This window comes from Prionailurus viverrinus, chromosome E1, assembly GCF_022837055.1.
Source record: "Prionailurus viverrinus isolate Anna chromosome E1, UM_Priviv_1.0, whole genome shotgun sequence".
Taxonomy (NCBI): Eukaryota; Metazoa; Chordata; class Mammalia; order Carnivora; family Felidae; genus Prionailurus; species Prionailurus viverrinus.
The window spans coordinates 47,451,787-47,560,919 of NC_062574.1; the positions used below are offsets into that span (position 1 = coordinate 47,451,787).

Consider the following 109,133-nt stretch of genomic DNA (forward strand, 5'->3'; position numbering starts at 1 on the left):
GTCAAGTTTACTGCTGATGGTAGCCCCTCATACCTGTTCTCCAGCAGGCCTTGGGAGCCAGACTGCTCGGGTTGGCGTCCCACCTCTGACCACCACTGACACTTGGCTGTGTGCCTCAGTCGCATCAGCCATAAAACGGGAATCCTTAGGGCACCCACCTCTTAGCATGCTTCCAAGAATTAAATGACTCCATAGTAAAGTGTTTAAAACAGTGGCTGGCATATAATAAGCCCTGAAGTGTTAGCTCTTTGCTGATACTATTGAGGCCAAGGGGACGAAGGAAGGAGAGTGGGTATCCCTTAGAGTCCCCAGGATGATGGCCCAGACAGGCTCATTGAAAGGGGGGCAAGCGGTGAAAGGGGAGCAGAGCACGTGGGTCCCTGCAGCTTGGCACAGTGCCAGGCTGGCCTGGCTGGCAGTGCCTCCCAGGTGGCACAGTTGCCCCGTCCTCGGCCTTTGATGCTGAAGCGTCTCCTCTTTCCTGGGCGGCCTCCACTCCTTTGTTGGTCTAAGGGGTCAGGACCCCGTGGCCAACTGCATAATTAATGCTCTTGAGTAAGGCTGGAGCCCCCAGGGGGTAGACTGCCAGTAGAGCCAGAGCAGAACGGGTGTGGGCGCTGCCAAGAGCTGAGGGCACTGCGGGCTAAGGTCTTCAGGGCGAGGACAGAGACGCCGAGAAGCCCCTCTTCACTGGGCCCGCCATGGGTGGGAGCAAGGGCAAAGCGTCCCAGCGCCAGGAGGGCCCCAGGAGACCGGTCGCAGGGGAACAAGAGTCCCCGTCGGGCAGCGCCCACTGTGCGCCCAGCCAGGAAAGCGGACAGGGTCGCCGTAAGGCCCGAAGGACCAGACCGGTCTTGGAACCGGTCACTGCGGGAAGCCACAGGACCCACGCTGGCCGCGGGAAGCCCACCGCAGAGCAGAAGGGCGGCTGCAGACGGTCAGGGGCTGGGCCGCCAGCAGAGGCCCAGGGGAGACTAGGCAGTGCGCGGCGTCGGGGACGCGGATCTAAGGAGAGCCGGGAGCCCCGGGAGGACCGTGGCGGGCGCCTGGAGGAAGAGAGTCTCTCCCGAGAAGGGACAACGAGTGAGCTCTGCCGCCGCAGGAGGAGAGGAAAAGGGCGGGGACCCTCGGCTCGGCAGGGCTGCCGGGAGACTCGGAGCCTGCATGGGGACACGTCGGGTGGAGACGGGGGCAGCTCTTGCCCGGACAGCGAAGCCCGCGAGGCCCAGGAGAGCGACAGCCAGAGCACTGGGGCCCCAGAGCTGCGACCCAAGCCGGAACAAAAGGACACGGTCCCGGGAGACACCCAAACCGAGTCGGAGCCAGACCTGGAACCCGGCGAACGCCCCAGCAGCGACGGCGGGGGCAGCGCTGAACTCCGGAGCCGGGAAGGGTCGTCGGGGGTGGGACCCCAGGGAGAGAAGGAGGATTCCGGGACAGTCACGGAATCGAGTCTGGAGGGGGCCGGACCTGGAGGGGGCCCACGGACAGCCCCAGGAACGGCGAGCCAGGCCACCGAAGCCGAAGAGACTAGGCCGGGCAAAAAACCCAAGGCCCCCAGGCCCCTCGAGGGCAGCCCAGAGTGCGTCTCCCGGAGCTCGAGGGCTTCTCGGGACCCCAGGCTGGCCCGGGACACAAGAAACAGCGAGGCGCGGCCGGAGGCTGAGTCGCAGGGCGCCGAGCCGGGAAGAGCCGAGGCCTCCGGGACTCGGCGCCTCCAGGTCGGAAAGGCGGTGGGGGAGGTGCAAGTGGCGGCAGGTGAGAGCGAATCTGGGGCTGGAGGGGGAGACGGGCCCCGGGACCCAGCGCCGCTGGCCGCCCTCGTGGCGCTCCGCAGGCTCCGCGTGAAATCCCCGGCAGGCCCCGCTCCCCAGGCCGCCGCTTCGGCTCCCCGCCGCGCCGGCCTTAAAGAGCGGCTGCGGCGCGTGGCGCGCGCCCTGGGTCTGCTGCGGTGGCTTTGGCTGCGGCTGCGGCGGCCGGAGGGCGAGGGCCGGGGGGCGGGGTCGCGGGCGGCCGAGGGGCGGGGCCGCAGGCCGGGACCCAGGCGCCGTCTCGCGCTGCGCGTGGCGGGCGTAGCGAGACTGGGGGCGCGGCCCAGGCCTCCCCCTGGCGGCGGCTCGAGCTCCCCACAGCCTTCGAAGAGCCCAGCTCCCGAGGGCCCTTCTGAGGATGAGGACCGGACTCCGGATCCCAAGTTCGCGGTCGTGTTCCCCAGGATGCACAGGACCGGGAGGGAGTCGAGCAGTCGGAGCTCAGAGGAAGCGTCCGCGGACGCCCCAGCCCGGGGGGGACGCGTTTGGCCTTGTGAAGGGGCTTCGGGGGACAGGGAGGGGCGCAGGGCGAGTGGAGAAAGTGTGGCCGGGCCCCGCCGGGGCTCTCTCCTCGGCCCTGCTCCCCGCGACGAGCCCCCACTGGACGAGAGCGGCTCCAGCAGTGAAGCGGGGCCGGAAACCTTAGAGGCCGAGGCTCCGGTCCACTGGACTCAGAGCTCAGAACCCCGCGAGGACCCCGGACTTGACACCGACGACGCGCTGCTGCCTCGACTCACCTTGGAGACGCACCTGCGGTGGGAGAGAAGCCCGGGCCCCTGCGGGCCTCCGAGGGGGCGGTGGGTGCCAGAAGATGAGGCTGAGGAGGCGCTGGAGAGGGACCTGGAGCTGAGCCTCGGGCCGGGCCTGGAGGTACCGCCCTCCCTGGGAGCGGAGGGCAGGAGCCTTGCGGAAGGCCTGGAAGACACGGACGACCTGGCTCGGCTGCGGTGAGCAGGCGCAATTCCAAACCTGTCCTGTCTGGGTCAGAGTTCCTCATATGTCACCCCTACCTCCATTTTTATAAATTGTATCCTCAGAGACGGTATTGTAACTCACAAAAGGTCTTCCCGCGGGAAGAGGGGAAGAGGCGGGTGAGGGGTGAAAATCAGGTGCCCCCGCCTGGGACTTTCTTCTCTAACTGGCACAAAGCTGCCCTCTGGGTCAGCGGCCTGGTCCTGCTTGTAGCCCCCATGGAGCGGGTAACTCACTGAGCGGCCACACCCCTGTGTTATGGTCGGGGGCTCAGGGAGGATGCACGACTTGCCCAAAGTATCTCTCCATCCGGTGACAGCGCTAACCTAAGACCTCCTTCTGCCCCCCCCCCCCCATTCCCTGCCTCTCCCTCCTGCTGTCCCCACAGACCAGTGTGTAACAGCTCTGTGCTGCTATGCCTCAAGAAGAGGTTTCACCTGGGCCGAATCTACGTACGGGGGCACCTGGGGAGGGTGGGTGGGCTGGGATTGCCTGTCCCCTGGGATCAGAGGGCTCTCTGGCACTTCTAGAACTTCTCCTTCCTTCTACTCCCTGGGCTGGGTGCTGAACCCTCTCTGGGGACCTGCAGAGTGGGGGGGGGGGGTGCTGGGGGGCTGGGCTGGGGAACACAGCAGCCCCACTCCATTTGTAGCCCCTGCTTCCTCCATGCTGTGACGACAGCATCTGTTTTTTTCCCCAGACATTTGGGGGACCCTTTCTGCTCTCCCTGAACCCCCGCCGGCCCCTGCCTCTCTTCTCAGCTGAGGTCCTGGCCAGCTACCACCCCAAGAAGGCCCTTAACACCACCCCGTACGTGCCTTTGCCCCCATCAACCCTCTGCTCACCCCCTGGGCGGCTAAGCCCCAGCATGTGCCACTGATTGAGATCCTGGGGACCGAGGGCATGTCCTGCCTACGTGTAGGAGGGCCCAAATGCCCATCTCTGGCAACCTCATTTGCTCCCACCCTCTTCCCTCAGACACATCTTCGCCATCGTGGCGTCAGCCTATCGCTTGTCTCAGAGCACTGGGCAGGGCACATGCATTCTCCTCGGGTGAGCGGTGGGGCCCTGCTGAACCTACGGGCCACTCTGAGGGCTGGGAGGCAGGGACGTGGGGTCTGCATTTGAAGCTGTTGGCCTGGTGCCCTGCTGGGTGGCACCGCTAGACTTTGTAAGGGCTGTGCTCCTGGCTGAAGTCACCGCACGTGCCCCTTGACTCTGGCCTCTTGGCATCATCCTTCTCCTTGGTCTCCATGCCCTGGGTCTACCTTTCCACATTTCCAGGGGTAGGAATCACTTTCAGGTAGGCATGCCCCAGTTCCTGGGCTCCATGGGGTGTCCTATGTGCCCCTTCCTGAAAACCCTGTCAGCCCCTCCCTCCCACAGTGGGCACAGTGGCTCAGGGAAGACAGAAGCTGCCAAAAAGATTGTGCAATTCCTAAGCAGCCTGGAGCAGGAGCAAACAAGGGACAGAAGATGTCAGGTGAGAGGCAGCTGGGCATTTCCCAGGGTCCAAGAGGAACCATCCTTCTCCTTTGGGCCAGGTGGGCGGTCTTCAGGCCTCTGGCTTCTCCTTGGGGGCAGCCCCAGGCATTGCCTCCTGGAGGGCAGGGTGAGGTGGGGTGGGACTGACCCTCTCCAAGGACGAGCACAGCCCCTAGGCACAAAGCATCCTCAGCTGGGATGCCTGATCATGGACGCGGCTACCACTCCTAGGGATACTTGAGTGCCCCTCCCCCATGCAGCTGGACGGTGTGCTGCTGATGCTTCGCAGCTTTGGCCACGCCAAAACAGTCCTCAATGCAAACGCCAGTCGCTTCGGCCAGGTCTTGCGTCTCTGCCTGCAGCGGTGAGTTAAGGGGGTCCTGGTGGGCACAGGGGGGCACCCACGATCAGTTCCCTTTACTGGGAACCAGAGGCTGCTGCCCTTGGGTCCAGCCCATAGTGGGTCCCATTCTGAGCAGGGCCCCTGGGTCACATGCACCCTGGGCACCCCCCGCCCACTGTCCCGTGCCCACAGTGGGGTCATCGTGGGAGCTTCTGTGTCACATTATCTGCTGGAGGCCTCGAGGGTGGTGTTTCAGGTAAGACCCGTGCTGCTGCTCGCCTCTCTCCAGCTTCCCAGAGTGGGAGAGGGAGAGGGGCCATGCAGGGAGTGTGGTTGCTAACCCCCTTGCCCCCCACCCTGCATCCCTGCCTTTCCCAGGACTTGTCCTTGCTCCCCTGAGGCACAGGACCAGAGCCCTGCTCCCCCTAAGCCAGTCCTTCTCCCCAAGGCCCAGGCTGAGCGGAGCTTCCATGTTTTCTACGAGTTGCTGGCGGGGCTGGACCCTGTGGCACGGGAGCAGCTCTCCCTGCAGGGGCCGGAGACCTACTACTACCTGAACCAGGTGGGGGCGGGGCTTGCCTGGGGAAAGGTCTGGGAGCAGGGGCCTAAGGAGTGGCCGGAGTGGAGGGAAGCTATGGGCTGTCAGGCCCTGCCCCCTCACCCCTGCCCCCTCACCCCTGCTCCCTCACCCCTGCTCCCTCACCCCTGCTGTGCTCTGCAGGGCCAGGCCTGCAGGCTCCAGGGCAAGGATGATGCCCAGGACTTCAAAGGGCTTCTGAAGGCCCTGCAGGTGCTGGTCACGCGCCCTGAGGAGCTGACCGCCGCCTGGGCCATGCTGGCCGCCATCCTGCAGCTGGGCAACGTCTGCTTCTCCTCTTCAGAGGTGGGCTCCCGCTGTGGCCAGAGGCCAGTCTGGACGCGGCTTGTTTGCACGGTCAGGGCAGTCATGATACCGAATACCTGTGGGCCTCCCTCCAGGCCTCACGGCTGCCCTGGGAAGCAGGCGGGTTCGTTGTGTAGATGCGAGAACAGAGACCTGGGTCGTCTATGCCAGTGCCAGTGCCACCAAGCTGCCACCCTGGAAAGGGAGACCTGCACTAACTGAGTAGCTCCTATGTGCCTGGCTCCGTCTAAATCATTTTATATATTTGTTTTCTTTTTCTATTTATTTATTTTAATATAATTTATTGATTAATAGTGTGCTCTTGGTTTTAGGGGAATGTTTATTTATTTATTTTTTTAATTTTTTTTTCAACGTTTATTTATTTTTGGGACAGAGAGAGACAGAGATGAACAGGGGAGGGACAGAGAGAGAGGGAGACACAGAATCGGAAACAGGCTCCAGGCTCTGAGCCATCAGCCCAGAGCCTGACACGGGGGGCTCGAACTCACGGACCGCGAGATCATGACCTGGCTGAAGTCGGACGCTTAACCGACTGCGCCACCCAGGCGCCCCCCTAGGGGAATGTTTATTTTTGAGAGAGAGAGAGAAAGAGAGAGAGGGACAGACACAGTATGAGCAGGGGAGGGGCAGAGAGCGACGGAGACACAGAATCCAAAGCAGGCTCCAGGCTCCCAGCTGTCAGCACAGAGCCCCGCATGGGGCTCGAACCCATGGACCGTGAGATCGTGACCTGAGCTGAAGTCAGACGCTTAACTGACCGAGCCACCCAGGCGCCCCTCTATCTGTTTTCTAATTCGGTTCTCACGACAACGCTGGAACTTAGGGTCGTTGTTTCCCCTTTAACAATAAGACAGTGGAGGCTCAGAGAGGAAAAGTCTTGCCAGAGCCAGCCAGCTAGTGAGGAAGTAAAATTAGGACTCGCACTCAGGGCCCCAGGCTCCAGAGTCGGCTCCTACCTGCCCGGAGCTACCTGTGGGATGTGGCCATTCCCCCGCAGAGCTGTTCCTGTTCCCTCCCTTCTCTGTCCAGCGGGAGTCCCAGGAGGTGGCTGCTGTGTCCAGCTGGGCTGAGATCCACACGGCAGCCCGGCTGCTGCTGGTGCCACCAGAGCGCCTGGAGGGGGCTGTCACCAGGAAGGTCACGGTGAGCCCCGGGGCTCCTCAGGAGGCAGGGCCAACCCCCACCACCCGCAGGCTTGGTGTGGGCCCGTGTCAGCCTCAGACCTGATGTTCTGCATCTACCTACCTCCCCTGCTCTCCAGGAGACAGCCTATGGCTGGGTCTGCAGATCTCTGCCGGTGGAAAGCGCCATTGATGCCAGGTGGCCCCAGGGGTGGGAGAGAGCCATAGCCGGGCCCAGCTCGCTACTGCACTGGCTCACTCACCACGCCCACAGGGACGCCCTGGCCAAAGCCCTGTATTCACGGCTTTTCACTTGGCTTCTGGGGAGGACCAACGCGCAGCTGGCACCACCCGGGGAGGGAGAGAGCATGGACACCGTCACCGTCGTGGACGTCTATGGCTTTGAGGTCACCCCTTGGGGTGGGGCCCAGGACCGGGTGCCCACCTCATCCTGATCATTTCTGGGGTCAGCTCTCCCTGAGGGTGGCACTCGTGAGCTCTTGCCTGCCTCGCCACGAGACAGGACACAATCCATGGGTGTGGCCTTTCTGCCCTGCTCGGTCCAGCCCTGATATCGCTTCTGGAGAGTTCTGTCCTGCTCGGCCTTGCTGAGTCTCACAGGAGCCTCTAAGGCAGCCGGGAAGGCACAGGCCCTAGGATGGGTCTCACCTCCTGTGCACCAAGAGGAGCAGGAGAAGGGACAGTGCCCTGAATGGCCCTGAGTTTTCATAATCAGGGAGGAGGGGGCTTGGGCAAGAGGAGGTGGCCTCTTTCCCTGGTCGGGCACTGTTCACTGCTCCCTGCTCTCTCGTCTCCAGCGTGCCCTGGGGGACCATGCCCTCTCTGAGCAGGGGATGCTTGTGGCAAGTGTGGGTTCTTGTGTGTGTGTGTTAGAGCGTGGCAGGGCTCTCCGTACAAAGCTGCGTGGAGCGGGGACTCTTCCGGGCTTATGAGTGAAGTGCTGGGGGGCACAGAGGAAGGAGCCTGTAATCCTTATGGGAGGAATGCTGGAAGGTTTCCGGGAGGCAGCAGCCTGGGGCCCTGTTTATGAGGATGTGGGATTCTGAGAGCCAGCGAGCTACTGGGCCATAGGAAAAGGCACCTTCCAGGCCACAGGATGGCTGTGACCAGAGGCCTGGAGGCTCACAGTTGTGCTGAGGCAGAGGGAAGGGTGTGGACTGAGGCGTGGGCACTCTCTGTGCCTAGGCCTTTGGACTTGACCCTGGAGGTTGCAGCATCAGCCCCCGGGCACCACTCCTCCCTGAGTTCTGGGAGGAGAATGAAGGACACCAGGCCCACGTGCAGCACCGCCCCTCACGGCACCTGCCCCATGCCCCCACCTCGTGTGGGTGCCCACCTCACTGCCCACATGCCCCTAGGCCCTGCGGGTGAATGGCCTGGAACAGCTGTGCAATAACCTTGCCAGCGAGCGCCTGCAGCTCTTCACCAGGCAGACGCTGCTGGCCCAGGAGGAGGTAAGAGGAGCTGGGCCTGGCGGTGGGAGGGGGCACCCAGGCGTTCCCAGAGCAGAGGCCATCCTTGGGAAACCGAGGGCGCTGAACTGAGAGCCCTGCCCCCAAGCACCCCCTGCTGTGGGCCATCTCAGCCTTCCTGGGCCTCCTTTTACTCATCTGTACAACGGGAGAGCCACCCCTGCTCTGGCTCCGATGAGCTCCCCCGTGAATGTGGGCATGCCCTGTGACTGGCCCAGTGCTGGCTGTTCCCAGGAGGCCTGTCAGCGAGAGTTGCTGCCCTGGGTGCCCGTTCCCCAGCCTGTGAGGGAGACCTGCCTGGACCTCCTCGTAGACCAGCCCCACAGCCTCCTGAGTATCCTGGATGCCCAGACGTGGCTGTCCCAGGTGAGCCCCCAGTGGTAAGGACGAGGTGGGGGCCCTAGTGGCCAGGCCAAGGCCATCAGGGTCTCCCAGAGGAGCAAAAAGGTGATGGGGTCCAGAAACCCTGCCTATAGCCTCTCAGCAGAGCTTGGGAAGGCAGTGGGCGAACTAGATTCAAATCCTGTCTCTGGGTGACCTTGAGCAAGATACCTGACCTCTCTGGGGTTCTTCAAGTTCTTGCTGCAGAAGGGGCAGGGTGGTGGCGACTGCACAGGGCCTATGTGGGGCCTGTAGGGGTCCCTCAGGCCTCCAGCTAGTAGAGGGCAAGCCTCAGGGCTGGGGTACAGCCATTCCACAAATACTGATGGACCCGGAAGGGATGCACAGTCCAGGCAGGGTGACGTCACGTGCAAAGGCCTGAGGAAAGCTCATCTCTCTTATCAGGCCACAGACCACACCTTCCTCCAGAAGTGCCACTATCACCATGGCAGTCACCCCTGCTATGCCAAGCCCCAGCTGCCCCTTCCTATCTTCACCGTGAGGCATTACGCTGGGACCGTCACCTACCAGGTATCAGGGTAAATCAGAGACAGACTCCTGTGTGAATCAGTGGTGTCTGCTCCCCAGAACTGAGTCACCAGACAGGTAATAGGAGCAGGTGAGGGGAGGCCCCTTCGAGGGCTTGACTGTTAGGTTTCTACCTGTGCCCTTGGCGCTACGCAGTGTTTTCTTTTTTTAAAAAATATTTTTTGAAGTTTATTTATTCATTTATTTATTTAGACAGGGAGGGGCAGAGAGAAAGGGAAAGAGAATCCCAGGCCCGATGCAGGGCTTGAACTCACGGAACTCAGGAACCGCGAGATCGTTACCTGAGCCCAAACCAGAAGTCCAACAGTCAACTGACTGAGTCACCCAGGCGCCCCAATGCTACACAGTTCTGAGCGTGACTTACTTACCTCAGGCTGAGCACGATGGGGTAGAGGCAGTGGAGGCCTTGGGAACCTTAAGACCAGGAAGGGCAGAGCAGGCGTGTGGGACCTGGCTCTGATAACCTCAGGCTGTCTGTTCCTCCTTTTTTTTTTGTAATGTTTGTTTATTTTTGAGAGAGCACAAGCAGGGGAGGGGCAGAGAGGGAGGGAGACACAGAATCCGAAGGAGGCTCCAGGCTCTGAGCGGTCAGCACCAAGTCCAACGCAGGGCCCGAACCCATGAACCGTGATTTCAGGACCTGAGCTGAAGTGAGACACTTAACAGACTGAGCCACCCAGGCGTCCCTCTGCTTCTCCTTCTGAGCCTTCATTCTCTCAACTGTGAAATGGGAGTGGGAATCTGTCCTATAACATTGTTGTGAGGATTGAATGCAATAATGTGGAAATGGTCAGGCAGCTGCTAGATGCCCACCAAAGGCACCCTCCTTTCCCCCTTCTGAGTTTCACAGAGGCTGGGTAGGGGCCTGGTATATAAAAGGTAGGACCATGTGACTTGTTTGAAGTAGGGCAAGTCAGGGAAGGCTTCCTGGAGGAAGTGACATGCTTTGGTTGTAGAAGAAAACACAAACTATCCAAGAGTTACACAAACCCAAGGGACTTATGTCAATTATACCTCTCCCCGCCACCCCCCAAAAAGCCAATCATGTCTGGGAAAAAAAAAAAAGAAACACAGGGAGATTGAATAGAGAAAAACCACAAACTATATTGAAACTCACAAAAGAAAATCTGAAAAAAGAGGGTCAAACCACATTGCTGGTGGGGAACCCTAATACCGTTCCTCCTTTCTCAGTTAATCTAGAAAAGCAATACAATTCCAGACAATACCCCAGTCGGGTTCTTATGGGAGGAGGAGGAACGAATTTTGACAAAATTATTCTGAAGTGTTACCTGAAAAAGCATTGCATGAGAATAGCCAATAAAATAATGAAAAACAGAAGGTTAGGGAGGAATTTGCTCTATCAGATATTAAAACATAGTCATTGAAAGAGTATGGTATTGATAAGGAACAGAGCCATCAATGGAACAGAATTGTTCCAGATAAGTGAGATCTTAGTGTGTGTGTGCATGCGCGTGCACACACACACACACACACACACACACACACACACAGTGCTTTTGTGTCTGACTTCTTGCACTAAGTATGATATTTTCCCAAGGTTCATCTATATTGTAGCACGTGTCTGATTTCCTTCCCTTCCATGGCTGAATAATAATCCGTTGTATGGATGGACCACATTTCATGTATCTGTTCATCAGTTGATGGATACTTGAGTTTCGGCTTTTTTGGCTTCTGTGAATAACGCACGGCTGTGCGAGTCTCTATTCGAGTCTCTGCTTCCAATTCTCTTGGAGTATGTACCTAGGAGTGGAAGACCTGGCTCAAAAGTAGTTCTAGGTTTACTTTTTTTCAAGGAGCCGCCAAACTGTCTTCCTCAATGGCTGCACCATTTCATATTCCCATGAGCAGCGCGTAAGAGCTTCAGTTTGTGTCCTTGCCAGCACTTGTTATGTTCCGTTTTTAAATTTTTTATTTTTTTAAGTTTATTTATTTGTTTTGAAAGAGAGCGTGAGCTTGAGCTGGGGAGGGGCAGAGAGAGAGAGAGAGAGAGAGAGAGAGAGAGAGAGAGAATGAATCCCAAGCGGGCTCCACACTGTCATCACAGAGCCGGACGCAGGACTCGAATTCACAAACTATGAGATCATGACCTGAGCTGAAATCAAGAGTCAGATGCTTAACCAACTGAGTCACCTGGTGCCCCCTTATTTTCCATTTTTTAAAATGATAGTCCTCCTAGTGGGTGTGAAATGGTGCCTCACTGTGGTTTTGATTCATGTTTCCCTAATGGCTCATGATGAGAATCTTTTCATGTGCTTCTTGGCCAGTGGTGTGTCTCATCTGGAGAAATATCTATTCAAGTCCTTTGCCCATTTTCGAATTGAGCCGTTGTTGTTGTTGTTGGGTGTAGGAGTTCTTTATATAATCCGCATATTAATTCCTTATCTGATACATGATATTTTCCCCTACTCTGTGGGTTGTCTTTTTGTTCTGTTATCTTTTGAGGGGCACCTGGCTGGCTTAGTCCATTGAGCATCTGACTCTTGATTTCCACTCAGATCATGATCCCAGGGTCTTGAGATCAAGGCCTGCATCAGAGGTGCACTGATCGTGGAGCCTGCGTAAGAGTCTCTCTCTTTCCACCTCTGCCTCTTCTCCCTGCCTTGCACATGCATGTATGCACTCTGTCTCTCAAATAAGAATAAATAAAACAAAAATGTCTTTTGATGCACGAAAGTTTTAGTTTTTAAATTAATTAATTAACTTATTTAGTCGTCTCTAAACCCAACATGGGGCTCGAGCTCACAACCCCGAGATTAAGAGTCATATCCTCCACCGACTGAGCCAGCCAGGTGCCCCACAAAAGTTTTTAATTTTGATGAAATCCAGTGCATCTATTTTTTTTTTCTTGCCTGTGCTTTTGGTGTCCTATTGAGCAAATCATTGCCAAGTCCAATGTCAGGAAGCTTCTCCCTGTGTTTTCTTCTAAGAATTTTAGAGTTCTAGGAGTTCTAGGTCTTACATTTAGATCTTGTTTTTTTTTTTAAATTTTATTTATTTATTTTGAGAGAGAGCAAGCAGGGGAAGGGGCAGAGAGAAAAGGAGAGAGAGAATCCCAAGCACGATCCACGCTGTCAGCACAGAGCCAGACGTGGGGCTCGAACTCACAAACCGTGAGATCATGACCTGAGCTGAAATCAAGAGTCCGGCGCTTAACCGACTGAGCCACCCAGGCTCCTCTTAAATTTAAGTCTTTGATCCATCCATTCATTTTGGGTTAATTTCTATATCTGGTGTGAGATAAAAGCCCAGGTCCATTCATTTGCCTGGGGATTTCCAGTTTTCCCAGAGGCTCTAGTTGAAGAGACAAAGGAGGCCCTTTAGCTCAGTGGGGAGAGGCTGGGTTACGTCACCAAGACCCCAGCCTCCACCCCAGCCTCCCTCCTTGGCTTCCCCTCCGCTCCCCACATTGTCTCTTGCAGGTTCACAAGTTTGTGGACAGAAACCGGGATCATCTTGACCCTGCCGTGGTGGAAATGCTTGCTCAGAGCCAGCTCCAGGTGTCCCTGCCAGCCTTCTCTGGGCCCCCACCCCTCCACACTGTGGCCCCCACTCTGCCCCGGACACTCTTGCCCAAGGGGCAGCCCCTGGCACTTTGGACCATGGGCTGAGCTCTCCAGGGTCTGGATGCTACAGACTGCTCCCTGCCCCCAGTTCTGCAAAGACAGGGCTCAGGCCCACTCCAGTCCCGCAAGGGGCGCAGGCCCACCCCAGCTCCGCGGGGACGGGGCACGGGCAGGGCTATGGAGAGGCCTGGGGGGCAAGCCAGCTCAGCCTCCTCTTGCCCTGCAGCTGGTGGGCAGCCTGTTCCAGGAAGCAGAGTCCCGGTCCGGGGATGGGCGAGGCAAACCCACGCTGGCGTCTCGCTTCCAGCATTCTCTGGAGGACCTCCTAGCCCAGTTGGGCAGGTGAGAACAGTGCCCCCCCATAGGAGACCCCAGGGAGTTGAATGGAGGGGGGCTGGTCTATGCCCAAATGACCCCCTTTTCTCCCATCAGGAGCCATGTCTATTTCATCCAGTGCCTCAACCCCAACCCGGGAAAGGTGAGCTCCCCTCCACCCCATGCATGGCCCTGGAGCCTTCCCATCCACCTGCCCCGCCTTTCTCAGTGGCCCCTGCAGCTTTAAGCCCCAGCTTTCATTGGCTCTTTCCCACGGCCACAGCTTCCGGGTCTCTTTGATGTAGAACACGTGGCAGAGCAGCTGCTCCAGGCAGGCATCCTGGAGGCAGTGTGTACCCGCAGTGCCAACTTTCCTGTGCGTGTGCCCTTCCAGGCTTTCTTGGCCAGGTAGGGCCCCAGGATGGGGGCGGCCAAGGGCCCGGGGACCTCCGGGCCCGGACCCACAGGGACGGCTGGCAGACCCGGGGTTCCTTTGGGGCGGAGACGGACCCACTTTCTTAGGGACCTTAGGCCTGGCTTCTATCCTCTTCCTCGAGCTGTTCTTTCTCCTTCTCTCCCTCCATCCCTCTCTCCTTCCCTGTTCGTTACCCACCCCACCACTACCACCACCACCAAGCCTCCATCTGTCCCTCCTCCATACAGCAAAACCCTGCTGGGTGCCTGGCCCAGAGTAGGTTGTTTCCAAATCGCTGTTGAATGACTTAGGGACTAAGTACACTCTGGTGGGGGGGGGGGGGGATGGTGGAACAAGGGGGGAGGGAGGTCCTCGCTGTGCTTGTTCTGACCTCAGCTCTCCATCTGAGGGGCAGGTTCCGGGCCCTGGGGACAGAGGGGCAGGGAGAGTCCTCAGACCGGGAGAGGTGTGGCGCCATCCTGAGCCAGGTGCTGGGTGCTGAGTCGCCCCTCTGCCACCTGGGAGCCACCCAGGTGGGTGCACGTGTGCAGAGAGGCAGGCGTGGCTGGAAAGGGAGAGGAGTGTTCAGGGACAAACTCGGGATTTGGAGTGGGCCTGGGTGGCAGGTGTCCTGGGCTCCCCACAAGAATGGGTTGTCCTGCTGGAAGGGAGGAGGCTGAGGCCTCAGGAGAAGAGCAGGGTGGGCCCTGGCTGCTCGAGCCCTCCCCTTTGCCCCCAGGTCCTGCTGCGGGAGTCCGGCTGGCGGCAGCTGGAGTGGCACTGGGCCCGGCGACGCTCCCAGGCCCTGCTCGCCCTGCACCGCAGCCTGCGCGCATGCATCTCTCGCCAGCGCCTCCGCCTCCTCCTCCTGCCGCGGATGCAGGCGCGCGTGCGAGGGCTCCAGGCCAGGTCTGCAGGGGTGGGATGAGCAGGGGGCAGGGGGGCTTCTCAGTTGGTGGGGCAGGGTGTGGGAGGGGTAGGGCCTCACGGCAAGTCTATCTGCCCCAGTGCGGTCCCCGCCCATACCCCTGCAACCTCTGCTTGAATGCCCCTACTCACAAGAAGCCCACTACCTGCTAAGGCCACCCAAAACTGCAGTCTTGACTCCTTGAGTGTTTTTTAGTCTGTTCTTCACTCCGCTGCAAAAATGCTCTTTTAAAAGCACGAATCAGGGGGCGCCTGGGTGGCGCAGTCGGTTAAGCGTCCGACTTCGGCTCAGGTCACGATCTCACTCTCCGTGGGTTCGAGCCCCGCGTCAGGCTCTGGGCTGATGGCTCAGAGCCTGGAGCCTGTTTCCGATTCTGTGTCTCCCTCTCTCTCTGCCCCTCCCCCGTTCATGCTGTGTTTCTCTCTGTCTCAAAAATAAATAAACGTTAAAAAAAATTAAAAAAAAAATAAAAGCATGAATCAGGGGGCGCCTGGGGGACTCAGTCGGTTAAGCGTCCGACTTCAGCTCAGGTCATGCTCTCACTGTTCATGGGTTCGAGCCCCACGTCGGGCTCTGTGCTGCCGGCTCGGAGCCTGGAGACTGCTTCAGATTCTGTGTCTTCCTCTGTCTCTCTCTGCCCCTCCCCTGCTCGCAGTCTGTCTCTGTCTCTGCCTCTCTCTCAAAAATAAATATTAAAAAATTTTTAAATAAAATAAAAGCACTAATCAGGCTGTGTGAGGCCCTGCCTGCCTCTCCAGCCTCTAGGTCAGAGTTTTATACTCCAGGCTCTTTGGGTTTCTTGATCCTATAACACTCCCTCCCCCTTCTCACATAATTAACTCCCATTCACTTTCACAGCCTGTCTTTGCTCGTTCACCCAACAGCTGTTGGTTGACCTCCTCCATCACCACCCACCCCCAGCCAGGCACGGGGACACAGGGATCAAGGCAGAGATAGTGCCTACCGGGCTCACTGGGGAATCAGGTGCAGAGGGCAAACCAGCCACCAGGCACCCCAAAGGTGGTGTGAAAGTGCTGAGACAAAGTAAGGGCAGTGTCGTGGACACCAGGGAAGCCTTCCGAGGCAGGGCACCCATCAGCGCTATCCGTTTCCAAAAATGTTTTCATCACCGACAGAAAGTTTGCATCTCTTACGCAACTATTCCCCACTTGCCTTTCCCCCAGTCCCTAGTAACCTGCAGTCTACTTTCTGTCTCTACCAACTTGCCTGTTCTAGATATTACATGGAAATTGACTCATACAGTATTTCCTTTTACACCTGGCTCACTGCTCTAACTATAATGTTTGCAAGGTTCATCCATGTCGTAGCCGGTATCAGAACTTCATGTTTTTTAAATCTTTAAAGAAGTTTTTATTTTTGAGAGAGAGAGCATGAGCAGGAAAGGGGCAGAGAGAGAGGGAGACGTAGAATCTGAAGCAGGCTCCAGGCTCTGAGCAGTCAGCACAGAGCCTGATGAGGGGCTTGAACTCACAGACTGTGAGATCATGACCTGAGCTGAAGTTGGACACTCAACCGACTAAGCCACCCAGGCACCCCTCATTTCGTTTTTTTTTCTTTTAAATTAATTTGTTTATTTTGAGAGAGAGAGTGTGTGAGCAGGGGAGGGGCAGAGAGGGAGGGAGAGAGAGAGGATCCCAAGCATGCTCCCCGCTTGTCAGTGTGGAGCCCAGTGTGGACCTTGAACCCACCAACAGTGAGATCACGACCTGAGCTGAAATCAAGAGTCAAGTCAGCTGCTTAACCGACTGAGCCACAAAACTTCATTTCTTTTTTATGGACGAATAATGTTCTATCATGTGCACAGACCACACCTTGTGTATCCGCTCATCCGTCAGTGGTCACTTGGACTGTTTCCACTTTTTGGCGACTGTGAGGAAGGCTGTTCGGAGCGTGAGCGTGCGAGTATCTGTTCAGGTCTCTGCTTTCAATTCTTTGGGAATTGAAAGGAGTGGAATTGCCGGATCACGTGGTAATTCTCTGTTTCGTGTTTTGAGGAGCTGTTTTCCACGGCGGCTGCCCCGTTTCCTGTTCCACCAGCATGAGCCAGGGTTACGGTTTCTCTACAGCTTTGCTGATGTTTATTTCGCACTATTTATTTATAAAGTTTATTTATTTATTTTTGAGAGAGAAAGAGAGCACGAGCAGGGGAGGGGCAGAGGAGAGGGAGACAGAATCCGAAGCAGGCTCCAGGCTCTGAGCTGTCAGCACAGAGCCCAGTGCGGGGTTCAAACCCATGAACCACGAGATCATGACCTGAGCCGAAGTCGGACACTAAGCTGACTGAGCCACCCACGCGTCCCTATTTTCCACTTTTTAAATTAGAGCCATCCTACTGGGCGTGAAACAGTACCTCATTGTGGTTTTGATTTGCATTTCCCTAATGACGAACGAGGTTGAATATCTCGCTTTTCGGCCAGTTGTGTATCTTCTTGGAGAGATGTCTAGTCAAGTCTTCTGTCTGCCTTTTGATTGTACAGTTTGTCTTGCTGAGTTGTAGGAGTTCTTTATAAATCCTGGATATTAAACCCTTCTCAAATCTGTGATTTGCAAACATTCCCCTGCCTGGTCTGTGGGTTGCCTTTTCACTCTCTTGATAGTGTTCTTTGAGGCCCCAAAACTATACATTTATTTTATTTATGTCTTAAGATTTTATTTTTAAGTAATCTCCACACCCAACATGGGGCTCGAACTCACAACTCTGAGATCAAGAGTCACACCCTCCACTGACTGAGCCAGCCAGGTGCCTCCTATTTTTTTTTTTTAAGTAAACTCTACCCCCAACATGGGGCTTAAACTCATGACCCCAAGATGCTCTACCAGACTAAACCAGCCTGGCACCTCAAAACTGTACATTTTTTTTATTTACAAAGATTTTTTTAAATGTTTTATTTATTCTTGAGACAGAGAAAGACAGAGCATAAGCAGGGGAGGGGCAGAGAGAGAGAGAGGCACAGAATCCGAAGCAGGCTCCAGGCTCTGAGCTTTTGGCACAGAGCCCAATGCAGGGCTCGAACTCAACAAACCGCGAGATCATAACCTGAGCCGATGTCAGACGCTTAACCGACCGAGCCACCCAGGCACCCCACATTTTTTTACTTTTTAATGTTAATCCTGCTTGTGACTCCTTTAGTGAGGAGTCTGGTCTTATATCTGGAAAATTCTCAAAGACACAATCTCTTCTGCGATGTCTTATTGGATTTCCAGCGATGGTATTTTTTTTTTTCATTTTTAGAAGTTCTTAAATAAAAATATGTCAGGGGCGCCTGGGTGGCTCCGTCGGTTAAGCGTCCGGCTTCGGCTCAGGTCACGATCTCGCGGTCCGTGGGTTCGAGCCCCGCGTCGGGCTCTGGGCTGATGGCTCAGAGCCTCAGCCTGCTTCCGATTCTGTGTCTCCCTCTCTCTCTGACCCTCCCCCGTTCATGCTCTGTCTCTCTCTGTCTCAAAAATAAATAAACTTAAAAAAAAAAATTAAAAATATGTCAGACTCTTCTCAACATGTCGGTTGATTCAGTTAATCGTGTGGTGGGTGGGGCAGGTATTACATGAATCCTCATTTTGTAGATGGTAGGGATAAAACAGAGAGGGAAAGTAACTTCCTCATGACCGCGAGGACTAAACAGGAGCCCAGTGGTCGGCTCTGCTAAGACCTTAATCTCCTTCGCTGAACACCTGCTCAATGCACCTGTCCTTTCAAAGTGTCCTGTCCCTTCCCTGCTGCTTCTGTTAAGCACCTGGGGTGGGGGGCCGCTGGCCCGGGGTCAGTGTTTACGTTCGTGTCTTGGCTGGGGGATTCAGGTACTGGACTAAGGTTGGACTCCTCACCACGCCCTCCTCCCCCACCCCCACCGGCCTCTAGGAAGCGGTACCTCCGGCGGCGGGTGGCTCTGGGACAGCTGAACACCATCCTGCTGGTGGCCCGTCCCCTGCTCTGGAGGTGGCAGAGACTGCAGGTGCAGCTTTTGGGTGGGGCAGCTCGGGGTAGAAGTTAGGCCGCCTTGCTGGTCCCATTCCCCGCTGCCTGCTGTAGGCCAGTGCCTCCTGGAGGTCGCTTCCTTTATCCCTGCCCGTCCTCCAGAGTCTGACTCTCCCCTGTCCGTCTGGGGTGCCTTCCTATCCCCTCCAGGCCTTCCTTAGGGCCTGCCAGCTCCCCTCTTTTGCCTGATGATTCCAATGTGAGGGCCATAAAAAAGCTCAAAGGTCAGTGTCCACATACTGCTCCCCTGGGGCCCCTCCCCGGATGGACTTTGTCCCCTGGGATCATTTCTTCCTGCCCTCTCCTCAGTGCCCTGGCAGACGGCAGCGACGCCCACAGCACTAAGGCTGGTGAGGGCCCTGGAGGGCCGGTGGCAGGTGGCCGGCCCCTTGGGGTCTGTGCTTGTTTCTCTGCTGGGGGCTGGCAGGGGCAGCTGAACTGCCGAGGCGGGGAGGAGCTGCTGGGAGGTTTGAGGAGACTCCTCCCTGGGACCCCAGCATCTCCTGCGTCTCCCCGAGCAGCTTGGGCGTTGGCGTGGTTGGCACAGCAGGAGGACCTCCGAGAAAGCGCCAAGCATGGTAGGTGGACTGGAAGCTTGAGGGCGTCCGCTGGGTTATGAACCCACTGAACCTGGCGTGGCTCAAGGGAGAGTGTGGGGTCCCAGCTGAGCCACCGTGGCTCCTAGCTCTCAGGGGCATCCTACGCACCCCCTAAGAAGAGCCCTGGGCTGCCCTATTTTCCCTCCTTGGGTTCCTGGGGTCTTATTTGTGTCCAGGATCAGAACCCTCGGTCTTTGGAGATGTTTATAGTCCTGGGGGTGAGGAGGGACGCTGGGTCCCCGTAGCCCCTCCCTTAGCACCTTGTCAATTGCTCCTCTGTGCCAGGAGCTGGGACGCTTGGAGATCCCGGCTGAGCTGGCCGTCATGCTGAAGGCGGCAGAAGGTGAGTTTTGATTAGTGTCACTCTTGCCGTGACCCCTCTCCCCACCCGGTCTGTCTGCAGTGTGGTGGCTCTGACCCCACGGTCCCTCCCTGTGATGCGTTTGGCTCCCCTGAGCTCCCTCTGCCCCAGGGGCTGGGGGCTGATGGTGAGTGGGGGAGGCGGTGCCACAGCCCGGTGCCTGACCCGGTATTTCGGCGCCTCCCCGTGCTGTCCCCAGGCCGTCAACATGTTTTGGCTGATAGCATCACGGAGTCGATGCCCCCGGAAGTGCCTGTCCGGCCCAAGCTGACCCTCCCCCCCGACATTGACCAGTTTCCATTCTCCAGCTTCATATCCATTAGCTTTCAGGTGGGTTCCCAGCCCTCGGCTCTTCCCGGCTGACCCCCACGGCTCCCCAGATGTTAGCCCTGCCAGGCAGGGGCTGTGTCTCTTCTTCCATCTCTCCTGCAACACACCCAACCTCTCCTGTCACGGGAGTGATGGGTGTGGCTGCACTTGTAGGAGACCATCCGTTGAACCTAAACGCCTAGCCCTCTAGTGTCACTTAGACCCACGATGTCTCACCTTTGTTACCCCTATGGCCTCCCCCCGCCGCTCCCGTTGAGGTCCTCTGGTTAAAGCGTGTGTAATGACGAGGCAAACGTCTGGGCTGCAGTGTTGGATGCGAAACAGGATTCGAAACTGCACTTGGAGTATGATCCCAATCTTGTTGACAGTGATAACAGGTGTGGGAGGGTGATGTGTGTTATCTATGCATAGAAAGTAAGACTAGAGAGACTAAAATGTCAGCTGTGGTCACGACGGGCAGTGAAATATTAATGGTGTTTTTTTATTCTTTATCCTTTTCCATGTTTTCTGAGTTTCCTGCATGCACGGGTGTCAATTTTCTAGCCAGAAAGAACAATTAAGATGCACGTTGCAGGTGGTTTTCCTGCCTTCCTGCCGGGCCCCCTCCGCCCTGAGGGCGCTCGCTCCTGCGGGCTCGGCCGGGGGCTGTCTCCAGCAGGTCAGCACAGACCAGCACCTGCTCAGGCACTGTCACCCTCCTTGCTTGCAGGAGCCATCCCTGCCCCACCCTGGGCAGCCACTGACCAAGCCCCTGACCCAGCTGGTCGGGGAGAACCCTCAGCATGCCCTGGATATCAACAAGGTGGTGAGTGGCACATCGGGGAGGGGACGGGGTGAGCCGGGCCCTGGCTCCTAGGTGCTGGCTGAGCACAAGGGAGGTCTGCGCATCCTGCACTCGTCCCCGCTCTGTGTCTACAGCTGCTGCGGCTCCTGGGGGACGGGTCCCTGCCCTCCTGGCAGGAGCAGACCATGGGCGAATACCTGGTGCGACAGGGGCAGCGCCGACCAGGGCTGCGGGACGAGATCTTCAGCCAGCTCGTGGCCCAGATCTGGCGCAACCCGGACGAGCAGCAGAGCCAGCGCGGCTGGGCCCTCATGGCCATGCTGCTCAGCGCCTTTCCCCCAATGCCCACCCTGCAGAAGCCGCTGCTCAAGTAAGGGGCCTGCCACGCGGGGGCCCAGTGACCGGGGTCGGTGGGCTGCCCACCCCCACGGCAGCCGCGTGCTGTCCCCACAGGTTTGTGTCCGACCAGGCCCCCACAGGCATGGCAGCACTGTGCCAGCACAAGCTCCTGGGGGCCCTGGAGCAGACGCGGCTGGCCCCCGGGATGGCACGCGCCCACCCGCCCACCCAGCTCGAGTGGACAGCCGGACGGCGGCGGGGCCGCATGGCACTGGACGTCTTTACATTCAATGGTGATGCTCACCTTCCGCTCTCCAGCGGCACCTCCTGTGACCCTGATCTCCCTTCTGTCCTGCTCCTGGAAGCCCCGTGGGGACAGCAGCCCCTTCCTGTCAGGGAGGACCTGCTGCCGCTCACGCGGGCCCCCCACCCCTTGTCCCTGCAGAGGAGTGCTACTCAGCCGAGGTGGAGTCCTGGACCACGGGGGAGCAGTTCGCTGGGTCTATTCTGCAGAGCAGGTACTGGGGCCCGGGGTGGGGAGTGTGGCCAACGCTGACCACTGTCCCATCCTCCTGTGTCCCGCCAGGGGCCTCCTGCAAACCCAAGGCCAGAGCCTGCTCCCCCGAGGAGTGAGGCTGGGCGGGGGTGGGGACATGGAGGGGTAAGTGGGCTCCATAAATAAACGAGCACGTCAGAGCCGATGTAGAGGTAGAAGGCTGTGAGGTGCAAATGAAGGAGAGCCGTCTGAGGAAACCCAGTTCCTAACCCAGGTTCCGCCAGCCACCTCCGCTTGGCCCGCACTCAGGTCCTTGCCCCTTCCCCGGGGGGGTCGTCTTCCTGGCTGACCACTGCCTCTGTCCTTCCCAGAGGCCTGGAGGTGCCCCCCCGTGGCTGGTCCGTGTCACTGCACTCCAGGGATTCCTGGCAGGATTTGGCGGGCTGTGACTTCGTGCTGGACCTCATCGGCCAGACTGAGGACCTGGGGGACCCCGTCAGTCCTCGCAGCTACCCCATTGCCCCCCGTGGCTTGTAGGTGCCGCCCAGCGCCCCTGTCCCCAGCCTGTTCCTGTCTCAGAGCTGTCATAGGTGACCCCCCGTAGCTACCCCATCACACCCTGGGGTTCATGGGACCTGCTACAGGGCCAGCCCCCCTCCAACCTAACCTTCTCCCACGACACGGGGATGACCCCCCACAGCGGCTTCTATCCCTTGCCTCAGCTGGGGCACCACCCCCATCCGAGGCACCCCCTTAGCTGGGCCCTCTGTCTCCTGCAGACCTGAGGACATCCCCCCCGCCCCTGGCATCCAGGCCCCCTCACTGCCCCCAGATCCACCTCCGGGTCCGCCCCCGACACTGTCCAGCAGGAGCCACACAGGTAAGGCAAGAATGGACACGGTAAGGTTGGCACGTGATGGGAATGGGGGTGCAGGAAGCCCCATACCCTAGAGTGACACTAACCCGCCTCTGGCCCCACAGCCGAGTCTCAGGTCTCAGGGAGTCTGGACGGCTTCCTGGACCACCTCTTCGAGCCGGTCCTCTCCCCAGGCCACAGCGTGAGTGTTCTGCACACACACCCGACCCCCACCCGCCCCTGCCCCACTCCGCTGCCTCTCCCATCTCTCCCAGGGCTCCAGTTCTGACCCCACGGCCTATGGCCTTTGTCCCTTCAGGATCTGGAGCAAGGCTGGGCTCTGAGCAGCCGCATGAAGGGAGGGGGCGCCATTGGGCCCATGCAACAAGGCAGCTACCCCATGGGTGAGTGCAGGGCTGGGCACCTATCCGGGGTCTCCCCAGGCAAGCATGGCCTGGGACCCCGCAGGAAGCACCCGTGGCCCCTGCTCTTCTTGTTGTCTGGGGCTGGAGGGAGGTGGTCGTTGGGCCTAGATAGGAATCGACCTGGGAAGGCCCTGTGCCCTCAGTTTACCCAGGGATGATGCAGATGCCCGGATACCAGCCGGCCATGATGCCTGCAGCCATGCCCATGATGCCGGCGGTGGGCGCAGTCCCTGCCATGCCAGGTAAGGTGGAATCCCGGGTCCCTTCTCGGGTAGGAGCCGGAGGAAGGGAGGTCCGACCAGGGTCCCGGAGGGGACGGTGGGCGGAGGGCCGTGAGCAAGCTTGGCACTTGTATGCCACTTGCAGCCATGGTGGTGCCGCAGCAGCCGCAGCCGCAGCCCCTGCTTCCCGGTGTGGACCCGAGGCAGCTGGCGGCCCAGCAGCAGAACTTCATCAACCAGCAGGCGCTGATCCTGGTGAGGGTGGGCAGGGCCCGCAGATTGCCTCGTGGGGACAGGTCCGCGGGGCAGAGCCAGACCAGCTCTCACCGGGCCCACTGCCCCCTCCCTCTTCAGGCCCAGCAGATGACCACCCAGGCCATGACCCTGTCGCTGGAGCAGCAGACGCATCAGCATCAGCGCCAGGCAGAGGCCCAGACCCGTGGAGCTGCTGCCCCGACCTCACCCCCAGCCGTCACCCCCAAGCCCAAGAAGCCCCTGGTTCCACGGGAGGAGCAGGAGCTGGAATCGGTGGGTGCTCGTCTGAGGGTGAAGAGCTGAGGCCAGGCAGGTGGCACGGCCTGGGGTGGAGACAGCGGGCTCCAGGACTGAGTGGCCGGGAGACCCCACGGGAGCAGGAAGATGAGGAGAAGATGCCCGGGGCCCTGGCCCCAGAGATGGGGTGGGGGTGCAGGTGCTGGGAGAGTGGCGCCTTGGCTGGCCAGGCTGCTCCTTCACTCCCCCTTCCCGCCCACAGGAGAACTCCCAGGAGCCCCGAGACAAGCCCCGGAGGCCCAAGAGCTTCCAGCAGAAACAGGACTTTTTCCAGAAACTGGGTGAGGGCGCTCGAGGTGGCAGGCCTGTGCAGAGACCCGTCCGCCCCAGCCTGTCCAGGGCATGTGGGGCACATTCTCCTCCCCTGCGTCAATGTAGCCTGTCCAGGAGGCCGATGGGCAGGCCAGGTGGAGAGTAATAGGGCCATCTGGGGCACTTTCAGGGCAGCAGCAGATCAAGGTGAAGACAGTGAAGCCGCCGGCCAAGATACAGATCCCCCAGGAGGAGGAGCAGGACGAGGAGCAGGACGAGGAGGAGCCCAGAGCAGGTGGTGGGGAACACGGGGGGTGGGCAGGGCCCGCCCTGTGGGTGTGCACAGGGTCTCACCTGTTCCTTCTCCTGGCCAGTGCCATCCCCTCCTCCTCCCCCTATAGTGAAGAAGCCACTGGCACGAGGGGGAGCCAAAGCCGCACGAGAGGCTGAGGCTGAGGCTGAGCCGGCCCAGGAGGCGGGGCCTGGTGCTGATCCGGAGCCCGCACAGGACAGAGACCTGGTCCGCAGCTCGGACCCCGCGCCCCGACGGCGGGCAGAGCCCAGCAGGGAGATCCGCAACATCATCCGCATGTACCAGAGCCGCCCGGGCCCTGTTCCTGTGCCAGTGCAGCCATCCAGGTGGGTCCCGGGGGTGACCAGGGCTGCCCACTCCCCAGGGAGTCACCCTGTGGACTCGTGACCTCTTCCTTCTCTCAGGAGGCCCCCAACGTCTTTCATGAAGAAAAACAACCCCAAGGATGAGGCTCTGGCTAAATTGGGGATCAGTGGTGCCCCCACATCCACATCGGTGAGGCCCTATCCTGTCCAGGGCATGGCTTCTCACCTTGGGAGTCCAAGGCTCTCTGGGGCAAATTTAGCCTCACCCCTAGAGCCAGCTGTGCAAATTCTCTGTGCCTTCTCCAGGTGCTGTCCCCCAGCCCAAAGAAGGGCCCCCCGCCACCTGTGGCCCCTCGACCCAAGGTCCCAACACAGCTTGGGCCCTCCAACTCCATCAAGGAGGACCAGGGTCTGTTTGGCCAGACTCCGCCCACTGCCCATGCACCCCCACCTCCTCCAGCGCCCCCACTGCCTGGGGAACCAGGGACCCTTTCAGCGGAGCCCCGTGGTGAGGAACCTCTTGTCCCTCGGTGGTGGGCTTCGTTGAGACGGCTGGGTTCCGAGCGGCCTGTCAGCACTCACGGCTGAGGTCGGCCGCTCGGGGTGCTCAGGCTTCGGGACTTTGGAGCCCCAGCTTCCTCATTCCCGTCCAGGGCGGGGCCCGGGCACTCCTGGCGCCCATGTGGCCCTGAGGGACTGTCACAGGGTGGTGTCCTCAGTACAAACCTGGCAGCTCCATCAGGAATTTAGTGGCCCTGCTGACCTGGTGAAGGACAGCAGGGAAGATGAGGGCTGGAGACGGAGGCAGGAAATGGGACATGGGCAGGACGGAGGCAGCAGAGGTCGAGTGGGCAGAGCCCTCGCAGGGCCCCAGGGAGGTGAGGGTCTTCTGTCCCCATATCCCTGCCATTCGGGCTCTGGCAGCTCCTCGCCTGAAGCTCTCTGGCCCTTCCCTCTGCCAGGCTTGATGGAGCCCATGGGGGACCAGGGGGTCTCCACCCAGCTGCTCGTGCCCTCTGGCAGCGTGTGTTTCTCCTACGTCGGTGCGCCCTGGAGGCTGTTCCTACGCAAGGAGGTGGGCGCGGGGGGTGGGGCGTTGGCCGCCGCGGAGGGGTGGCAGGTGGTGGGCGGGGGCCCAGCGTCTCCCCACACACGAACACTGGGGCTGCCTCCCCACAACCCACCTCCTCAGGCCTGGTTTTCCTTCTGGGTCTGAGAGGAAGTGGGGGGGGGCAAAGAGGGGCACCGTTGCCAACTCTTTTCCATCCCCGTGCTCTCCGACAGGTGTTCTACCCCCGGGAAAACTTCAGCCATCCCTACTGCCTCCGGCTCCTCTGTGAGCAGGTGAGGGCCCGGGCCACCTGCAACATGGGCAGACAGACTGCTCCTGCGTCTGGGCCAGGTTACCGTCAGTGCAAGAGGCAGGAGAGCAGCAGTACTAATGGGGCAGGTGCTGTGTTTCGAGCCCTGCCTTTATTTAACCTCCCTAAGAGTAAGGACCACTACTGGCTTGTAAGGAGGATGCAAAATCAAGCGTATACAGTCCCCAACATGGGCTCCGGCACCCGGCAGACGCTCCCCGATGCTTCTTTGCCACCGCTGAGTGCTCCCAGGACCCTAGCTCTTCCCCCAAATTCCAGAGCAGCCTCCCCCAGGTTCTGTTCCTTCAGGGGGAATTTATCTCAGGTGACTGAGGAACAGCAGCCCGCTCATGCAGGTGGCTCATGCAGGTGGCCGTGGGGAGGCGAGTGGGAGCTCCAGGTGGAGGTGGCCCTGGGCTCAGAAGTCCCACGTCCCTCCCTGCTCCACCCATGCCCACGGGGCTCTTTAGCTTTTCCTCCGCATCTGGCTGCTTCCACGGTGAGCTCTGGCTTTGGGATCTGGTGGTGACCACTTGGCTCTGCCCCCCAGATCCTGAGGGACACCTTTGCCGAGTCCTGCATCCGGATCTCCCAGGATGAGCGGCACAAAATGAGAGAGCTACTGGGTAGGGTCCAGGGACCCTGGAGTTGGGGAGCTGAAGAGCTGGGGGGGCGGGGAGAAAACTCTGGGGTCCCCCTATGAAGGAGCCTGAGGACAGTCTGGGGCCGTTCCTGCCCACAGGAGACCTGGATGTGGGCCTAGATTCGCTCAGTACCACCGAGGACAACGTCAAGAAGCGCATCGTGGTGGCCGCTCGGGACAACTGGGCCAATTATTTCTCCCGAATCTTCCCTGTCTCGGTCAGTGAGGCTGAACGTAGGGCTGGGGATGGCAGTACCACAATCTGGCTCCTAGCATGGCCTGTGTGGGCCTTTGTGGCAGGGATGAGAGCTGGGGGTGGGGTGGGCACAATGGAAGGACCCCCCGGGGCATCTTGGATGGCGGTGGGGAACCGGGAGCCTGTCACCTTCCTTCCGGGCAGGATGAAAGTAGCAATGACGTGCAGCTGCTGGGCGTGTCCCACCGGGGGCTGAGGCTGCTCAAGGTGACCCAAGGCCCCAGCGTCCACCTCAACCAGCTGAAGACTCTCTGCTCATACAGGTGAACCTGGGCTGGGGGCGGGGCTGTGGATGGCCCCCGGGGTGAGAGGGCTCCCAGCTCATGCCTCCACCTGTGCACAGCTTTGCTGAGGTGCTGGGCGTGGAGTGCCTGGGCAGCTCCACTCTGGAGCTGTCACTAAGGGCTGAGCAGCTGGTGTTGCACACGGCCCGGGCAGGTGCCATCAAGGCCACGATTGAGCTGTTCCTGAGTAAGCTCAAGAAGGCAAGCGCAAGCTGGGCAGGGGGCTGGGTGGGGGCAGGGGCTGGTCAGCGGAGCTCCCTCAAGCCACCAGGGGTCCTCGGAACTCTGGAGTGCCGGGTGGCGGGCGAGGCCAACAGGGGGAGCAGGTGAGGCGGGCAGGACCGGGGCTACAGGCAGCCTGGCTCCCTTACCTGCCCGCCCTCTTGCCTGCAGGACTCTGGCTATGTCATCGCCCTGCGAAGCTACATCACCGATGACCACAGCCTCCTCAGCTTCCACCGTGGGGACCTCATCAAGCTGCTGCCAGTGGCCGCTCTGGAGCCCGGTATCCTTGGGGGGCAAGCAGGGTGGCTGGCTCAGGGAGGGCAGCCCCTGGCAGAGCCTCTGAGGGGCAGAGGGGCCAGGCGGGTGAGCCACCATCCTTGGGTGCCTTCCAGGCTGGCAGTTCGGCTCCACCGGGGGCCGTTCTGGACTCTTTCCCGCCAACATGGTTCAGCCAGCTGCTGCTCCAGACTTTTCCTTTTCGCCAGAGAGGAGTGGCCGGCACATGAGTCAGCTGCAGCACGGAGAGCCGGGGCTGGCTCGGTGGGAGAGGGCCACGGAGGTGAGGAAGATTGGGGGGAGGCGGCGGGGGGAAGGCGAGGCCTAACTAGGAGTCGAGGAAGCAAAGGGCTTGATTTCCCCTGAGTGGCCAGGTCCACCTGCCGCCTGGCAGGTGGTGCTTGGTCTGATGCTGCCCCTCTGCCCTCTCCCAATTTCTTGCCTGGTCTCCTCAGCAAGGCTGTGAGCTCCTTGCGGGCAGGGCCTGGGCCGTATGGCCTTTGTGTTCCCTCGCAGCGTTGGAGTGGTCCCCTAGAAGATGCTCAGTAAACACCTCTTGACCCTCCTGGTGGTGTGCTCCCTCCAGCTGCTCTCCCTGGGTTGGGCTGGGTGGGGGCTGGGCATGGCCTCTGGACAGGCCCGTGGGCACTCGGGTGGCATGAGACGCCCTGCGTTCCCAGCGCCATGCCCACCCCCGGAGCCGGACACACAGTGACAACTCCGAGGCCACCAGCTCGACCCACTCTGCGGCCTACCTCTCTCTGTCCACGGAATCCCACAACTACACCATGCAGGAATTTGCCCTGAACCACTTCCGGAAGCCTCAGACCTTGTGAGTGTCCCGGGCCCACCCTTCTGCTTGCCCATCCTCAGTCTCCCGGAAGTAGGCCTTCCTGCTCAGAGCCACCAGGCCCGTGCTTTTAGCACTCTCCCTACACAGCCTGCGATGGGGGGGGGGGGGGGGGGGGGCAAGCAAGCAGGGCTGTCTTCCCCTCTGCCCCCTCAGGCTGGACCAGACACATGGAGATGCTAAGAAGGCCATGGCCAGCCTGGTGCAATACACAAAGGTGAGGGAGACAGGTGGGGAGGAGGCGGGCCAGCGGATCTGCCCTCTGGCCCCCACAGACCCCCAACCCAGTCTCTTTGGCCGCAGGCTCCCATACAAGAGTCGCTCATCAGCCTCAGTGATGAGGATGCCAACAGGCAGGCTGTGGAAAGCTTCCAGGGTGAGTGGCCACAGCACCCTGTGTCCCCATATTCGTGGTGCCTTGGACCTAGGTGCCAGGTCTCCTTCCCTCCTCGAGTTTGTCGACTCAGGGAAGCTCGCTGGTGGTTACTGTACCTCAGAGCCCTCACCTCCTTCTGCACACACCCAAGGAGTGGCGGGTCGCGTATGGTCTGGACAGACAGGCCGCAGTATGTCCAGCGGGCTCTGGGCCGTATGCAGCCACAGGTGCCCACGGCACCCCTCTCTCTCAGAACCCTGTCTCCTCATCGCTGATGTGGAGATTGCTCTGCTCTGCCTGGCTCCCGTGCATTTTCGAGAGCAAGGCAGGAGACGATGGGGAAAGCCCTGTCTGGTGACAGGAGCCAGGGCCAGGCCCCCCACCCAGCTCACCAGCTTCTCCTCCTGCCTGCAGTTCTGATGCAGTTCATGCAGGACCAGCCCAAGCCCCGGGGCAAGAATGAGTCGGAGCTCCTTTACGAGCTGCTGAGGGTAAGCTAAAGCTTGTGTGCTGAAAGCTGGTTGGGGGTCGGGGGCGGGTACCACGTGCCCAAGGGTCTGTTCCGGTCTTCATGCCCGGGCCTAAGTGAGTTTCCCTTTCCCTTGGCCACTAGTCTTTCAAATGATCCAAAATTTACTGAGTCCCCATTACATGCTGGGGGCATGGCCGTGAACCAAGCAGGCCAGGTCCTCGCAGAGCTTACAATCTGGTGAGAGAGGACAGTCGCAAAACCATGACACAATGTATCCAAGAGTTCAAAGTGCTGTGGGGAATGACACAGCAGGGAAGGGGCTGCTACAATGCAGAGGCTTGGTGACAAGGTGACACCGGAGCAGCGATCTGAGGGAAGCCGGGGAGAGAGGCACGTGTGCATCTGGGCAACACATGCAGGTGGAGAGAGGGGCAGGGGTGACGGTCCTGATCAGGGCGAGTCTCTAGCACCAGCAAGGCCAGCATGGCTGGAGCCCAGCGAGCCAGGTCAGGGTGGAGGATAAGGCCTGGGAGGGGTGGCAGGTCCAGGTCATGGCAGGCCATTGTAGGCTATTACTGGCACTCTGATTTCTCAAGAGGAGGAGCACTCGAGGAGGTTGCAGAGGGACTGGCTTACACTTTGAGGTGGCTCTGGCTGTTTGCCACCCCTCCCAGGGGGGTGTAAGGGCCAGAGGAGGTTATGGCCACGATCACCAGGTGAGGGCGGTGCTGCTGGCTGAGCCCACAGGTAGCAGCAGAGGGGAAAATGCTCAGAGCAACAGGGTTTGCTATGAATTATATGTGGGGTGTGACAGAGAGGGGCCAAGGGTGTCACTGAGGCCCTGGGCAGAGCCCGAGGGAGGAGCAGATCTGGGCTGGTGCAGGAATGTTTTGGGCATGTGAAATCTGGGGTCCGCTCTTCCAAGCAGGGGGCCTGGGTTCAAGGGAGAAGTCTAGGCTGGAGGCAGGCACTGGCAGACAGCAGGTGGGAGCAGCTGAGATCATCAGGGCGCGTAGACAGAGGCCCAAGGGCACGGTGTTCCCTAGAGGTCAAGGATAAGGGGAGCCAGCAGAGAAGACAGGGCCGAGCATAGCCCATAAGCAGACGAAAACAGTGATTTAGAAAGTGACCACTCGGGCACAAGCTGTGACAAAGACCAAGAGCTGGCCGCCTGCCCGTGGCCGTTAGCAGGATTTCTCCCTGACTTTAGACCCCATGCCACCCTGCCCCCACAGCTGTGTCGGGAGGAGAACCTCAGGGATGAGATTTACTGCCAAGTCATCAAACAGGTCACAGGACACCCTCAGCAGTGAGTATGCTGAGCCAGGGGGAGCAGGGAGGACAGCCCGGTGCTGAGGCCGGGATCTGGCCAGCCTGAAGCCCATGCTCTCTGCCCTGCAGGGAACACTGTGCTCGTGGCTGGAGCTTCCTCAGCCTCCTCGCAGGCTTCTTCCCCCCGTCAACCACGCTGATGCCCTATGTGACCAAGTTTCTGCAGGACTCAGGCCCAAGCCAAGGTGCCTATGGGAGGGACTTCCAGCCTGGGGTCTCAACAGCTTGGCGAGGGGTTTGGAGATGCCTGTGACCCCATCCTGCTTCCCCTCTGCAGAGCTGGCCCAGAAAAGCCAGGAGCACCTCCAGCACACAGTCAAATATGGGGGGCGCCGGCGGCTGCCCTCTCCGGCTGAAATTCAGGCTTTCCTGGTACTGGGGGGGAGGGGGGTACAGGTGGCTGGGCATTTTGGGACTCCCTGGTGGGGGATAGGAAGCTGGGGCCTCTGGCCACTGGAAGACTGACCCTGCAATCTGTCTTGGCAGAAAGGGCAAGCAGTCCGCCCGCTTCTCATTCACTTGCCAGGGGGTCTGGATTACAAAACCAGTATCCAGACTTTCACGGTGAGCATGGGGCTGCTGAGGAAGAAGGGCTGGAGGAGTTGGGAAAGCTGTGGCATCGGGACCGCCCCCCCCCAAGTCCCCTGCCCCCCCATGGCCCTGTCTCTGTGCCCAGGTGGCAGCAGAAGTGCTGGAGGAGCTGTGCCGGCAGATGGGCATCACTGACCCCCAGGAAATACAGGAATTTGCCCTCTTCCTCATCAAAAAGGGAGGTGAGCCCCTTGCCTGGGGAGAAATCGGCGGGGGAGGGGGGGCAGGCTGGATTCCAGGAGGTGGCTTACCTGCCAGCTGTGTGCCCGTGAGCGAGGCAGGTTCCCACGCTGGGGCTGGCAGGCCTGCGGGCAGGGTTGACCCTGGACGGCAGGGCAAGCTGTGGACCTGGGTTCCCCACTCAGGCGAGCTGGTGCGGCCCCTGTGGCCCCACGAGTACCTCAACAGCGTGTTGGATCAGGACGTGAGCCTACACAGCCGGCGGCTCAGCTGGGAGACCCAGCTGCACTTCGATCACCCCACCTACATCACCACCCACTACAAGCAGGTCAGCTGCCACCCCTGGCCCCCACCCAGCCCCGGGCAGCAACTTGCAAGCAAGCCCCTGCCGGGGTGAGGGACCTCCAAGCCTCCCTCCCCTGAAGAAGAGATGGTGACAGGACCGAGCTCGAGCCCCAGGAGCCACCACCGAGTGGGGGCTTTGAGGCACAGCTGTCCCCTCCCCTCACTGCTGTCCCTCCTCAGGTGCTGCGGGACTATCTCCAGGGGAAGCTGTTGGTCAGTCCCCAGGCAAACGCCCAACTGGCCAGGCTGGCCGCCCTGCAGCACCGCAGCCAGACCCAAGAGGACCGGCTGTCAGAGTGAGTGTGAGGGTGGCCCCACACCTCCCGTCACCCCTCGTCCCTGCCGGTGCCGAGGCCCACCTCAGCATGCACCCAAGGGCCTCTCCTTCGGCCCCCCACCCGGTCCTCCAAGGTCAAGGCCGCTCAACTTGCACCTTCCTGGCCTCAGTGTGATGGGCCTGGAGTAGTGGAGGCTGTGTACACCTGACTTCCCCATCCCAAGCTCCTCAAGGGCAGGGCCCAGACGTCATTCGTAAGACCGGATTCCCAGCCTCACCTGCCTGTAGTAGCCTTGCTCGTTTATTTAGCACCTGCTGTATACCCAGCCTCGACTGACCAGTCTGTGTCGTAGGCAAGACCTGTTGGCTTACTTGCCAAAGCCGCTGCAACGGTTAGTGAGCACGTCAACCATAAAGAACCTGATGGAACAGGAGTTGAGGTGGATGCAAGCATGCAGCTCCCAAGAAGCACAGATCAGCTTCATTGGTGGGTCTGGGGCCCTGGGGGTTGCGAGGGCCGGAGCAGGAGACCGTGAAGGGAAGGGGTGAAGGTGCAGGGCAGCTTCTCTACCTGCCCTGCCTCGCTCATCCAACCTGGAGGCCGTCGGGCAGGTCCCAGGGCCACAGTGACCAGAACTCCTATCCCGGCCCCTCCCTTCCCAGAGGCTGTGAGCCAGCTGCCCCTCTTTGGCTACACCGTCTATGTGGTGTTGCGGGTCAGTCAGCTGGCCCTGCCCGGACCCAGCCTCCTGGGACTCAACCGCCAGCACCTCATCCTCATGGACCCCAGCTCCCAGGTGGGCCAGGCTCCTGCCCCGATGCTGGCCTGAGCACCTTGCGCCACTCTCCCACCATCCACGGTGACCCCTCCCGAGAGGGTCCAAGCTCTGCTGTCTCTACTGCCCCCAGAAACTGTACTGCTCCGTCGCCCTGAAGGACCTGCAGAGACTCCACCTGCTGAGCCCCCTGGAGAGTGATGGGCCCCCTGGCCTGGAACTCAACTACGGCTCTGCCGACAACCCCCGGACCATCTGGTTTGAGCTGGTGAAGGTGAGCGGCCAGGGCCTCCGATGACATCCTGGGAAGGCAGCGCACGCGTGACCCAGGCCTGGCGTGGGGTGGGGGTGCAGAGCGGGGAGCCCTGTCCTCATGTGCCTGTGCCCTGGCAGGCCCAGGAGCTGAAGCACACCATCGCCTTCCTGAAGGACAGCGGCACTTCTTCCAACTAACGGCTGGCCTCACCCAAGAAGAGGGGGAGAGGGGAGGAGACGAGGAAGGGGCCCCTCCCACATCCAAGTCTGACTGGGAGGGTCTCCCTTGGGTGCCATCAGGCCATTTTGGTTTGGACTCCACTCCCCCACCCTCCACCCCCGGCTGTTCTGGAACCTCCCACAGCACGGAGCTCCTGGCCCACGTGGAGGCCATGAGGCAGGAGCTACTACGGTGACATCAACTGGGAAAGAGAGTAGCAAGACTCCCCCCTGGGGGTTCCCGGAGTGGGGGCTGCAGGAACTCGCTTGGGCAGCTGATGCTGCCTACCCTGGGGGAGATGCCCGTATGGTGCCAGGCCCTGGCTCAACACCAGAACGATCCCAGGCCTGGGAGAAGCAAATGCTGAGGAAATAAAACTCCCAAGAGAAAAAGGCTGTGTTTGTGTTTGGCGGGGGAGGGGTGTCAAAACCAACAGGACTTTTATTTCTCAGGTACGTCTCAGTCCGGCCCGGCCTTCCTGACCAGGAACTGAGCAGAGCGCAGGGTGTGGAGGCTGCCCTTCTCCTGAGCTCTGCACCCAGGGCCAGCCTGGAAGCTGGCCTCGCAAGGGAAGGGGGGAGTGGCCCAGGACCTGAAGGGGCCAACGCCTCAGACGGGTGGGCTTCACCCGGGCTTACAACTTGTTAATAAGAGGTGAAGGGACCACGCCTTCCTCCTGTTCCCCTGGCAGCAGCGACACCGCCCCACTACCTCCTAACCTGGGGATCTGGCTCAGAAAACCCAGCCAAGAGAGGAAGGGAGGCTAGGAGGAAGAAGACCTCCGATTTTGCAAGCAGAAAGGTGACTGGCCTCTGGCTTCCGACCTTGATTTAGGAGGCATCTGGGGCCATCTCCAAAGCAAGCATGGTTGGAGGGGGGAGGGACCCTGAGCAAAGAGGATGCTCCTGATGGCTGCGGGCTTTCCACCTTCCCATTCCTGAGCGAGGCCCAGGTTGGCCCCCGGTTGAGGCCGGAGGAGCACTCTGGCCCTAGTGGGCAGCAGCCGGTCATCTCTGTGGGTCACACAGGCCGTGCCAATCAGCTTCACTCTCGCACCGGGCCCGGCCATGGAAAAACTGCTTGATGAAATGCTGGGCCTCTTCCTTTACTACAGATTTGAGAAGGGGAACATGAGGGCCAGTCCCCTCCCCACCACCGAGCCCCGCAAATGCTCCCTGGCCTGGTGATGCAGGCACTCACCGCTCTTTCCGGGAGGAGTCTTCTGAGTCAGCGAGTGTGAGAGGTGGCGGGCGAAGGCTTTAAACAATTCCTGGAGGCGGAGGGTGACAGGAGCAAAGGGTGCAGACCCCTGCCCTGCCCCCACCAGTGGCCCATAGCCATGACCCAAGGGCAAGGCGGACCCAGGGAAGCAGGCAGCCGGCCTTAGGACCTAGCCTGCTTCCGCCCCACTTTGTCCTGGCTATAGGTAGGACCTGTCCTGCGCCCAGGTATCCCAGGCCCAGGAGAGGGCAGAATCCACCCACCTACCCTACCTTGGATGCAAACTTGCCCTCCTTGTAGAAAGGGGTCAAGCATTTGACCACAACATTTGCAGCCTCTTTGAGGGAGATGCCAGGGACTGGGAGAGGACAGGAGCCTTGGGCTGTAGGGTTCAAGGTGTTCTGATCGCTGGCCGAGATGCTGTCCTCAGCTTCAGCTAAGATGCAGGCGTTGGCTGAGAGGCAAGGCCTCTTCTGAGCCTGGTTCTCTGGGCTCCCCTGTGCAGGACCCAAATGGAGCATCACTCTCGGGCTCCCTGTCACGGCCCCTCCCCTCCTTCTGGAAGACTGGGCCTCAGCATCCGCTGGCTCCCTCCAGCCCAGCCCATCTAACTCTGGGATGTAAAAAGAGGGAATTTTCCCCAAATCCCTAATCGGGAGAACAGAGCAGACACCAGCCTGGTCTGTAGGCCTCCTCCCCTGTGGTCTCATCCCTGTCAGTACCTGCTGGGTTCTGGGCCGCTTGCCCGTGTGTGTCTCCTTCGTGGGGGTGGGCTGGCCTTCAGGGGACCCCTGGTTTCTGGGTGGGCAGGACCTGGCCAGGGAGGAGAGCAGGCGTCAAGGGCTCCAGGCACCAGCTGCACCCTCAGCTCAGCTGGCCCAGCAGAGCACACCCTGGCCAGGGCTTCAGAGATCCAGTTAGCAAAAGAGATTCCAAAGAATTTCAGAACTATCAGAGCCCTTACCTTGACCTCTCACTGGTGCACTCCTTGGTCTGGGGGGATGCAGCCAAACACCCCAGGGCTCCATCCTCCCCTGCACACTTCTCTGGGACTGCTGGGGGTCCCCGCATTCCCTCACGGGAAAGGCTGGCACCTCCTGTCCCTGGTGCTGAGGTGAGGGGAGACGGGCTCTTGGCCCTTTGGCAGAAGCGGACGATGTTCTGAGAATCTTTGAGGGCTGCTGCGGCTAGGAGCTGCTGCTTCTTGCTGGCCCGGGCCTTGGCAAGGGGACCGCCCTTAGAGGGACTTGTCGCCTTCCTCTCAGGGGAGGACCCCCCACAATGAGCACCGCTTCCAGGGGCCTCTCCTCTGGGCCTCGGGAGGCACTCACTGCAGTCCTCACTCTGGAGGCTGCGGGGCTGGCTGGGGAGCTCCCGCTCACCTCCCAGCACAGGCTGGGGGGCTTGCTTCTCGGCCCGCGTCTTCTCCATCAGCTCAGTGGCCGTCTGGAATGGGCAGGAGCCTTTGGGAAAACCAGCTCCCACTCGCTTGGGTTTCGGCTGTGAAGAAGAGGAGAGAGGGTTCTGACCACCAGGTCCTCGAGGACACTCACGGGCTGGTCTGGAACGGCTCTTGGGAGCGGAGGAGGGAGAAACCAGGCAGGACACTGCTAGGGGGTCAGGCTGATGAGAGAAGATCTGTGGGGGCTGCAGAGGTACAGCTGGGAGGGCAGGGAGGCTGGAGGGCCTGCCCCAGGGTGCCTAGGGCCGGGGCTACGGCGCCCAGAGAGGGCCAGTGGCCATACTGTGGCTGAGGACAAGGGGAAGTGATGCCTTTCCCAGACCCAGGTTTGGGGTGGATGCCAGGACACCACTCACCGAGTACACTTGGGAGGCCGGCTGGATGTCATACTCGGTGGGCTCTGGGGGCTGGGCCTGGGCATTGTGACTTCTGGTGTCGCCTCCCACGTCATAGAGCTGCCCCTCCTTGGAGGCTCTGTGGATCTCGGCCACCTGAGTCATGGACAGGTTGGGATGCCGTGGCACCCACTAGCTCCTGAAAGCCCCAACCCAGGCTTTCCACAGGTGGGATTCTGGGGCCTGTGGCTGAAGGTCACTGGACACTGGACAAGTTCTAGTCCTCAAGGGGTTGGCTAGAAACATCTTCAGCTGGCAAAGACGGGAGGTCAGGCTCCCCTGTGTATGTGGCTGCCTTGCAGGGGGCAGGCAGACAGCCTGGGAAGGTAGAGGGGCCGCCTCTCCCACCCTAGCCCATAAGCGTACCCTGCCTGGGCCCACCTTCTTTAGCACGCTGGCCTTGTACAGGTTGGCCACCTTGGCATTTCGGAACATCTCATATTCCAGCTCCACAGCCCTGGGCTGGAGATCGGGTCTGAGGGTAAGAATAAGCATAAGGCGTCAGGGGGGCCTGAGCCCTCTCTCTGTTGAGCTCCTGCTGGATTCCATCTGGGGACCCTGGAGATGGCTTCACGGCCTGGTGGGACTGGCCTTGGGCACAGGGATTCCAACCCGGACTCTGGGCACCCTGTGGCTTACTGCCCTTCAGCAGGCGCTAGCAGCCCCTTAGTCCTAGCTAAGCCTGCCCCCTGGTGGGGCAGTGAGACCTGCTGCCACTGGGAGCAGGATGCGTCACGATCCGGGGAGGGGGGAAGTAAGCCAGGAGGGATGGGGGCTCTTGTGGTCTGCAAAGGAACAAGGGCTCGGAGAAGCCTCCTAGGCCTCCGTGACCTGAGACACTCACCCATCGGCGGTCCCTGTGACCTGGCGATTACTGCTCAGAGCCTCTTCCAGAAGCCCCAGGCAGTGCTCACGGGCCTACACAGGGGAAGGAATTTTGTCACTCAAGCCTTAAGATTGGGGGAGGAGTCTGGGGGACAGAGTTGCCCACCTCATACCTTCACAGTGAGCCTGGGGATCTTCTTGCTGGAAGCCTCTTTCAGGGGACAGTCCTCATCTGTGGGGAAGAGGGGTGGGTCACTGCACTCTACTTTCTGCTTTGTGGAGTCCCCAGCCCACCGTGAGGCATCTACACCCTGGGAACAGCCCCAAAGTCCCTGAGGACACTTCGGTACTGACCTGGAGGTACGAAGTCTTCTATCTTGGGGTCTTTGCCCTGGAAGGTGACATGAAGGGCCTATGAGGCATCTTGCTTGGCTGCAGGATGGCCCCCCATCCAGCACCAGGGTAGGGGCCGAAAGAGTGTGAACGGGGGGCCACTGGAGACCCCATCAGGCCCCCATCCCCTTCACCTTGCGTAGGCTCATCTGTCTCTGGTAGAAGAGATTCCATTCCCGCTTGTGGGCCTCGTCTCTGCCCTCGTCCCCACTGCCTCCAGACCCTTCGTCATACCTAGGGGACAGACTAGGCGTGAGCAGCCCTGGGCCTGGGCTCTGCCCTCCTGTCATGCCTCTCTAGCGGGGCACTGGTTGTCTCCGAGAGCCTGGCCTCCAGCAGCAGCATCAAGCTCCTGGCTCCACCACGGCCCCCAGGGGCAAGGGGTGAACTACGACATTGGGGCGCCTCTGGTCTGGCCTTGGCACGAGGAGGAGAATGCCAGCCTATCTGCAGTGGGTTGGGGGCCCCTGACTCCACGGCCCCTCACCTGCTGAAGCCCCCATAGCCCCGGCGGCCTCCCTCATACAGCTCAGGGTCAAAGCCATTCCCCTGGGAAGGCCCGATGCAAGTCTTGCTCCAGCTGCTTCTGTGCTCCAAGGCTTCCAGCTGCTTCCGCAGGGCCACAGGGTTCCGGCAGTGGTCACAGCCCTTGGTGCAGGCAGGAGGCGCATCCCCAAAGTACTTGGCGATGGCAGCATGGCGGCACCTGGCAGAGGCAGCACAACAGAGGCAAGGGGTGAGGGACCCAGACAGGCCAGTGTTCACTCGCCCGCTCCCTAAACTCTGTCTGAGGAGCGCTACGTGCTGGGCACCACACTCAGCATCTCGTACGCCTCCTCTTGTGCGAGCCTGACAAGCAAGGCACCATTTAGTTGCCCATTTTACGGATGAGGACAATGAGGTGAAGTGTTCCCAAGGTCGTATAACATATGGGGGAATCCGGAGAAGACAGGGTGGGACCCCCACTCCGTCCTGCTTCTCTATGGCTTCCTCCCCTCGGTCCCGGCCTCCCGCTCTGTGCTCTGTCCTCTGGCAGTGGGGTGCCCCGGGAATAGCTCCAGCTCTGGGTACAGATGCTGACTCTGCTGCTGAGGCTGCCTCCTTAGGGAAGGCATTTGACTTCCCAAAGCCTACACGTCCTTGGCTGTGAGACGCGGCAAGAGCGCCGGCTCCATGGCCGGGGCGTGGGGCGTGGTGCCTGGCACACACAACAAGGGTTCTTTTTAGCACCTTCACCCTTGCCCGGAGGTGGGGGAGGGAGGGACCAGCACGAGGTAGCCCTACCCCAGCCTCAGCACTCGGCTCTGCCATCTCTTGACGGCCTCTTCCTTGTCCCCAAGAAGACAGTGCCTGCGTACGCAGTCTCGGGCCGGGGGACCGCCCAAGAGCTGGAACCAGCAGCACTGAGAGCTGCCAGCGTATGTTGGTCACTGCTGAGGGCAATGGGAGACCAGCCTTGGCAGGAGTCTCGTCACATCGCCCGGCACCTCAACTCCACTGCCACGGCCCCGCTGCTGGGGTACCAGACTCCAGCTGTCTCTGACTCCCAGGAGTGGGGCACAGTTGGTCCTTGAGACAGGTGCAGAGGCCCCCAGGGTGGGGGGGTAGGGTGCAGATCTAATCATGGCCCTTGCAAAGGGCCAGTCTTGCCACAGGAATGTAGCAGGAGGTGGGAGAGCACGAGAGATTGGGCAGCAGAGGCAGGGCTGTCCAGGCGCCATGTCCCGAGGACAAGAATAGGTGGTGTCACCCTCCGGCCAGAATGCCTCTCGATGTGAGCACCGCAAGAAACACTTTGAGGAGCTGAGACCCTAAGGGACAGGCACCAGGAATGAGAGCTGATGTTACACAGATCCTAGGAAGTGGGGTCTGGCTGCCTTGTTTAGAGAAGGCAGCTTTGAAGGCAGCAGATGGCAAGGAGGCCCAGGCAGCCACCAGGGGGCGCTGTTCCTGCCAATCCTAAAACCAACATGCGACTCCTTCCACTGCCAGTCTGTGCATCTGCACAGTGGCCGCCTGTCCAGCCTCTGGGAGGCTCCGGCACCCAAGTGGTGTGGCTACACGGTTGGCTTCCTTCCCCCCCCCCCCTCCCTCAAGCCCAGATTCACTGGGGTTTTGTGCTCACACTCAAAGGGCTCCATTGAGAGCTCACAGATGCGGGCTGGGGTCAGCTCCTGTCCTGCTCCTGTCCTGCTCCGGGCACAGCCTGGTCTGCTGGGGTGGCACAACCAACCAAATGTCAAAGGGCCCTGCCAGCCACTGAGCTCTGGAGCCGGTCCCTGACGGCCAGGGCCAGGAATGAAGAGACAGCCCCAGCACTCTTTGGAAAGAAGGACATCGGCAGTGTCCTCCCTCCTGGGGTGGTGGAGCACCAGACACTTCCCCCGGCAAGCAGGCCATTCTCAAGTCACCCCTAAGTTCCTCCCCAAGGGCCTGGCCTCGTGGGTGGTCCGGCAGCTCCCCCAACTATTTACTTCCTAGGAGGGGCCAGAGGGCGGGACCAGCCAGGGAGTCTCGAGAGAGACAGGTTGGCTGGTCAGGCGGATGGGCTCAAACCCCTCCTGAGGGTAGGGAGGGAGCCAAAGAACTTGAGCGCTGTGGGGCGTCCCTCCCTCCTCACTCCACGGCTCAGGTGGAGCCTCCCAGAGGGCATCTTTGCCAGGGAAAAAGAGAGCCGACCTCTTTTATCAGCTCTCCGCCCAGGCCCAGCCCACGACGGCTTAGCACACACCCGCCAGGAGGGAGAGGAGAGGAAGAGGAGGCACAGAAGAGACGGGTTCGCCCTTGCAGACCTCCCAGGGGCAGGGCAGCCACAGAGGAGTCTGAAGACACCCGCGGAGGTCCCAGCAGGGATTCACTCGGCTGGGCAGGGGCGGCGGTGGCACTGGCTCCCCTGCTTCAGTGGCCGCCCCTTGTAATTTGACACTTGGATCTCCAGGACGACCAACAGCAAAAAAGCTGAGGCCGAGACAGCAGCTGGCTGTCAGCAGCCAGGAGCTCCACTCCTCTGAGGAAGGCGCCCAGCAGCGGGTCAGGAAAGAGGCATCCGAGAAGGAAGGAAGAGGTGGTGGCCGGGCGAAGCCAGGCAAGGGAGGCTGCCGGGCTCCCCAGCATCCGCGGTTGCCCCTCAACCCAACACCTGAGCTCCCAGGTGAGTGGTGCCGGCCACAGAGTTTGGGTGAGGGGGCCAGCCAGGGCCCCCTGCCCCAAGGGTGGAGAGCCACAATCTAGCACGATCACAGGGGCTCGGGGGGGTGCACTCGGTCAGTCTCCAGACAGCCCCATTTCAATCTGGGCTCTCCCTTCTTTTGTGGGGACCCAGCACTGGAGGGACACAGGCTGAGGCTGCAGCTCTCTGCTCAGAGTGCTTTCCTCCCTGCTTGCTGAGCAGGCAGAGGGGCCCCGAGTGCCTGCTTACTCTGCAAGTTAGTTTAAGCTTTTTCTATTCAGGGGGCTTAAACAAGGGATTTGGCTGTCCTGGCCTGGGAGAGAAGGGCTGTCTGCTCTCTGGGCCTCCCTTTTTCCCAGGATCAAGGCAGAGCCCTCTGTCCCTGCTTTCTCCCAGCGGAGGAGGCTCAGGGCAGGGTCTGCCCCGCCACTTCGTGCCCCTCAGGATGTGGCAGGACCCACAGCAGCTCTGCCCATCTGTGTCCTGCATCAGAGTGGCAGCTGCCACCCCTTGAGAGGGGCTTGGCCCGCTCACTGCCAGGTGTTCCTAGCTCAGAGCCAAGCCTGGGTGCTCCTCCCTGGAGCACCATTTAGAATCTCCTCCATTTAGAATCCCACGACCCCCCAGGTCTCTCCAAATGCTGTGCCAGAAACATGAGGGCCTGACCCTGAACCCAAGGTGGGGTGGGGGAGGAGGCGATGGTGAAACTGAGGCCGGTGAAGGACGCACCCGGTATGTGGCCCTGCAACACGCCATTGGAATGCTGACCCCAGCATGGCTCTCCAGCAGCCCCGGGAGCAGCCCGCTTGGGCAGGGCCCCATGAACGGAGGCTGCCTGCTCCTCCTGCCTTCTTGTCCTCACACTAGGGCTAAAGTCTCCCTTCCCCGCCCCCCAGATGTTTCCCCCAAAGCAAACAAACTAGTATCTACTAGGAAAGAAAAACAACAATCCAGGGAAAAGTGGAAACCAAGAATCAGTCCAAGTGTTCTTGGCTCAGCAGAGTCTGTGAGATTTGGCCTGAGTCGGTGGCTGGAGAGGCTAATGCCCTGCAAAAACGGCCATGCAAGGCAGAGAGGGGACAGGCGCTGGCCTGTGTTGGAGGCAGCAGACAGGACTGGGTAAGGGACGGGCACAGTGGTGAGCCCAGGGCTACCCCTGCTGGCTCTGATCTGTAAGACGGCCCAGGCAGGCGTGCGGGCGGGGATCAGAGTCCCTGCGGCCACAGGACATACGTGGATGGGGTCCCCTGAACCCAGGCCCTGAGCTGGAACGGGAGGGTGATACCTAGCTTCTGGGGCTACGGGAACCATCGCTAGCAGCCGGAGGTGCCTCCTCCGGTCCTGGAAAGCAGGACTGCTCTGGGTTCAAGCAGCTACTTCCCACAGCAACTTGGAGCCAAGGCAGAAAGGGGCATCGTCTGAAGGCCTGATGTGGTCAGTGCACAGTGGACATCTCTGCCTTGCTGGTCAGGCCCCCAGACACCGAAAATCTGCCACAACTGTCAGTTTGCCTCATGACAGCTGTTTCTCAAACAAGACAATGCCCTGTGGAGCAAGGGTGGCTACAACTTTCCATGACAAAATGACAGGGGCAGAGCAAGAAACCCTTGGGGCCCTGAGCCACCGATACACCACTTATCAGTCACAAACACACCCGCCTGCCGCCTGTTCTCTTCCACAAGGGGCCTCTGGAATTGAAGTATCAGTTTTGCAAGGAGGAAACAGGGAAGCTTCAGTACCAAATGGCAGTTGTCTGGCCTGCAGGTCACCCGCGTGCCCTGTCACAAGGCTCCCTGTGGCAGGAGATGCCACACAAAGGAATGTTTTCTGGTCCCTCCAGCCCCTCCAGCCTTCATCTCTGCCTGGCTCACTTTCCCTCCTCCACTGGCTGCCATTCCAGCCACAGAGCACCCTTCACAGGCTCCAGGAAGGGCCATGCAGGCAGCCAAGGTTGCTCTCTCTTCCCGGGGCCGTGGGAAGTCACTTGCTTGGCTGCCTCTGACCAAAGTACTCCAGAGCACAGGGCCGGCAGGGACTAGGATTTCCCTGATTCACGGGCAGGAAGTACAGTTTTGGAAGGAGTCTGGCAGAGCGAGATAAACCAGAAAGATATATACAATATCAGTATATACGTACTGATACGTACAATTATCAGTACCCCTCTGGGCTTCCCTGCCTTCCTCCCTCCAAACCTGGGAAAGTAAAAGAGATAAGAGGCAGCCAGCCTCAGAGCACCCGCTTTCCCCAGACCACAGCTGGGAACACTCACTCCCTACAGGGCAATGGCCAAGGAACATGCCGCAGGGTCACCTGACGACTGCTGGTTATATTGGGCACCAGGCGTCAGGCACCCCCTGGGCCTCGCTTTAAATAGCCCACTGGGAAGAGCGCCTGGGACCTGCTGGAATGTGCCTCCTCCCTCTTAGGAGCACAAGGCCCCTCCAGCTCCCACGGTCCCCACTAAGGCTTCTTCTGCTCAAGCCCGAGCTGGAAATGGCAAAACATCAACTGGAAAACAAAGGGCGTTCCCCTTCAGCCTTTGGGGCAGAACATCAGCGCCCAGTGGCTCCATTCCAGTTCACAGACGGACGGAAGCAGTGGGCAGCCCTGGGTGAGACCCCAGGGCTGGTACAGCTTGCCAATTCAGCTCACCAGAGGCACCCTGGGTGCAGAAGCATGATGCCATCTGTCCGCAGCCATACGGCCTGCCTCTGTGTGGACGGGCACTCCTCCCGGAGCGGGGCCTGGGCCCCTGGGTGTGACTGCAGCATCCCCACTACACAACACCCGGAGGATGGCCGACTTCAGAGCCGAAGCTTCTGATCGACAAAGTCCACCTTTCCCGTACAGCAGAGCAACCTCGGCTCCACCTGCCTCCTCCCTGCTCTGGAGATCACACCCCTCAGACCGACAGGGTCCCCACACCACTTCTCGCTCACAAGTGGAGGCCTCCCCTCTATAACCCCTCCCCGGGGCTTTGGATGTGGAAGCACAAGTGACAAAGCTCCCGCTGCCCGGCTGGCCTCCGCCCGCTTCCTCTTTCAAGGAGTCTCTGCTGCTACATTAGGCAATGCAGGCACGGGGCCAAACAGGCTGAAAACGCCAGACCAAGTGTAGACGGGGAGGAGAAGAGGAGCCCAACTCCTGAGCCCTGTGCAGACTCTCCCCCAGGGCCTTGGCTGGCACTTCTGTTCCCTCCTCCAGGAATGCGGAGGAATATTCTCTTGGAAACGGGAAGTGGATGAGCAGAGAGGCTCCGGAACGAGAGGGGACTGCCCTCCTTGTGCAAGCCAGCTTCGTCGGTCAAAGAAGGGGGGCGCTGCTCCATGTGACCGGAGAAGAGGGGCACCATGCTCGGGAAGGAGTTTGGTGAACCTGAGACAGACACGTGCCATCTGTCCCTTTGGCAACAAGTCACATGTGGTTCCCAAAGAACAGGTGTGGCCCTGGCCTCGTGAGTGATGTGCCTGAATAAAGACAGTGCCCCAGACTCCTGAGCGTGGAATGGGGCTGATCGTGCAGAGCACACCTGCGTTCAAAGAGTTCCGGGGCCCTCGTCCCTGCACTGGGCCCACCGCGAGGGCAGTGTCCTCAGAAAGCTGCTCCGTGGGCTGACTTAACCTTGCGAGCCACAGAGCAGGCTGCCTGAGACAGGTCTCCATCAAGAGACAGCATGGGGAAGTAGGGGGAGCCTGGCTAGGCCCCCATCCTGCTGTGCAACCTCAGAGGAATCACTGTTTCCCATATGTAAAGGGAGGCAGGAATGAATGACACATGGGATTCTAGGATCTCTTGCCTCTTTGTATACTTGAAAACTGGGATCTTGATCGCCTTTACAGAAATGTGCTAACCCCGGGATGGGGCATAAGAGAAGATAGAAGGCTCTAACAGGAGACTCCCACTTCTGACAGGAAGCCCTCTAATCCTCCATGGACCCATCATCTGCCGGCTACCCCCAACATTGCTTAAAATACAGCTCCCATCTCCAGCTTGCCCCCTCCCGCCCCCCCACCTTCCTTTACCTTACATACCACAAATATCCTGGGAATGAAAGACACAGACGAAACTCCCCAAGGTGTTTGGGGAGGGTCTTTGACGGTGTACAGGGTGGGGGTGTGACTGTCCCCAAAGGCTTCCTGTGGTGGCCAGACCCCCCGTCTCCACAGACACACACCGCAAGAGGGGAAGCCCACCTGCTGGGCACAAACGTGTGCCAGGATCTGTGCTTCCTGCCGCTGTGCTTCCGGGTGTCAATCCTCCCAACAGCCTTGAAGGATGGCTATCTCATCTTATGTAAGATGAGGAAAAGAAACAGACTCAAAGAGACAAAGTGACGCGTCCACGTCATGAAAGCAGAAAGGGGCAGGCATTCAAATCCAGGATGACCCAATGTTCCACGGGGTGCAGGCGACCTCGTGGAAGAGGAGACATAGGAGGCACATGCCAGCTGCCGTCCAGGTCCGGAAGGACTATGAGGCAGAAGGTAGGGTAGAAGCATCCTGTGTGACCACAGGCAGGACCAACGAGGTCAGGAGGGGGTTCCACCTTCCAACGATCAGCACTGCTCCAAGGAGGAACAGGGCAAGCTGCCGTAGCAGATGGGACTCCCCATCTCACCCGGAGGGGGCTCAAGCAAAGGCTGCACACCAGAGGGAGTGCAGAGAGCCAGGTACAGGGTAGGGGGTTCAAGCAGATGACCTTCAAAGCAGTTCTAAGACAGCTATACTGTGGCGATAGTACCAGGAGTGACCAGCTTCCAAAACTGCAGTCATCTCGGAAGAACCTGCCTGGCTGAGACCCAGGACAAGGCGGCAGTAATTAGATCCTGAGGTCTGGCACAAGACCTTGGCCACCTGTTACGCTCCCTTGGATTAGAGCTGCCTTGGTGAACAAGTTCAGGCTGGGTTGGCACCAGGCTGTCCCTGGTCCATCCCTGAAGAGGCACTGGCTCCCTCATGCCCACAGGGGAGGCAGAAGGGGAAAGAAACTCCTGATGTACAGCTGGCCCAACTCACAGACTCAGCCTGGACCTTCACCGTCAGCCTATTGGGCACCCTTAGACAGGAAGAGGCTCTCAGTCATCACCTGGAAGGCTGAGTTGCTACATACCTGGGGCGAGGGTGGGGACACAAGGGACTCTCCTGGTCAGGCCAGAGGAGCAGGTCTGAGCCAGCAGAGGAGGACCTGGTAAACCAGCCATGGGATGTGTGATCCCGTCCCGAGAGGCCTCCTTGGGGAAAAACTGCAGGGTACACAGCATCATCTCTGCCTCTTCAAAGAATACCATATGAGTAAAGAAACTGAGCTGGTGGGAGAAGTGGAGGGCCCTGGAGGGGCTCAGACCACCTCCCCCAGTTCTCACCCAGCTGACCCCTGCCAGGAGCCCCATGTGCCCACTCGAGGAAAAGCCTGACTCCTTCTGCCCCACATATGATGAAAGGCAAGAGCACCAGGCTGGAATCCTAAAGCCCGGTCTCCCCACTGGGAACCCAGGGGAGGCACCAAAGTCCTGAAGGACCCAGGAGTCACCAGGGGAGCCGTGCCAGCCCAAGGCGCTCAGCAAACCCAGGAGTAGGACAGTGAAGCCACCCCACCTCGAGGTCGGAAACCTTGGCCAACCGTGGCCAGCTGGCAGACCTCTCCTGTGTCTGGCAGTGCCACGCAGCCTCCGGCGGCAGGGCCTCAGGCTCCCTGCCATCACCAGCCTCCCTCAGTCCGGGTGGTACCAGGTGGGTGGGGGCTGAGGGCCACCACTGGGTGGAGGGCCCTGATGGCTCCCTCCCCAGTCATGAGCCACCAGGGGTACAGGGGTGAGACCCGACTAACTCGTTCCACTGGCTGCAGGTGGGTGGGGACTCCCAGCCCCGTCCCGGTGAGGCCTGGCAGGAGCCCGGCAGGAGCCCGATGCACCATGGCAGCCGCCAACTTTGTGCAGGAGATGCGCTCCATGGGCGAGAAGCTGCTGCTCAAGCTGCAGAAGCTGCCCCAGGCCGAGCCTGTGGAGATCGCGGCCTTCTCGGTCATCCTCCTTTTCACAGGTAAGCTGAGGCTCTCACGTTCTCCCCAGCGCCCCTGGTTCTTCCTGGCATCCGGGAAAGGTGAGACCACAATGCTGGCCAGAGCGCTGGCCGAGGTGGCTGGGTGTCCCCCAGACAGAGGAGAGGCAGATGTCCCTGGGGGGGAGCCAGAGGATTTCCCGAATCCTTGACAATTTGCTGATGGGGTGCAGAGGCAACCCCAAATCCCAACCAGGGGTGAAGGGAGAGAAGCTCAGGGCAGCAGAGGCGGCATGACAGGGAGGTCAGTGCCTAGTGGCTGGCACGGGGACGGTCGACACCTCTTGCCAGACTCTCAAGTATTTCTGACGAAGCCAGATCTCTGGCTAAAGGCCCTTCCCACACACCTCGGGAGGGCTTTATTTAGAAGTAAGGCGTATGTTCTTTCTCTTCCCTGCCTGAGCTTCCCGTGCTCTCTGCTTCTCTCTCCTAACCCCCCAGCCACCGTGCTGGTGCTGCTGCTGATCGCCTGCTGCTGCTGCTGCAGGGACTGCTGCTGCCCTGAGCGCAGAGGCAGGAAGGTCCAAGTGCGGCCCATGAGCCCATCGTGAGGGACAGAGACGAGGAGGAGAAGCTGGAGAGGAGGCTGCCGAGCCATGATCCCACGTGCCAGCCTGGCCCCAGCCCTGGCCCTGACCGGGAACCCGACACCTGCAGCCTTATCAAGGAAACAAGGGCTGGTACGGCCACCAAACTCTCACCTACCAGCGAATACTGGGTGCCAAGGAGGAGTCACCTGTTTAAAACCCGAGGAAACAAAAACTGGGGATTCTTTCCCAACTTGCACTTTCTAACAAAACACAGAAGTGGGGGCCCCATACCTGGCAGGAGAACAGCCTGCAGCGGTGGGGAGCCAGCCCAGAGGAGCAGGCCAATCAGAGGGGCTCTGTGCAACAGCTGCTGGACCCCAAGCTTCCCACCGGAGGGGAGCATGTCAGTATTCTATTCCGGTATTTGCCCGTTTCTATCTCAGTAAAAGCTTTCTGGTTGTGTTTCTGCGGCGCCAGACTCCCTGGCCTGGGCTCTGTGCTTCTGAAGGGCAAGGTGCCAGAATTCCAGAGGTGTGGCCAGTGACTGTCCTTGCCAGGCCTCTATTCTCCCTGTGCCCACGAACGCTGGAAAAACACAGGCAGGAATGCCACGCAAGAGGGAACCAGGGGAAGGAGAGGGTGAAAATCCATCAGCACTGGCTGCTACCAAACTCTGGCTACAGGTACCCCCGCTACAGTGATGGGGCAGCGTTTGCCCAGGTGCTAGGCTCAGAAACGCCACTCAACAGCTTCGGCTGCCATTTACTTTAGCCTGAACACCCCACACCCACAGGCTCAGGCCCCTGGGTCTTTCCAAACTTCTAGAGTAAGAGAAGTCAGGCCCCTACTATTGCCTGCATATATATATAACCTGCGTCCCAACCCCTCTGTCCTTTCCCCCATTGTGTCCCAGGCTGTCTGGCCCCAAATCCTCACCCTGCCATTCACCAGCTGCATGAACATAGGTTAGTGACTCGACCTCCCAGAGCCACGTTTCCTCCCCTGTGGGTCGCAGCCAATCCCGGTAGCTGCCTCCTCGGGTGAGCTTATGAGGATAAACTAAGGTGACCTATAGGGAGTGCTTGGCACGGCACGGAGCGTATCCTAGTCCTTATCTGCTCCTCTAAACAAGAGGGGCATGGACCCCAGGAATTAGGGTAGGGGAGGCAGAAAGCTCCCGTAGTACCTCCCCCTCCTTCCGCAGAGAGGTCTGCAGTTTTTACATGCCTCCGCCATCTTGCCCTGCCAGCCCGTGCTCTGGCTGCCTAGGGGCACGGCCCCGTCTACCCAAAACCCAGGGAGCGGAGAGGGGGATGCCAGGCTCTGCCCCTGCCCCTCCCCCCATCTCCAGCTGGCAGGCAGGTGAGAGAAACTGGCTGGCTGGTTTCACTTCCTGGTGTCCACTGACTTGTCTGACGGGTTTGGTTTAGGTTGAAGAAGCAGAGAGGAAGTTCTTCCATACAAAAGAAAAGAAATTCAAGAACCGGCTGTACCCTCCACCCCACACCACCCTACAAGAAGGGGATTCAGAATTACAATGATACCGTTGATAATGATGATGATGAAGGTGTGGTGAGGATCAAGTGAGTGGAAATTTACTGAGGGCTTCTGTGTGCTCCGCCACCACCTAAAGTGCTTCATGCAGGTGATTCCGTATAATCACCACTGCCATAGATACCATCATTATCCCCATTTTGGAGATGGGGAAATTGAGCCCTAGCAACAATATGCAACTTGCCTAAGTTCAACCAGCTAAATACAGCAGAGCCAGCCTCTGGGCCCAGCCCAGCACAGCCCATCCAGCTGCAGAGCCCCTGCTCACCACACCGAGGGCTGCAGTGCAGATAAGGCGCTGATCCCATTATCCTCCATCAACCAATCCTAGATCCCACACCCTAAAGTGTGCTAAAATCATCTCCCGGTGAGTGGGTGGAGCCCAAGAGGTAAGAGCTAGGGTGGGGCCCAACTAGGTCTCCCTCCCAGAAGAAAAACAGGGAAGGCGGGAGGGACTGGATGGGAAACCACTGCCCTTTTCAGTCCAGGCACCAATAGCTTAACAGCTGAGTCCAAATACAATGGATCCCAGTAGGCATCAAACTGGTTCACGCTGAGCCCTGCCACTAATGGCTCCCCACAGCAGTCCTGGGCAGGTTTCCATCCCATTCGGCTCAACAAACCACATCTGTTCCAGAGTGACAGCAGCCTGGCACCCTCCCAGCAGAGGTCTTCTCGGAAAGAGAGGCATGGAGAGGAAGCAGCAATCTTCCCATTGTGGGCAAGGACAGAGAGGTACAGCCATGGTGGCCACGGAACGGGAGGCCAGTAGGCTGTCTGAGCCCCAGAGAGCATCTGGCTATCACAGGTCTCCATTCCTGCCACGAGCCGCCCTGCAACGATCTCCCCTCGACGTCTGCCTGTGCTCACTGCCACACTGGTTTCCCAGCCTCTTCAGGCCTCCCCTCCACAGTAGTCTCTCAGTTCCTCCAAAGGTCTGCACTGGAGATCTGTGCATTTTACCGTCTGTATATTCTGCCTTATCAGAAACCACAGAACCGCCAGGGCAAGAATCTCATTAGCAAAAACTGGCAGAGAGCACATGAAACACTCTTCCCCTAAATCTGTTTTATCAAGCATTAACATTTGAGAGCAACCTACAATAAAAAGTCTTCAGGACATATTTGCATGCCGGTAACACAAATCCAGACCACACAAAACGGAAGACAAATTAATTTTGTTCTTAAAGGTTCCTCACCCTCCTCGGGACCCGCTGCCTGCCATGAAACACTGCGTCCTAATCCTACTTCTCATGTAGCCTTCACATCTTGACCTAAACCTCACTCCTATAGGGTTTCCTTCAGCCCCCCAGGTCAGGCTATGCCACATATACTCCAGCGCCCTCCACCTCTTTCCATATCATTCCCTTTGTGATACTCATTTCCGTAGAATCTTCCGATCAGGGCCAGCAATTGACTGAGTTGGCTAAAGCAACTTCTGTGTACGTGACACATACATTCCCCACACATCTCATTTTAAATAGAAACATATACATGCACATTCCTTGGCCAATCTTTTTGATGTAGGGCCAAGGTCTTTTCTCTGAGTGTGGGTTTGCCGGCCAGAGTTCTTAAGTTGTCTATTTGCTAACTGTGGTTACTGTAAAGCAGAACAAGAACTTAAAGACATCCACAAAGAAATCGGAGTGTGAAATCCTGGATTTTTACAAAACGTTTCCATTTGTCTTGCCACATCTGTTTTGACAGAAATACTGAGTGATTCCAAAGTCACTCCAAGTGGTCAAATAGGTGCTTTTAGAAATAACGCTCTCCCTCCTCTCCCTTTGAGGTGCAGCACAGAGCTTCAGAGTACATTCTGCAGCAGAGCTGAACAGCTGGGTTTAAATCCCAACACAGTTACTTCTTAGCCGTATGACCTTGGGCATGTTGCTTAACCTCTGTGCCTGTTCCCCAGCGGTAAAACTGGGGTTTCAACTATTACTGTTGCTCCATTTTCTTATTTTATGTAATGTTAAATGCAATTATGTAATATCAATAACAAGTACAAATGCCACAAACAGGTTTGGGAACAAACTACTGACTCCTGACAAGCATCCAACTTAACTGAAGGAGGAAGTACGTGGGTGTGCTAGCGACCAGCCTACTGGTGCTCAGCAGTGCTGAGCAGTCAAAGGCATGAGTCAGTAAGTTTTAAGGAGGGAAACTCGAAGCATCAGGTAGGACCATGGTAGGTAAAAAGGACTTTACTGAACTTCCTTGTCATCTGTCTCCTCCAACCCTGGATGTACGTTAGAATCGCCTGGCAAGCTTTACAGAGACCAGGGCTCTGACGTGCCCAGACGGAAAGAAGTGGTACCAGGGAGGGCCTGGGCACAGGTATTTAGAAAAGCTCCCAGATGATTCTAATGAGCAAGGCTGAGGACCCGTGTGCTAGAACGGAAATCTGGGCAGGCAGGACCTGCCTCCCTTGGTTCACAACTGACACGCGGTACCTGCCGCAGTTCCTGGCCACACCAGGCACTTCAAGCCTATCTTTTATGGAATGAATGGTGGCTACCAGCTTCCCATTCCCACTTTCTAGCTGCCCATGCAGCAGCTGAGGTCATGCCTGGGAGGCCAGCAAAGGCACTAGGGAGAAATTAAGCCTCCAGGACCCTGGGGCCTTAATGGTGGTAAACACCTCCACAAAAAAACTCGCTCCAGGAGGCACCAGCCGGAGGCTTGTTAATCATTCACCAGCACCCTAGCACCGCAGGGAAAAGCCTGTGTGCGGCTCCAGCCCAGGGCTTCCCGGAGTCCTGGGCTTCCTGCGCTCTGGTGGGGGCCTCCCGGTCTACAGGTCAGCAGCTGGACAGAGAGGAGAGAGAGGCAGGACCCAGCCACAGGTGAGGCGGACGGTGGCTTGAGGCAAAGGTCCTGGATCCAGTCTCCTTCCCCACCCTACCCCAAGCCTGACTTCTCTGAGGACGCCAGAACATAGGTACCCTGAGCAACCCCCAAAACGACATCACAAAAGAACAGAACGCAGCTGAAGAGGTAAGTATGGAAGGCAGAGGAACACAGTTGCTAGGCAACAGGCCCTGGCCCACCTTTGTTCGCTCTGGTGACTGCGATGAGGTCTGATCAGGGACACTCGACAATGCCAACACCTTTTCCTCCCAAGAGTTGCTTCTTTGAGTCAGGGCGTGGCTCGGCCCCCAAAGTGCAGGGCCTGAAGGATTACCCTGATCGGCCCACTTTTAGGACACAGGAGTGTTAACAGCAGAATCAGGTAGTGACGCCTGCCTTCTTGCCATTACTCCCTCCAACTGGCTATCGGCCTGCAGCCTGCCGACTTTAGCTGTTTCAAGATTAGCTGGTTCTGTTTCCACCTGACTCCAAGGGAGTTTACCGAGGCCTCAGCTGGAGTCAGTCCACCCCTCAACTCCTATGCCGATCTCTCAAATTTCTCCCCAAATGTTTGGCAATTGAGGCAGGGAAAACAGCAAGGATCTGCAGCGGTGCATTTTAGATCCTAGCTGAGTAGATCTCAGGGATGGTCAAGTTCTGGCTCACACCAGGGCTGTTCAAAATACAGAGGTAGTCTCTGGGAGAAGCCCCTGCACTCAAGGACTCTGTCCCCTCTTTTCCAGGTTCACATGGACAAACTGATGACAAAGCAGGACATCTGGAAAGATGAGTTCTGGCAGAACCCCTGGGACCAGGGAGGCCTGGTAGTGATCATTTTATTCATCACCACGATCCTGTTTCTCATTGTGTTTGCCATTGTATTTGGTTTTCTCCCTCCGCTTGAGAACATCAACCAGTGTGAAGAGTTGTGACCTGACTTTCTGGAGGCCAAGAAGGGGACCACCTGTTAGATACTCTCGAAACACCATGTATGTTTTCTTCAAAGCCTTTTCAGAGTCTGCAATTATACGCTTTTATTAATGTAATTAATTAATTTGTTAACTAATATTATCTGATAAGTGCCTGCCTTCCCCACTGGACCGAACACCACAAAAGCAGGTGATGGGTTTCTGCTCACCATTGTATGCCCATATCTGATGTGCCTCACATACAGTCCATTTCAAACAATATTTGCTGGTTGAATAAATGAATGAATGAATAAACAAGTAAACAAATGGATGAACAGAAGGGTGCTGGGCTGTTGGCTCCCCTAGACCACAGCCCCCAGATGGACAGAGCCCAATTCAACTGAGGCCTAAACACAAAGCTATTCTGTCTCAGACAAGGTACAGAAAGGCCTCTTAGCTGGAAGTTGCTTCAAACCTAATTACTGTTCATTTCAACACTAAAAGGTACAGGGCGCGGTCACAAAGGAACAGATATACTTCACGGCCACAGTGCAGACAAACTAGCTGCACGCAAAGAGAGGAAAACCGCTGGATGCCCCACCTTGACCCCATTCATACTGAGTGTCTTTTCTGTTGGTCCCAGAGCTGCCTGTGCACCCCAGACCCTACAACGGCACTTTTGTAGAAATGTACCTGCCTCCGCCAGAGCCACCATAGTGGCCTGCCCCTTGCTGCCAGGTGCCCTCCCTTAGCAAACAGCTGCTTCAACTTTAACCACACACCAGGACTATTCTTAGAAAAGGAGCGAATATGTGGTGGAGAAGGGGCGATACACCATTTATGTAGTAATGAAATGTTCCTTTTTACTCAAAGAGCAATTCCACATTCAGCTACACCAGCATTGTTTATGCCATCCTGGGAAGTCCTGGAATCAGGAACCCTCGTACATAGCAAACAAGGTAGGAGAAATGAGGCCGCACGTGACACAGCAGGAGGCGCACTGATGCCCAGACCCCCTGAGGCACTAAGGGGCCCCAACTCCCGAGTGTGACACAGGAGATATAAAGGCAGAGCCCCCAGGAGGACCTGTCCTGCTGTCTGGTGGGCTGCTGCAGCCCAGAGGGATACGGCAGAGCTGACCCTCCAGGCAGCCCTACAGAGCCTCCAACTCATCCCCAAAAAGAACCCAGCAGGGTTATTTCCAGAAGGGACTCTGACAATTAGCAAGGACACTCGGCCCTTTCATTACGAGTGCTTTCTTCAAGGAGCCCGAGAGAGCCTAGTTTAACAACTCCCTGTACTAGTGCCTGAGAAGGACTCTGGTAGTAATCGCTGTGGGCAAGGGTGCCAACCACCTCTGCTGGGCACGGCTGTGCCACAGAGGCCCAACGAGAGACTCAGTCCGGGAGCCACCAACTCTTTGGTGAGTTGGAGGGGATGGGAATCAAAACATGTGGCCCAGCCAAGTACCTCTCTGATTTCCAGAGAAGAGCTCCAAACATCTGTTAGATACCAGTTCTATGTACCTAATCAGCTCCATGCTTCAAGAATCTAGTCTTGCAGAAACCAAGATGGGATTTGTATATGAAATGTGCATGTCACTAAAAATCAAATACCGGGATTAGTGGTATCTGTCTACTGTGAGCTCTATGACTGTGACCTCACTGGGTATTGGTCTGTTCATTTCAAAGTCTGAAGCAGTCCCTTCTGCCTCATCTACCTCACAGGATTTTCCAACAAGGTCTGACCAAAGGGCTGCACACATGCAAAGTGCTCCCAGCTTGTCCAGAATCTTCCTGGGTGTCCCTTGTGTCCAAAACCTGTCCTGCCACAACCTGCCTGTCACTGAGCAGCCATCAGGCTCTTTTATTCCTCCACCACTAGCACATACAGATAAAATACAGAAATGGATTCCAAGTGGGTGGGCTGGCATTACGACAGAAAAGCTGACTTCTATTCAAGCTTATTATCCACCTCCAAGACATAAGCTGGGCCATGCGGCTCTGTTTGGGTCCAGGATAAGAGTGACCCCTACTCAGTGGTCCAGTGGCAAATGGTGATCACATGCTAATGGTACAGGACCAGTCACATGATTCATGACTGAGCCACCCATGGGACCAGCCACTCCAGAAGTGGAACATAATGTCGCCACACTGCCAGTTTCTGGGGCCTTCCTAGGAAGGGTACTGACTTCCAGGCTGCCTGATGGGCAACACCCCACACAGTCGCCTTCAGCAGGTAGAGGTGCCTTAGTCGCCCAAGAGCTGCCCTACATTAGCTGGTTAACTAGTAGGTGCTGGGGGAGGAAAGAGCTCACTAACACATGGCTCCACATATGAAATAAGTCACTCACCCCAATTCTTCACAGAAGGCCACCAGGGCATCAAAGGCCAAGACAGCAGCTTTATCAGATGCTTTGCTCCCTCTCTTTTCCTGGAGACAAGAAACGACCACTTAGCAAAAGTCTTACATAATTGACGTACCTTGCAGCCTAAAAGATGATGAGGGAGAAAAATATCAAATGACAGTAAAAAGGTCACTTATAACATGGTGTCCCCAAAACTGACCATGCATCAGAATCACCCAGGTAATTTTTCTTTTTAAACATTTATTTTTGAGAGAGACAAAGACAGAGCATGAATGGGGGAGGGGCAGAGAGAGAGGGAGACGTAGAATCCAAAGCAGGCTCCAGGCTCTGAGCTGTCGGCACAGAGCCTGACGTGGGGCTCAAACCCATGAACCGTTAGATCATGACCTGAGCCGAATGAAGCTGGATGCTTAACCGACTGAGCCACCCAGGTGCCCCTCATGTAGGGCCCACACCCAGACCTAAATTGAACTTTCTGAAACTGGAGCTTTTGGGAGTTTATTTTCAAAAACTGCTCAGGTGGTTCTCACGCAAACGGCCCAGAGACTGGCATTTGGAAACCACTGTGTAACATGATCTGAATTTAAACATTTTATTTTTAAGTAATCTCTACACCCAAAGGGGCTCGAACTCACATCCCCAAGATCAACAGTCACATGCTCTACGTACCTAAGTCAGCCAGGCGCCCCAATACAATCCAATATAATAGTAAATTTAGTAGTAAATACACACACGTGTGCGTACTTAGATTTGAAGGAACACACATCTATGTGTGTATGGAAGGATGAATACTACAGTGTTAGAAGTGATCTCTGGGCACCTGGTGGCTCAGTATGTTAAACATCCGACTTCAGCTCCAGTCATGATCTCACGGTTCGTGAGTTCAAGCCCCACGTCGGGCTCCATGCTGACAGCACAGAGCCTGGAGACGGCTTCGGATTCTGTGTCTCCCACTCTCTCTGCCCCTCCCCCATTCATGTGCGTGCGCGTGCACTCTCTCTCTGTCTCTCAAAAATAAACATTAAAAAAATTAAAAAGAAGTGATCTCTTGTGTTGGGATTGTGCATCATTTGCCTTTTTGTACATGTCTATTTGTCAAAGATTCCTTTCAAAAAAAATGTGAAATTTTTTATACTACAGAAAAAAAAACCCAAAAAGTAAAGAAAATAAAACAGATACTGATATCTGAGATCTATTGACTCTCTGCTTCTGGAAGGTGGATCATCCCCACCTCCCAAATGCACACAAATACGTGTACTTCTTTCATTCTGCCAATCTGTTTATATCACAATTTCTTCTTAATTTTCCCTACAGTGAGGAAACTATGGCAACATTGATCAGAGCTAAACCATTTACATTTTTACATTTTCCATGATCACATATCCTTTCTGGTACAACTTTGTTCCCTAAAATTAATAGCTGTTTCATTTTTTACTTAGATTTTAGTATATTACTACTTCACCCCCAAATGTTGTGCTATCATGAAAACTGCATGTCGACAGGGTCAAAGATAGTAGGTTCCACTTTTATTTTTAGAAACTCCTCCCCTGGAGCCCTTTTGTCCCCCCTGATTCAACCCGAACTGCTGTCCTCTAGGTCTGGAGCACAACTGAGACTGCCCTTCAGTGTCGTTCCAGGACATTCCTCTTGACTCGCTGGGGGTCAGATCTCTATCTTTCCCTCTCCAATTACTGCCTCTGTGGTGGGGGACATCCTTCAGTAGCTTCTCCACAGGAGGGAGCTTCTTGAAATCTTGTGTCAGAAAATGTTTCTTTTTCCCCCTTAATCATAAAGTCTAATTATGGTTCAGAAAAAATTGAGCAAATAACTTTTTCTGAAAACATATACTGACTGTGTGTAGACTGCAGTTATTTGGGAGAAGGGAGCTGGTAAGTTAAACCACCCTATTTTCTATTCTGAAAATCATATAAAGTCCCAATTCCCATCTGCTTATAGAGATACATGTGTCCAAAATGGCTGAGAATAAATACAACAAGAAAGATAAAAGCTGCAAAGCTAAGAGCATGTAACGGGCTCCAAGAGAAAGTCTCAGAAATACCCAAAGTGGCAACAAGGAACGTTTGGCTGGAACCTGAAGTTCTTTTCAGTCATCCTTGTCTTTGGCTCCGTGTTTAACGATGGGCATGAACTCAGTGGAATTGGGATGTCCCTTCTTGTCCACAGCTGCTCCTCCGTGTAGCTACTCCACTTCCACACCTATAACCCAGCCTCCCAGCATTGTCTGCAGCCCTCAGGTAATTCCAGCTGGTGCCAGTCACTTCTTCATCAAAGCAAGCAAAAGCATTTCTTCTGGATCTGTGCCATTTAACTTTTCACCGAATACAGTGAGGAACGTGGTGAAATTTATGGGCCCTGGAACCTCATTCATCATGGCATCCAGATACTCATCAGTTGGATTCTTCCCCAGGGAGGCAAGCATATCATGCAAATCTTCCTTGACAATGAAACCATCTCTGCTCTGATCAATCACGTTGAAGGCCTCTTTGAATTTCTGAGTCTGTGACTGATCAGACATGGCGAACATGTTGGATTTTGCACGCTGCGGATGCTTCTTGGTGGTCTTGGTGTTTGCCTTTCTGCTTGATATGGTGGCAGTTAAATCCCTGCACAGCCTTGAGAATCTGAGCACTTCCGTAACCCCCCCCCCCCACCATTATCAACACCCTTCTATTCCCAGAGCTTCTAAAAACAAACACTTCCAGCCTCTGCTTAGCAAACCGGAAGTTGAAAATGTCTTTAACCTGCCTTCACACTAAACTGGCTGGCTGAGTAGGAAATTCTAGGTTGGAAACAGCTTATTTTCTAGGTTGGAAGACACTGCCTCATAGTTTCTCATTTCTGGTATTATGATGGAGAAAACTGGTGCTGTTCTGGCCCCCAGTCCTCCACATACCACCTCTCTGGGAGCTTTCTGATCTTCTCTTTGACTCAAATGTCTTAATAATGAGTCTAGTGTGAGTTCTTATAACTCATTGTATAAGTTTTAAATAAATACCTTATACCCAATCACCTTACTAAATCTTTTCCTTGTCTAATTTGAATTTCAGATAAAAGGGACAAGTTAATCACACCCCCTTTGTTCATGGCAAAGTATCATTCTTGGTCCTTGCAAAGCCCCTTCCTTCCCAATCCCTACTCGCATTCACCTTCCCTCCCCATTTATTCATTTATTTATCTATTCAAAAAACATTTATCATGCATTTACCATGTTCCCAGCACTGACCTGGGCATTACAGATACACAGGAAACTAAAGGTCCCTGCGCTCATGGAATTTACGTTTCAACAGAGCAGATACAGAATAAGCAAATCTACAATGCCAAATCATAAACATGATTTACCTTAAGTGACTTTTTTTTTTTTTGCTTTTTAATAGTAGTTTCAACATTTTACTATTATTTATAATAGGGTTTGTTTTCACAAATTTAAAAAAAAATTTATTTAAATCTAACTTACTTGACACAGAGTGTAATAATGGTTTCAGGAGTAAAATTTAGTGATTCATCACTAACATGTAACACCCAGCGCTCATCCCAAGTGCCCTCCTTAATGCCCATCTTCTATTTAGCCCATCCCCCCACCCAGCACCTCTCCAGCAACGCTGTTTTCCGTATTTAAGATTCTCATGGCCTCCCTCTCTCTTTTTATCTTATTTTTCCTTCCCTTCCCCTATGTTCATCTGTTGTATTTCTTAAATTCCACATGTGAGTGAAATCATATGGCATTTATCTTTCTCTGACTTATTTTGCTTAGCATAATACACTCTAGTTCCATCCACGTTGTTGTAAATGGCAAGATTTATTATTTTTGATTTCCGAGTAATATTCCACTGTATATAAATACCACATCTTCTGGGGCGCCTGGGTGGCTCAGTCAGTTAAGCGTCCGACTTCAGCTCAGGTCATGATCTCACGGTCCATGAGTTCGAGCCCTGCCCTGTCAGTTCAGAGCCTGGGGCTTGCTTCGGATTCTGTGTCTCCTTCTCTCTCTGTCCCTCCCCCACTCAAGCTCTATGTCTTTATCAAAAAATGAATAAACGTTAAAAAAAATTTTTTTAATAAAAAATAAAAAATACATCTTCTTTATCCATTCATCAGTCAGTGGACATTTGGGCCACACTTTGGCTATTGTTGACTGTAAACATTGCTGCTGTAAACACTGGGGTGCATGGGAAACGTTGTTGTTTTTTTTAAAGCAAGATACGAGCTCTCCTGGGCCCTCAGCTATGTCTATGGCCCCATAGTGAGCATGTACTATAATTTCATCACTGCTTGTGGCTGGGTATTTAATTTGTTCCCCAGCTGCAGTCCTCATGACCAATGCTACCACACAGGCCCTTGAGCCCATGAGCCTGTGCATTGCCACTTTTATTTCAGGTGATCTGATCCCAGAAACAGGGTATCTGGGGTCAAGTGTACCTGTATGCTTCCCCCAAGACTGCAAACACTTCCTTTTTCTCCTGGCAAAGTGCAGGCCCTCTCCTGCACATGCCCCAAGCAACAAGTGTTAGAGCCCTTTCACAAGTGTGAAAGGGCTTTAATTTGCATTTACCTGATTATTATTGAATTTGAACATCTCTGGACGTGCCGTTTGGCTGAGCTTTTCTGGGAACTTGCTTTCATACACTTTGCTTCTTCCTGGTAGTTGGTGAAAGCTCTCCATTTATCCTCAACTTCAACCTCTGGTATGGGTTTTACAGTAACTAGTTTTCCAGATCTGTTTATCTACGGGCTTTGTTTATGGTACCTTTTGCCACATACATTCTTTTTCATGGGTTGAGGATTTACAGAAGTTCAAGAACTTCAGTTGAAATACTTTTTTTTTAAGATAGATTTCTGAGTTTCTAATTTTCAGTACAAAACTATTTCAAGCCTAAGGTTACACACTGGAATAAAGTCTCTTGTAAAATATTGTTTATTTTTTACATGTAGGTCCTTAATCTGCCTTCTATATAAGGTGCCAAATGGAGCACTTTTACTCTACTCCAGAGGGATGTCAGCACCACCCACTAGACAATCCCTTTGTTTTCCATTAAACTGAACTATCGGCTTCATCAAGTATTAAACTCTCACATGTTTTGGGACTCATTTCTTTCATCTTTAATTTTTTTTTTTTTTTTAAGAGGGAGAGCGTGCACAAGTGGGGAAGAGGAGCAGAGGGAGTGAGAGAGAGAATCTTAAGCAGGCTTCGCACTCAGCACGGAGCCTGATGCAGGGCTTGATCCCACAACCCTTAGATCATGACCTGAACTGAAGTCGAGTCGGATGCAGGGTACCTGGGTGGCTTAGTTGGCTGAGCATGTGGCGGCTGATTTCAGCTCAGGTATGATCGTGGGACCGAGCCCTGCATCAGGCTCCACGCTGAGCATGGAGCTTGCTTAAGACTCTCTCTCCCTCTGCTCCTTTCTCCTGCTGGCTTGCTCTCTCTACAGAAAGGAAGGAAGGAAGGAAAACTGTATCAAACATAAAAGTAATTTTTTTTAAGTTTATTTATTTGAGAGACAGAGCATGTGAGTGGGGGAGGGGTAAAGAGAGAGGGAGAGAGAATCCCAAGCAAGCTCCGAACTGTCAGCACATGGGGTTCAAACCCACAAACTGTGAGATCACGACCTGAGCTGCAATCAAGACTCAGACGCTTAACCAACTGAGCCACCCGGGCGCCCCATTCTGGGACTTATGTCTAATTCTCTTGTCTGTGCTACCGCTTTAGTCTACTACATGGATTTGGTTATAGCCGCATCCCAGCATGTTCTGACACTGGGTTAAGCTCGTCGCCTTCACCATTCTTGCTCTTAAGACTTTTCCTGGCTGTTCTTGGGCTCTTATTCTTTCATACAAATTCTAAGATTCTACTTCCCAACAGAAGTCTTTTGGGATTTCAACTGGAACTTCATTTATATTAACTGTGAGGAGAACTGACAGTTTTATACTTCTCACTCACTTCTGGTACCTTCTCAGAGCTTGTTTTCTTTCAATGAGATACCAGTTTTCTTCAAATCAGTAGTCCTCCTCCCTGGCTATACATCAAAAGCACATGAGAAGCTTTAAAAAAAAAAAAATGTCTCTTGTTAACGGCCTGTAACATTTACTTCTAGGTATTTTATAAGTTTCATTTTTGCAAACTAAATATTTTTTCATTTCCACTCCTAGATATTCATGGTAATGTGGAGAAAAGCTAGGCTTTTTAAAGTATTTCCCTTTCATTCAGCCACTTTGCCAGGTTTCCTTATGAATTCTAATAGATTTCCAGTAGAGTCTGGGGTTTTCTAGACAGACATCTGTTGATATTTCTACCTGCTGGTATCTTGTCTTTTGTTCCCCTCGTCCCTGTGGGTTTATATATATTTTTGTCCTCTTACTGTCATTTGGTAGACATCAGACAGAAGTACTTGGGTCCCACAGTTCTTATGAGGAAAGTCTACATGTAGCCATTTGTAGCCTCACAAATTATGCTTTGGGTGACTTTATCCATGTTGATTAATACAGATTTACTGTGTCATTTTCAACTGCTCTAGACTATTCCGCTGTGTGACTAAGCCTATTTATCCTATACCCTAAGGAGGAAGAAAGAGTTCATTATGCGGGAGTTGCAGCAAACGTCCCTGTATGGCCTTGTACACGTACATCCTTGTACACATGACAACTTGTCTACTTAGAAGTGGAATTACTGACTCACAGAGCACCAGTACCCTCTCGCTATATGTATCACCTCGTCTCTCTTCAAAGCAGCCATACCAGTTCATCTTCCTGACATCATGCGTTCCCCTTTCCCCACATCCTCGCCCGCAGTGATTATACAGATGTCGCACGTTTTTGCCAGTGTGACAGGCATAAAGTGACAGCCCATCTCCTTTGCATTTCTCTGATTCCTAAGGGAGGTTGAGCGAGTCTTTATACCTTTGTTAGATACCCTGGTTTCCTCTTTTTGTGAAATTCACACTTTTTGCTCTGCAGTTGTCTGCCTTTTACAGATTTACCTGTAGGACTTCTCTGTGTATTCAGTCAATTATGTACATTGCAAATCTCTTCCCCGACAATGGATCATTTTTTTTCACTTTGTTAGTGGTATCTCTCGTTACGTGGAAATTTTTAGTTTGAGTTGAGTCAAACAGATCACATCTTCCTTCATAGTCTCCACTTTTAAAATCTTGACATGCTCTTCCCTTTGTCAAAGGAACAAAGATATTTTCCCCCAATTTTACAGCTTTTTTTTGAATTCTTTAATCCACCCATAACTTATATGTGTATGGTAGAGGAAATAAGTATCTGATCTTCTCTTTTTCCAGCACCAATCATTCAACAGTTCATCCTTCTCCTGTTGATTTGTAATGCCACCTCTCATACATCGAGCTCACTTATGTACTTGGATCTATTTCTAGGCTCTGTGCAAAACGTGTACGACCCGTAAAACAAAACAAAACAACTGAGAACAAAAACAAAGAACTTTCAACAATATGGGAAAATGCTTGTGCGACAATGCTAATTAAAACAGGATTGATCTTGACTATGTGAAATAACAGGCACACAAAAGGCTGCGCATATAAATGGAAAGGTCTAACCTAGCTGTTGCAAGCTGTCTATTCACCAGTATACCATCCCCCCCGCCCCCCCCCCCACTATACCTTCTAACCCCAGGAGCACCCCTGTAGCTTACACAAGCTCTACCTGGGTTCAAAAAAAAGCTACATCAAACTGGAGAGCAGGGGGTTTGGATGAAAAGGGTCCAGGCTGCCCAGGACCTACCTGGAGTTTTGCGACTTCCTTTCTGATCAGAAAACTGACTTGGTCCCTGTCATTCCTGGAGTAATAGAGACGGCACCAGGAAGGCTTCCCGTCCCTGCCAGCCCGGCCGGACTCTTGGTAGTACCCAGCCATAGACTTGGCAATATTCCAGTGGGCAACAAACCTGTAGGATCCAAAGGGATGAGCGGCATGAGCTGTGGCAGAAGAGACGAGGGGAAGAGGTCTCCACAGTGACGAGGAGCAGGGAGGCTAGCAGCTTCCAAGTAAATGTGGCCAAGACCCCTGCACCCCATCAGCAGGCCTCCCGGCCGTGGAACGGCTCAGGTTAGAGGCCACAGCAGAGTTAAGGGGGGGCAATTCCAGCACATGAGAAACCAAAAACACTCACAGAGGCCCAGAGGCAAAAGCACTGGGCTTAAAGCAACAAGAGTAGGCCACTAATGAGCTGCCCAACCTCGAGTAATCCTTTAACCTCTTTGAAGAGAGAAAGGGATGACATTATTAAACACCTACTATGAGCCAGTTTACCCATTTGTCTCATTTAATTTTACAGTTACTATCAGGTGAGGTAACCCCGTTTTATAGACAATGAACTTGAGATTCAGGAAAATGTATACAAGGTGAAATAGCAAGGGGACAGCAGGGGTTAAGATTTGGGCCTAGGGGTGTCTGACTTCAAAGTTGGCCCCCAACAAGCCACCGCAGCCCCAGGGTCCAAACTCAGATTCCAAAGCCCGCGTTCTCTCAAATGTAAGCGCACAGACTCATTCCTCCACTGACCAACTCAGAGTCCCTGAGAGTCTTAATGAGATCATGTATGCCCAAGTGCTCTGTACATCATACAAAGCATTATTGTTGGTGTTAATGAGAGCGGACGGCTTTAGGCTGTAGCGCAAAATGTCTCTGGAAGGTTGGGGGGGCTAGAGATAAAGACTCCCCAAGAGTTGCCAGGGTGGGACTAGAAGGCTGGGTGGGGTGAGCCCCACCCATCTCTTCTAGACTGTCGAAAAGCAGTAACAAGGAAGGCTGGGAATAAGACACTGACTTCGATATCCCACAGGGAGCAGCTTAAGCCAGTTCATTCCACCCCCTCACAGGGACCATGTGCTAGATGCACATGCTGCGTTACGGATGGGCCTGATGGCCTGTGTGCCGCCCTCTCCTGGGGGATGACAGAACCCTGCGATGCAGTCACCTGGGAGGAGGCTGCACAGCACCTGTCACCATGTGGGCTGTGCACCAGGGACTCTCTCCTGGGGCCCTAGAAGGAGCCTATGGACTTGCTCCTTGAGGCACAGCACCAGGCAACCCACCTGAGCCAGGGCCTTGACTGGGAAAGAAAGGCAAGAAGCATCACTCACCTGACATTGGCTTTATCCACTCCCATTCCAAAACTAATGGTTGCAACAATGACAGGAACCTTCTCCTCCATCCAGTCGTTCTGCACCAGTGTTCTCTCAGAAGGCTTCAGCCCTGTAAATGAGGGCAAGGTGTCAGAGGGAACCCACATCTTCCTTGGGATCTACCTTGGGCTTGACCCTGCCCTGGGTGCTGCACACACACCTTCAGTCCATCACTTACCAGCTGTGTGGCACACAGCGCTCAGTAAGTGTTAAGCCAAGATTCAAACCTCAGTCCACTGGCCTTTAAAACCTGTGCTCTCTCTACGACACCAATACCTAGACTTAGAAAAACTCATCACTTGCTGCTGGGAGGGCTCAGGGTGAGAAAAGGACTTCAGGAGTCACAGTCCTCATTTTAGATCTTATTTGTGTCTAGACTCCTTTTTGTGGACGTAAGTGAATTGCTTTAGCTCTGTCTGGGTATCTGGAAAAAGATGACGGACCATCTGATTATCCAGGATCTTTAAAGAACAAGAGACCCACTGAGAGGCCTCTGAGAGGGAAGAGGAGCACATGGCCCAGGCGCCCCTTACCTGCGTGGTATGCCTTGGCATTCACACCCCTGTGACTGAGCTCTGTTGCCAGCTGCTCGCAAGCCTCTCTGGTCCTGCAGTAGACAATGCCGCAGCCAGAGAGCGACTGAATGAGGAGACATGGGAAGACAGCATTGAGAAGAAAGAACAATCTGCCCATTATATTGTGGACTGCTTTAAAAGAAGCTTTTGCTCTGGAGTGCCTGGGTGACTCAGTTGGTTAAGCATCTGACTCTTGATTTCAGCTCAGGTCATGATCTCACAGTTCGTGAGTTCGAGCCCCTCAGAGCCTGCTTCACAGAGACTGCTTGGGATTCTCTTTCTCCCCTCTCTCTCTGTCCTTCCCCTTCTCTCTCTCTCTCAAAAGTAAATAAACATTAAAAAAAGAAGAAGAAGAAGGTTTCCCTCTTTCTCATGTCAGTCTCACAGGCTCCTCTGAGGCAGGCCACCAGCAGGGCTCTGCCACTTTGTAATCAAGCAGCTCAAAACCATAACCCATCTAACTCCTCTGCTTCTTGTCTTGAAGCCTTGGATACGTCTGCAAAGGCCTCACTCAGGGTTGGCTGCTCACCTCCCACAGGAGAATGTCAGGACAAGGGGACTCCATTAAGAGGAATAATGCCAGGAAACCAAAGGAACAACTCTCAGAGTGCAAGTTTTAAGAGGCAGCAGCTAGTTCTGGCTAAAGCAGCGAGAAAAAGCAAAGGTCCTAGAAAACCAACATCCACCTCTACACTGCAAGATACCAGCTCGGGGCTCTCGAGGCATCTTGCCCCCCCCCCACCCCCCCGCCTCTCCCCACCCCCCCGCCCTCAGGGCCCTCACCCCTTTAGCAGTCTTCTGTCCAAGAGCCTTAAGACAGAAGTCCTTCAGGTTTCCATAGGGATCAGAAAGCAGTTCTTTGAACTGCACATCATAGAAGAGGTTGGCCCGAAAGCAGGGAGTCTTGAAAATGGCAACCGGCTGCTTCAGGTGCAGGGCAGCAAACACATCCTCTTGGACCTGCGGGGTGGCTGTGGCAGTCAGAGCCACACACGGGGCATGCGCCAGGCGGGAACGGAGGGTACCCAGACGCAAGTAGTCAGGACGGAAGTCATGCCCCCACTGGGAAACGCAATGAGCTTCATCCACCACCAGGTAGGAGAGCAGGTGGCGGGACAGCAGTGAGTTCAGGGTAGGCTGGAAGGAGGCTGAGGCCGCCATCTCCGGTGTGATGTACAGAAGTTTGGTCTGTGGCTTTTCTTGCTCCAGGTCCGAGAGCAGCTCCTTCTTTTCCTGTGCTGAGAGCTTTGAGTTCAGAGAACTCACTCGTACCTTCAGGGCCAGCAAGTGGTCCACCTGGTCCTGGGGGTAGAAGGGAGACAGGCCACAGAGCGGAGGACACGGTGGTAAATGTCATCTTGACTCACTGGGCATTTCCCAGCCATAAATGCCCTCCCCCCAACCTCCAAGGTCTTCTCTCTGCATACAAAAAGTCCAGAGGGTGAAGTGGGTGACAGCACAGGCTCTGGAGACAGACAGACCTGGCTCATTCCTGGCTCACATGCTCTTTGACTGGCTCTTAGCCTCTGACACTCAGTTCTCTCTCTCTCTCCCCATCCCTCCCTCTTGTAAAACGGGTAACTATCTAATAGGATAGTTGTTAGCATTAAGTGAAATTTTACACTGCAAAGGGGAAGTGAGTGCACCTAAGGCACTTAGCACAAAGCCTGAGACCTCGTGAAACTCACGAAGCACTGTTATTCCGTTTCTCTTCATGGTGGATGACTCTTAACCACACAGCCACACTTCCTCATTTCTGATTCTATCAGCCCATCTGCAAGCCTTAAACATAGCCAGAGGGGCAGAGCAGATGCTGACAACATCCCAATCAGTTTATATCATTTTAGCTCTCTACCCGTCTGCATCTTCTATCCTGTCAAGAGTGCCCATGTGTGTACACGACACAGTGTCTATGTGTATACGGATACATTTCCACACTCCTCTGGGTGAAAGGTAACAAAGGAGAGACTCTGGGCCATCAAAATACAGAAAACTCATTCGTAACCTGCCAGAGTGATATGCACTAGTGGCGACGATGACACATTTGGACAATTCAGAAACCCGATACAGAAAGGGAAATAGGCAAATCAAAGGAAATAAGAGGCAAAAGACCAAACAAATGAGACATGACATTCCCAGCTGGAGAACAAAACAAAACCAAAACCAAAACCAAACAAACAAAAAGGCCCACCTTCCCCTAAACTTTCTGGGTTACTATCTTCATCCCCCTAAGGCTCACCTGAATCAAAGCAATGAGTGGAGAGATTACAATGGTGATGCCTTTGGCCAACACAGCAGGAAGCTGATAGCAGAGGGATTTTCCTGCCCCTGTGGGCATGCACACAAACACATCCTTGTCACCTGAAAAAATGCACGATAATGATATCTAAACGCGTCCCGCCTTTTATCTTTTTCCTTGTCAAGGCTGCTGAACACTAAATGAGACTGTAGGGAAAGCGCCTAGCAGAGTGGCACATGTAAAGGTAATAACGCTAATTTCCTACAAATCCTTCTTGTGCTAAGGGCAGAGATCCAGAGAGATTTGGAAATGGGCACAAACCATTTCTAGTAATGGCAACGACAACCATAAGGGTGAAAAGTCCGAGTCTGTTGGGAGATGGATGATTGAATTAAACAGCCATGAAAGTTGAATACTTCTAGATGGAGTGGGTATACCTGTGGAGACATGGAAGCCACATCACTTAGAAGACTTTTGCATAGGGACGCCTGGGTGGCTCAGTCAGTTAAGCGTCCAACTTTGGCTCAGGTCACAGTTTGTGGGTTCGAGCCCCGCATCAGGCTCTGGGATTCTCTCCCAGCTCAGAGCCTGGAACCTGCTTCAGATTCTGTGTCTCCCTCTTTCTCTGCCCCTCCCCCACTTGCTCTCTCTCTCTCTCAAAAATAAATAAAACGTTTTTAAAAATTAAAAAAAGACTTGCTTATAAACGTTACAATGTAACTAATGTTACATTGTTACTACCCTCTTGATAACCTCCATTGTCAATAGGTATCAGATTTATAATATTATTACTCCTTCCTTCCCTATTTGGGACGGAGACCACTCAATCTTCAGCAAAGGGTTTAGAAGGTCAAAGACTGGATTAGGCCATTCCTGCCACTCCCACTACTGCCTACACACAAACGAACATGAACTGAAATCTATGAACTGCTTTCAAAGACAATCTGCAGCTCTAGCTATGAAATGTAAGAACCAGAACAGCTGGGTGATTCTGCCAATAAAACCGCAAGTTTTAAGTGACAAATCTACAAGATTTCCAGCAATAATTATGGACCAAGAGTGGGGAGGTAGGAAGGGTCAGAAAGAGTGTTGGCACCCTCCATGGCAATGCTACAGTATAGCCAGCACAAATGTAAACACAGGTAGTTTTAGCAATGTTACCTTTCACTACAGCCATGGTCGCACTCTCCTGTAATGGTGTCTTAAAAGAGTCAAACCCAAAGACCTTCTTCAATGTGCTCCGGACTCGACGTTCAGGGTCAAAAGAAGGGTGGGTGCTCATCTTAGCGACAGACAGTGGCCAAAAGTTAAGGCATATGGTTGCGATGAAAACCCCCTGTTCTGCTTTTAAAATACTGCTTTTCTCTAAGTAAAATTTGCTTTATTACTCTCAAGCAGTATATTATTTCCAAGTAACATAGCTCCAGGTGAACACCCTCAAGCAACATATTCCTGGGCAATTAACATGTCCACTTCTATGCTGAGGAAAATAAAAAACATTGAACTATTCTATGCCGCGGTATGGCACGGAGCTAGAAATCAGATCACGAGAAGAAACACAAATGTCTTTGGAATCCTTTGGAGAAGATGGAATTGTTTTTCTAAGATCCACCTTCTGCTCCTTTTATAAGTGCTGCTATCACGGCCATTCTACCCCGACCCCTTCTTCCCACCTCCTGGAGGAGAGCTCATCGCTTTTCTTCCTCTGTTAAACCGCCGTTAGCTCTTTTCTCCCTTCCCCAGCCGAACCCTCCCTCTCTTCACCCCAAGATATCAGAGCTGGCGGTGGGCCACCCCGGAGCGAAGGACTCTTGCCGGGCCGCTGCTGCCCGCTGGTCGGGAACTACTCGAAGACCCCCATATACCACCCCAAACTCTGAGAAGCCAAAAGGCTGGGGATTCAGTGTCAGCTAAAACCCACACAACCTTACATCCGTCGCGCAGTGATGATGTCACGGCAGCCTGGTGGGAGGGGCGGGGCCAGGCCCAGAAACGGCCGTTTTGATTGGTTTCTGGTCAGGAACCGGCGCGGGTTCTCCTGGGATAGGAAAAAGTCGCCTTTCCGCACGGAAGTCGGCTTCTTTGAGTCATAAGACTGAGGCGCGCCGGGAGTAAGATGGCGGGGAAGAAGAATGTTCTGTCGTCTCTGGCAGTTTACGCGGAGGATTCAGAGCCCGAGTCCGACGGCGAGGCTGGCGTCGAAACAGCGGGCAGCGCGGCTGGTGAGGCCTGAGTAGGGAGCTGGAAGGGGAGAATCAGGTGTCTGCTCGGAAAGCTGCTCACCTAGCAGGGCGGGAGGGAAAGAGATGGTCGTTGTGCCCCAGGTATCGGGCCCCGGAGCCCCGAAGCGCGATCGAGACCCTGGTTGGGACACAGTGGACGCCCTGGAGTAAGAATGGACCATCTCCTTCCGTTGATTCGGTTATTCTGCCGTAACTTAATGAAAGTCTTCTCCATGCCGGGCGTCGTGTTGGGCATAGGGATGGGCGAAAGATGGAGAGGATCCAAAGCTACGGATCCACCACCTGTTCCTTCTGGGCTCGTTGTGTAATGGGGGGAGCGATGCGTAGAACGTACGTGGAGGGTGGTAAAGGTTGTGTCTTGTTAAGTTTATAACTTTGCATTAGGAATGTGCCCTAGACTCATTGGAGCTTTTAAAAATCTGGTCTCGCTGGCAAGAGTAATTTGTAGATTTGGGGTAGAATCTGGGCATTTTGTAGCTTTTTAATACTCTTCAGTGATTCCAGTACTTTGTAGGCTGTTGAAGCCCATCAGTGATTTTGTTGCCCTACTCAGGTTGAGAATCACAATGTTAGGAAATGGGAACAGATTTCTTTGGCATCATAGAAAGGGCAGCAAGCTACCTAACATATCTGGGACTTCCTTTCCTCATCTGGAGGTTAGCTACTCTCAGTTTTGCATGCCCTCTTCCAGTCAAGAGGTTCTCTGGTGGTTTCCCAGTAATTGTAGCATTTTGTATTTTTCTTGTTGTTTGTTTTGGTTTAAACATAGAAGACTTTGCTTCTCAAGTAGGTATGTTGGGAACTCCTCTCAGTGCCCCCCGTTAAAATTCCTGTTCCTAAAGGAGAACACAAAAATAACGGCACCAGAGTCTTTATCTTGTATAAGAAGACAAGTTCTGGTGCCTCGGATACAAGGTAGAGATACACATATCAAAAGAGGTTTTCCAGGGGCGCCTGGGTGGCTCAGTCGGTTAAACACCCGACTTCGACTCAGGGCATGATCTCATGGTACGTGGGTTCGAGCCCCACGTCGGGCTCTGTGCTGACAGCTCAGAGCCTGGAGCCTGCTTCGGATTCTGTGTCTCCCTCTCTCTGCCCCTCCCCTGCTCATGCTCTGTCTCTCTGTCTCAAAAATAAATAAAAACATTTAAAAATTTTTTTTTAATTAAAAAAAAAAAAAAGGTTTTCCAGGCCCCTGAGTGGCTCAGTCGGTTAAGCATCTACTCTTGATTTCAGCTCAGGTCATGATATCAGGGTCATAAGCTCGAGCCCTGTGTAAGCTTAAGATTCTCTCTCCTTCTGCCCCTCCCTTGCTGTCTCTCACCCTAAAGAAAAAATAAATTAAAATTAAGATAAAGAGGTTTTTAAACAATGTGCAGTATTAGTTCAGAGAAGAGAAGCCTTCAGTTGGCATACGAGGTGGATTAGAAGCATGAGAGAAAGGGGGTGCCTGGGTGGCTCAGTCGGTTAAGGATCCAACTCTTGGTTTCAGCTCAGGTCACGATCTCACGGTTCATGAGCTTGAGCCCTGCATCAGGCTCTGCGCTGACAGCACAAAGCCTGCCTGGGGTTCTCTCCCTCTGCCCCTCCTCCACCCTGACTCTCAAAATAAATAAACTTAAAAAAAGAAAAGCATGAGAGAAAGGATTTAGTAGTTGGTTTTCTTCCATGTTCTTTTAATGACTTTATCTATTGTGCTCTTTCTGAAGGCAGTTTCTGGGCCTATTCACGGGAGATTTAGGCTCCCCTTTGATCTTCAGAGATAGTTCTGGCCATTCAAACCACTGAAAGGTTGTCTTTCATTTTTGTATGCATTTATTCATTTTTCTTTTTCCCTCTTTCAGAGGAAAAAGGTGGATTAGTATCTGAGGCCTATGGAGAGGATGACTTTTCTCGCCTTGGAGGTGATGAAGATGGTTATGAAGAAGAGGAGGATGAGAATAGCAAACAGTCGGTAAGTCAGTCTCTTCCCAAATCCAGAGTTGTTCAAAGCACCATTTCATTTGTCAGAAACTTTCTGAACTGTACCGACAGTGTTCCATTCCATGGCCAACGTCATTTCCCCCTCTTCCCCTCCTCCCCCCCTTTTTTTTGTTTGGTATCAGTTGAAAACTGAAAACGAAATTTGTTTTCATCTGAACCATTTTGTATTAACTTTTGAATTGAAATTGGGGGGAAAAGACAGTGGACTATTCTGTTTAACCCAGATATCAAAGAATGTTTCATGTTCATTTTCTTTGCTAAGATAATTTATTCCATTTGTGACAACACATTCCTCTTAACCGATTTATTATTTATATGCTGCAAAAACCTCTGTGTTATTTTTAATCTTGGTTTAAATCTTTCAGCTTATTAAAAAGATTAGGAAGGAAAACTGTTTAGCTTTTTATTTTTGGTTTGATCCTTCTGAACTTCTTTCTTGACATCTTACCTGGCACTTTTTATCAGAGTGCCTTTGGTTCTTGAGCACAAATCTTGCCTGACATTTAATAATGTGCTGGCTACAAAGAAAGCTGTCTTAATTAACTGGAAAGCCTGTTGATATACTATCACCTGAACCTCATGAGCCAGAATTTAAAAGGAGAGAGAAAACAAGGGTTCAAGCGGGGGCTTAGCACAAAGATACACTAAGTGAAATCTGGATATAGAGTCTGGCTCTTTAGCAACACCGTTAATTGAAACAGTGTACTTTATTATTTGTTTGAAAGCTTTCTTATGCATTGATATGTAATTGTTAGCGTTAAAATGCTTTCTAATGAAACAAAAATGTGTTTTGTATTTGATGCTCTTTTGGAAGATATTTTCGTGCCCTTAGCCCCACCATTAATGCTGATAATTCAGAATTGACTAAAATTGTTTAGAAAAGCTTTGCAAATTGTTTTCTTTTCCTGACTTTCTCACATGCACACATACTGGCTTAACACCATAACTGTTTTCTTCAATAATTTTGCATGATGTGTTTCTGAAGTGTTGTTCCACATTGGCTTTGCTTAGAATTTTCATCATATTTACACTTTATTTCATATCCTGGTAAAGTCCTCTCATCAAATTCCAATATAGACGTTCTAAAATGTGATTGTCTTTGGCTGAGCTGCTTCTCTGATTATTTGGTGTGACTGATTTCATTTTAAGGAAATCATGGAGATTGCATTTAAACCCTTGGACTCACTGGCACCTGACAGGACAATTCAGTCTCAAACTCATCAGTATAATCTGTTCAAGTCTCGCGGGTGATGTTTATGTTAACATCTGGGGCGCTATTTATGCTTGGGTTAAGGTGTAGCTCGACTGAAAAAAGGAATTTCAAATGAAACTTAATTTTTTTTCCTGAGTGTTAACTTAAAAGGTTTCTGTGCATTGGGGTGTTCTGGGAGCAGATGTGGATATAGCTACCTGATAGTGTAGCTGATCGTTGACCTTCACTGGCCTTCAGTGGAATGGTGGGCTAGCTTGTGTGAGGCCAGTGCACGCTTTGGAGAATGCCTTGTTCACATGGTGCTTTGTGTCAGGCAAGCTGTTTGGATCAGGAGCAAGACTGGGGAGAACGGGTCAGTGGCAGTTCTGTGAGAGCCTGGATGGAGGCAGGGTCTGCTCAGCTGAGACCCAGGAAAGGCTGGCTGTTGCTCTTTAGTCCTTCCCTGGGTCACTTGCCCTGGTCCTTTGATGCCTGTCTTCCTGCTGTTCATGTAGCTGTGAATGTTCCTGGGCTGGAGTGCCGGGGTGTAGTTATACGTGGGTCATGGCACTCCGACCGTGAACAGTGTCACGGTAGATCTGAGTCCAATGTATTTGTGTGTGTGAAAGTCAAAGAAGGAAGAAAGGTTCACGTTCCTGGTTTTAAATAATTGACACTTCATTGAAAACACTGTGCCCTTTTTATCCTGTGGGGCCTGGTCTTCTTTTCTGAAACATGACCGCCTTTTTCCATTTTTATATATGTGATTTTTAATCTCGGGCATTTTCATCGCTGTAGACTGTGACACTGCTGGAGTAACGACTTTGAGCTGCTAATGTCCTCCCTCCCCACCCCCGGAACATCTCCTTCTCCCCTTCTCTTTCTCTAGTTCTGGGTCATAGGGCAGGGGAGGGGTTCTTGGTGGGATGGCCCAGGCTGGGTAAGTTACTCCAGCCCCTAGTTATGCATGTGAGAACCCTCAGGCCCACTCCTTTAAGCTTAATCCTCTAAATTCTTTGTCTTGTAGGAAGATGACGATTCAGAGACTGAAAAACCTGAGGCTGATGACCCAAAGGTATTTGGTGTTGGCTGTGGTGGGGTGGCTGGATGCGAACAAGGCATTGTAACATTATGTCTGAGTTCCTGTGTCTGGTCAAGATTGGCCCCACTAACACACCCTGCAACCACGTGTAAATATTCTGGGATGAAACTAGCTTTCTAAAGAAGCCTGGAGGTCACCATGGAATGAGGAAGTCCTGAGGCAGTTTGGATTTCCAGAAGCACAGATAGTGCCTTATCTCCAGACTAGAAAGGGGAGAGGCCTGGCTGAGTGTAGCCACCTGCCTGTGCTCTACAGCCAGGTGAGCTTGGTGGGGTCACTGTCCCTGCAGGTGGGTTAGACGTGGGACTATTTCTAGAATCAGGAAGCCCTAAGGGCTGCCATTTGTACTCTTTAGTCATCTAGGTCAAAGTGAGGTCTCCCCAGCTGTTGGAGAAGCTGCACCTAACTCTTACTTCCTCCAGCTGGTACCCATCCACTCTTGGGTAAACAGAATGGTCTTTCAGGTGTATCCTTCTGATAGTTCCTTCCCAGTAGCAGCTGAGAGTAATTAAAGACATTTCCTGTCATGCTCCCTGACCTATTGTGATGATGGCTAAGATCTCATTCCCCGTCCCCTGCAAGTAGGCTTACTGTGCTATGCACTGGGCATCAGTATAACTGTGCTTGTTAAGAACGCCGTCTTTAGGAAACATTTCTCTTTCAAAGAGGAAGTCTTAATTCCATCACTCTAGGTCTGGGAAATATGGGCCGACTTTTGTGATTAAAAACTGCTTTGAAACCAACTGAAGCCTTCAAGGCAACGTAGTGAAACTCTAGAAAATGGTCCCAAATTGTAATCAAAATGGTAGTATGTCCAAAAATACAGTTCAAATTTGAACTGGTTCTGTGTTTGGATAGAACTGTGGCGACCATTGGAATAAAACCCGTGAAAAGCTGTGGATGATGCAGATAACACATTTCACCAGGAAAGGAAGTTTGGGCAGCAGCATGCAGAAAGAAGAGAATATTGAACCCTAGGCACAGCAAATGTCACTCCTTTCTGTGCCAAGTAAGGAACCCAGGCTTAACTCACGCAAGCACTACGAGCAGGAGGGTGGACGTGTGGCCTGGATCACAGGTGGCCATACCTCTGTTTGGGCTCGCAGAAGGAAATGGCCAGTAGTAGCAGGAATCTTCTGTCTTAGTAGTCGGGAGTGTGTGGGCCTTAGAGCCCACCCGTGAAGTGAACCCGAGGAGCTGCCAAGTGCTGGGGCTTCAGTGTGGAGGGAACGGAGGCAAAAGGCTCAAAGGCCTCCTGGGGAAGTTGGCTGGAGAGGAAGGTGCAGGTACTTTACTGTCAGCCCTTCTGGAAAAAACAGCAAATCCCCTGGGAATGAGGAAGACCAGCCAGGGCTGGGGTAAGGTGGACAGAATTGGGAAGTTTGTTGATGTGTCTTCTGTTCAGTCTTTCTTGGAACCACATGAAGGTTGGAAAGACACGTTTATACTTAACCCCTTGACTGATGTGCTGTACTGTATTTCATTCAGTCATTTGAATTTTTAGTCTGGTTGTAGAATGAAAAGCTTTCTGAGACAGTTCTTGTTCTTAGGGAGCCCTTGGAGAACAGGACAGAACCTACTCTCACAGTAACTTGACATAGTTCTTTTGGAGTCTGAGTGTGGAAGGGGTCAGACAGAGCTCTCCTGCTCAGAGATCCTCAAGTCCAAAAATCATGAGTGTTAGTGGCATCTCCAAGGACTAGAAACAGTCCCCAGCATGAATCTTCTGTGCTCCCATGCCTTAGTCCTGGCGTTGGCTTCCTCTCTTGCCCTGAACTGGCATCAGACTATCTTGAGGTGGTGGCCTAGACCTCAAATGCCTCCCAACCCTCCCTCTACTCCGGATCTTTTCTGGCGCATTTAATTGGCTTTTAACAATATTTTTATCTTCCACATCTTGAATTTTGAGTATTTCTGCCTTCGGTATGTGAAATTTCTAACAATAAGAATATGTCACCAGGATGGATTAGGGGTGTCATTTATTTTGGTTGTGAATGGATTGATGTCATAACTGTCTTTTCCACCAGATGGCACTCCTTCCTGCCTTGGCCTTTTTTTTTTTCTTTTTTCTTTTTTATTTATTTTGAGAGAGAGAGTGCAAGCGAGGGGGGTGGGGGCAAAGGGAGAAGGGGAGAGAGAATCCCAAGCAGATTCTGCACTCTCAGTGCGGAGCCCAACAAGGCCTTAACTATGAACTGTGAGGTCATAACCTGAGCTGAAATCAAGATTCAGACGCTTAACCGACTGAGCCACCAGCCACCCCAACTGCCTTGGCTTTTTAAAATCTGCTTTTGATTTTTTACTACAGCAGTTCTCAAAACATTTTGGTGCCTTTACACAATTAAAAGCTGAGGATCCCAAAGAGTATCACTTCATTTAAAATTGAGAAACATTTGGGATGCCTGGGTGGCTCATTCAGTTAAGCGTCCAACTTTGGCTCAGGTCATGATCTCGCGGTCCATGGGTTCAAGCCCCACATCAGGCTCTGTGACAACAGCTTGGAGCCTGGATGGTGCTTTGGATTCTGTTTCTGCCCCTGCCTCACTTGTGCTCTGTCTCTCTCTCTCTCTCTCTCTCTCTCTCTCTCAAAAATAACATTTTTTTTTTAACGAGAAAAATTTTAAGTATTTTTAATGTTTATTTTTGAGAGATTAAATAACATTAAATTTTTTTTTAATTGAGAAAATTTTTAAATATTTTTTTAATGTTTATTTTTGAGAGAGACAGAGACAGAGCATGAGTGAGGCAGGGGCAGAGAGAGAGGCAGACACAGAATCCAAAGCAGCATCCAGGCTCCGAGCTGTCAGCACAGAGCCTGATGCGGGGCTCGAACTCACGGACCGTGAGATCATGACCTGAGCCGAAGTGGGACACTTAACCGAATGAGCCATCCACGCGCCCCTTAAATATTTTTTTAAGGTTTATTTATTTATTTTGAGAGACATAGAGTGAGCAGGGAAGGGACAGAGAGGAAGAGAGAGAATCCCAAGCAGGTTCCACACTGTCAGCACAGAGCCGGATGTGGGGCTCGAACTCACAAATTGTGAGATCATGACTTGAGCCAAAACCAAGTCGGACACTTAACTGAGCCACCCAGGTGCCCCATATATTTATTATTTTAAAATAATTAAATCCATTACGTTAATATAAGTCACATTTTAACAAAAAATATTGCTGAAACCAAAGAAACTGAAACTGAAAACACAAAGACAGGCATTGGGTCTCCTAAAGGTCTAACATCCAGTTTAACGGACAGCCAGCTAGGTTCTCTTAAGTGCTTCTGCATTCGGTCTGTTGCAGTGCGTTGTTTTGGTTGAAGTAGTTGAAGAAAATCTGGCTTCACACACAGGGCATTAGAAAGAGGACTAGTATCTTAATAGCCCTTTAGGTGATTGTGAATCTTCTTCTTTGATACTAGATCAGAACTCAACAGGCAGTGGTTTCCTAAAAATTAGCTGCACTGTAGGATGTGAACCCTTCTCAGTGAACTTTCTGTAGTCTGCTTCATTAACCTCCACGGGTCTGCCTTGCACTGTCAGTGGCTCTTTTAGCCACACTGGTATTGCATCCTCCGGCACTGGTGACATGGAAAATGTTGGTTCACTGAGATCTCCAGTGATGCATTTTGTCTTGTAATATCCAAAAAATTATATTTGTTAATGACATTACCTATCTCATCGGACAAGCCATTAAGTATTGGAAAGCTGTCTGCTCCCAGTGGGGATGTATACATTTTCTAAGATGCTAGTTTTTACTTGAGATCTTGAATCACTTCATTTTATTAGGAACCGTCTGCCAGTTACTCAAATCTGACTAAGCACCGTCATTCTTTCAAGTAAAAATGGCATTCCGTGAAGAAAGTAACTAGATCAGCTTGTAACTCCCTCACTTAAGTGCTTTTCCTTGAGGTAACCATTGGACCTCAGTGAGCAGCAGAGGTGTTTATGTGACCTCTCATGTCATCACACAAAATGCAAAAAAATAATAATAATTAAATTTGTACTCAAAGGTCAAGACTTAATAAAGCGAATCATTTTTACTGCTTCCCCAAGGCTATATATATATATATATATTTTTTTTTTTTAAACTGTATTTATTTTGAGAGAGAGGGAGAGAACCAGTGGGGAAGGGGCAGAGAGAGAGGGGACAGAGAATCCGAGGCGGGTTCTGCCCTGACAGCACAGAGCCCGATGTGGGGCTTGAACTCAGGAACCCTGAGGTCATGACCTGAGCCGAAGTCAGAGGCTTAACCGACTAAGCCACCCAGGCACCCCAGCACCAACGATATTTTTAAGTGAAATTGGCTTTTTTGGTAACTGAGAGTGTCCCCACGGCCAAAACTCAGTGCAGCTGCCTTGATTTGTTCTAAAAGGCCAGCAGTTGCCCCCCATTGCTCCTGCCAGCGTAGAACAGTGAAAAAGGCAAGTGATGTCTTAGTACTAGGAAAGTAGTTTTGACCTTACAGACCTCCAGGGGTCCACAGATCAACTTTGAGAACCACTCTTCTTCAGAAGCCAGAATCTTGGGTCAGTCATACTAAGTAGTTGTTTGGTGACTATTTCCACTGCTCTGTAAGTGTCCAGTGAGCTGTCAGCCCTGCGGGACCTTGAGCTGCCGTGAGGGGGGTAGCATATTCAGAGTAAGACAAGACAGCCCCTGTGGGGTGGAAGTTAAGGTTCTGGAGTCATAGACCTGAATCTGAATTCCAGCTCTCCTTGGAGAAGTCCCTTAACCTCAGAGTTTGCCACCTGGGAAATAGGCTTTTTTTTTTTTTTTTTTTTTAACATTTATTTTTGAGAGAGAGAGAGAGTGTGAGGGAGGGGCAGAGAGAGGAGACAGAGAATCCGAAGCAGGCTCTGCACTGTCTGCGCAGAGCCCAACACGGGGCTTGAACTCACAAACTGTGAGAGCGTGGCCTGAGCCGAAATCGAGAGTCAGTCGCTTAACCAACTGAGCCACGCAGGCGCCCCAAAAACAGGCATCTTAAGAAAATCTGCCTCATTCATTTTACGTGAGTTAACTGAGTAAACCTGAGTTGGTAATTAGCTTAATGGTGTCGGCATGTCCATGTTCAGGAGCATTTGTTGCAGTGACCTATGCTTGCTTGCCAGGCTGGTCACCCTGTCATTGGGCTTGTGTGGGAATATCGAATTCCACATTTGGAAACTGGAATGCACTCAGAGGAGAGCAATCATGAAGGTGAGGGGACTGGAAACCACATCACATGAAAGGTTTAGGAGCTGGGAGAGGCAACCAGGGAGGAGCCTGCAGTGTATCTGTTGTTTGGAGGTCTGCTAGAGGGGGAGGGGAGGTGGAAGCCACGTGCTGAACTTGAAGCAACATACAGAAGAATTACAGGGACCGCGTTTGTCTTCACATAACGAAGAACTTTTTGTCATCTCTGACCAAATGTGGGCTGAGCTGCTTTTTAAGGTAGTGAGCTCCCTGTTTCTGGAGCTTTTTCAAGACAAATTTTTGGGGGGTTGAGTAAGAAGTGATAAGTTGAGTAAGAAGTGATAACTCCTTGGGTGCCTGGGTGGCTCAGTCTCAGGTAAGCATCCAGCTCTTGATCTCAGCTCAGGTCTTGATCTCAGGATCATGAGTTCCAGCCCCGTGTTGGGCTCTGTGCTGGGTGTAAAGCCTACTTAAAGAAGAAAAGAAATGATAACTCCAGACCCACCTCTAGAGGAGAGCCTTTGGTCCTGATCCATCCACCTGAGGAGGAGGGATTGAGCTCTGGGTGGCTGAGTTTGCCCTTAACTAGAGAAAAGAAGGTGGCTGAGCATTCCACGGGAGGCAGAATGCTTCGACACTTCTGTTCCGTCATGTCTTTTCCTCTAACTTCAATTTTCTGGTCTTACCTCCTCAGTAAGCAACCCGACTCAGATCTGACTACTCAACAGAAGGTGGCACTGCTGTCCTAGAAAAAGTCAGAGTGGAAGTGGCAGACCTCTGTTCAGCTCTTTAATGCAGGGACAGGGGTGCCAGATGGCTTAAGTGTTTCCTCCATCTGTTTGCCCTTGGCATATGGGCTTCCTTTTCCCACTTTCCTTTGTCTGTGTTCTACCTCGGTTGCCCTGGAACGTTTTCCCTTGTTTATTTTTTTCCCCACTCCCACAGTTCCTGTGGATGAAGGTATTTCCACTGGCTTACTGTCTCTGACACACCCTTCCTTTGAAAACAAACACGGGCAATGATGACCTGGCACGGGAAAGCTGGAGCGGCCCATTGCCAGCTAACTGGGAGGGCTGGCTTCGCTATGTAGGGTGGGAATGCCGGCCTCCCTGAGGTGTTGCAGTCCCAGCTTTGACCCAGGGAAGGAATCCTCTTGGCCCAAAGAGCAAACATCTGTCAAAACAAAATAGCCTCTCTGGGTCAAGAAGGTGGCATCGGGTGGGGGAGAAATGGTTCCGGCATTTTTTAAAAGATGTGCATGCATAATCCTAGTTAAGACAAAACATTTTTAAGATTCTTGGACCCCGAAATTAGTGCAGAAATTCGAACCAGGCTAGTGGACTTGGACCCAGAAGACCTGGGTCGAGCACAGGCTTGGCTTCCCTCCAGCTGTGGGACCACAGGCACATAGCTTCGGCTGCCCTCGGCTCATCTCTGATGCCCGCTTTACCAGGTGATGTGATAGCTACAAGAAAGGATGCGTAAGGCCGTGTTTTTCACAATCTAAAATGCAGTTGTTGGCACTCCTTGGCCTTTTAGGCAAAACTGAGTCGGGTCAGATGTCCTCATCCTGTGTGTCAGAAGTTGCCACATTTTCTCAGTTCGTAGCACCCTTGGCGTCTCAGGAATTTTTCACAGAACTCCTAGGCCAGGGGTGCCCTGCTGGCTCAGTCAGTGGAGCGTGTGATTCTTGATCTCCGGTTTATGAGTTCAAGCCCCATGTTGGGTGTAGAGATTACTTATAAATAAATCTTTAAAAAAAAAAAAAAAAAGAACGAACGAACTCATAGGCCAAAAGAAATACCTAACAATTAGCTCTAAAGAATCAACACGACAATCCTCAGAATTTGATAGCCACTTGAAAAAATACACATGAATTTGTGTGGTATCTGATAGATGTTGAATAATGCTGTGTTTTCCTTGAAATTTCATGTTGTGTGCACCTTTGTGAATTTGCTGTAGCTCCCTGGGGGTGCCTTGATGGCAGTTTAGGGACTGTGTTGGTAGATCGTCTCTGAGTTCCAGAGCAGAGGGACTTGATGAGTCCTCACTTACCCTCCCCAGAGACCTTGGCTCGGCCAAGTAAGTGGGTCTCACCTTTGGTGACTGTACATAACACACTTGAATTCCTTTAAGAAGGTCAAGTGTCTCAGTCGCCAAGTGTTATTAATTGGCTTGCAGTCTAGAGGAAGGATCTGCTTTGGGGTAGAGCTGACTCCGTAATCTCCCGCTGCTTCTCTTCTCCAGCCTCTCCCCCTACCCAGCATTGTTACTGATCTTTGCAAGTTTCAGAATGCTACGCCTGCGGACTGAAAACTGCCCAGGGAGCTTGTTTCCGACGAATTCGTTACAGACCACTGATTTTTTTCGGAGAACTTTCAGGAGCCTGCCGGCAGTTGCACGTGGGCAGCGCTTCCCGTTGAAACCCTCAATTCTCTGTATCAACCATGTAAGGAAAGAGGCTCTGGAACATGTGCCAGCTTCTTCAGGACTGCCGCAGCACACGTTTTCCCATTTGGGCTTTGAGCGTGTTCACTCAACCTCCAGGACTTTGAAATCAGAGAGGGAGATGCTCAGGCTTTTCATAAGCAAGCAGCATAGGGTTCTGTTCATCATGAAGGACACCCAGAGGGGCGGGTTGTATGGTGTGGTAAAGGATCCACGAGTCCCTTTGTAGCCTTCACGCGTGGGTCATCGTGTACCTTTGCTGGGTGAGCTCTGGGAGAACCCACACTTGTGGAATGGCCTACTGAGAATTATTTTTCAGGATGGTACACCGAAGGTTATCTGTTAGAGCATAAACTTGGGCTTTTTCTTAGAGTTCTTTGACTTGGAAAGAATTGCATGGTACTGTTTTTCTGGTGGTTACCTTATCAGGGGTTTGTTTTGATTTTATTGTCAAATTATTATAATAGCAAGAATTGAAGATTTAGAAAAAAATACCATCTAATTCCACAGTCCTCTAACAGGTGTCCCATTTTCCTTCTTCCATCTTTTTGTTTGTCCGTATGATAGCGTACATGTGTTTCTATCTGAATATTAAATGTTTTCTGTGTTGTTACAGTCTGAGCAATTATAATAACAGGACATAACTGAAAAATTAAAAGCTAAACACTTAGGGGTGCCTGCGTGGCTCAGGTGGTTGAGCGTCCAACTCACAGTTCAGCTCAGGTCATGATCTCATGGTTCCATGGGTTCGAGCCCTATGTCAGGCTCTGTGCTGACAGCTTGGAGCTTGCTTGAGATTCTCTCTTCCTCTCTGTCTCTGCCTCTCCCCTACTTGTGCTGTCTCTGTCTCTCCCAAATAAATACATACATACATAAATACTTTGAAAATTAAAAAAAAAAAAAAAAAAACTAAACACTTAAAGGGTCACCTAGATGGCTCAGTCAGTTAAGCTGCCGACTCTTGATTTTAGCTCAGGTCATGATCTCACAGTCAGTTTGTAAGTTTGAGCCCCCATGGGGCTATGCGCTCACAGCGTGGAGCTAGCTTCAGATCTTCTGTCTCCCTCTCTCTGCCCCTCCCCTGCTCATGTGCGCATGCTTTCTCTCTCAAAAATAAATATTTTTTAAAAAACCTTTTTTAAAAAAGCTAACCACTTAAAAATTGTGTGGGATGTGAGTTATATCTCAGTGAAACTGCTACAAGAGAAAGGTTTTTGTTTTTTTGTAATTTTCTAAATACCTTTAAACGGGAATAGTAAGGAAAGGTTGCGGTCCACCAACTTTTTTTCTAGAAGTGAGACCAGTCATTAAAACACTCTTTTTTTTTTTTTAAGCTTATTTACTTCTGAGAGGGAGAGCAAGAGAGAGACAGAGTGTGAGTGGGTGAGGGGCAGAGAGAGAATCCGAAGCAGGCTCCATTCTCTGAGCTGTTAGCACAGAGCCCGATGCAGGGCTCGAACTCAAGAACCACAAGATCATGATCTGAGCCAAAGTCGGTAGCTTAACCGACTGAGCCACCCAGGCACCCCTACACTTTTTTTTTTATATGTTTACTTATTTATTTTGAGAGAGCACGAGCAGGGGAGGAGCAGAGAGGATCCCAAGCAGGCCCCACGCGGAGCCTGACGTAGGGCTTGATTTCACGACTGAGATCACAACCCGATCCAATATCAAAAGTTGGACATTCAACTGACTGAGCCACCCAGGCACCCCATCAGCACACTTTTTCACATCAATTCCCGTGGAGCTAGATAGAATAAAACCAGAGTTAGTACATTACAGTAGCAATAAAAGAATTTTAGCTACTATCGAATAAAATACCATGTAAGCGGTTTCTTTCCAGTTAGACTCTGGTGGACGGAATACACGCCGTGCTCTTTACGTGGGTCAGAAGGAATAATGAGTTCCCATTACAGTCATCACGATTGTTCACCCAGTACAAGATGAGGGCTTAGTGGTAGTCAGGATTTGGTAACATTCCTTCTGTCAGCACCCCGGAAGTCCCCAGGCTAAGGACAAGGGTGGTGGCACCCACTTGGTTGTATGATTAAGTTTTCAGGACCAGTTGTTCCATTCAGATCAACTCAGACATTACTCACTGGAGCAGTAGGGCCTCTGGAGCTGTTGGCCCTGATCGTTATAGTTAAAAGGTAATAACTTCTGGCTGTCTTCCCCTTAAGTTGAGAGCTTAACACTTCGTTTGCCCTGTGACCTGCTACAGAGTCATCCCTGAAGAGGTATTTTTCCTTCTTGGTCTTTGATGTTGGCTTCCCCGGTGGTTGAACCAGAGGCTTCCTAGAAACTGTCATTATCTGCCGCCTCTTAGTCGAGAAGGAGATCAGAAGTTGGGGAGCAGTTATGACTAGGCTTTAGAGTCAGACAGACTTGGGTTTGGGTCCCAGCATTGCCACTTCCTGGGCAAGAAGCTGCTTTGTTGTGCTTTGCCTCGGTTTAGTCATCTGTAAGATGGGAATAATAACATCTGCCTCGTGAGGTTACTGAGAGATTTGGATAACGTATGTTAGTTTTTAGTGACTTCTCTTGTTTAGGGTGTGTGAGCGAGAATGTGTACTTGGTCCCTCCATCTTGGTTTTGTTATCCTACCTTCTCCCGTGTGCTGCTTCCCATATGTACCCCATAATGCTTTTGAGTGCTGATTAGAAAAAAAAGTTACAGCATGACTCACCCAGGACCAGAGAAGGAAATGGCCCTTGACCATTGCTGGATTGGGAGCCATCCACTCTTCTTGCTGGAAGTTGTAATGTGACCTTTGAACTGCTGAGAATGCTCAAGCCTTCTTAACATTTCACGTTTCCTCGTTCTCATCCCGATGAATGGCCAAATGGCCTTCTTTAATCAGGCTAGGGTCGCCCTTGCACAGGTGGGAGACAACAGAATTTCCATGCTGAGGAGAACACCCCCCAGTACAGGCTCCCAGCCGGGGTCTGTGGTTCTAAGTGGTGACCTGACAACAAGAAGCAGACACGACTGAGGTTGGGAGAGGAGGAGGGTGCACGCTATGGAAGTAGCCCTTTTGTTGTCCAGACTGAAAGAATTCCAGGCCAGGTCCTGTGTCGAGCTGCCTTCCAAAGAAGGCCTGGCTGCATCTTAAGCTGAACACTGCTGGCAGAAAGGGAATCGCGGCAAGTGATCTCCGGCAGAGGGGAACGGCCATTAGTCTCCCTCTGCCCTCCCCTCTCGGCTCCACCGAACTGCCAGCAGGGCCCTCTTGACTGCACTCGCTCCTAGTCACCTGAGGATCAGACCCCCAGCAGCCTCACGCCGCTCCTTGTGGTTCTGCAGCCGGGGCCTGCGCATGCCCGGTCGGCCCGCCTTCGGCCATGCAAGCCCCAACATCGTTCTCCCCTTCGGGCCCACATGCCATGGATTACTAACCAAGGTGTGGCTGGCTGCCTCCTTCCCTAGTCAAGATTTATCTTTTTGAAAAATTCTCTGATGCAGAAAGCAAGCTGCCCGCCCTTCGGGATCCAGCACTTCCCACCTTCCTTCTGTGTTCTGATCCTTGTCTCCTGAAATACTGCTGTGCAATTTCTGGGTTCAGTGTTCAGTAGAATTTTGCTCATTTGCATTCCTAACTTTGGAGTTAGGTACATTTTTTTCTAAGCAGTGCCTGAAAGATACTGGCTTTCCTTTTAGCCCCGTAGATGGTTCATTCCTGTTCCTGCCAGTGTGTGGATGGAGACCAGTTTGCATTTCTAATCTCCTGGCTTTCTGATATCTCAGTAACTTTTGCCTTATATCTTAATCTCACACCTCAGTTTGGTGGCTGACCTCTCAAGCAGGATAGTGCCGTTGTGATTTGGTGGCCGTGTTATGTGTCACAAAGACTTCACTTTTCTGTCCCCAGCCTCACAAAGCTGTTTCCCTTTGTCTTGGCTGGCTCCAAGTCCTCCCACCCCTGCCCCCAGATAACAACCTGAAGCACAGAGACACTGTTTTTGTGGAAAACCTTTCAGAAAAAAGTGCACCCTGGCCCACCACTGAAGGCTTAATTCAAAGTCTTGATGTGAGGTGACTTCTGTACCTAAGCACAAGCCTACCCAGACACCCTAGGTGTTAAGAGAGGAATGGAATGGCCCTCTCTGAACATCTTCTGCAACTTTCAACAAACCCAGAATCTTCACGTCTTGACTCAAATGTGAGATTACAGTTGGGATAGTCAGATAACAAAGGCTCCCCTTTGGAGATGGCTGCTGGCCAGAGCCTTGCGTTGACATTGAAGTCTGGTTGGTTCCACGTGGCAGAGCGTCGCACCACACAGCAGTGTCGGCTTTGTTGAGCTCGATGTTTCAGAAGAAACCGTTCCCTCTTTTCTTCAGTCTACGAGGCCAGTTCTAGGGCTGGCTTCATTTGTCTGAGTGGGTGCCTCTTTCACCCTTTCCTGTAGAAACCTCTGCTAGGGGAACTGAGTCTTTCCCATCAGGGAGCTGGGGGTGAAGGTGAGTCTGTTGGACCCAAAGTGACCCCACCAACTTGCGCCCATTTTTCTGATAAATTGAGTGTCTCCATCCCCAGGTAGGCAGTGTGCCGTGGCAGTGACCCAGTCCTGGCCAACAGGATACACCCAAAGGAAATGTGCTGGCAACCGGCTTTCTTGAAGGCTCCCCTGTGTGGGGTGGGGGGTAAAACAGGGCACGGACGCTGGGCATCCGTGCCATGGAGGGCTGTCTCCTTGCAGCGTGGGGCTCGGTGACTTCTGCTGAGCCTGGGGATTACTGACAGCCCTCAGCACGCCCCACCCTTGTCTGTCAAACCACAGTAACTTTTTTTCCTGCAGCTTGGAGGTGTTTTGACAAAAGTTCCAGCGTTGCTGCTTTCTCGGCACCTGAGCTGACTCCCACGCGTGTGTCAGTTTGATGCCGTCAGGGGGGCTTCCTGGGCCCACTAGTCATATCTGAAGCCGCAGCGTTGTCCACTCACACTTCATGGGGCTGTGGTGACAGTGAAGTGATGTTTCGTTGAAGTACTTAGCGGAACACCCAGGATTTCTCCCCAAGATCGGGTTGTGTTCACATCGTATCCCCAGTGTTTGGCCCGTTGCCTGATACGTAATAAAGGCTCAATCGATTATTTGTGGAACAAATAAATGGACTAACTCTACAGTAATTCTGTCTTTTGTTTCAGGATTGGGAGCGACAAGCTAGATTTAAGGGTTTTTTAATTCAGTATTGACGCCCCCACCACCTTCTTCCTTCTGCCTGTCATTAGCCTCGTATCACACGTCTGGCCCCTTCTTAGTTCCTGTCCTGCTGCCTCCCTTTCCGACATTGAGTTGCACGTTGGAGCTGACTGGGGGCCTCACTGGAGTCTAGGGGGACAGCGCTGCAGCTGAAGGTGGCTGTGGAACACCTAACCTGGGCTGAAAAATGGACCACTGGCCACTTAGAAAGGAGAGTATGTCTTTGTACATTGTGTGTGTGTGTGTGTGTGTGTGTGTGTGCGCGCGCACACGCGTGCACACGCACGCACGTTTCATCAGTGTTTGAGCACCTGTTGTGGGCAGGGCATTAACCTGCAGGTGCTAGGGACACAGTGATAACTAAGACAGTGAGTAAGAGCCCAGAATAGAGCAAGGTCCTCATTGGCCCGGTGCGGGTGGGGCAGATAAAGGCTTCCTTGAGCCGAGGACCGAGGTCTGAATAGGGCTTACTTTCAGCAACAGTGGGGAGGAGGTGTTCCAGGGAGGGCCTTTACCTGGGCCCTGCTCCTGCTCTGTGCTAGGAGGAGAAGGAGGCTGAAAGGGCCTGTTGGGAGTCTCCCAGGGCCTCAGGCCACAGTAAGGAAACTTTTTTTTTTTTTAGTTTTATTTATTCTGAGACAGTGAGAGGCAGAGAAAGAGAAGGAAGGAGAGAGGTTCCCAAGCAGGCTCTGCACTCTCAGTGCAGAGCCTGACACGGGGCTCGAACTCGTGAACCATGAGATCATGACCTAACCCGAAATCAAGAGCCAGACTTAACTGACTGAACCACCCAGGCGCCCCAGTGAGGAGTCATTTTTAAGTGAGATCTCACTAAGACTTAATAACTACTTGGGAAGTGCCAGGTCTGAGAGAAGAGAAGATTTAGAAGGCGTTGTTTTATTAATCTGTCTCCCCAGCTGCCACCTGCTTTTAAGATGTAGGATTACATCGGGGCGCCTGGGTGGCGCAATCGGTTAAGCGTCCGACTTCAGCCAGGTCATGATCTCACGGTCCGTGAGTTCGAGCCCCGCGTCAGGCTCTGGGCTGATGGCTCAGAGCCTGGAGCCTGTTTCCGATTCTGTGTCTCCCTCTCTCTCTGCCCCTCCCCCGTTCATGCTCTGTCTCTCTCTCTGTCCCAAAAATAAATAAACATTGAAAAAAAATTAAAAAAAAAAAAAAGATGTAGGATTACATCATCTATCAGAAAATGTAGTCCGTAGCGTTCTTCCCCCAGCAGCACGGAGAGACTGCCCTCTGCCCTCTGTTCAGAGTACTTCCTCTGTGCCTGATGCTTCCAAAGCTGGGGCAAAAAAAGCAACATTTAGATTTGGCAGAATCCAGCTGCTGGAGGCCGCATTGCTTTGTCTCCAGTTGGACGCTGGACCTTTGAGCGTGCTTTGTGGGGCTGGCTCGGGAAGGATTGACGAAGTGTTGTTGGCTGTAAATAAACCTCCATTCTCTCTACCAGGATCTGGTACTTCTCTGCTGAGCAAATCCTCCCAGCTCAAATGGCAGCTTATCCCGTGTCATGGAGCCATATTGTTTCTACTTCCTTCCTCTGCTCCAGTCATAGTTTCTGGATGGCTGGACTTTTTTGTATTCTCTGCAGGGGAACCACATTCCAGACTCTACAGTCCCTGAGAACGAGGCCCCTGTTGTGGCTGCTGCGTTCTTACAGGTCTCAGACATAATTGATTAAGGAACCAAAATTGGCAGGTTCAGATCATTGTTCTTCGGGGCCATCCCTGGCCGGTCAAGGCCACTTCGTGTCCTGCGCCCTAGTGAGGCTTTAGGCTCAGGTGAAGCCTGGGGAGGCTGGATGGGTGTGGACAGTCGGGAGGTGAGGCCTTGCCTCAGCATTTGTTTCTTTGACCAGCTCAGCCTTCCTTTCGTGCCTTTCCCGTGGTCTCACTTGGCTTCTTCAGAAGCTGTGCGTTTTGTTTCATTTTTCTTTTTGTCTTAATTGGACTTGAACTGGAGCGCTGAAGTGTTTACTTGGCCTTTTTTCCCAGGAGCTGCTAGGTGAGATGCTTTGTTTTTGCCTGCCTAGTGAACTGGGGGGAAACCTCTCGGCCTGCTGAGTCTGGGGGCCAAGCTCTCCTGTATACAGGTCTGTCCACGTCTCTGGGCTGTGGGTTCCATGCCTCCCAGCTGACTCAGACTACAGTCTGGTGCATAGATCTGGCTGAGTTCATGACTTAAACCAACTGGGAATATCCACCTGGAGGCCAGAGGGTTGGATTCATACAAGTCAAGACAGGCACCCCCTGTGCGTTCCAAAACACCGCTTTGGGGCAAGAAAAAGAACAGTGGTTTCTTGTTGCTTTTTACTTATATCCTAACTGTTCCCTTCCTGCCTCCTTAAGGGCATAGTGAGAACCTATAGCCAATTTTTTAAAACTGCTGTCTTGAACGGCTGGCAGTTTAATAATGTGAACCTTCCATCTCTCTCCTTAGCTCTGTCTTAAGTGCTTCATCAAATGGTTTTCTTGGCTGGCTGCCAGGGTAACTAGCATGGGTGTTTGGTTCGTTTTGTACTGAATTCCTGGTATCTGAGGCATGTCTGGTAGGAGGGTGCCTCTCTGGGTCTTCATCTCAAGTGTGGACCACCCTCTGCCCTCAGTCCTGTCTTCCCCTGAGGCTGCTTTGATTGGATGAAACTTGCTTCAGTGGACAGTTGAGCGTAAATGGTCCTGAAATTTATGCGTCTCTGGGGTATTTGACAGCCATCCTCCGTGGTCTCACCAGACACCCCAACTCTCCTTCCTTGCTGACCTTCCTTCAGCATTGTTTGAAGTCCTGGAATCATCCCCCTTTGAAGAACCCGTGAGACTGTGGCTCCAGGCCCTTTATTGTGGAACTTAATCAAGCCTCCTTCTCATGCTCAGGGCAGGATGTGGGGTTAAACTGCTTTAGGATCCAGAAGAACCTGGCTTGTTGGCTTTCTTCTTTGGGGGCACCTTTGCACAGTGACACGTGTCCGGGAGCTCAGCAGGCTCACAACCCAGCTTATTTGCGTCTGAGGAAAGAAGAATTATATTCTAAAGCCTAACAAGATGTGGCCACCAGGAGGCACAGATTCCCGTGGTCTCATCGTCCGGGGCCTTAGGAGTCCCACCAGTGTCTGTGACATGGAGGAGGGATCTGAACAACCACACTTTCCAAAGTCTTTCCAGGAGAACTTTGTGCAGAACTACATGGCTTCCAGTCCATGGTGGCTCGTTTATGTTGTCACTTTATAAACTTGATTCTCTTAAGGCCAGAGAATCTTGCACTTGAGTTAGATCGATGGTTCATAGGTTGGCACTTTGTTTGGAGGGATCATGGGGCTGAATTCCACTGCGGGGAGGGGGTTGTCCCTGGGGATGCTGAGTTTGGGATCGAGTAAGAGCCCATAGCTCCATGGGGCTCCAGGTACACTCTGGACACACCCCATCCGTGTATGTGTGTGCATGCGCACACGCGTGTTGTAACATTAAAAAAGCAAAAGACTAGACTAGTTAGCAAGTGGAAACCCACTATCAACTTTATTCCTTTTTGTATTTGTGTAAAATGATCGATTTGAGGAATGAGGAACTAAGCCAAAAAAGGAAAGTCTGAGAGACGAAGGGATACCTCCCCGCTGGTGACTTTGCTCCATCTTTGGTTTTCTCCCTGAGACCTGACTCAGCAGCCTCAGCTCAGCCAGGCAAGAACCTTGTGAAACGTGGGAATCCCCGTCCCTCCCATTGCTGGGGGCACAAGCTTTAGGAGGCCGCAGTGGCTGACAGCCTTTCACCCTGCCCAAGGAGCCTTCGGGTAAACAAGTATTTTCCTCTTACAAGAGACACTTCATGTTTGGTGACTAACTTCCTGTGCCTCTGGAGTAGCCCCGGTAGCATTCCCACGTGGATATCATGGATATCGTGCCTCCTTCCTCGGGCCGGGCTGGCTGAGGGGCTGGCGCCCTGCGGTGCTTTGGGAAGGAGCCCCCAGGGAGCCTTTGAATAGTTAACGGTCAGTCCTTGGATGACCAGCCAACTGGCCACGGAGGGGAGGTAGGATGTACCCAATTGATGTTTTCCCACAATTAGTACCCAGAAAGCTGTCCCCTAGAGGGAAAATTTAAGGACCTTTTACAGCCCCACGTTTTGTTGCTGCCACACTCTTTTAACATTGGTTCCTCCGGAGTCACTGCTACAAAGGGATTGTTGTGGGGCCCCTGGAGACGGGCACTCTCTGTAGAGCAGCTGATTGATGACCAACCTGAATTCGGCATGGCAGTCTTCCAGGCGGCCTCCCAACCCTTCTGTTCCCTAGCTCAGGCCTGCCTCCTCTTTGCCCACCTGACTGGCAGGGGCGAGTAGCTGGAGGAGACAGGTTGCTAAGCAGCCTGGCCTGGACGCTATGCCTGTTTCGGTCGAATGAATAGCTGCAGTGTTCAGAAGAGCGAGGGGGTTTGGGCCTTTCCCAGAATCAGGAGAGACTTTTTGGGGAAGGGGGCTAAGAACTACCATTCTTAGCACAGAGCCATTGCATAGGAGGGCTTCTGGCATCTTCCTTTCTGAAATGTTAACTTGCTGTAACATTTCTTCCCGGAAGTGAAGTACCCAGAGCCCTGCTGCTGACTCCATGTGCCCATTTTGTTCCAGAGTCGTTACTGTCTTAGACACCTCCTCCCCCACCAACCAAAGAGAAAAGAAATGAGGTCCAATAGCTTCCCCCGAGCGCAGTTTCTGCCACTGTGATCATTAGCATATCGTGCACTTGAGGCCCCTGATCTGAGCGTGTGTGAGGGGCCAGGTTTCCCCAGAGACGGGGAAGACAGGTATGTTGTTGCCGTTGGACATTTGGGGCAGTGGGATCAAGGGTTGGCCTTCCTCCCCACCCTGCCCAGGCTTGCTTCAGAGGCTGGGACCTTCACCTTCTCCAGGTTGATCAGGTTTAAATGAAGCACTTACTCTGAGCAGTGAAATACAGAGCAAGTCCAGCAAAACGTCTGATAAGAAACCTTTGCTCTTAAGTTTCTGCACTCGGCCAGCACTGAAGGACCTGTAGAAGTGGGCGTTGCAGGGCGGAAGTTTGCACTAAGGATCAGAGAATGCTTTTCTTTGGAGAGATACAAAGCCATTGTAAAGAGCCAAGAGGTGAGCCAAGAGAGAAGCTGCCTCCGTGCTAGGGCCTTTCTGGGGGCCTGGTTCAGTCGCTTGTTAAAGGCGCAGTACATGCCTGCTCCAGGGTTCCACAAGCTAGCCCGTTATGATAAAGTCTCTCTTTTTTCCTTAGACTGAAAGTAAGAAAAATCTCTTGGGAGCAGGTAGTCTTTTGTGCTTTAGTCTTGGGATTCTCATGTTACAAAGTTGCCACCTCTTGCTTCCTCAGTACTGGGTAGGGGTGGCAGTGTTCTGGGATGGCTGACCAGGCCCCAGGGGAGACAGCGGGCAGGGTCCAGGTGTACAGGTGACAAAGGCTGGCATTGGCTCTGCTTGGCATTGGGGGATATTGGTCCCCACTGGGGGCCGCGGAGGAGAGCCTGAAGCAGGCATCCAGAGCATCTTGGCTGCTCTGATAAAGGGGGATTAGGAGGTTCAGGGGTCCCAGAAGGCCGCCAAAGCATCGGCTCACTCTTAGGTTCTTTGTGTTGCTTTTACCTTTTCTCCTCCCTTAAAATCCTGAGTGGTTTCAGTGAAGAAAGTAACTGTGTGGGTCAGGAGCCCCGGGCTTACCTCCTTGTATTTATTTCTCTTCTGCAGGATAACCCAGAAGTAGAAAAGCGAGATCCTCAGGAATTAGTTGGTGAGTACCCCAGGGGGAGCCTCGGAGGCGGATTTCTGAGCCTTGCCCGGAGCAAACTGGCTTCCAGCCATGCAGGGCCTACCCCTGCATGGGGCTTCTCTCTGCTTCAGCCAAGGCAGCCGTTCTGCTGAGAGCCTGGTCTCTTCATGTGCTCTCTCAGGGCCTTTGACATTTCCTAAGATGTCTGAGTAAGACGCCCAGGGAACAATTCTTCTTTGAAAAGCATATTCATGGTGCATTTCACTGGGCTGTGGTCAGTTGCCAGTGTTTTCAAGATGGATTTAGGGCCCCTTTCAGCTGGGAGCTCGTTCCAGTTGTGCCCTAGGCTTGTCCTCTGTCCTTGTACGCCCCCTCCCCGCTTTGCTGGCATATTCATGCACTCAAGAAGCAAATATGTGGCCTCTGCTGGCACTTTGCTCTGTCCCCAGGAGGGAACATGCCTCGTAGCCCCAGAGTCCAAGACCCTTTTGGCTTGCGGGGCAGGGCAGTTCTGTTTCCGAAGAGTGGCATCCCAGTCCCTATGCTAACTCTGGTCTCTTAATCCTTTTTTAGAAAGTACCTCGACTCTGTCAGTTTGGTCACGGACTTTGTAACAGCTCTGCCAAAGCCTGTGCAAACGTCATGGAGAGGGCGACCCTCCCTCCGTGTGGCTAACTGTGACCGTCTCTCCCTGCCTGCTCTGTTAATCTTCACAAAGCAGGGGTTCTGCTTCAAAGGCAGCCTACGGAACCTTCCCCTGTGCTTCCAGATGGAGGCTTTGTGGCCTGCAGGCCCTCGAGCCCATCCTTTTTCTGGACAGGATCCTCTCACGGGATATGGGAGGTGGAAACCTGTCCTGTGTTCCTAACTAAAAGGATGAAAATTACCCCATTACATTTGTTCTCTGAGCAAGGATTGGGTAGGAAGGAACCCTCAATAAGCAGCCTCAACCCTCAGCAGGATTCTGCCTTTAGCGCTGAGTGTTGTGTGTGATGAACACAGTAGGAGTCTTTCAAATCCTATAAAACCCAGAATTTTCCTAGACCTCAGAGTTCACTGCTTAGAAAATGGCCGTGTAGGGGACGTGCCAGCTGGCTTTGCAAACAGGGGAAGCAGAGCACAGTGTCCTCCCAGTGGGTAATGCACAGGGGCATGTATGGATCGGAGCCTCAGTCTCCTGTTCCTTCCTGGCCTTACCAGTCCCTGCTGTAAACTACCGAGAAATGGGGGCTAGGGGTCTGTGGGGTCAGAGCAGCCGGGAGCCCGATGCAGCAGTGAGCTCTGCCCACAGTGCTCGGCAGTCAGTGGAACTGGGGAATCAGCCACCTCCGCCCCAACTTCCACCTTTTCTCTCCTTGCCGTTTTGTGAAAATAGTTTTGTTGAGGTGTAGCTTACATAGGGTGAGGTTTGCCAATTTTTAGGGTGCCATTTGGTCAACTTTGACAGATGCGTGTAGTCACCTATAAACTATCAACTCTAACACCTATAAACTGTAAAACACTTCTGCACAGGGGTGCCTGGGCAGCTCAGTCTGTTGAGCATCCAACTTTGACTCAGGCCGTGATCTTGCTGTTTGTGAGTTCAAGCCCCACATTGGGCTCTGTGCTGACAGCTCAAAGCCTGGAGCCTGCTTCAGATTCTGTGTCTCCCTCTCTTCTCTGCCCCTCCCCCGTGTGCGTGCTCGCTCACACGCGCTCTCTCTCTCTCTGTCAAAAATAAACATTAAGGGGCGCCTGGGTGGCTCAGTCGGTTAAGCGTCCGACTTCGGCTCAGGTCATGATCTCATAGTTCGTGAGTTCGAGCCCCGTGTCGGGCTCTGTGCTGACAGCTCAGAGCCTGAAGCCTCCTTCAGCTTCTGTGCCTCCCTCTCTCTCTGCCCCTCCCCTGCTCATGCTCTGTCTCTCTCTGTCTCAAAAATAAATAAACATTAAAAAAAAATTTTTTTTTTAAATAAACATTAAGAGAGTTTTTTAAGATCCACTTCTTTGTAAAGTTTTTTTTTTTTTTTTAATATTTGTTTTTGAGAGAGAAGAGTGCATGAGAGAAGGGAGGGGCAGAGAGAGAGAAGGACAGAGGATCTGAAGCAGCTCTGCACTGACAGCAGAGAGCCCAATGTGGGACTCGAACCCATGAACTATAAGATCATGACCTAAACTGAAGTCGGACTCTTAACCAACTGAGCCACCCAGAAGCCCCATGAAACACTTCTGTCGCTCCAGGGACGCCTGGCTGGATTGGTCAGTGGAGCGTATGACCCTTGATCTCTGAGTCATGACTTCAAGTCCCACACTGGGCCTAGAGCTTACTTAAAAATTCATTGATTAATTACTGTTTAAAACAATTAATTTCCTTCGCTCCAAAATGTTCCTTATACCTCTCCTCACAGACGATGTCCTCCCTGGGCCTCTGGCAAGCAGTGTTGTACCTTCTTCACTACAGTTTTGCCTTTTTTAGAATTTCATAAAGATCAGGATTTCTCAGGCTTAGCACTGTTGACCTTTTGGACCGGATAATTCCTTGTTGTGGGGGCCTGGCCTGTGTTTTACACGGTGTTTTAGCATCCTCGGCCTTCTGGATGCCAGTGGCACTCCCCTCCCTCTGCCACATGTGACAAGGAAAAACGTTTCTAGACATTGCCTAATGTCCCCTCGGGGATTGGGGGGAACGTAATTGCCCCCAGTTGAGAACCACTGACAGAAATGAAAGTGCCATCTTATTTTTTGTCTGGCTTCCTTCGCTTCCCATATGGTTTTGAGATCCTTCTGTGTGATTGAACGTATCCGTAATTTCGTTTTATTGCTAAATACGTTATTTTATTGTAGGATTACCGCCACAATTTAATCTGTGCACCACAGTAGGTATTGGAGCCTCGTAGTCTTGTTTGCTCCTACTGTTTCTCACTCAGGAGGTGGTACTTGAGGTCTGCCTGAACTCAGCTCCTTTTGTTAATAAAATACCTCTGGAGATAGGCCTCTCGGGTTGCTCCCCTGGATGGGAAGCATTTTCCTATATGTAGGTGGCTCCAGGTTTTGTTTTCTTTTTTGCAATTAAAAACAAATTTTTATGTGTTTTATTTTCTATTTGAGAGAGACAGAGCACGAGCAGGGAAGGGGCAGAGAGACAGAGACAGAATCTGAAGCAGGCTCCAGGCTCCGAGCTGGTTAGCACAGAGTTCGATTCAGGGCTCGAACTCAAGAGCAGTGAGATCGTGACCTGAGCCGAAGTCAGACGCTTAACTGACTGAGGCACCCAGGCACCCCTTTATTTTTTTATTATTATTTTTTTTTAAGTGTATTTATCTATTTTGAGAGAGAGAGTGAGCAGGGGAGGGACAGAGAGAGGGAGAGAGAATCCCAAGCAAGCTGTGTGCCATCAGCCCAGAGCCCGATGCAGGGCTCAAACTCACGAACCGTGAGATCATGACCTGAGCCGAAACCAAGAGTCGGACACTTAACTGACTGAACCACCAAGGGGCCCCTAGGTGGCCCCCGTTTAATGGAGCAAATGAAAGCAGAGCAGCTGACTCGGGTTCCTCCGACACTGTGGCCGCTTGACAGCACTGAGCACGCGTGGCCAGTCTGTCCCCTCCAGGCAGCCAACGGATGCCCCCTCGTCATGCCTGGAACTGTGGCCTGAGGCGGTAATCCAGTCGGCTTCTCCGTGTCTCTGGTGAACTAGAGCGCACTCCACTGCCTCCTCCCCTCCCCACAGTACCCCCCAGGCACTTCTCTCCCCACCGTTACGTAAGCCCAGTAAGCCCAAGCCGACTAGCTGGTCCTGCTCAGGTTTGTACCTGGCCGTCACGGATACCATGACCGTTTTTGGCTTGGATGTGCACGGGGTGAGTCACCGAGGTAGACTTCTCAGATCCTGAGTACGGCTGCCCTTCTAGAATGCCCCCAGTAGACCCCAAGGGCAGCCACAGTACTGGGAGCTGCCCCCAAGGGCCTCGGCACCTTTCTCCATGGATTTCCTGGGAGGATGGTTTGAGGCCTTGTGGCCGCCCACATCACCATATGTAGGTGGGGTTGATGTCGTCTACTTTAGATCATCCTGGGCCTTAGGAAAGAATCGCTGAAGGATGGCTCCTGAAATCACTGAAGGAAGCTGTGGGAAAACTTCTATCTAATTTTCTGACTATATCCCTTCACTTGCCAGTTACTGCGGAGGAGTTCTTTTGTTCTAACCGGGGAGCTCAGGAGGGGCCCTGTCACACTATATACTGTTTGAGTCCTAGTGTGGTTGGGTTGCTGTGGCAACAGCGTCACACCCTGTTTTTCCAAAAGGCTTTCCTGGCAAATGCCAAAGGGCATTCTTTGTCTCTCCATCACATGCACACATACATTCTCCACCCCTTCTTGTGCCCAAAGCCTGCCCAGGCCCTCCTTGCTTTTGCCGTCCGGAAATAACGAGGGCCAGCTCACCCCAGCTCATTCCACTCTCGGCTGGCCTCTGCAGCCCGCGTGAGCCTCAGGCTGAGACGGAGGGAGAAGCCAGGACGAGACTTGAACTCTAGCCAGATAATGGGTGCCACCATCGCTGCAGGCGTCAGGAGACAGAAGGTGCTGGGCAAAGAGGAGCACGTAGTCCCCTGGCGGAAACCGCTCCTAGGCCGCACCGGTGTCCCGGGTCCACAGCAGGACGTGTCACCCCGTGTCGGCCCTCGGGCCTTCACCCAAAATGGCACGCCTAGCGCTCTGTTCTCGGGGCACATCCAGTGAGAACCCACTGCTGGCCGTGGGAGTCTGCACGCGTAGCACGTTACGAGACTCCGCCCCAGCCTCGGTGCAGGGTGTTTCGTAGCAGTTGAGACTGGCAAAGCCCGTGGAGCCATACCCTCAGCCCTTCTCGGCACTGAGTTCTTCGTAGTAACAGCACAACTCAGTGGAGATCGGAGCACCTTATCTGCTAAGAAAACATTAACCCAGCCCCGGTAGAAAAGAAGGCGAAGGCTGTGCTAGGCTCTCATCACGCCGTCCCGGCAGCCACTCAGGGCTAAGAGATAGTATGGCCCCGGGCCTGGCACACAGTGGGTACCCAGTATGTACTTGCTGGGTGTTCTTGGTGCTGGTTTGTTCATTCTTTACCTTCATCCTGCCCCACCCCACTCCGCCTGCTGTTCTCTCATTGTATGCTCCTTTTCATGAGAGAATGTTTTCAAGAGCGCAGACAGAATCTTACAACAAACAGTGCATTGTCTGAGTGACCCAGAGCACACTCTGCGGGCCCAGGGTGGCCAGAGGCTACAGGGAAGGGAGCGGAGAGTGGGAAACTTGGGTGGGCAGTGGCCGGTTGCTGAGGGAACTAGCCCTCGGGAGTTGTGGTTCTTCACATCAGAATCAGGCCCTTTGTTCCCGAGAACTAGGCGGACCAAAAGAGAGTTGATTGGTTTGTTTTTAAAAGACTAAGCTAATAAGCAGCAGGTAATGTTTGAAATATTTATGCACAGGGCGGTTTTGAATGCTTTGAATCCCACAGCCTAGGGAACCCCGAACTCTGTTTCTCCTGTATCTTGGGTTGGATGGCCTAAGGTGAGAAGGATGACATACCAAGCAACTCTGCGAGTTTCCAGAATCCTGGGATGGTGTTGTAGGAACACAACCGGGCGGGCTGGAGCTGGCTCACTCCGTGAGCCAGTGATGCGCCCCCCACCTGGGCCTCGGTCCAACGACGAGAGAACGAATACCCCGGAATCTGGCAGACGCTGCAGATCACAGCTCTTCCCCTGCTCACCTCCCACCCCCCAGCTGGCTGTTAAACATTCACCAGCACACCCTGCACGTACCCTTTCCTTCAAAGTTAACTGCTGGACGTAGTAGCATGCATTCTTGACACTTGTCCCCTCTTCCCCCGGGTTGGCACATGCTGGTTCCTTCTGGTCATTTGATCTCAACTCAGATGACACCCGCGGAGAGGCCACTGGGAACACCATTGTACCGTTTCATAGCCTTTATCTCTCCCGGAAAACGTATGTGCCCTTTTTTTTTTTTCTTTTTTTCTTTTTAAACTTCATGTCTGGCCCTGATCCTTCCCCCGCCCGCAGTCATCCCCTGACATCCACACTCACAGAATTTTTCTCTCTCTGTCCTCCCACAGCCTCCTTTTCTGAAAGAGTCCGGAACATGTCGCCTGATGAAATCAAGATCCCACCTGAACCCCCTGGCAGATGTTCAAATCACTTACAAGTAAGTACAGAGCTCGGCTGATGAGGCCTGTGTAGATGAGAAAGCCTGGGTCACGTGTCTCGTTTGGTCCGACTTTAAGAGCCCTTCCGTAAAAGAAACAGCCAGGTGGGCAGGAGCGTGCAGTCCTGGTTACCTCTCTTAGCCTGCCATCAGGAGTTTGCTCTGTCCCCACCGCCACCCTCTGCCTCATCACCTGATGCTGTTCTAGCTGGGACCCCCTAGCTCGCCCTCAGGTCTGAAGCCGAGGCAGAGAAAATAAGGTACCTTCCATGCAACCCAGCTGAGCCAGTGGGGACCTTTGCCAAGAAACTGAGGGACCATTAAAATGTAAAATAAACAAGGTAGAAACACCAAAACACAAGCATTTCTGTGCCTGAGATTCCTGTGCTCCTATTCCTGACGTGGCAGTTCACTAGCTTGTCTGACAGAATCGCAGACAGACGTGGCCTGAAGTTCTGAAATCCCAAGGAGGTAGACTATTTCGTGCAGTTACTCCGTTGAGAGCAGGACCTCGGGGGGGGGGGGGGGGGGCGGGCCCTGGGGTTTGCACCTCCTTTTCAGCTCCTCTGATTGTTTCCCCTTGTCCTCTGGGGGTTCCCCTGTGTGTGGAACCTTGCGACAGACCATGGGGCGGACACCCAGGGCTGCCCACTAGTGGCATCGGGTCCACCTGCCCCACCTCTCATCCCACAGATTCTGCTGGTGCCTCTGGCCACACCACAGGCCCACAGCACCATCCTGACGGATAGATGACTAAGGGGACCCGGGGCTCTGGAATGCAGCTGGCTGGGCAGGGCCAGAGTCGGGGTTGGGGGCACAGTAAAGATTCTCTTCCTTTCCCAGAAGTCTCCTCCCTTTGCTGAGTTGTCCACCCCCCCCCCCCCAGGATAGCATCTCCCCTCCCTGCCAGGCAACAAGCCGCAGCCTGTAAGGACAGTCTGGCGATCTACCAGACAGAGACAACCGGCTGGCTCAGCCTTCAAGTTCAGTGTATTTCTCATTTTTAGATTCTCCTAATCGTGGAAACCACGACATCAAGTGAACGCTTTAGTTGACTTGAAATGGGAGAACCCATCTGATGGCCCAGAAAACCCAGAAAAGTAATCTGTAAGATACAGGTCACCCTCCATTTGCCAGGTCTTCTGTGGAAAGCCTCCCTTTGCCCTCGAAGAGATAACGTTGAAGTTTGTGGCTCTTGGTTGTCTCTTCCGTGGTAAATGTATTACAAACCTCTCTCTGCACTTCAGTGCTTCCTCTGGCCAGTCTCGGCAGAAAGATTCAGCCTCCTGACAAAGGGAGTGGATCACCTCTCCTGATGTTCCCAAAGGGCGTCACACAGGACCTCCGGCCCTGCCCACCTCCTGTCGCAGGTGAAGAGTGCCCCAAATGTTTTCCTTCTGGAGAGTCTGTGCCTTTAGCCGCCACTAGTGGGGGAGGCTGCAGAGAGACCTTGCCCTGGGCCAGCACCAGCCTTGCTGGGTAAGACTGGTCCACCTCACAGGTGGCTCTGTCCTGAGACTCGGGTGTCTGGGGCCTCTTCACGTGCTGGAAAGTGTGGAGGCCATCTGCTGCAGGGATCATCTGTGGATCTTGAGATAACCTGTGGGACTGGTCTGCATTCCTGCCAGATGACCCTCCTATTGCCGGTTGAAAGCCAGAGAGCAGGGGTTTTGGGGGCGGGGGAGTTCTAATGAGATGAGCTCTTGACCCCTGACAGTGCCTCTTCATAAAGTGGTGGGGACTGGCCATCTGTGAGCCTCCCTACAAGGGACACCGTAGGAAGCTTATGAGACCAAATCCAAAAAACTCTACTCCTGCCTTCCTCCACAAGAACTTAGCCTTCCCAGGTCTCCCACTGAGGACTTGACCCGGTGTTTAAATTCGAAACCAGCATGGAGCCCCTGCCCATCCACTCTTTGCCTGAATCCTCTTTGGATGATTCAGGAGCTGATTCACAGGTGGGGATACGTTCGTTGTCTTGTCCACGGTTTCTCTTCCTCGACCTTTTACCACCCCCTCTCCCAGCCATCCAGAGGGAGGAAGCAAAACGAAAACAGACTGATCTCAGTCTGTCTTATTTGTGCTCCGCGCCGGTCACAGGCTGGGTGGAGAAAGACAGTGTGGCTGGAGTAGGGCTGCGCATGGTTCTGTGGGTCTCCTGTGACCAAGTGTCCCCACACAGCACGTGTGACCACAGACTGGGATTGTCGGTGGTGGGGTGGCGTCATAAGTGCCCTTCTGTTTCTCCGCCTAGGACAAGATCCAGAAGCTTTATGAGCGGAAGATAAAGGAGGGAATGGATATGAATTACATTATCCAAAGGAAGAAAGAATTTCGGAACCCCAGGTGAGTTTCCCGTGGGCCTGCAGGGTCAGTTGAGTCGCTGATGTTGGACTGGGGACTGGGATGCCCCCGTGGAGGTGGCAGGGTGAGGCTCGGCTAAGATCCCCCCCTCTGTCCAAAGGGGCCATCGCCCAGACTGCAGTTAACACGGAAGCCAGGGTGTGGAGTGGATGCTGAGAGACCTGAGCTGGGCTGGAGGAGGCCTGGCCGGGTTCTCTTGCTCGCCCTACTCCTAAGGCACACAGCCTCACAACGTCTCAGTTTCCTCATCTCTATAATGAGGGAATTGGACTAGGCAATTCCCGTGGGTTCCTCTTACACTTCCAGAATGTCACTGATTCTGCGTACAGGTGACAGGTTTTGCGAACAGAGCTGTGTCTGGGTCTTACTCTGTCCAGGGTCTGAGCAGGTGGCGCACCTGGGAAAGTCTGGTATGGTGGTGACCTCAAGGACGTGCCCCGGCCCTTACGTGGGCCCAACCCGGCCACACAAACTGAGGGTCAGATGTCTAGATAAGACCAAAAACAAAAACAAAAAAAAGCCCACGGCCCTTACCTGGACACCATACCCGTCCTGGCTAATGGTCCATCTCTCTGGGAGTGGGGAGGACGACGAGTGACTTCGTGTCAGGCCAGTGGACATTTCCCGTTCTGTCGGGAAGCCTGTTTACAACAATTCAGCTGGGTTTAAAGGGTTCGTCTGGGCCCAGGAACTAGACCGTTCTGGCCTCTCAAAATCAGGTACCACACAGTCCACAGGACTAGGGCCTGCTCAGTGCCTTCTGGCATTTTTCTTTCAGCATCTATGAGAAGCTGATCCAGTTCTGTGCAATTGACGAGCTCGGCACCAACTACCCAAAGGTACGTCCCGTGTGCAGAGGCTGAGGGTTGAGGGGAGGGTACCCAGGGCCCTGTGCTCACCTCGCTGGATTCAGCCTGGAGCTGCTGAAAGGCCCGTGTAGCGGCAGTGCTGGCTGAAGAGCACAGTTCCCTGCTCCCTTGTCGGGAGTCCCCGCTGCTCTGGAATAGTCCGGGGAGAGATTGCGGTGACAGACCCGGCCCCAAGCCCCAACCGGTCAGTGAGGGTGGACTTGGCTGTGCTCTGATGGCACAGCCCGTCAACAGGCTCGTCCCTGCTTCATATTCCCAAGAGCAAATCGGCCACCACTTTGGCTAGAAACCCAGGATAACATCTGAGTCCCTATGCCCTTAGAGCAGGGGGAGTCCAGGCCAGGAAAATCCATGGAAAGATTCGGGGAGAAGGGACTTGAGTTTCTAAACCATTGGTCATCCAGTGACCCTTGCTGGCTGCAGCATTAACTCTTTATTTTTCAGGATATGTTTGACCCTCATGGCTGGTCCGAGGACTCCTACTACGAGGCATTAGGTAGGTGGCCATCCATCCATCTATCCTGTCTGTTCATCCAGTCAGTCAGCCAACATGTATTTCAGGGTCCCCACTGTGTCAGGCCGTGTCGGAGGAGGTAGGTACACAGTGTTGAACAAGACAGACCCGCTCTGACTCAGGAGGCTTATGATGCAGCACAGAAGGCAGAGCAGTCCTAGCAGTGAGCAGTGTTGGGGGAGAGCGCCCAGGCAGGGCCGTCTAGCCAGCCGAAGGGGTGGGACGGCCTTGCTGTGGGGGCCGTGTTCAAGACGAGGTTTGAAGACGTACAGAGGCCAGTCTGGCAGATGCAGACAGTGTCCCAGGCAGGGGGACGGAGTCTTCTGAGGCCGGTGAGAAAGCATTTTCTCAAGGGTCCCAGTAGGGAGGACTGGGAGGAATTACAGAGCCCAGGCCCTCAGATGGCAGACCTGAATCGGCAGCCCGTGGGCCAGGTCTGGCCTGAAAATGTGTTGTGTTTGGCCCACACGTCTTATCTTGTTTTAACTTGAATCAGTTGCCAACGTTTTACCTAAAATCCATAACGCAGCTGCTCTTGGTCAGTGGGAAGGTATTCCACCCTGGGCTTGCGTCCCCGTCCCCGCACAGTGACAGTCAGCTAGGGCTCAGGGGCAGCTCACCCCTCCAGACGAGGTCCTTTACATCTGAGGCCTCTGCTCTGTAGATCTAAGGCCGCTTCCCTTTGCTGGTCACAAAAGGACGGTGAGACTGTGTGGCCTCGAGGCCACCTGCGCGCGGGGGTGGGGGCGTGACAAGTGCTGTTGTGGGGTCCCTCCGCCTAGAGTGTCTCTTCACGCGGGAGCTGTCCCAGGGCTGCTTTTGTTACAACTTCTCTGGTCTCTGTAGCTAAAGCCCAGAAGATCGAGATGGACAAACTGGAAAAGGCCAAAAAGGAGCGAACCAAAGTAAGTGGTGGACAAGGGTCCTGAAGGAAAAGGCAGGTGTCTAGGGTGTCGTTTCCCACCACCCCCCACCTTCAGCTTGAAGGTGCCTCTCGGTTACTTCCATTTGGTTTCTTGGGGTCTTGTGGTTTGCTGCGCGATGTCCTCCTTGGCCTCCCCCTTCCAGCTGCAGAGCCCCGGTGGTCTCTCTTTAGTGTCACCAGTGTCCTCCCTGAGAGGTGTATTCCTTCCGAGAGTACTTACTTGGCCCCCAGATCTGATCTGCACAGTCCGCCTCGGTGCTTCCTTGTAGGTCCCATGTCTGGTGGCCGGGTGACCCCTCGTTTTAGGGCTCTGAGCACCACTTCTTCCCAAGCAGCATGTTCTGGATCCTTTGGGGAACAGAAATTTGGCTCTGAGACCAAATGAGACTTGTGCCCTTTGTGAGCAGTCTCCAAGACAGAACACTGGGCCTCGGGGCACCAGCTCTGCCCACCCTTGGTTTGGTCTGACCTCCTGCAGCAGCTGTGGCCTCCAGGATGTGCCCCTGACCCCTGAGCAGAAAGGCTGCCAGCCCTCTGGGAGCCGGTGCAGGGGCGATCGGGTCTTGTTGTTCTTAGCGCTTGGTGAACTGCCCCTCTCTCTCTTTCCCTCCCCATTCCAAACCCCAGGCTTAGTTGGGACGTGTCTGCGGCCCCTGGGGACCAAAGCTGCGCTTCTCCCGTGCGGGTGGGTGCGCCTCCATCCCGGGTGCCGGGCGCAGTGGCGGGCCGGGGTGCCCTGCTCGTGCAGAAACTTGGAGACACCGGGAGCATTCCGTGTCAGTTTGGAGGGCTCTCCTCAAAATGGTAGAAGTCCCTCCAACGCCTCTCCCTCCCTCAGACAGCACGACAGGGCTGCCTCCCAGTGCCTCCTGTGTATGGTGCCGGACTCTGCCGCCCGGGAGCAGACGCTGGCAGAGGATGCGGATAAACAGCTTGGCACAGGTTTTCTCTCTTTCCTCTTCCCCCTCCAGATCGAGTTTGTGACAGGCACCAAGAAAGGTACCACGACCAACGCCACGGCCACCACCACCACCACGGCCAGCACAGCGGTTGCAGGTAGCAGGCTGCCTCGTTTGGGGGAGCAGAGGCCATGGGGATCTGGGCCCAGGTTCCACCTTGCTGTGCTTCTTTCCTGACCCCAGAGTTTGTGAGGCATCTTGGGAGCCTGGGGTGGGGTCCCCGGTTCATCGGCTGCCCCTCGCACTTCCGTGGCAGGCGGCCCCAAAGCTCTGACCGCTGCCTGCTAGAAAAGGCAGCGTCGCTCTTTGGTCTGTCTTGATCCTGACTCATCCCTTGCCTTCCTCCAGATGCCCAGAAGAGAAAGAGCAAGTGGGATTCGGCCATTCCGGTGACAACGATAGCCCAGCCAACCATCCTCACCACCACGGCCACCCTGCCAGCTGTCGTCACGGTGACCACCAGTGCCAGCGGCTCCAAGACCACGGTGATCTCTGCCGTGGGCACCATCGTGAAAAAGGCCAAGCAGTGACCCGAAGGAGCAGCCCGGGTGGCTCGGACACTCTCCCTTCCATCGAGGGGAGGGGCCGCTCCAGGACTTGATGAGAGTGCGCAACCCGGGGACCGACGCGGCACAGAGGTGCCGCTTTGTGTGTTTCAGGACTGGGATCTGCTCCCGCGACGCCACCCCAAGAGGAGTCTCCGTGTGTCGTTCCGGCCAGGAAAAGGACATAGCCACAGAGGAGTCGGGTGCTCCGGAGAGCGTCCGCACACCGCTTGGGGTCTGGTGCCCTATTAAAAGTGCTGTGTTCTTACATCTCAGCATCTTGGATGCAGTGGCCTCTGCTGTGGTCCGTTTTCAGGCACATGTGGAAGTTCCAAGTGTCCTCTCCTCTTCCCCGTTGGGGTTATTACCTCAGGGTAGGTAACGGAGTGGCCGAAGCCTGTGGCGCTAGGGGAGGCCCCGTGTCCCGGCTGTCTGCTGCCCTGATCCTGAAACCCAGCTGGTTATCAGATGAGAGCCGAGGCCTCTGCTCCCTTGGGGGCAACTGAGCCCTCTGGGACCACTTTTTGGACACACCCAGGCTTTTGAAGTCAGCCGGTTACCAGAAGGCCTGGGTTTGATCCCCAACCCACACAGCCAGAGGGGCCTCAGCGCCTGGCCAAGGTTGCCCCGGTCCTTCAGTGCCCGCCGAGCGCGGCCAGCAGGCTCCTCGCGGCGCGGGACATGACTCACCTCCTGCGCTGGCCGGCGGCAGCTCATTGTTTACGTGCGAGCCAGGCTCCTGGGAGGACCCTGCCACCCCACCTTTCCTGTGCCTGTTATCTCTGCCCCACAGCAGCATCTGGGCAGCGCCAGCGGCCACCGGGCTCCTCTTGGGGCCAAAACAGATTTCCCAGCCGCCGTCGGCCCGAAAGCCGGGAGGAAATTCGCTTGCCTTTCTTGCTGTTTGGCAGCTCTCCGGTCCAGCGGAAGGGCTATGTGTCAGAGAGGGAAGCCGGGCCGTGAAGAGCCGGGTTGCTTCTGTGGCACGGGCAGAGCTTTAGAATGATGGTCCTCAAAGTGCACCTGGTAACTGTTGCATGACCAAAGGAGTGTGGTGATCCTGCCCTGCCGTCCCCGAAAGAAAAGGGGACTCACATTGGTCCCTTCCCCCGTCCCCCCAGCCACACACACTTGGGCACCAAGGGAGGTCCATTGTCCCCCTCCCCTCCTTTGCTGGGACTTCACGGCCCCGGAGAGGAGCTGCTGTGCCCTGAGTCCCAAGAGGGTCTCTGAAGGCTGGCTGCCCTGCAGCCTCCAGCAGGGGCACCTCCGTAGTGTGGGGGCTCTGGGGCTCGCGCGGGAGGCTGTGTGGCACAATGGGAGTGGCACTGGACGCAGACTCGGCCCCTCTGCCCTGGATCCTGGGTTAAACTTGAAGTTGTGTGTTGGTTGGTGTGTCTTGGGCCATTGTCTCTGTGAGTCCCCTCTGTCAAATCACCGTAATAAAGCTTTGTAAGGTGGTTGTGAGGAGTCCGTGAGCTGATTCGCGCAAGAGCTTTATAAACTGTAAGGGACCCTGCAAGTGCGTGTCGCTGGCCTGTCCAGCGCCTTCTTGCTTTAGACCAAGGACAGAAACTCCACAGCTGATAAAAAAAAAACTCCAAGGTCATGGCCCTTTGCTGTCCTCTGGGCACCCACTGCCCTCCCATTGAGCAGTAATGACCACTCACCCAATGAGTTGGGCAGCCCCAGGGTAGCCCCCCGGAAGCCTTGTGAGTTGGGTCAAGGTCTCTAATCCCTCTGAACTTTACTCTTTTTGTAAAACAAGATCAGTGCCTGCCCACCTTAGTCCCACTGAGGGTGGCCCGGGGTCAAATGACCAGTTTCTTTCTGTGGAAACGGTGTCACAGGCACGAGGCACCAAGTGGTTTCTGCCTGGTCAGCCGAGCCCTCCCACCCACCCAGGCATCCCTGCCTTCTTCCTGTGCTTCTAGGAGCACGACCTTATGATCTGTCCTGGGCCAAGAGCTCCACACCTGAGATCCTGTGCCGTCCCCACATGTGGCGGGCCACTTCGGAAACCCCTCTCCGTCGCCATCACTCCTGCTTAGTTCCGGCCCTCGTCCCTCTTGTGGCAGATTGCTCCGACCTCGTCTGTATGTTTTCTCGGTCTCTCCCGCTCCCATCCAGGTTCCATCTGGCCACCTCCTCCTACACCCCGTCATCACAGGACTCTCGCCAGGTCGCGTGGCCCCTGCTTTCCCCCTGAGAGTCCCCCTTCAGTGTGGCACGGGAAGGACACCAGTGGCCTCGTCACCACTCCCAGCCTCCCGAGGCCTCCAGCTCCTTTTCTCCACTGCCCTTTGACCATCCCCACCTCTGCACATGCGGCACTAACAGATGCGGCTCAGGCCTTCCTTCCCGGTCTCCCCTGGGCGTTCATCGCTCCTTTCTCCGTGCCTTGTAACGGCTGAGCACACGTTGGGGGCCAAGACCACTCGTGTCTCCCTGTTCTCCTTGTGAGTGGAGACAGAGTGGTCAGCCACCCTGTGCCCCAAGTGCCCAGGTGACTCGAGGGACAGGGATGGAGGGAGAGGTGGTTCCTGCCCGCTCGGTCACTGGTCTGAAAGCTCCCAACCCTCATCCCACCCGCACGGCCTTCTGTTCTGGATTACCGGCACGTTGGCAATTGTTGAGGCCCAGTGATAGGCACAGAAAGGTTCATTCACTATCCCCTCCGAATTCTGTGTATGTTTAAAATCTGTTAAAGAAAAAAAAAAAAAAAATGAAAGGGCCGTTGAGCCAGAAAAGAAGAATGAGGAAGATCTCCATGGACAGATCTGGAGTGATCTCAAGGAAGGAGAAAATGACAGGGGCAGGGTGCAGAACACCGCGTGCCATACACTGCCTGTTGTGAAGAAAGAGAGCAAAGAGGTAAAAGAATAAGCTCCCAAGAAATTAAGAAAATTCTCTAATGTTTGGGAAACATCAATATGAATTCATGACTCAAAAAAAAAAAAAAAATTTCCCAGCTATGTCCACTGGAAGGACCCGGAAGCAGTGGCCCGTAGGAGCAGTCAGTACAAGCAGCACCCAGATCTTGACCTCATAATGCGACTCCCCACAAAAAGGAACAGGGCTCCTTAGAGAGAGGGCTGATCCCGAAATCTAAGTGGGACTGGGGCAGTTTATTACAGGAAGCCAGGAAGACTGACAGGAGTGTTCCAAAGGTCAATTGAACCGGTTTTGAAGGGATCTCCCCCTGGCCAAATGGGATTAAATTTGAACCTTCAGAAAGAATGCAATTATTGGGGCGCCTGGGTGGCTCAGTCGGTTAAGCGTCCGACTTCGGCTCAGGTCATGATCTCGCGGTCTGTGGGTTCGAGCCCCGCGTCGGGCTCTGGGCTGTCAGCCCAGAGCCTGGAGCCTGTTTCAGATTCTGTGTCTCCCTCTCTCTCTGACCCTCCCCGTTCATGCTCTGTCTCTCTCTGCCTCAAAAATAAATAAACGTTTAAAAAATCAATCAATTAATCAATCAATCAATCAATCAATCAATAAATGCAATTATTGTCACCAGTGGCCTCATCACCACTCCCAGCCTCCCGAGGCCTCCAGCTCCTTTTCTCCACTGCCCTTTGACCATCCCCACCTCTGCTCTGTTCATGCTCTGTCTCTGCCTCAAAAATAAATAAACGTTTAAAAAATCAATCAATTAATCAATCAATCAATCAATCAATAAATGCAATTATTGTCAAAAAGGAAAAACTCTCGTTCCCTGCACACTACCACTCACAACACCCCCAGAACACTTCTGACACCAAATGTGTAGGCTTTTCACATCCTGTAATTTCTTAAGTTTATTTACTTAGTGGGGAGAGCGAGCACGTGAGCAGGGTATACCAGGCAGAGAGAGAAGGGAGAGAGAATCCCAAGCAGGCTCTGGGTTGTCAGCACAGAGTCCGATGTGGGGCTTCAACTCATGAATGGTGGGTGAGACCATGACCTCAGCTGAAATCAAGAGTCGGACACTTAACTGATTGAGCCATCCACGCAGCCCCCACATCGTGTAAGTCTGACACCAACTGCTTGTAGTTTGCGCAGACCCCAGGTTAAGAGCTTAGTACCACAAGACTGCCCCCTGCTCAAATGCTGATTGTAGGGCCAGGCCCCTGGCACTTCTGACCAACTGGTTATAAATTGGGAGTTCCCATGACCCCCTCTTCAGACTCAATAATTGGCTAGAATGGCTCACGGAACTCAGGAATAACAGTCGACTTATTAGACTAGCTTATAAAAGGGATACAACGCAGAAACAGCCAGATAAAAGAGATACATAGGGGGCTCAGTAGGGATTAAGGAGTATGGAGCTCCCACGCCTTCTTTGGGCACACCACCCTCCCAGCACACCAGGTGTTCAACAAGCTGGAAACTCTCTGAACCCCCTTTGGTTAGGATTTTGATGGCGGCTGATTCAGTACGAGGCATGGTGGATTAAATCACTGGCCATTGGGGATGGAACTCAATCTCCAGTCCATTCGCCCCACTCCCCAGAGGTCGGTGGGGGTGGGGTGGGGGTGGGGAAGGGTTGAGGCTTGAAAGTTCCAACTCTAATCATGCGGTTGGTTCCCCTGACAACCAGCACCCCCATCCTTAGTGGCTTTCCAAAAGTCACCTCATTAACATAAACTGGTGTGATTGAAAGGGACTTGTCATGAATAACAAAAGACACTCCTTTCACCTCTATGGCTCCAGAGCTGCTCTGGGAACCATGGACAATGACCATTTATAGATGTCTTACTATATCACAACATCACCATTGTACACTATTGAGTAAATACAAAATTATTCATGCAAAAAAAATTACTCATGCATAGTATTTGAAAAAAAAAAATGTAGTCGTGGACCACTGGAATTGAATACCTTAACTCTTTACTCTGAAATTGATAGTTAAAAGAATTCACCCTTTGGGCATTCCTGATGGAATTCTAAAACGGCGCAATCATTCTGGAAAATAGTATGGCGGTCCTCAAAAAAGTAAACATGGGATTGATTACCACATGATCCATCAATCCCACTTTTGGGGATATATCCAAAAGAATTGAAAATAGGGTGGAGAAGATTTATTTGCACACCCCTGTTCATACAGCAGCATTATTCACAATCTCCAAGAAGTGGAAAC

General features: G+C 53.9%; 5 protein-coding genes across 8 annotated transcripts; 4 read left to right on the top strand and 1 right to left on the bottom strand.

The window, feature by feature from the left end:
• The first annotated feature begins 701 nt into the window (after window positions 1-701).
• MYO15B (myosin XVB) lies at window positions 702-33,239 on the top strand. Its single transcript, XM_047831849.1, has 64 exons — window positions 702-2,758; window positions 3,172-3,235; window positions 3,484-3,593; window positions 3,762-3,836; window positions 4,170-4,266; window positions 4,529-4,632; window positions 4,804-4,867; window positions 5,060-5,173; window positions 5,333-5,494; window positions 6,545-6,658; window positions 6,777-6,835; window positions 6,911-7,043; window positions 8,016-8,111; window positions 8,364-8,495; window positions 8,916-9,041; window positions 12,500-12,577; window positions 12,870-12,985; window positions 13,076-13,121; window positions 13,242-13,366; window positions 13,789-13,906; window positions 14,113-14,282; window positions 18,179-18,272; window positions 18,817-18,873; window positions 19,180-19,237; window positions 19,455-19,585; window positions 20,295-20,390; window positions 20,504-20,739; window positions 20,823-21,001; window positions 21,154-21,226; window positions 21,576-21,737; window positions 21,984-22,084; window positions 22,186-22,262; window positions 22,380-22,464; window positions 22,629-22,727; window positions 22,852-22,961; window positions 23,061-23,234; window positions 23,461-23,539; window positions 23,701-23,805; window positions 23,885-24,149; window positions 24,228-24,318; window positions 24,435-24,636; window positions 25,091-25,203; window positions 25,413-25,472; window positions 26,040-26,115; window positions 26,232-26,350; window positions 26,533-26,651; window positions 26,732-26,873; window positions 27,066-27,177; window positions 27,290-27,456; window positions 27,854-28,005; window positions 28,180-28,240; window positions 28,327-28,399; window positions 28,814-28,890; window positions 30,107-30,180; window positions 30,273-30,388; window positions 30,481-30,575; window positions 30,690-30,767; window positions 30,880-30,976; window positions 31,160-31,302; window positions 31,500-31,615; window positions 31,950-32,083; window positions 32,260-32,393; window positions 32,506-32,646; window positions 32,766-33,239. The coding sequence occupies exons 1-64, from the start codon at window positions 702-704 to the stop codon at window positions 32,823-32,825; spliced, it is 9,093 nt and encodes a 3,030-aa protein (XP_047687805.1). The 3' UTR covers window positions 32,826-33,239.
• A 7-nt stretch (window positions 33,240-33,246) lies between these two features.
• Window positions 33,247-68,487, bottom strand: RECQL5 (RecQ like helicase 5). 2 transcript variants are annotated; one of them, XM_047833986.1, is made up of 20 exons: window positions 68,330-68,487; window positions 67,717-67,851; window positions 66,556-66,677; window positions 65,100-65,618; window positions 64,275-64,380; window positions 63,700-63,811; window positions 62,339-62,501; window positions 54,563-54,642; window positions 37,631-37,849; window positions 37,278-37,377; window positions 37,105-37,141; window positions 36,924-36,982; window positions 36,770-36,843; window positions 36,307-36,400; window positions 35,887-36,021; window positions 35,033-35,568; window positions 34,791-34,881; window positions 34,341-34,565; window positions 34,048-34,117; window positions 33,247-33,955 (listed from the first exon to the last, which is right to left on the bottom strand). In XM_047833986.1, the coding sequence occupies exons 2-20, from the start codon at window positions 67,835-67,837 to the stop codon at window positions 33,855-33,857; spliced, it is 2,964 nt and encodes a 987-aa protein (XP_047689942.1). In that variant the 5' UTR covers window positions 67,838-67,851; window positions 68,330-68,487; the 3' UTR covers window positions 33,247-33,854. The 2 variants fall into 2 exon arrangements, with proteins under 2 accessions (XP_047689942.1, XP_047689943.1); XM_047833987.1 differs by lacking the exon at window positions 66,556-66,677 and having other exon boundaries at window positions 67,717-68,487.
• On the top strand, window positions 39,902-46,940 carry SMIM5 (small integral membrane protein 5). Its single transcript, XM_047833991.1, has 3 exons — window positions 39,902-40,294; window positions 46,157-46,350; window positions 46,810-46,940. Exons 2-3 carry the CDS (start codon window positions 46,224-46,226, stop codon window positions 46,917-46,919), a joined length of 237 nt encoding a protein of 78 aa, XP_047689947.1. The 5' UTR covers window positions 39,902-40,294; window positions 46,157-46,223; the 3' UTR covers window positions 46,920-46,940.
• Window positions 51,553-52,497, top strand: SMIM6 (small integral membrane protein 6). The gene is made up of 2 exons (XM_047833992.1): window positions 51,553-51,683; window positions 52,045-52,497. The coding sequence occupies exon 2, from the start codon at window positions 52,051-52,053 to the stop codon at window positions 52,231-52,233; it is 183 nt and encodes a 60-aa protein (XP_047689948.1). The 5' UTR covers window positions 51,553-51,683; window positions 52,045-52,050; the 3' UTR covers window positions 52,234-52,497.
• A 154-nt stretch (window positions 68,488-68,641) lies between the features above and the next one.
• On the top strand, window positions 68,642-105,474 carry SAP30BP (SAP30 binding protein). Of its 3 annotated transcripts, XM_047833990.1 has the most exons (12): window positions 68,642-68,777; window positions 70,643-70,752; window positions 73,001-73,048; window positions 90,902-91,024; window positions 91,631-91,673; window positions 97,750-97,838; window positions 100,093-100,184; window positions 100,981-101,041; window positions 101,516-101,567; window positions 102,432-102,490; window positions 103,482-103,566; window positions 103,818-105,474. In XM_047833990.1, the coding sequence occupies exons 1-12, from the start codon at window positions 68,672-68,674 to the stop codon at window positions 103,997-103,999; spliced, it is 1,050 nt and encodes a 349-aa protein (XP_047689946.1). In that variant the 5' UTR covers window positions 68,642-68,671; the 3' UTR covers window positions 104,000-105,474. The 3 variants fall into 3 exon arrangements, with proteins under 3 accessions (XP_047689946.1, XP_047689944.1, XP_047689945.1); XM_047833988.1 differs by lacking the exon at window positions 90,902-91,024; XM_047833989.1 differs by lacking the exons at window positions 73,001-73,048; window positions 90,902-91,024.
• Window positions 105,475-109,133: the final 3,659 nt, after the last annotated feature.

Bases quoted from the DNA above. Each gene is read 5' to 3' on its own strand.
- MYO15B (XM_047831849.1), top strand. From the start codon at position 702: ATGGGTGGGAGCAAGGGCAAAGCGTCCCAGCGCCAGGAGGGCCCCAGG. The intron at 4,868-5,059 runs GTAAGACCCGTG...CTTCTCCCCAAG, and splicing joins CCTCGAGGGTGGTGTTTCAG to GCCCAGGCTGAGCGGAGCTT. The intron at 30,768-30,879 runs GTGAGCATGGGG...CTCTGTGCCCAG, and splicing joins CCAGTATCCAGACTTTCACG to GTGGCAGCAGAAGTGCTGGA.
- RECQL5 (XM_047833986.1), bottom strand. From the start codon at position 67,837: ATGAGCACCCACCCTTCTTTTGACCCTGAACGTCGAGTCCGGAGCACA. The intron at 36,022-36,306 runs GTGGGCCCAGGC...TCCATGACTCAG, and splicing joins AGGCCAGCGTGCTAAAGAAG to GTGGCCGAGATCCACAGAGC. The intron at 33,956-34,047 runs GTGAGTGCCTGC...TCAAATCTGTAG, and splicing joins GACTCCTCCCGGAAAGAGCG to TAAAGGAAGAGGCCCAGCAT.
- SMIM5 (XM_047833991.1), top strand. From the start codon at position 46,224: ATGGCAGCCGCCAACTTTGTGCAGGAGATGCGCTCCATGGGCGAGAAG. The intron at 46,351-46,809 runs GTAAGCTGAGGC...CTAACCCCCCAG, and splicing joins GGTCATCCTCCTTTTCACAG to CCACCGTGCTGGTGCTGCTG.
- SAP30BP (XM_047833990.1), top strand. From the start codon at position 68,672: ATGGCGGGGAAGAAGAATGTTCTGTCGTCTCTGGCAGTTTACGCGGAG. The intron at 101,042-101,515 runs GTACGTCCCGTG...TTTATTTTTCAG, and splicing joins TCGGCACCAACTACCCAAAG to GATATGTTTGACCCTCATGG. The intron at 101,568-102,431 runs GTAGGTGGCCAT...TGGTCTCTGTAG, and splicing joins CTCCTACTACGAGGCATTAG to CTAAAGCCCAGAAGATCGAG.
- SMIM6 (XM_047833992.1), top strand. From the start codon at position 52,051: ATGGACAAACTGATGACAAAGCAGGACATCTGGAAAGATGAGTTCTGG.